The 144,179-nt window shown below is 33.9% G+C and overlaps 5 protein-coding genes and 1 long non-coding RNA gene across 12 annotated transcripts; 4 read left to right on the top strand and 2 right to left on the bottom strand.

The window, feature by feature from the left end:
* The first annotated feature begins 37,117 nt into the window (after positions 1 to 37,117).
* On the top strand, positions 37,118 to 76,573 carry LOC134282403 (uncharacterized). Its single transcript, XM_062764798.1, has 13 exons — positions 37,118 to 37,572; positions 57,428 to 57,624; positions 57,791 to 57,859; positions 65,173 to 65,353; positions 67,731 to 67,849; positions 68,771 to 68,881; positions 70,994 to 71,100; positions 71,944 to 72,092; positions 72,224 to 72,312; positions 72,609 to 72,737; positions 73,074 to 73,290; positions 76,290 to 76,382; positions 76,468 to 76,573. The coding sequence occupies exons 1-13, from the start codon at positions 37,295 to 37,297 to the stop codon at positions 76,571 to 76,573; spliced, it is 1,845 nt and encodes a 614-aa protein (XP_062620782.1). The 5' UTR covers positions 37,118 to 37,294.
* Positions 76,574 to 77,063: 490 nt separating this feature from the next.
* Positions 77,064 to 77,758, top strand: LOC134282426 (uncharacterized). Its single transcript, XR_009995286.1, has 2 exons — positions 77,064 to 77,305; positions 77,421 to 77,758. It is a non-coding gene; the product is annotated as an uncharacterized LOC134282426 (long non-coding RNA).
* A 1,991-nt stretch (positions 77,759 to 79,749) lies between these two features.
* Positions 79,750 to 80,850, bottom strand: LOC134282402 (uncharacterized protein K02A2.6-like). Its single transcript, XM_062764797.1, has one exon. It carries the CDS (start codon positions 80,848 to 80,850, stop codon positions 79,750 to 79,752), a length of 1,101 nt encoding a protein of 366 aa, XP_062620781.1.
* A 15,531-nt stretch (positions 80,851 to 96,381) lies between these two features.
* LOC134282423 (protein sevenless-like) lies at positions 96,382 to 103,977 on the top strand. Of its 2 annotated transcripts, XM_062764834.1 has the most exons (18): positions 96,382 to 96,630; positions 96,865 to 96,971; positions 97,244 to 97,351; positions 98,002 to 98,108; positions 98,208 to 98,368; positions 98,467 to 98,558; positions 98,675 to 98,764; positions 98,879 to 98,998; positions 99,138 to 99,336; positions 99,778 to 99,853; positions 99,936 to 100,000; positions 100,553 to 100,679; positions 100,761 to 100,861; positions 100,952 to 101,044; positions 102,413 to 102,514; positions 102,740 to 102,874; positions 103,015 to 103,095; positions 103,844 to 103,977. In XM_062764834.1, the coding sequence occupies exons 1-18, from the start codon at positions 96,587 to 96,589 to the stop codon at positions 103,905 to 103,907; spliced, it is 1,872 nt and encodes a 623-aa protein (XP_062620818.1). In that variant the 5' UTR covers positions 96,382 to 96,586; the 3' UTR covers positions 103,908 to 103,977. The 2 variants fall into 2 exon arrangements, with proteins under 2 accessions (XP_062620818.1, XP_062620819.1); XM_062764835.1 differs by lacking the exon at positions 96,382 to 96,630 and having other exon boundaries at positions 96,820 to 96,971.
* A 6,703-nt stretch (positions 103,978 to 110,680) lies between these two features.
* LOC134282425 (5-hydroxyisourate hydrolase-like) lies at positions 110,681 to 127,683 on the bottom strand. Of its 3 annotated transcripts, XM_062764836.1 has the most exons (5): positions 127,533 to 127,671; positions 121,657 to 121,761; positions 111,811 to 111,950; positions 111,327 to 111,462; positions 110,681 to 111,021 (listed from the first exon to the last, which is right to left on the bottom strand). In XM_062764836.1, exons 1-5 carry the CDS (start codon positions 127,578 to 127,580, stop codon positions 110,932 to 110,934), a joined length of 519 nt encoding a protein of 172 aa, XP_062620820.1. In that variant the 5' UTR covers positions 127,581 to 127,671; the 3' UTR covers positions 110,681 to 110,931. The 3 variants fall into 3 exon arrangements, with proteins under 3 accessions (XP_062620820.1, XP_062620822.1, XP_062620821.1); XM_062764838.1 differs by lacking the exon at positions 121,657 to 121,761 and having other exon boundaries at positions 127,533 to 127,683; XM_062764837.1 differs by lacking the exons at positions 121,657 to 121,761; positions 127,533 to 127,671 and adding an exon at positions 114,094 to 114,221.
* On the top strand, positions 114,229 to 140,212 carry LOC134282422 (kelch-like protein 3). Of its 4 annotated transcripts, none has more exons than XM_062764833.1 (10): positions 114,229 to 114,307; positions 118,378 to 118,466; positions 128,820 to 128,925; positions 134,196 to 134,228; positions 134,986 to 135,581; positions 136,984 to 137,209; positions 137,448 to 137,732; positions 137,926 to 138,002; positions 138,293 to 138,470; positions 138,681 to 140,212. In XM_062764833.1, exons 2-10 carry the CDS (start codon positions 118,416 to 118,418, stop codon positions 138,860 to 138,862), a joined length of 1,734 nt encoding a protein of 577 aa, XP_062620817.1. In that variant the 5' UTR covers positions 114,229 to 114,307; positions 118,378 to 118,415; the 3' UTR covers positions 138,863 to 140,212. The 4 variants fall into 4 exon arrangements, with proteins under 4 accessions (XP_062620817.1, XP_062620814.1, XP_062620815.1 ...); XM_062764830.1 differs by having other exon boundaries at positions 114,232 to 114,307; positions 134,196 to 134,402; XM_062764831.1 differs by lacking the exon at positions 114,229 to 114,307 and adding an exon at positions 118,566 to 118,602 and having other exon boundaries at positions 134,196 to 134,402.
* The last annotated feature ends 3,967 nt before the right edge of the window (positions 140,213 to 144,179 follow it).

Here is a 144,179-nt window from a genome sequence, read left to right as displayed (position 1 = left end):
TTTAATTCATGGTCATTAAAAAAATTGTTAGATTTTATTTGAGGGTTGCATGGAATAATCATTTTTAGCGTTGACTTGTAAAACTTGTAGCTTCTTCAGTTAAAAAAAAACATATCTAATTGTAATGATTTTTTAAAATAGTGCCAATGCAAGTTCTGCGAACATAATTTTACATTAAACAATAAAATGGGCCCACATGTAGTTATTTTTTTCTCTCAAAAACCTGTAGTGTATTTTTAGGGATAAAAATCTCCTGATATCCGTATATTTAACAACTTTTTTTAAAATTTGTTCTAAACTACATTTGTGTAAATATACAGTCTATGAAAATATTAATTAACTATAATAATCTCTACTTATTAAAAGATTGTAAGAAATCCTTGCTTTTTTAATAATCAAAACTCCTCTCTTCTGCAAATAAACTAAACAAAGGGGAGCCTGCAATTTCAGAATATACAATGGGGCGGAGCTATCATGTCACTCAGAACCTTTTTCAATCATGAGTGAACAAATCAGTCCAAGACAGCAGTCCTGGGGACTGCTTTCTGGGACTGCTTGGGTGTCAGGTTGGGTCTGATCGGTATACCGCATACTGTATGATAAGCAATCGTGCCTCTTTCAAAATTGTGAATTTCATGGCCTCTGGTTTAAACACGAATAAAATTCATTTGTTGGAAAGTTTTTAAATATACTCATGTGACCTATAAGGCCCATCGGCCTCTAGTTTAGAATAAAGCTACTTTGTCTGCGCAGATTGGGTGAGTACGCGAATACTTTCTTTGCTTTACTATTGGCTATGAATATTCATTGCAATTGGCTATTGTCGTAATGAACTATATGAATGATGGATATGATCGTGTTCGGCTAACTGTATTTGTCGCGTCGGCGCGCCAGCGCGTCCATCTCATCCCAATATCACAGAAGTATTTTCTCCCTGCATTAAAACACTCAAATGACAGCGATTTTCTTTATAATTTAAGCATTATCGGTTATATTCAAGTCGACAGCCCGAGCCCGATTGTATTTTTTTTTTGTTAGGTGGATCCAGAAAATTTTCCCTAGGAGGTGGTGGCTCAAATCGGAAGGGGAAAAGGGTTCGAGACATAGCTTTAGTAATTTTACTTTGTCAGTTTAAAAAAAATTAGAATTTGTTAGGGATCCGTATCCCCTTTGATCCATGCATGTCTTACCACGATTTGTGCAAGTGTAATCCGAAATTTACTGCATTTCTTTGAGTTGACCTACTCTCTCTTTTCTCTCTCTCTACATACATGTATATATTTATCCAAACATCAACTATAGCATTTAAAAACATTTAGTGCTTTTGTTTTTATAAATTAACTTTATGCATAACACATAGGCGTCGGAATCGGGGAGGGGGGGGGGTTTACAAAGATAGACTTCATATAGGTATTGAGACGTAGGTTTATTTAGCCCCCCCCCCCCCTCCTCTCATCAGGCACGTTGCAATGTAGTCGAAGAAGAAGGGTAAGTGTAAGTGTTTGAAAGGGAAAAAATGGTACTGAAAGAAGTTCCCCCCTCACGAAATAGGTTTTTCTTGTTTGGACAATAGACACATTTTCCGATTTTTGGTTTTAAGATTTTTCAGGTTCGAAATTTATTTTTTTTCATTCACTTACCCCCCCCTCCCCCCCTTTTAATTTACTTTCGACGCCAATGTAACAAACTAAAATTTACCAGTATTACATTATGACCCTATACTCTACAGTTTAACTTTCTTTTAAAGACTTGATTTTCATGGCAATAAGCTACCATACATTGGTATCAGTGTTTGAACAAGATGCCTTGTTACTTTTTAAAATAATAATACTACTAAATATTAAGTTGTCTTTATTAGAGGAAGGGGAGTAACTTTAGTTACAGAAATGGTTTTGCTATTAGTATCCCTTTTAAACAAACTTTAGGTCAGAAAAATACTGTAAAATTTTATTGAAAATAATCGAACAGAGAAAAAGTCGTACTATTTTGGGCATATCATTCTAAGGTTATGATGATCAAAACAACCTTACCTTTTTGACTCTGTGGAATCGTGTCATTTTCTTTTTCATTTAATTCTCACATCTACCTTATGAAGCATAAATGAACATAATTTGAAAAAAGTTGTGAACAAAGTGTCGAACATTAAATTTTATTGAAATCGTCATTAAAATCAACCCCAAACAGTACTTTTAGTACTTTGATTAGTATAAGAATATCGAGTGAAATATCGAGCCCGATGCTGACAAATATTGTATAAGCGATAAATTTTATAAAAAAATCGCGCCGAATACAAGTAGCCTTGTGTTCTATTGGATAATTATAGTAATGTATTTACTACTATATATCACAATGATTTTGACCGTCAACTTTAAGAGAAAATAAATAATAAAAAATATATGCAACCAATGAAAATTTTTTCAAATAAATTTAGATAACAATACATGTATCAATTAAGTAATCAATTATATAATCCAACAATAATAAATTATGATATGAGTCATTATAATTATACATTTGCATCCGGTTCTATAATATGGAACCTATGTTAACGTAAATTGTATTATTATGTCTTCCCGAACGAAGTCGGGCGACATATTGCGATTGAACGCATGTTTTTGTTCTCCAGGCGGTTTCTCAGAGATGGCTGGGACAATCTTCCTGAAACTTTCGTCAAAGGAGGATCACTGGCTGTAGTTGTGTTGTATAGTCATTCAGTTTCAAAATGGCTACTGTTGCCATGGAAATCTGCAAAAAGCGACGAATTTTGTCCACGAGTTTTCTCTCTGGTCCCTTGAACATTCTTTATGAAATTTTATTTATTTAATGATTAGTATCTGTAATTGTGCTCATTGGATTTAAAAATTGCAAATGTCAACAGTTTCCATGGAAACAGGGGAAAAGTGAAAATTCTTTAACTTTGATTTTTAAATCAAAGTACTGATAGGACTGATGTTGATGGTTGTCCAAGCTTAGCTAATGGGTATTGTTTTAGTGATGAAAAAATGAAAGTCTTGTCCAGTTCGGGGCGACATACGCTATTGCTTGCAATAGCAGACTTTCTAGTTTTATTTAGAATTTTACCCCTATGTCAATGTAAAATGTAAAATTACTAAACTTTTAAATACATGTATATCATCAACTTCCCGTGCATGTAAATCTACAGAGCCTTAAAATTTCACCAAGAATGTCCGTATGTTCGTCTTTTTTAGCTCTACTGGTCAGAGACCAGAAGAGCTTATGCGATAGTAATGCGTCCGGCGTCCGTCCGTCCGTCTGTCTGTCTGTCTGTCTGTCTGTCTGTCTGTCTGTCCGTCTGTCTGTAAACAATTTTTAAAAACGCTACTCCTCCTACAATTTTAGTCTGATTTCAATATTACTTGGCACACAAGTAGACTACACTAAGATACATAGAATAGTGCATCGGTTTTTGATTTCAATGAACGGTGTTGCCATGGTTACTAAAAATAGAATTTTCTGTGAAATTCCTTTAAAACGCTACTCCTTCTACAATTTTGGTCTGATTTCAAAATAACTTGGCACAAAAGTAGACTACACTAAGATACATAGAATAGTGCATCGGTTTTTGATTTCAATGAACGGTTTGCCATGGTTACTAAAAATAGAATTTTCTGTGAAATTCCTTTAAAACACTACTCCTTCTACAGTTTTGGTCTGATTTCAATATAACTTGGCACACAAGTAGACTACACTTAGATACATAGAATAGTGCATCGGTTTTTAATTTCGATGAACGGTGTTGCCATGGTTACTGAAAATAGAATTTTCTGTGAAATTCCTTTAAAACGCTACTCCTTCCTCAATATTGGTCTGATTTCAATATAACTTTGCACACAAGTAGACTACACTAAGATACATAGAATAGTGCATCGGTTTTTGATTTCAATGAACGGTGTTACCGTGGTTACTAAAAATAGATATGTCTGTGAAATTCTTTCAAAATGCTACTCCTCCTACAGTTTTGGTCCGATTTCAATATAACTTGGCACACAAGTAGACTACACCAAGATACATAGAATAGTGCATCGGTTTTTGATTTTGATGAACGGTGTTGCCATGGTTACTAAACATAGAATTTTCTGTGAAATTCCTTTAAAACGCTACTCCTTCCTCAATATTGGTCTGATTTCAATATAACTTTGCACACAAGTAGACTACACTAAGATACATAGAATAGTGCATCGGTTTTTGATTTCAATGAACGGTGTTGCCATGGTTACTAAAAATAGAATTTTCTGTGAAATTCCTTTAAAACGCTACTCCTTCTACAGTTTTGGTCCGATTTCAATATAACTTGGCACACAAGTAGACTACACTAAGATACATAGAATAGTGCATCGGTTTTTGATTTCGATGAACGGTGTTGCCATGGTTACTAAAAATAGAATTTTCTGTGAAATTCCTTTAAAACGCTACTCCTTCTACAGTTTTAGTTTGATTTCAAAATAAGTTGGCACACAAGTAGACTTCACAAAGATACATAAAATAGTGCAATGGTTTTTGATAAGTACAAACCAGTAGAGCTACAGTCTCGACAGAGACTTCTGGTTATGACATTCCTCCACCAATCGAGGAGTTGATTGTTGTAGCATGTTAAACTCCAAGATAAACCACTTTGTGTCGAAATACATGTACTGTACGAGGTTGAGTTTCTGTGTCACTTTATCAGTTGTTACATCATCAATCATAGTCCAGAATAAAGGCCATCTTGATCCAGAATATTTCTTCGTTGTTTTCATTTTTAGGCCACCTGAGTAAACTCAGGTGACCTATTGCTATCCATTTTCATCCGTCGTCGTGCATCGTGCGTTAATATTTGAAACATTTTCAGCTTCTTCTCTGCAACCACTGAACCAATTTCAACCAAATTTGGCACAAAGTATCTATGGATGAAGCGGAACAAAAATTGTGAATTTCATGATCCCTGCTCCCTGAAGCCGGAGGGTTGGGGCCAAAACCACTAAAATTAATGCAATTTTTGCATTGTAATCAGCATTGAGTCCTCTACCAAAATTGTGAAATTCATGGCCCTGGGGTCAGGGGTTCTAGTGCTAGGGCGGGGCTAAATAAGTATATAGTGAAAATGCATTATTTCTTTGAAAATCGTCTCCTCTGCTCCTGGGTATTAAATAAACAAACCAAATACATAGTTATAATGAGCAAGAGTGCCTCTACCAAAATTGTGAATTTTAGGGCCCCAGGGTCAGGGGTTCTGGTGTTTGGGGGGGGGCTCTTGATTATATAGTGAAAAGACATGAATTCTTAGAAAATCTTTTTCTCTGCTCCTAGGTATTAAATAAACTAACTAAGTGCATAGTTATGATTTGCAAGAGAGCCTCTACCACATTTGTGAATTTTAGGGCCCCAGGGTCAGGGATTCTGGTGTTGGGGGGGGGGGTCTATTGATTATATTGTGAAAATACATGAATTCTTTGAAAATCTTCTTCTCTGCTCCTGGGTATTAAATAGATTAACTAGGTGCATAGTTATGATGAGCATGAGTGCCTCTACCAAAATTGTGAATTTTATGGCCCCAGGGTCAGGGGTTCTCGTGTTAGGGCGAAGCTCTATTGATTATATAGTGAAAATACATAAAATCTATGAAAATTTTCTTCTCTGCTCCTGGGTATTAAGCAGATTAACTACATTTATAGTTATGAACAAGGGCCCTAGTCTTCCAGAATTGTGAATTTCAAGGCCCCGGGGTCAGGGGTACCATAGAGAGGGGGGGGGGACTGTACTTAGAGACTGAAAATGAATGAATATTGTTTGAAATCTGCTCCTTGGTATCAATCAAATATTTTTGAAAAGCAAGGATGCCTTTTCAAAAATTGTGCAATGTGTGGATCTAGGCCTAAGGGTTAGGGGTTCATGCATGGTAGGGGCACTACTAATTAATGCTGAATATTACTGATTAGTTGAAATGCATTTTTTGTTCCTCTGCCCTGCTTATGGGTATTAAGTAACCAAACTGAGCAATTTTAAACTGCTAAATGTATAGTTATGATGATCAATGATGCCTCTTTTAGAATTGTGAATGTCATAGCATCTGGCTTAAAACAGGAATCAAATTCAGTCACTGGAAAATTGTTGCATAATGCTCAGGTGACCTATAAGGCCCATGGGCCTCTTGATAATTTTTTTAATTTTGCATTTTTCTATCATTAGAAAATATATGATTAAAATAATGCCTTTACTCCATGGACACCTGGTCCCAAATAATTTGTAATTTATCCCCCATACCACCACATGCCCCTAAGAAACTATAGGAAATGCAGCACCTAAGAATACATCAAAAAGTCTTGCATAATCTTCAGTATAATAGTTGTCTTCATAACGCTCTGCTAGCATTTAAATTGTTAACATGCTAGCAAATTCAAGGAATTGTGGTCCCCCGCTTTCGGTGTCTTTGTGGGTGTGATGTTATTTTTTACGACATATTGTGTGTAATATGAACGCCCTATCATATGTCATTTATTTAAAAATCATCACTGAACTCCAAGGTCAGGGTCAAAGGGTTAAAGTTCTTGGTATCCAATGAAAAGTCTTCTCACAAGGATTACATATGTAAAGTATGAAAGCCCTAGCCCTTACCATTCAAAAGTTATGGTCAAGGTTAAAGTTTTTTCATAAGTATGAAAAATCTCTAAGGTCAAGGTCAAAAGGTCAAAGTTGTTGATATCCAATGATAGGTCTTGTCACAAAGAATATATATGTGAAATATCAAAGTCCTAGTATCATTTAAAAGTTAATGGCCAAAGTAAAAGTTTGGAATTTTTGTGTAAAAGTGGGTTAAAAACTATAAGATCAAGGTCAAAAGGTCAAATTTGGTGGTACCCAAAGAAAGGTCTTATCACAAGGAATTTACTTGTGAAATATGAAAGTCATAGCTCCACTAAATCAAATGTTATGAGCAAGGTTAAAGTTTTTGTGACGGACAGACGAATGAGATTTAATGTCCCCTCGCTTTCGCGAAAGCGGGGGTCAATAAGGAAATGATTTTTGTGACAAAATAAATAGCTATATATGCAACACTTTAGTGGCATTTTTATTAATTAACACCCCTATCAGTCACCCGCGTGTAGTAGTGGTATCTTTGTTAAATCGTTCGCTTTATATTCATGGTGTAAGGAGTGGATCCTTATGTCGCAGGGTTGGAATCCCTGCTGCGGGATGTAGAGACCGGTCCTTCTGATGAGACCATATAACTGAGATCCCGTCCTGCAATGGACAAGAAACGTAAAAGATCCCTAACCGCTCAATGGCAGAGAGAGTAGAGTATAGGTTTAAATTTACAGCCAATCAGATATTTAAATTTGAATGAAAAACTTCAGAAACAAACAACCTAAACATTAAATAGGTGAAAACAACCCATTGACTGAAGAATTTACTAATCAAGTAAATGAAAACTATAGGTACTGTGAGCAATGGGCTCACTAAATGATACCCCCCCCCCCCGCCTCCCACATGATAATGGCATTGTCCACATTTTGCTATGGGAACCCAATATATGTGGTGGATTAAAACGTAAAATAGGAGGTCCACAATGGCAATATGTAAATACGATTCTGTAAAAGTTTCATGAAAATTCATTCAGTGGTATTAGAGGAGTTGCGGATAGGAGATGGGTACCCCAAAGCGTAACAGACGGACGGACGGACATAACGATTACTACATGTATATACCCTCCCGCTTAAGCGGGGGGTATAAATATCGAGATAACGAACAGTATTCAAGATCAATAGTCCAATAAACATTACAAAATAGGAGCATAAAAAACAAGGACCTCAAAAACAATGTGGATCAGGTGCCGTAGAGGAGTAAGCATCCCCTACCGACCACACCCGCCATGGGTTCCTTGTTATGATCGGGAAATAACGGAAAATCCGTAGTCAGTTCAGTGTATAATGGACTAACAATTAGTATATAAAACGTCAGTCAGCATTTGACTCAATGACCATTGTTTTTGATGACAAGGTCATTGTATCGAATATGGTAATCTTACGAAATGACTTTTAACGAGACTGCTGATATTCTTGTTTCATCAACTTGTTCGTCAATATTTACCTCGTTTTCGAAATTGTTCATACGTAGAGCATGTTCTTGTGTATCGAATCAACTTAGATATACATGTATAAACTCCGTATGTAGGTGAAAAGGTATATTAATGCATAAGTAAAGGAAGTTGACGATTGTTAAGTTAAAATCATCATGATCATCTTGGAGCTTGGTTGTTAGATTACCATTCAAGTAAAATATCCAACTAGAGGTACTGTGAACAATGAGCTCACTAAATGATACCGCCACCTCCAACATGAATATAATGGCAGTGTCCATGTTTTGCTATGGGAAAACCAAAATATGTGTTGGATCAAAAAGTAAAATAGGAGGTCATGGCAATATGTTATAAAGATTCTGTGAAGGTTTCATCAAATTTCATTCAGTGGTATGAGGGGAGTTGCGGATAAGAGATAAGTACCCCAAAGCGTAGCAGAGGGACATAACGATAACTATATACCCTCCCGCTTTTCAAACGGGGGTATAAATATGAAACAGATGTGTCTGATTCTGTGGTATCTTTTATCTCAAGCTCACCAGGATATATCGTATCGACATAAGAATGGAAGTTTCCATTGATACATGTAATTGACAATATTGATGCATGTAATTGATAATACGTCGTCGATATATTTAAATGTCGAGTTGAAGGCCACAGCAAGTGTTTTCTTTTTTTCACGTAAAGATTTTTCTTTTACAAATTCTGCTTCATATGAATACAAAAAAAAGTCTGCTAACTAGAGCAAAGCTCGTTGCAAATCAACGAGTAGGTCTTCCGTCCTGTTTGACCTGAAGTAGCTTTCATCTTTAACAAAAATGAGAAATAACGCCCAAAAATGCTTTGAATCCTCTAAAGCTATGTTGATTAATGCAAAAATAAGCCATTTTTTGCTACTTCCGGTTTGACCGGAAGTGACGAGGACGCACGGAAAATTAATTTTAAGCTCCCAGAGACATATTTTACCCAAAAACTTGTCCAAAACGGCAAAAATACGCGTTTTTCGACTACTTCCGGTTTGGCCGGAAGTGACGACGCTGGACGTATTTTGACGACTCCATTAGATTAAACTTGACATTTTCAACAACTTTGCTTCTTTGATGTATAACAAATTCTCAATACTTTTTGAGATATCTGGAAAAAACTTTTGGCCCCTCTAGATCCCTTAATTTAGGGGTCAGCCCTTTTTCCAACATATCATTTGAAAGATCTTCTAATTCTGCACAAATGATGTTGTATATATTTAAACAAAATATTTTTAGTTAAGAAGATAAAAAGCAAAATATGAGTAATTTTTGGTTCTTTTAAGTGTTCTAATTTTTGACCCCTATATAGCGCCATTTTGAATAGAGAAATCGAAAAACAAAAACAGATGTGCACAACTTCTATCCTTCTTTTATCTAAAATCAGTAGAATTTCTGCTCCAGCTTTAGCCGTCTCTGAGCCTTTGTCTGGAAACGAAAGCCTATAAATTTTCGTTTAAAGGGAAATAACTCAAAACCGGAAGTGACTTTTTGAAATTTTAGTCAGCATTCTGATAGAGTTTATAAACGTCTATAACCTCTGAAAAGAATGACTGCACTTAAGCTATGAGAGTTGGAACCTTTTCGGCTACACATTTTCAGCTTAACATTACAATATATCGCTAAATTAATCTATGATTGATGTGCAAGCATATGCTTTTGATATTTATTTCTAGAATTTCTTGTCATACATATTTCTATAATTACAGAAAATGTAATTGAAAAGAACGTGTAAAAGCCTTAAGTTCCGGAAATTTGAACGGGACCACTTTCGAATCTAAAGTATCCGCAAATAGGCGGAGTCATTTAACAGCTGTTTAAACCGCATGGTTGTGGAATGTAAACATTAGCACATATGATTTTTTCGAACTACGAATTTAAATGGAGAAGAGAGAGGTCTTGTTGATTTTATGGTGCACAATTATTAAATGATTCTAATGTTAAGGGATGGGATAGATGTCTCGCTCTACAGACCATAATACAGAGGCGACATAAGCCTATACATGTACGAGGGTTGATCCAAAAGTTCGTGGAATTTCTCTATAATGTATACATTACTACTGACACTGTTAATACCAGAATTCTTTCAAAACACCCCTAATGTAATGCATAAAGTTGAATAAGAGACATATACTCTTCAAACCCTATTAATACTTGCGCAAAAATATCCCATAGTTTGAAGTTGGAAGTACGATAGATACTGTCACAACAAAAACTTAAACACAATGAAATGTTCAATGAAAGCGTTAGCGTATCGAACAGCAGAATGTCACGTGATTAAGGTGATTATAATATCAATCGTTGATGCACGGTGACCGGTTAATTTAGTAGCTATGTCGACCCTAGTTTTGGGACATTTTTTTTAAAATTAGATATGAGCCGCAACTTGACCAACATTGTCCTTTGGATATGTATAAGTTTAAGTTAAAATACACATTCTGTTCAAATAAGAAAAATGGTCAAGTTGCGGCTCGATGTAAACAAAGTCGTTGAAAACTGGTATGCATATGAATAACAATAGAAATGAGACAAAACTATTAGACCCCCGTCTCAAAAGCTAGTGTCGCTCGGCATTGTTTAATACTTTCATGTTATATAATATACCAAAACCTGCTCTTAAGATATTGTTTAATACCTATAAAACATTAATTGAATGAATTTTGGAATTTTATTTTGCGCAAAACATCGGGATCCAACTCTCATAGCTTAAGTGCAGTCATTCTTTGAGCGAAATCCGTTGAGAAATAAGTAAGATATGAGGCCTCAAAGTTGCGGTCTAGGAAGCAGAAGAAAAAAAAAAATAATAATCTTTACCAACAGAATCAGTAGAAGGTCTTCCGTTGGAAACGGAAGACCTTAATAACCGCAATTGGTACCCATAGGAATTCCAATAAATTGTTGGAAGACGTAGTCTCCAAAAAAACATAGATACATGTATTGTCAATCAGTAGCTCGAGCATCTTTTTGATGTAAACTTCAGCGTACTTGTGTGTTCAGTCATAATGTTTTTTACAAAATAATTTTGCAAATGACCAATGACAAGGTAAGTAAATTTATGAGTTTCCCTTTTATTAAGAAAAAAAGCAGCTGTCAATGATATCAAATATCCTGGAATTTAATTTTTCGTGGGGAATGGTTGTGATTCAAGTTGAAAAGTCGTAAGTTTTTAAACTGTTGATTTTGATAAAACCTAGTAATTTCAAATTGTCCTAAAGTTCCTTGGAATTTTAAGTATCCACATCTGATTAACACCACTTCTCGAATATATTGTTGCACAGGACTCTTGAAGTTTCTCCTTCACTACCGTTAATATGATGAGGAGTAAAGAAAGAGGCTTGGTTGAGCATTGACGTAGGATTCTCAGGAAGTTCCGGAAGAATTCTTAGGACGTTTCTGAATCCAATATAGATATGTTACTTCAAATTCATTCTTCATTAAGTACTCTTAAAGTTTCTCCTTCAATACTGTTTATATCTTAGTGAGGAGTAAAGAAAGAGGTTTGGTTGAGCATTGACTGGAACCCGTAAGTATCTTTGTTTGTAAGGATTCTAACGAAGTTTCGGAATCCAATATAGTCTTAAATATGGTAGTTCAAATTCATGTTGGTTCTTTGGGATCTTAAAAATATTCAAAACTGACATATGATATTAAAGAATACATCTTAATTACAAGAGGCCCACGGGCCTTATAGGTCACCTGAGTATCGTGTAACAACTTTCAAACAATTAAAATTGGTTCATGTTTTAAACCAAAGGCCATGAAATTCACAATTCACAGTTTCGAAAGAGCCACCATTGCTTATCATAATTATAAACTTAGCATGCTTACTCTATTTACTTAATACCCAGAAGTAGATCAGAGTAACAAAGAGAAAATACACTTCCACTTTATAACCAGTTGTGCACCTCACCCCAAAGGAACCACTGACCCAGGGGCCACATATTTCAAAATTTTGCAAATTTTATCATAAAATGGTTGATTAAATCTAAAGAGCAGATTTCAAAGCATTAATTTATTTTCAGACTATGTACCCCCCCCCCCCGACCCAGGGGGCGTAAAAAATAACCATTTTGCTAGATGCACCTTTCTTCATCATAAATATGTAGATATATATATATATATATATATATATACTTGGATCATTGGCATAAAACATGGGATCAAAGGAAAAGATTTTCAAAGAGTTAATGCATTTTCACTATATAATCAATAGAGCCCCGACCTAACACCAGAGCCCCTGACCCTGGGGCCCTTAAATAAACAATTTTGGAAGAGACACTCTTGCTCATCATAACTATGTGCTTAGTTAGTTTATTTAATACATAGAAGCAAAGAAGAAGATTTACAAAGAATAAATGCATTTCACTAGATGATCAATAGAGCCCCACCTTAAGACCAGAACCCCTGACCCTGGGGCCGTAAAATTCACAATTTTGGAAGTGGCACTCTTGCTCATCATAACTATGTGCTTAGTTAGTTTATCTAATACCTAGGAGCAGAGAAGATTTTCAAAGAATAAATGCATTTTCACTATATGATCAATAGAGCCCCACCCTAACAGCAGAACCCCTGACCCTGGGGCAATAAAATTCACAATTTTGGAAGTGGCACTCTTTCTCAACATAACTTTGTACTTAATTAGTTTATTTAATACCTAGGAGCAGAGAAGAAGATTTTCAAAGAATAAATGCATTTTCACTATACGATCAATAGAGCCCCGCCCTAACACCAGAACCCCTGACCCTGGGGCCATGAATTTCACAATTTTGGTAGAGGACTCAATGCTCATTACATTCATGCCAACAGTTTGCTTGCTTGATGTCCAGGAGTAAAGAAGAAGATTTTTAAAGATTGCAATAATTTTGGTGGTTTTGGCCCCACCCCTCAGGCCCCAGGGGAGCGGGGACCATAAAATTCACAATTTTTGTTCCCCTTCACCCGTAGATGCTGTATACGAAATTTGGTTGAAATTGATTCAGTGGTTTCAGAGGAGAAGATGAAAATGTTCAAATGTTTAACACACGACGCACGACTGACGACGACAGACGAAAACAGATAGCAATAGGTCACCTGAGTTACTCAGGTGACCTAATAAATACAGCGAATACTTATATGACACAATTATTATTATCAATATCGTAATTGTTTTCATGTTCTACTAGTTAATAATTGTTTCTAAGGAAATAATTTCTGTAACAATAATGTATTACAGCTCTTCTTATAGCACTTAATTGACATTTAACATAAATAGATCCCCCCCCCCCATTAATAAGTGAAAAAAGGCTATTATTTACAGAATTCAAATATAGGTATTTTTAATTGTATACAGCATACATTTATATGAAACTAACTAATATAATTATCAGTATAATATTTGTTTAAATAATGCTCTCCAAACTTTTAATTTGTTATTCAAGGTTTGTTTGTCACTCGAGATATGAGGCATAAACAGGATATCATATGCATGATTTGTGGTTGGATATAATTTTTATCCAACGAGTAGTGTGTTTATTGCTAGCGCTCTCAAGCAACTACGTAAGTCCAAATTCCTTGAATACGCATGCTCGGCTTCATGGTCGTGCATTATGGGAAAACAAAAATGTGAAAATTACTATAGATAGACCGCACGATAACAATTTCGTTGTATCATTAATAACTATGTTTATTTATTATGTAGCTTACAGTTTAAAGATAACCGCATAATTGCAATTAAACGCATAATTGCAATTAAAATTTCCCTTTTTCTGACGGAAAAGCCCGAGTCATTATCTGATTATTCTAAACAAAGACAAGGGAGGTTTTTTTAGTCTAAGCACAACCAAAGATAGACTCTTATTTCTGATTGGTCAATTCAGGTAATCGTACGATTCCAGAAACAAGAATTTACACTAAAAATAACGAATAAATCCATTATTCATAAAAAAATTCTGATGTGCATGGCTTTTTAAAACCTAACAGTTCTTCACAAAGATGACCCAAATGACCAAGCAACTTCACATTCGGAACTCTCTGGATTTTATTTATACAACATGCACTTTGATTTATTTCTATATTCCTTTCAGCTCCCCTGTATTTTCTTTGCTACATTGCCACGAAATTCTATCCTTAAACCAGATCATACAATGCCTTAATCGGCATCTTCGCCATATTATATAGAGTCTTCCCCTCCCCAGTAAAGGTCATAAATGTCCCGTTGCGCAAAAACTCCAATAGTTCAACACAAAAACTTCACACCCCCCCCCCCCTCGTTTCTTAACCTTTGTGTCTATAAAATACACTTCACAAAACATTTATAACTTTTTCACACTCCAGCCTCGATAAAAATTAAAGAATTCATCAAAATAAATCACTTGATCACGGACCTTCCTTTCCGTGTTTAAAAATTGCTACGGCGCTAGCTCACCTATCTTTTTAAAAAGATAAACTTGTATGTAATATATAGAGTACCTTTTAACGAGCGTATCTTTAGATATCCGACGAGGGGGCTTGTCCTCCGAGTCTGATATCTGAAGATGCACGAGTTAAAAGGTACTCTATATGTTCTGTATCATTGTTCCCAGGAACTGAGTTACCCATGATCTATCATTTTACCTATTATTATAATATACCTATCTTTTATATCATTGTTCCCAGGAACTGAGTTACCCATGATCTTTACCTATTATTATAATATTATACCTATATATGCCTATATTACCTTAGTAGCACGTACTTCTACTGTATTCTCACGCACTGAGTTAGCCATGATCTATCAAAATTTCATCATACAATTTTATATGACCAATGAAAAAGGAGCACGTGATTGCAAAAGTATAGCGCGCTGTATTTCATGGCTATCAAAATTTCATCATACAATTTTATATGACCAATGAAAAAGGAGCACGTGATTGCAAAAGTATAGCGCGCTGTATTTCTTGAACTTCAGAACTACTCGTACATTAGCTGCAATAAAGTAGCCCTCTCCTATTTTTATGCGCTCGGATCGATAGATTCAAGGCGAATATTGTTTTTGTCCTGTCTGTTTATCTGTCTGTATGTTGTCAACTTTAACCTTCGCCATAATTTTTGAACCATGAGAGATATATACTTCATATTTGGTATGCATACTCCACTAATAAAGTTCTTTCAAATGACACCAAGGTCAATGACCTTGAGACCTAGACTGTGACATATATGTTAAAAATAGCTTTTTCGAACTTTAGCCATAACTATTGAACCATAGGAAATAGAGACTTCATATTTGGTATGCATACTCCACTAATTAAGTTCTTTCAAATGACACAAAAGTACCTTGTGACCTTGACTGTGACCGATATGCTAAATATTGCTTTTTCGAACTTTGTTTCCGCCGGGCGCATAGTGTTTCACAAACACATCTTGTTTTTAATCTGAAGTTTTCTGGAGAGGACTACAATTCCACAGCATCTCCGTAATAGTGCAAATTTTGACGTTGACATGGATCCTAAGTAAATTTTGGACGCAGTGAGGAGTAATGTTTACATATCTCACATGTGCATATAGGAAGCTTAATATAGAACATCATGATGTTATGTCATTGGCCCCATCACAGAGCATGTAAATAAGAGGATTATTCGGGAAATGAAATACTTATCTACGTCTTTCAAAATATGCATCTGTACATATTTATTACCATTCATCCTTCGATAACTCCTCAGATTTAACACACTGGTAAATCCCCTTATTTAATCCTGATTAATTACATTTTAGTAAGACGTACTAAGTAGAAAATAACACAGTATAGGATCAGATTTATTTGCTCCATCTAAATAATTTTGTGACAGCTCTACGAATCCAAGAAGTGTAATCTATTGTATAACCAAATAAATGAGACGATGCAATGAAAATATACAAGGTGCTTTTTACGATTCGGTATCAATAAGATGTAGAGAAAAACAAGCAAAGCTAATATTAAAAGCTTTCATTGAGTGCAAGAATTTGCAATTAATAATTCCTTGCTTCTAACAGTGGCATATTTCCTATTTTGTAAAACCATGCCGAAAATGACTGTATTTTGAAATAAAACAAAGAAAAATTAAAAGGAAAGATTAATCACTCTAGAAAACACGAGGAAAGAAGCTCTTAATAAAATGGTAACCTGTGCAAATTAATTATCAGAATAGTCTACATAATGTACTTTGGTTGAAGGGGAACATGAATTGTGAAGTTCAAAGTCCATGCCCCCCCCCCCCCCCCCCGGCCAAAAGGTGGGGCCAAAACCATTAAATTTAATACAGTTCTTGAAAATCTTTACACTTGGACATTAAACAGTTAAAACTGTCGTCATGATTATAATCAACGTTGGGTCCTCTACCAAAAGTGTGAAATTCGTGGCTCTAGGTCAGGGGTTTTAGTGCTAATGTGGGGTTGTATATAGTATGCAGTGAATATGCATTACTTCTTTTAAAATCTCTGCTCCTGGGTATTAAACAAACTTAATGTATAGTTAAGATGAGCAGGGGGGTGTCTTCCATAATTGTGAATTTCATTGTCCCTGGGTCAGGGCGGGGCTCTATTTATTTCTGTCATCTGTATTGAATACGCTTTCATTATCGTCTATTGGAAACAAATAAATATAATGTCAGTCTGTTATTTAGAGGAGTCTTTGTAAGCTAAATCTGTACAACGAAGATGTCACAGTAAATCAGAAGAATTAGATACTTCTCCATGATTTACGAACATTTTTCAAGATCATTGCAAGTCTAAATGGAAAAGAAAATTAAATGCTTGTATGATGAAGTATAATGTGGGCAAAAAGAATCAATTTTGTCGCCGGTTTAGAATAGGATGATGTTAAGATCATTTCCATGCAGAACAGCAATTAATATTGTGTAACCAGGACACAGAAGTGATTTATTTTTTGGTCAAGTAAACAACTCTGGAAAGTGCGAAGTTAATCAAATGGTGTTGGATAGTTATAAGCCTATTTTCTTTAAGACTTGGAATGCTTAATACTTTCATAAAAAATGTTAAGGACTAGAAAGTAATGGAATTTATATTCTTGAGTGATAAAGAAAGAGTGAAAAAACTAAAAAAAAGATAACATAAATTGTATTTTTCGCTAGCATTTCAGGTTTTGATTAAGTTTTTAAATAGGAAAAAGTTTTAGGTACCAAATACTTTTGTCAAAGTTTTACGTATTTGCAGCTTAACATAAACCCATGCTGCTATTTATAAGCAAACTATCACGTTTTATCGAGCATTATAAATTTCCAAGCTTTCCAAATGTTCACTTTCTAACTTGAAATATAAAGACACATCGTGTGAGAGAAAAATTATACTTCACCCTGCCTACTGTTTTATAACAATGTTTTGTTTATTTTTTGACATATTCATATATATTAACACATACAAATTTGTAAGTGTTAATATATAAACAGTTTGGTTATTTAATGAACAAAAATATGTAAAACATCATTTTATTAAATCAACAATGCAAGGTCAGCTTTAAAAGAATGTTTGCCATCTCCAGACTCAGAATAAAAAAAAATAGTTTGGTAGGTAGGTGAGAAAATAATTTTTGTCAGAAAAATTCGATGCTCTCTTAACTAAAAAAAAATTAATTGCTACCTGGAGGTATAAAAAATGTTTTGATTAGGGTCATCTTCAGTCAGTCGGTAGGGGTGGGTAACCAACCAATTTAATAAAGGTGGCCGAATCGGTAGTAGCTGTAATTTACCTGTATAATAAAATATGGAATAATGAATAGTACTCAAGCTTAAAGACCATTAAAATGATGCAAATTCAGAGGTGAAAATAAAGGTTTTCTCCACAAAACGGGGAGGTTTGAGGTGGACACTTATCTTTAACAATGTTTTCAAATGATCCACTTTTCAGGTACAAATTATAGATTATCAATCAAAATTTTGTTTAAATTTTTCCCAACAAGTAAGTCTCACTCTGCAATTTTTAATGAAAGAAGAAGCAACGGAATTTTCCAAGCACAATCTCTTTCCCTCCACCACCCTTTTTGGTGACGCTTATAATCTAACCCGTTTGCTTGTATATTGTTGCATATGAACAATGTACATTTAAAATTTTTGTTAATTTGATGCGGTGGCTTTTTGTGCGCCACCTTTTTACGTGTTTTTTACCCTTATACTATTAGCTGGGCTGTTTTTGTCATGTGATTAGGAGGAATTATGTCATGTGACCATAGTCAGTATGTTTAAACTAGTCAATATGTCATTAACTGTATGTTTTGTTTTACGCCAAGCTAATTAATTGTTATATGTTTATTTAATATGTAATGTAGTTTTAGTCATTTTTTTTGTTCAATAAATGACATTAAATAGCCAAAATTGTCTTCTCTCGTTACTGGAAAATTTGTGGATATAAAAATATTTTTTCGGTTTAAAGATAAGTTTAGCAAGCACACAAAGTGAACTTAAATTTCACACAAAGCCCTAGAGTAAGGATATAAAATAAGAAAAGTTTTAACTTTAGTTATAGTTTTACTATCATCATCAGTTTAGTACTGTTTCATCTGGTGACGCTAAACATACCAGAATGACCGAGTCATTCGGAATCTCTGTGAGAACCTTTAATAAATTTATAACTTTATAGCGTTATTTTTTTTAACGAAAATAGTGTGGTTGCTAGCAGGACACCCATAGTAATATGACGGTGACTCAGGCCATAAGGCGAATCGAAGATTGAAGTCGTCGGGAGAAAATAAGTTGTACATGTAAAAATCATTGATATCTCCACCGCGGCCCCACATCCCTTCTCATTGGAAACACTTCATTAATACATTCGTACATCTATCAAGGATCGGCCGAATCGGGGATGAGTTGTGAGCAACAGACATCGGTCGATGTTCTACCAAACATCGGCCAATGGTCGATTGTTGTACAAACGATGTTCACCAATGTATGATCGATGTAATATGTGCCACTCCGGTCAAAAATCTTACTCGCTGTACGATCATCGGCTGGGGTATGCCTGCTCTATGACAAATGTGTTAAGGACTACTTTGCTGATGAGGACCGATGTTTAGGCATCGTTCACACCAACGTTTACGAGCAATTTACGGCCACCGGACTGGAAATCTTGCCAAGTTTAAAGGTCAAAATTTGCAGCCGTCCACCGGCAAGCGGTGGCGTCCTAATGTGAATGAAAAATTTTTTCAAAGGGACGTAAAACCAACCTCATAGGGAGTCGGGGTTTCATTATCGTATTTGTTCTCAATTTAGAAAAAAGAGGATGCTATATATAGGATGCGTATTTGATTACATAAAGGTGCGCATTTGATTACAATATATCTTGAAAATGGATTAAAACTGGGATTGTTTGACTGATGATGTAGATTCCATCAAATGGATGTAGCACTATGTTATGTCACATCTCTATTGACATGGAATGTCGAACGGTGCATCACATTGAGCTCTCATGATTGTATAAACTAATAAAACAATTTCTGTTTCTGAGTTAGGTCACCTATGAAAAACCCACGCAAACTGAGTATCAAATAATGCGATCAACATTACTCAATTCCTTTGCTTATCTATGACACTGCAGGGAAGGGATCACAATGTCGACTGTAACTTTGTCTGCTGAATTAAAAAGATACAGAGTAATTTATCGTCAATGAACCAACATATTATAGTATGATATATTACTTTTTGTAAGTGACATGAATTCCACCTTATTCAAATGGTAAAGCCTTTCATTTGCCTTTAAATTATACAATGTTTGTTGTACTGATTTGTAATTTCAGATTTTTGAGATCTGAAATGTTGGATTAACCCTTGTGAGGCTTTGTCGTCTTGTGCATGTTGTCATAAACCATGCTAACAAAATGAATATATTGGCATACTGTACCTGGCAACAATTTTACATGCACTTTCAGTTCACGTGCTTACATTTATGGCACATGTATTGTCGTTCAACAGTTACTGATGCTAAAGGGCATTTTACATCGTTATGTCGCTGGTAATTAATTAAATCACACAATGTTTTCTTATCATATTTGACGAAGATACCTTTAGCGCACTACGTAGTTTGCAGTTTTTTTGTATATAGTATTTATAAAATGGTATTTCGTTAAATTACATACAGTTAACGTAAAATTGACATGACCGTGTGGGTGAATATGTGTCGTTTGTGAAAGAACAATATACTTACAAATTTAAAGTCAAGAGTTTCGAGTGATGTAATCAGGAAACAAAAATATAAATTAAAAAAAAAAAACAGGAAGTAACAATGGTCGGTAAATTCGGACAGTGATCGAAAATAGTAATGTTTTTGAAAAAAAACAAAAACATTTCATATGCAGACCATTGTATCTGGATGCATGATTATTAATCGGATCGTGAGGTATGCGGAGATGACGACGAGCTCAGAAGTCCATTAAACGGTATCACAAATAGGAACGGAGGAAACACGGACCTCCAAAACATCAGAGATTGGATCAGGTGTCATAGAGGAGTGAGCATCCCCTGCCAACCAGTCACTCCCGCATGATCGGGAAAAATCCGTGGACGATTCTGTGTGTAAATAATGGCCTTACAGTCAGGGTAAAAAACTTCAGTCACTCAGCATTTGACTCCATGATAAATTGTATTTGCTGACGAGACTGTTTATTTTCATGCTTCATTAACTTGCTTGTCAATAACTTATGACGTAAATTTTCGGCCCTAAATTCCCTACACACCCTAGTATTTTATATGCCTTGTTGAATTGCCAAAAAGGCAGTTCTATGAACAGGTTGTAAAAGTGCGTGGAAAGAATTCGACCCACAAAATGCCTTAATTGGCCTAGCAAATATGTAAATTTTAAAAAGGGCATTAGAAAATAAGTTTTGGGTGATTATCAACCTAGAACATTGACACATTTCATATGTGCAACAATTTCGTTATTTCGGATATTACGATGTCAAACTAAATTCTAATCGCAGCTTTGTTCGAGGTTTTCCGGAAAAATGCTCAAATTTTACACAATTACTCGTGGTTTTCACATAGAGCACAGTCGTTACCGCAAAATATTGAAACAGAAAAATAATTATAACTTTTCGAGAAATAATTTCCAATGAAAATATTGTGCGGTAACGAGTGTGCTCATGTTGAAAAAATTGAAATAAAAAATGTCAACGCGTGTAAAAAAGCTATGACCAAGAACCATCATATTTGTCTTTGTCTTTTATAAAAACTTTAAAGGATCAATTAGAAAGGTGTATAATATTGATTTTGTGAGTGGATAGACACTCATATCCCACAAGTAAGAAAATGTTAACTGAGGCACCAATAGTCACGAATGACTGCTGGAAAAAATATGATAGGTTTTCAGTCATAAAGAACTATATGCGGTATACTGCATATCTTTGCCCCTACAAAAGTAAAATTTTGAAAAATTCTTGAAATGCGCTGAATTCTATAAATTGTATGAGAAATATAAATTAACAGAACATATCATAGTTTTAAAGTAGTTTATTGACATTTTTTGTTTTTATGATGTCACAAACTAATCCGATTTTATAGCATTTTTTAGAAAGAGGACAAAATTTCAACAATAGATTATTGTAGCTTTAAAATTTATAAAGCGCAAGTTTGCCCAGGAACAATATTTACATATTTCATTGATATTGTCATTCTACACATCATATCAAAATATTGAGCCTGATCAGACCTGCGCTCGGTGACTTTTACTCAAAATATCGACATAATACATACATTTTCCTGTAGAAATCATGGAAATTTTAAATTTACGTCATTTTCGTGAGGTCATTTCAAACATATGACGTCATTGATTATGAAAATGATCAGTGCTTTGAAGTCAGCATATATCTCCCTGTCTAAGAACATTATACAATTATTGCTGTTTTTAAGGTCAATACGATGATTTAGACACCTGAGGAGTGCAATATTCACTGAGCCCGAACGGCGAAGTGAAGATAGTACTTTGAAGGTGGTTAAATCATCGTATTGACCGCAAAACACAGCAATAACTGTTTTATTATATGATTATATGATAGCAAACGCCTACAAGACTGTTTCTTTGCTTAATGGAAAGTTTTAACAAGAAATTTCAACAAGAACACATTGTAACAGAAAAAATTGAACAGGTCAATAATTCCTTATATTGACCTGCAATAATTCCTTGTATTGACCTGGAACGTCACGTGCAGGTCAATACAACGTTTACGTAGTATTTTTCTAACATAGTTGGTTCTCAGCCAATCAGAGAGAAGGAAATTATTCAATCATATAATAAAATTAAATATTTCTCCGTCAAAGTTTGATATGGGGGGGGGGGGGGACAAATATTTGTTTTTACCGAATAAACTTCTTTCAACGTTATATATATATTGGTTTTTACCGAATAAACTTCTTTCAACGTTAAAAATGCCGATTTATCGACCTGCAGTTTTTTCCCCAAGGTAGATCGATTTACAGAAAGAAGGATATGGAAATAACGAACAGTATTCAATCTCAACGTCCATTAAACAAATATACAAAACAAGAGCAGAGCAAACACGGACCTCCGAAACATCAGAGGTGGGATCAGGTGCCATGGAGGAGTGAGCATCCCCTGTCGGCAATTACAACTTTCAAATTTACTACATGTATGAATACCGCAAATGCAAACTTTCCTGTCAATTATTATCGTTGTTTATGGCTGTGGCGAGTTAATTTTAAACTTTGTTGTTATCGAGAATCTGTAATTTTTAGAGTCAGTCACTAATTGGTAGGTCATATGACATCGAATATAAATAGATAACACACATGGTGACAGAAAAACAGTTCGTTGATGACAAAAAATGAAGAGTTTTTGAAATCCACCGGTACCACCGGCAAAACCGGAAAATATTTTAAAAGTCCGGTAATTTTCTTCATATTATCGGTCCAAAGGACCGGTAAAAAATGGACCATTCCGGAGTTTTAACCTCTTAACATGTGAATTCTAAGTTTATTTGTGAGATAGTCTAAAGGATTGAACATATGTCGAACCTAATCATTATTTACCTTTAATATAGGAGTTAATAATCATTATTGTTAGATTAAACATTATCCCAACAACATTTAGAACTTCGTTTTCTCAATTTCTGCGGTAGGCAGCCATGTTGGGTATCCACTGTAAATATCACTCCTGGTTAATTCAGTCCGGGGATATTTGAAATTTCACTTCAATGTTCTTATAATTCTTTTAAAAGATTTTTAAGGCCAATTAACCATGCATCGGACTGATATTAAAAGGGTTTTTTTTGCAGGAAAATAAAAACTCTATATTTTCAGTCAAAATACAGTTTTGAATATGTGTCTGATAAACCATGATGGCATTTTAAAGCCAGTGGATATTTGTGTGGATTTAAATTGAGGGTTAATAGTGAATATATCACTAAATCACTGGTCCACTTGTCCATGTGAATTTTTTTTAGGATTTCAAAAACTCTAAAATGTGTTAAAGAATTTTAAAAATGACTTTTTCTTAAATCAAAGGAAAAAAACTGATGGGCAATTCACAGTTGTACATGACATTAATTTTAGTAGTTACCCCTCGGTGTACGTCATTTTTTGTGCCAAATTTGGTTGAAATTGGTTCATAATAAAATGTTCATGCAACACACAATAGGAATCAATGGTCCAGTGAGAATATTTGTGTGGACTAGTGAATTTCACTAAATCACTGGTCCACTTGACCAGTGATTTTTTTTTAATTTCAAAAACTCTGAAAATGTGGTAAAGAATTGAAAAATGACTTTTTCTGAAATCAAAGGAAAAAAACTTTCTTGTACGCTTTGTTAAATTCATTTTATGAAATCTTTTCTTTTTTTTTTTTTTTTTACGGATCTAGTTTTCTGTCGCTTTGTTAAATTCATTTTATGAAACGGGTAATTATTTATTTTTAAAAGATTATAGCACCTCTGTAAACTGGATTTGACCAAAGTAGAACTCGCGTATCTGTACATCAAATGCACATGTCCGCCTTTAACAAATGCCCACGTCGATGCATACATTTGATCCAAATCAGAATCAAGGCTGTGACAGATGCGCGGGTGAGACATAGAAGATAATGAGTTTTCGATTTTCACTTATTGGGGGGGGGGGGGGGGTATCGTCATGCGAGTTTCAACAACTCATGAATTGTAAGACAAAATCAAATGGAATTTTGGTTACATTTTCTTGAAAAATGATTTTCAAGTTAGAAAGGAATAATGACAAAAATAAAAGAAATATAAATTTCATTCCTTCAAAAATTTGCCCTGCGTTTCTTTTTCCTTTCAGTATATTTTCGCTTGAAGTAAACTTTTTTATTCCCAAAATGAGTTAATATTGATGTGTTTTTATTCGAAATCTGACATTTAGCGGCTAAGCTAGTTGTCAGTTCAATAGAGATAGATATCGTAACACCTCGCTGCTAAGAAGGCCGCTACGATCTTGAACACCACCCGCTCTGTATCTCCTTATTAACTAATTCTGTAAAAACAAGATGCGTTTGTGAAACACTAATGCCCCCACATGGCAACATAGCTAGGATTAAACTTTTCTTAAATGCAAATTTAATATATTGGTATCCAAAGTAGGGTATTCTCACTGGAAATACAATTGTGGATAGAAGGCCAAGATTAAAGTTTTTTCATAAATACGGAAATCTTCAAGGTCAAGGTAATTGGTATCCAATAAAAGGTATTGCCACGAAGTTCTTGATAAGAAATGAAAAGTCTTGTCAAAAGGATTAAATACGTAAAGTATGAAAGCACTAGCCTAACCCTTTAAAAGTTATCGTTAAAATTTGCTTTTTTAAAAGTAGGTCAAACTCCAAGGTCAATGGGTCAAAGTTCTTGGTATCCAATGAAGGGTATTTTCACAAGGATTACATATGTATAGTTTGAGATCACTAGCCCTTAGCGTTCAAAAGTTATGACCAAGGTTTAAGTTTTTTCATAAGTACGAAAATCTCCAAGGTCAAGGTAAATGGTATCCAATGAAAGGTCACAAAGAATACGTATGTAAAGTTTGGAAGTCCTAGTCCTAACCGTCAGAAATTTTGGCCAAGGTTAAACATTTTAAAAAAGTATGTCAAACGTCAAGGTCAGAGAGTCAAAGGTCTTGCTATCAAATGAAAGGTCTTGTCACAAGGATTAAATATGTAAAGTATGAAAGCACTAGCCCTTACCCTTTAAAAGTTATGGTCAAGGTTTGCTTTTTTAAAGTAGGTCAAACTCCAAGGTCAAAGTTCTTGGTATCCATTAAAGGGTCTTCTCAAAAGGATAACATATGTGAAGTATGAAAGTCCTATCCCTTACCGTTCAAAAGTTATGACCAAGGTTAAAGGTTTTTCATAAGAACGGAAATCGTCAAGGTCAAAAGGTCGAGGTTGTTGGTATCCAATGAAAGGTCTTGCCACAAAGAATACATATGTGAAGTATAAATGTCCTGGTGTATACTGTTCAAAAGATATGGCCTAAATAAAAGTTTGGAATTTTTGTGTAAAAGTGGGTCATACTCCAAGGTCAAGGTCAAATTTGGTGGTATCCAAAGAAAGGTCTTGTCACAAGTAATACACACGTGAAATAAGAAAGTCATAGCTCCACTAAATCAAAAGTTATGGGCAAGGTTAATGTTTTTGCAGACAAACAGACAGAGGGACGGACACGATAAAAACTATATACCCCCAAAACTTCGTTTACGGGGCATAATAATAAAAGAAAAATCGCTATATAGTAACGAGAAGTACTGTATACACAACCAACATGTACATGTACCTGGTTGGCTGGTACATACGAAAATGTTATAATGTGAAACAAAATACTTAGTATGTAATAATACTTAATTGATTGAACATTTGAGTAAAATTGACTATTTAAATGGTAATACTACATGTACAGACATCTTTAACTGTTAAACACATAAGTAGACTCTGACATGTAAATGGTGTGACTTTCAAGAATTTAGTTAATCACTCTGCAATCTTATGCAGGAAAATAAACATATCAGCCTTCTATGGGTCAAGGAAAACACACTCTTGGCTGATGATGTTCCGAGCTAAGGAAATTCTCTCAGAAGGAACACTGCTGGCAGGAACACAGAAATATCTGAGGGACAATGCTGTAATCAATGGAAATTTAGACTTGTGTTCATGATAGAATGAAAGAGGATTAGTACGAAATCTAATTCCTTGAAACTTCTTGAACATTTCAATCTTCTTCTGGGCTTCCATTGCAGGGGTTGGTGGAGCATCATGTCTTGTAAATATAACAAAATCTTCATCCTCACTGAATAATTCCTCAATTGTAAGTTTTGGATGTTTTGGAGAGGGTCTGCTCACAGTGCTTTCTTCTTTGACTTTATCTGCAACTATTTCTGTATCACTGGAAGACTCTGGTTCATTGTTGTTTAAAGACATGGGCTCATCTGGATCAGTTTGTTTACTGTGAGAGTGAGACTGGCTCTCTTTGTTCTGGTCATAGAAGTAATTTTCTCTTGTAATCGGTCTCAAACTTCCTCTTTATTGATCATTTTTATTTGAATCTGGGAAGTAAGGCAGCCGCCTCTTCTAAGAAATGGCACACTTCTTCATCTTGGTACCTATTCTTCATGTTCCATACTGCTGTCTTTACGATTTTAATGAATGGGCTATCATCGGGTTGAACCGTGAAGCATTTTGGCGGTTTCAACCTAGTTGGAAGTACCTGACCAATTGTTGGCATTTTGTCAGTGAATACTGCTAATGTGCTTGTGTACAGAATTTTCATGCATTCTACAAATTCTTCACTTTTCTTCAAATCTTAATCTGTTACTTTGTCCACTCTATCCTTGTCAACTCGCTTCTTCAACCGCTGATCTTTAGTTGCTGCACCGAGTCCAGGATAAATTTCAGCAAATCTTTCAACCATCAGATACATAGAGTTCCATCTGGTTTTAACATCAAGAATGACAACATTATGATTTGGAAACTCTAAGGTAGCTAATTTTCCCTTCAAAACAACTCCAGCCATATGAACCCGTTTAAATCAGAGGACCATTGATCTTATACGAACAAGCCATTTGGTAAACATTGTCTCTTTGTATAACTTTCCAGCAGAAACATTCATGCTATGGGCAAAGCAAGGGACTCGTAAGATATTCAACACATTTGCACCTACTGTCATGTTAGCAGCATTGTCACAGTAATGGCAAGTGCTTTTTCCTTGATAAACCAGACATTCTCTTATCTCTTACGATATTGCCTCACCAGTCTGTGACTCATAGACTGCTTTTAATTAGTTTGCAAAACTTTGCTTTGTTTTGCAAAGTCCAGTCTTTAATGCAGTGGACTGTAACAGTTATGTAGTGGCCTCCAACTCGTCCAGTGATCGGCTGTAATTTCTATTGCTTCTGCTGAAGACAGCTCTATTTTTAGCTTTTGCATCTCTACATTGTACCAGTTAGGTACATGTACATATATAGATTATATGGTTTCCTTATTTTGCGGAATAAACTCTGGATTTAATTCCTTAAGAACTTCTCTGAATGAATTACTGCTGATTATACTAAAAGACTGCATTTCTTTTACAACAAATATAGTAATTGCCCTCCTATTACTGTCCTGCTGCCCTTTGGATAATTTTTTTTTTCTTTCTTAGACTTGAAGACAAGGTGGGGTAGGTTGTTTGGTAATCTGAGACTGAAAACCTGGATTCTGTTGACTTGAGGAAGTGGACTCTGGTACATGTAGGCTGGGAAGTGGTGGTGTTATAACTGACTCAGTTGCAGCTGAATCTTTGCACATTGCACATTATTGGATCAACATTTTATTTTAGATTAAAATAATCATTATGTAATAAAAAATAATTTTGCTTTTCTTTTTTTTTAAATACATTAAAACACATTTATTAATTTCAGTTTTATGAGTATAACTTTTATGATCTAAATAATTTACACATGTTTTCAACTTTTCATTTTTAAATGCTTATTTATTCTCAAAATTTAAATTAGATAAATTAAACATCAACAAATCAATCTTATTAAAATTATTAAGTTTTATTTTCACATTTATTAATGTACAAATTGAGGGAGAAAAAAATTTAGACCTCCAAGAATTATGGAATAACTATCTTCTAATTTGGTATTTGCGACCGTTAATGCTTATTTAACGGTCGCAAACTGAGTTTTACTGGCGACGCAAAAGCGTACGCACTGTGTATCAGTTGCATTCCCTAAACATACACTGCTAATGGTTTTGTTATTGTTTTAAAATTAAATTTATAGGCTTAGCATGATCAGCATCAGAGGTAGTCGAATCTCCACTTTCTACATCTTCTTTCTGTTTCTTCACCGTCACGTTAAAAAGTGTGCATGGGTTTAAATCTACATGTAATTTGTGTTTGAGCCGCAGATGCTTGATCAAATTGCTTGTGTTCCCCCCTTTTCCCTGACAAAATACTTGACAATGATTGCATATACCGCCATCCGACTTTCTGGTTCGCTTCACTCGGTTGCCAGGACCCATTTTGTTTGGTCGTACTAATCAACGAAACTGTAGAAAATGGATGGAGATGCACATCACAAATTCCAATATTTTGCCTGTTCAAATTTACAATTATTATCAGTTTTTAGCAATAAAATTAAAACACGTTAGTGTAAAAATATTTTACTTTTGTTTAATATTCGTATTCGGTTTTTAGCAATAAAATTGAAACACGTTAGTGTAAAAATATTATACTTTTGTTTAATATTCGTATTGATTTATCTTGAATATCCGCAGTGGAAAGCAAGTTGGGTATTACGCATCACTTTCGTTAATTAGCACACTTTTTAAATGCGCGGAGAATTCAATTTTTGTGAATCTGAAATCGTATTTTAAAAAATAATTTTGAATGTATTTAAATGTTTTAAAGTTCAATAAATATCGTTACTAGTACCGCTATAAAATTAAACGGTATTTTACCGGAATTTTTTAAGTAACTACCCGGTATTTGGTACGGTATTGGTACCGAGTACCGGTATCAAACCCTAGGTGTAGGCCTGATGCTATCCCTGGAGGAATTACGGGCTCTTATCGGATGGGAACCTGTCAACTCCCCGAGAATAATAGCTTAGTTTAACACCAAGAAAAGCAAGATCAAATTGAACACCATCCAATGTTAACGTTATGCCCCCATTAATGATGCTGACGACAAAAAAGACGCCTTTTACCAGTAACTACAGGCAATCTGGGAGAAAACAGAAAAGAAAGACATGAAATTACTCATAGGCGACTTCAATGCTAAGATTGGAGGTGAGAACACCGGCCACTTTGAAGTCATGGGCACACAGGGACTGGGATACACGAACGAGGACTGGGCTACACGAATGAGAACGGCGAGAGATTTGCCTACCTATATATGCTCCTTAACCAGCTTGTAATAAGAGGAAGCATCTTTTCTCATAATCGGATTCAAAGGTCACATGAAGATCTCTTGGCCATGTTACGGAGAACCAAATTTGATCATATTTGCATCAATAAGAAATTTCGAAGAAGAGCTTGGAAATGATGTCTGGGTGATGAGAGGAGCAGACATTTCATCAGACCATCTGCTGTTGACGGGATTAAGACTACGCCTAAAGTTAAACAACATGACAAACATGCAGCCTTGGTACAACGTTAGTGTCCTCAAAACAAAGTAATTGTTGAAGCATTCCACCTCAACTTGTCAAACAGATTCCAGCTACTACAAGGCAATGATATTAACATTGTCTTGTCTTAGAAAACAATGATGTTGCTAACATCCCCTTCTTGTTTGTTAAATTGTTCACATTTATACTCATTTTAATAAATGACATTATTCATCTCTATGAAAGTGTTTTATTTGACTTATACAAAATTAGCAAAAACAAGGTATTGTTGCAAGACACATGTTAGGAAATCATTGGCAGTAGAAAATCTCAACACAAGGAGTTAATCTCTGTTGATACAATGAGGAAACTGGATGCGAGGAAGGTAAAGAAAGCGATGCTGAGTACAAGCCGGACAAGAACAGCAGAGGCATAAGTTTAAGAGGACCGCACAGCCTCAGATATAGAAGTTAAGAAAATCACCTGAAAAGATAAACGGGATCACATTGACAATCTGGCCAAACAATGCAAGCTAACGAAGCAGCAAAACAAGAAAACTTGAGAGAACTGTATTCGGTTTCAATTCAAAAAGAAGCTTTCCGACAATTTCCAGCAGAGAGAGAAGCCAGTGAAGATCAAGAACAGGAAATTATTCACAACAACCAGTAGTTCGAAATATCTTCGCCGTTACCAAAACTGGAAATTCACTGCCACCACCTGGAGGCGGCACTCGCGGGTTAATTTTTGATACTAGGGAATCGAATTAGAATTATGCTTTGTTCAAAACTTATCAAAAGTACAATGCTTTCAATAGTCACAACATCGTTTTTATAGTTGTTTATGAAATACTAAATAAAATCCCGCTCAAGCGCGGGGAATTAAATTAATTGTTACCACTACTGATAGTAAATTTATTATACTGACAGCCCCCTGGCCTATAGAAGGAAGAAATACTTGTCTATTTATTGCTGTCGTAAAGTATCAAGTCCCAACTGCTACTTTTCTCTTCCTTTGTTATAAGTACAAACCAGTAGTGCTACAATCTCGACAGAGACTTCTGGCCTTTTAAACGTCGGGCTCGTGTTTTATGATGTTCTAAAAGATTCCGTCAAATCGGCAACTGACGAAAATAAATTGCACATTTCCCTTTTTCATCGCTTTATCAAAGCTTATTTCTTTTAAATAATTTAAATAAAGTTTTGATTGAGTAATTCAGTCATGACGTTTTATGAAATAAATAAACGATTGCTTGTCAGTTTCATTAAAAATTGCCAGCAGCTTAGATCCGCCAATCGGAAACGCCACCATACGTTTTTGCTATTTCATGGCTGTGTATAGATAATTAAAGTAGACTTTTAATTTAATTAATTGCATGATACTTACTATGCGAGTGAAATCTAAATATAGTTTACGGTCATCATCTTGTTTATAGTGCATTTTTAGCAAATAAGCTCTGACCATTAGAGCTAAAATGGAAAAAGATGAAAACCAACAAAAAAGCTCTTATTTGAATTTTTACAAGAACACGAATTACAGGAGAATCAAAGCTATTCAAAATCAGTTTCAAGGTTTTGAATATGTACATGTACAACTATTGACATTTTTTTGAAGATCAAAATCTAATGTTGGAGAACCTAAAGGTTTTGGAAATGAAAATTTAATGTTTTACAGACTTGTTTTCCTATACGCTGTAACCCCCATGCTCCTTAGCATGCCTCCAATAACGGCAATCCTTTATCTCACACCCTACCCACAATTTGCTCTCCGAATGTGCCTCTCCGCATATGCGACAACAAGACTCCTCTATGACTCCCCCAAGGTATGACTTCGTTGTCTGGACACCAACTTAAAGAGTGTATTGGGAAAAAGATGGTGATGGCTGTGCGGAGGTGGTTGAGGACGAGGAAGCGGATGATATAGAGGACCTCTCTAGGACAATGGGCATTACAAGGAAGCTGACCAAATACAGTCAATAAACATATATAGTTTATAGGATTTCAATCCAACGATTGATAAATACATATTAAATGAAATATACTTCAATTCCGTATATTTCATATATTTTTTTTCTAGACTTCTACCCTCTTTGAAGTTTGGGTTGTTATACTCATAGAAAGGCTCCTGATTGTGCCGTTATAGGTAAGGGCACTTCTGCCGATGTTGTAGTGTACAGTTCTTGGAACTATATGATTCTTAATATATCTTATATTATATTATTATAAATTATGAATCTTCTTATTTCAATGTACATCGTAAAGTTTGATAACACTGAAAATGTATTAGGCCATTCCAAGTTTTTTTCTCTGTTTAGCATCCACTCATCTTTCAAAAACCTACCTACCTATTCGCAAAAAAACCACGTCCTTCTAATGATTTAATCTAACTAAACTGCTTTAATAAAAGAACTATCTATTCTAAAGCAAAAACAAGGGATTAAATGCTTACAATACACCCAATATAACTTACTGTACAGAGTTATTTGGAGAAATTTACAAAATTAAAAAAATTCGACTAAATTTATCAATTTCAGGACTCCTGTTGTTGTGTGTTTTTTTTCTCATATGGGGTGTCAAAAACCAAGGCGCACGCGGACGCTAAACATAGAAAAAACTTGGATTGGCCTTACTACGGTATTTGAATTTTGAGCGTTGTCAAACAAACAAACAAACAAACAAAAAAGGATTGAAACTATTGAAATTTTGATCAAGATCTCCCTACATTTTAGAAATACAAATGTTATTTAAAATTGCTATTCTTAATTGAAATGGAGGACAATTAAATATAAGGGGGAGGGGGTCAAACAAGTGTTTATTGAGCATGACATTGCATGTATACATACGTACCTTTTCAAGGGTGTTTTTCTTCTGTTGAATAAATGCACCATTTTTTTTTCCTTTTCTCTACAGTATTCAAAATACATATGCAAGATACATTTCAATTCCCGTAAAGTTTTAGTAGTATCACGAAAGCATCGCCGTAGAAAATTTGAGCTTTTGACCCATAGTAAAATAGATCAAGATATTTCATACAAAAAGAAAGTCGATAGGTTGACTTGCTTGCCTGTTGTTAAATGTCCCTCTGGAGATTTTTTTATGCATATGAAGACGCTACCACTTGCCGGTTAAGAGCTACATAATTTGTACTATGTTCGGCACTCAGGCGATTGAGCAGTGTGGGATCTTTTTCGTGCCAGCACCAACTGCGACAGGGGACCTCGGTTTATAGGGTCTCATACGAAGGACCAATCGCCACGTTTCACAGTAAGGATCAACTTTTTACTTAGCGACTCTAGAGCAGACGATCTTACCACTGCGCCACGCGGGCGACAGATAGGTTGGAAAAGGAGCCCATACAAACATAAAGCATTTGGAATCGTTTTTAAGCTAACAAGAATGCAAATATGTTCCTCAGAGTGGGTGTTTGTTCGGTATAGGTAAACTTTGCATACTTTTGCGCTTAAATTTCCGCATGCGATTATTGAAAAAGTAAGTTTTTTGATAGAATATAAACGACATTACTTACCACTCCAGTCATCTTCATGCACCTTGTTCATTTACTGACGTGATTCGAAAAGCAAAAAAAGAAATTAACCACCGTTTGGTTAGTAAACAATGTATACGATGTCGTTGATTGGCCAACAAGTGTGAGTTTAGGTACCAGATGGTGGTGTGTGCCCAACCTTTCAGAGACACGGTTGTCCCCAGCATTACGTCAATTCAATCTAGGCAATACTTGAGACCAAATGATTTTGGTGTTTGTCAACAGTGCCGAGAGAGAATCCAAAGAATTATATATGCTATGACGCAAAACACATGATGAAATTTGACCAATGTCATTGCCATCGCAATGCAGAACCAGATATTGTGGTGGATCTTCATACCTTAACATTAATTTGGGAAGATGTCGCTATCTCATGTCGGATATTAGCCTTTAATGTGAATAAGCCAATTTAGAAACCCCCCCCCCCCGCCCCATTTCGACCAGCAGGACCAAAGGCATGCAGTGTAATTGTTGAACCAACAATCCATATTCTTACATCTTTTGAAATACATGTAAAAAAGTCGGTAATTACATTGTAGTTCAGTTTGCAAGCATCGAAAATCGCGTTGTAGACGGTGGAATTTCCAGTTTTTGTAATGGCGCAAGTATGAATACCTATCTTAACAGATCTTTTTATACATTTTGAAACGTGACAAAAGGATAATAATACAAGATGTAATTGATCGGTATAATATTTTTTTTTATTAGCTCACCTGAGCTGAAAGCTCAAGTGAGCTTTTCTGATCACCCGTTGTCCGTCCGTTTGTTGTAAACTTTCCACATTTTCAACTTGTTCTCAAGAACAACTGGGCCAATTTAACCACACTTGGTACAGAGTGTCCTTGGATGAAGAAGAGTTTAAACTGTTAAAAATGAAGGCCACCAGAGCTGAAAACTCGTGACCCCCATTGTCCGTCGTCCGTAAACTTTTCACATTTTCAACTTCTTAAGAACCACTGAACCAATTTTAACCAAATTTGGAACAAAGCATCAAAGAATGACCAGGAGTTAAATTGTTAAAATAAATGGCCAAAACTCTTTCCAAGGGGAGATAATCAAGAAAAGATAAAAATAGGTAGGGTTATTTAAAAATCCTCTCAAGAACCACTAGGCCAGAAAAGCTGAAACTTACATATAGAAGCTTCCTGGGGTAGTGTAGATTCTAAATTGTTTAAATCATGACCCCCTCCCCCCGAGATGAAGGGCGGGCCAAAATAAGGAATTCAAATTTTACATTGAAATATATCTTAGGAAAAACCTTGAAAAATCTTTTCAAGAACCACTGGGCCGGAAAACCTGAAATTTATTTGCAGGTATCCAGGGGTAGTGTATATTTTAAATTATTCTAATCATGACCCCCGAGGGTAGGGCGGGGCCACAATAGGGAATCTAAGTTTTTTTTTCTTCTCAAGAACCACCGGGCAAGAAAAGTTTACTTATGTGGAAGCATCCTGGGTTAGTGTTTATTTTAAGTTGTCCAAGTTATGACTCCTGAGGGTAGGTTTGGGTCACAAAAGGAAATCTGGTAAAGAACAGATTGGTCAAAGCTAATCTCAGGTAAGCGATGTGGCCCATGGGCTCTTGTTCGAATTGAAATTTTATAATTTACAGCTATCTTATATACAATTTGATTATAATCAGATTCTTTCATCCACTCAAATAGATCGCTATACAATGACTTGAAGAGACTCCGTTTAGGATCATCGGCTGGTAACCTTTCCAATAAAAATATTGTTTTGACCAATTAGAGATATCGTAATTAGGTGTCATTCGGGAAAATGAATGCAGATTTATATGTAGCTGTGGAGAAGATTTAATCGTCTCGTACCAAACAAAGCACTAAAAACAAGACAAAAACATTTACTAAATACATTAATGTACAGAAAAGACCGTGGTCGTTCTTTTTGCAGGCTTCATAAAACCACGTCATAATTTTCCATTTGTGTATCATCGGGGCTTTTACTTCTATAACTGAATTCCGTGATACTTCTAAATTTTTGGAAGGAAACGTTTGTTTGGATAATTGAAAGGTCACCCAGGAGATGGCCCAAAATGGAAATTCTTCAAACCCATGTTTAGTGATCTAAATGAGCAGATCAAAGTCTCCGATTGAAATCAAATCGTAAATTGTATGGGTACCCCCTTTAAATGAATATAAACCGCATCAGTTGAAGTTCATTCTCGTTATCAAGTAATTTTGATTGACTCTGCTGCCGCTACCTTGCATAAAAAATTCAAAAATATTATTATACAGGCAAATTCAAGTAGCTCAAGTACATTCCTTTCTGTAAATGTATACCGCGATCTCTCTGTAATCGGAAGGTCGAGGGTTGGATCCCTAGTCGCCATTGAATTGAGTCGATATAAACTTAGGTATCAACTATTTCTTTGCCAATCCCTATGAAATTTGAAATGAAATGTGGGTCTTTCGGATGAGGGAATATATGTTGAGGTCTCATGAGTGAAAAAAAATCTCAAACGGGACGTAAAATAACATATTATCATTCAACAATCATTTCCTTGTAAAACTCAAACCAGAAGTCTCTGTCGAGACTGAAGCTCTACTGGTTTGTACTTATAGCAAAGGAAGAAAAAAGTACTTAAGCAGTTGGGAATTGAAACTTTACAACAACAATAAATATAATAATGATCCTTGATAAAGTCTCTTTATGTTCTTAGTGTAGTCTACTTGCATGCCACGTTATATTATAATCAGACTAAAACTGTATTTAGAGTAGCATTTTGAGAGTATTTAACAGACATTTCTGTTTTTAGTAACCAAGGCAATAATGATCACCGAAGTCAAAAACCGATATGCAGAATTGTGTATCTTCGTGTAGTCTACATATGTTCCAAGTTATATTGAAATCAGACCAAAACTGTAGGAGGAGTAGCATTTTGAAAGAACTTCAAAGACATTTCGATTTTTAGTTACCACGGCAACGCCGTTCATCCATTTCAAAAACCGATACACAGAATTATATATCTTAGTGTAGTCTACTTGTGTGCCAAGTTATATTGAAATCAGACCAAAACTGTAGAAGGAGTAGCATTTTGAAAAATTGTTTACAGACGGACGGACGCCGGACGCATTACTATCGCATAAGCTCTTCTGGTCTCTGACCAGTAAAGCTAAAAGTAAGGTTTATATGACTTTAATTTTACCCTGAAGCTCCTTATTTGAAGCAAGTTGAATTACTTAAAATCAAAGTCAAAATTCTTTTCAGATTCCCGGCAAATTAATTTCTGTCAGACATCAAACGAATATTTTAGGGTTTTCATACATAAAGGTAAAAATGCTTTAGAAAATATATTATTCAACTTAAGTAACATACGCAAACATACTATATACAGGGTTATTTTCGCCCCGCTTTATTTTCACCCATTTACACTTTTGTTTAAGAAATCATACTGTATTCTTTGAATTCGTCGCGTTTTAAATTCGCCCATCCGAGTTAAGGGCGAAAATTTCCCTGTATACAGTATATATTTATTAGGAAATATATTTATTCTAGATTAGTAAAATCGGAATTGGTCTTTATTGAGAGTGATGTCACTACCAGTATAGCTGTTCCATTCTTTATTTCTCTAGGATAGAATACTCGTATCGTTGGGAAATATAACAATTTCATTGATTCGATTATTATGCACCACATAGTCCTATACATGTATTGAATAGAGGTCGAACCTCTTTTGGTGGGTGTCCCTCCTCGTATACCTACAGTTAACGTTAAGCAGCAGAAACAAAATTGAGTTTAGGCAGTAAGTTATACCTTCCGGCAATCTATCTTTATTGTTGCTCTTAGGCCCAATCTCCCACTCATCCAAAAGTAGAAAGGAGGGAGAAATCAATTCAAGGTCAACGAGCAACCTGTTGTTTATCAGTCTCTCAATAGCTTTTGAATTTCTTCACTACTCTGTTTCCCTTTTTTTGTCAGTGGGGAATGTGAATTCAAATTTTGGTATACTGCGTGGTAGAAAAGCACATCACCTGCGGTTGAATTGGGATGGATTATTTTCATCTGCTAGGTAGTGATTTTGCAGTAACAGCGTATAAATAGTTTCATGTACTGCTTTTCTATTAATTGATTTAACTAGAGTTGACACACAGGACGTATTTAGATATGCTTAAGCTTAGTTGTTTGACACTTTTACTCGTCTTATCTTATGCTTCTTTAATGGAAATGATACAACTGGATTTTAAGATTTGTGGAGTAAAGTGTTTGACTGGGAGAGCTGTGAATAAGTTTATCCTTCACTTGAAGTGTCGAAATAATACTCAAAAGGTAATTAATTCCGGAAGGAACACTTGTCTGTTGCAGTCATATCAGCAAACCAGTATCAATAAAGGGCAAATGAAAATAACGTATGATTCAGAATTGGATGAAAAAGATTGTCATTTGTAAGTATGCCTAAAGCAGAGAGTGAAGTAGTTATATGAATTTGATGTTTTTATGTTCTTATGGTAAGGTACATGTTTGTTTGCATGATAAATTCATTATTTTAAGATTTCAACGCAATTGTGCTGTGAAAAAAAAATCTTGCTGCGCTATTTAAGCTGTTCGATTTTTCCCCTATATTTTATTGAAAATCTGCGATGTTAAAAACCTTCAAGTGTTTAATTAATCTGCAGACATTAATGACAATAATTACCAGACCGACATGAACATCATTTTTCAATACCGTAACGGTTGAAAAGTAAAGTTGCCTACAGTGTTCTATCACGATTAAAAATGAATTGTTCAGCAACCAATTCATCTCCAGGAAATTTTATAGCATCCCTTATTTTTTTCAGTTACAAAGTCATGGAAATAAAAGAAAATAATTGACTCTAACCTTGACACTCTATGATAATGTGAGGTGCACCCCCCCCCCCCCCAACGAGAAAAAAAAACACAGACCATATTTACATCCCCCATAATCTTGAATTTCAGGGACAAAGTATTTTACAATAGATAAAAATTACGAGATTTTACAAGCTCCAAAAAACATTACGTACATTTATTTTTTAAGCAAACAACAATGCAAGAGAAAATTAATATATATTGTAGTGTCCTTTATTAACTTTTCTTTTTCCAGAGTGCAAATCCTCCATGTTTCCTGATACTAAAAATTGTTTAAGAGCAATGTTCCTGCTGAAGACATGACTACATGTAATTCTCTCTTTCAACGCCTTCAGAAACTTTGAGAATTAAGGAAAAGAATTATTTTGTTTACACGTAAATGGATTGGCAAGAATTTATTGCATTTTTTCCGTGGCTGATGAAGACGATTTAAACAAATTCTTACACAAACAAGTAATCCAGACTAAAATTAAAAATTTTTGTCACTTTGAAATACGGATAGGCATTTAGATAATTGAGTCAAAAAGTACGTTATCCTTAACGGATTTGTCAAATTATTTTCTACAACCACACATCAGGTAGATGCAAGCGTTTACTAGAATCAAAAGGCATTTAGTTTGAAGCCTTGGAATTTTAATTTATATGAAACCGTTTTTAAATGGATAAAATTGACTTTTTGACTTAAATCAAACATGAAAATGCTAAAATGATACTTATTATAATTTAAACATTTCTATACGACATCTTCCCAGTTTTACGAAAAATTAAATTTTATGGAAATAATTTACGTGGTTGTACGCATTTAGCACAGGAAAGTTATTCCGACTCTGAAATTATGCATGATGTATTTTTTGTGCTATAATTTCCTGAAGTTATTTGCAAATCTATTGATTATTACAGAGACGAGAAGACAAACTGGCTAGAGACATTATCTCATGATATGAAAATAGGGGTGGGGGTGTCAAATTAAGAAATATGTCATTAGATGGACTCCAATCACAGCTCAAAGACAAGTCAATTTGACTAAAGGAAGAATGTTTCTAATTAAATATTTTGTAAAATTTGGTTATTGATACTTTTTAGCTCTACTGGTCAGAGACCAGAAGAGCTTATGCGATAGTAATGCGTCCGGTCCGTCCGTCTGTCTGTCTGTCCGTCTGTCTGTAAACAATTTTTCAAAATGCTACTCCTCCTATAGTTTTGGTCTGATTTCAATATAACTTGGCACACAAGTAGACTACACTAAGATACATAACTCTATGTATCGGTTTTAGATTTTGATGAAGGGTGTTGCCTTGGTTACTAAAAATAGAAATTTCTGTGAAAATCTTTCAAAAAGCTACTCTTCCTACAGTTTTGACTTGAATTCGATATAACTTGGCACACAAGTAGACTACACTAAGATACATAACTCTGTATATCGATTTTTGATTTCGATGAACGGTGTTGCCGTGGTTACTAAAAATAGAATTTGTGAAAATCATTCAAAATGCTACTCCTCCTACAGTTTTGGTCTGGTTTCAATATAACTTGGCACACAAGTAGACTACACTAAGATATATAATTCTATTTATCGGTTTTTGATTTCGAAGAACGGTGTTGCCGTTGTTACTAAAAATAGAAATTTCTGAAAATCATTCAAAATGCTACTTCTCCTACAGTTTTGATCTGAATTCAATATAACTTGGCCCACAAGTAGACTACACTAAGATACATAATTCTGTTTATCCATTTTTGATTTCGATGAATGGTGTTGCTGTTGTTACTTAAAATAGAAATTTCTGTGAAAATCTTCCAAAATGCTACTCTTCCTACAGTTTTGGTCTGGTTTCAATATAACCTGGCACACAAGTAGACTACACTAAGATACATAATTCTATTTATCGGTTTTTGATTTCGATGAACGGTGTTGCCGTTGTTACTAAAAATAGAATTTTTTTTGAAATACATTCAAAATGCTACTCTACCTACAGTTCTGGTCTGATTTCAATATAACTTGGCACACAAGTAGACTACACTAAGATACATAATTCTATTTATCGGTTTTTTGATTTCAATGAACGGTGTTGCCGTTGTTAATTAAAATAGAATTTTTTTTGAAATACATTCAAAATGCTACTCCTCCTACAGTTTTGGTCTGATTTCAATATAACTTGGCCCACAAGTAGACTACACTAAGATACATAATTCTGTGTATCCATTTTTGATTTCGATGAATGGTGTTGCTGTTGTTACTTAAAATAGAAATATCTGTGAAATACTTTTAAAATGCTACTCTAAATACAGTTTTAGTCTGATTAAAATATAATTTGGCATGCAAGCAGACTACACTAAGATACATAATTAACAGTTTTGTGTTTTTGATTTTGATGATTTATGTTTCCATAGTAATTTAAATTGAAAATTCAGTAAAATTTTATTAAAAGCTACTCCTACAGCTGTAGTCTTATGGCAATCGTGCCTCAAAAAGAGACTTAATCAAGGATCATTATTCTATTTATTGCTTTTGTAAAGTTTTAAGTCCAACTGCTACTTTTCTTTTCTCTATTATACCGGGAAGTACAAACCAGTAGAGCTACAGCCTCGACAGAGACTTCTGGTTTAGGAGAGGGATGTTAATACACCTGTAAAGGCCAGATATAACATAATGATTAAATTTGTTTCTACTATAAGCAAAAATTATAAGGAGCCTCGGGGACTTTACCCTTGGATCCATGCCAGGGCTTTGTCCTGGACTTCCTTGGGAGATAAACCCTTGCCTCTGAAAAACATTCAACCCTACTATTTCTTTGATCTGTGTCTTCTGGACCTTTCATAATTATCTTTTTTTATCGGAGATGAAAATCAAATCAATTTACACTATGCAAAGCGGACACTATAATAGTTTACTATTATGATAGATCCCATTTTCGATTAAAGCATGTTACAATTTCTTTGTGTACAAAATTATATATCTCTATTTAGTTTAAATTTTAGTATACTTGTAACTAACTTTCAGATCAACTTTTCCTTACATGTATATATATTTAAGAAATGAATTTAATTTTTAAAGATTCATGAGTTTATGAACTACGACGCTTCACGTCGGCATATTTAATGAAGCGCGTTAGGGCTTCATGATAAATATGCAGGCGTGAAGCATTGTAGTTCATGTACCTCATGAATCTTTCTAAAGAGTTCATTTCTTATATTTACATTATTTTTCTGCTGACTTGCCATTAATTTACGCCGTTCAACTGTCATTTTTAAAACAAAACAGTGTGCACTATATTTTTTGACGCCAAGAGCGGTATTATGACGTAACAATGGAGATTTTCATGCTTATTCGTGGTACATACCTAATGTAGTTCATGAGAAAATATACTGCATTTTATTTTGTAAAGAATCATATGGGAAATTTATTGGAAATGTAAATAATCCATAATGATTCAAAAGAAAGAAATTGATACAAAAAAAATTAAATCGTAAAGGAATTAAAAAAATGACTTGTAACATGTATTGCAAGGCAACTAATTAAGGGATAAAACAAAACATGCAGCATTTGTTCATTTTCTCAAAATAAAAAAAAAAATTACTGTCTGCCGCTGAGATAAGTTTGATCAGAAAAATACCTGTATCGTTTCCCCAGGTTTGATCCACGGATCAGGCTTTTATATACAACGCTATTCTATAGAAATGGCTAAGGTAAGACTTGATTTCAAAAACTAAATATATAGATTTTGTCAATAAGAAACACAAGTATACTAGTTTTAAATATCAAAATTTGGGTATGTATGTGTACAATCAGAATGCTTTTAAACAGTAGATTTCGTGAATGACTACTGACGTGAATGACTACTGACTAAGTTACGGTATGAACATTTACAAGTTCTATTTTTATTGAAAAAGCAGCCGTCTATGATGTCAAAAAGTCTGGAGGTGAACTTCACAGTTCATTTTCACAATGGGGAATGGCTATATAAAATGTTGAAATGTTATTTATTTAATAAATTCGTGATCTAAAGATTTCTAGTAGTTGCTTGAGGTTTTTGGAATTCGCAGATGATTAGCACCGCGCCTCTCTTAGTAAATTGTTTTACGGTAATCCTAAAAACTTTTCCTTGCTATTATTTTTATTGAGGATTAAAGAAAATTAAAGGGAAAGTATAATTCTTGCAGGATTAGAATACATATGAAGATCACAATATATATATATATAGAAGGGTCACACCTGTAAATCTGTCGGGCACTGTATATATATATATATATATATGCAAAATGTTTTTTTTTATTTCATACACCGGTATCAGAATGAAGGATATACCATTTGGATTCATTACACCTATATATATATATATATCTTTGTTTACATTTATTCTTCAAAATCTTATGTCAGTTTTAAATATTTTTAATATTCCAATAACCAAAATGAATTTGAATTACCATATCTATAATGGATTCCGAAACTTCATAAAAATCCTTACACATACCAATAAAAAATAGCAAGTTTAAAAAACTTGAATGGGAATTGAAGTGGGTTGGTCGCGTGATCAAATCCTGCTAAGGCCGAAGATTTGATCACTCACCGACCCACTTCAGTTCCCAATGAACTATTTAAAAGTGTTATTTATTACTTTATATGTATACATTTGAAACTGTGACAACAGAATATATTTGGATATGAATATTGCACTAACCAGTCGCCATAGATTTATACAAAACTACGAAAGGTCTAAATCGGCTTGAAAGGCGGTTTCGAATTCATTAACAAAGGATTCGTTTTTGAAGAGAATATTTTCAAATCCTTGTTAAGCCATTTTTAGCTCTACTGGTCAGAGACCAGAAGAGCTTATGCGATAGTAATGCGTCCGGCGTCCGTCCGTCTGTCCGTCTGTCTGTCCGTCTGTCTGTAAACAATTTTTCAAAATGCTACTCCTCCTACAGTTTTGGTCTAATTTCAATATAACTTGGCACATGAGTAGACTACACTAAGATACATAAATCTGTGTATCGGTTTTTGATTTCGATGAACGGTGTTGCCGTGGTTACTAAAAATAGAAATTTCTGTGAAATTCTTTCAAAATGCTACTCCTCCTACAGTTTTGGTCTGATTTCAGTATAACTTGGCACACAAGTAGAATACACTAAGATACATAATTCTGTATATCGGTTTTTGATTTCGATGAACGGTGTTGCCGTGGTTACTAAAAATAGAAATTTCTGTGAAATTCTTTCAAAATGCTACTCCTCCTACAGTTTTGGTCTGATTTCAGTATAACTTGGCACACAAGTAGAATACACTAAGATACATAATTCTGTGTATCGGTTTTTGATTTCGATGAACAGTGTTGCCGTGGTTACTAAAAATAGAAATTTCTGTAAAATTGTTTCAAAATGCTACTCCTCCTACAGTTTTGGTCTGATTTCAGTATAACTTGGCACACAAGTAGAATACACTAAGATACATAATTCTGTGTATCGAATTTTAATTTTGATGAACTGTGTTGCCATGGTTACTAAAAATAGAAATGTCTGTAAAATTGCTTTCAAAATGCTACTACTCCTACAGTTTTGGTCTGATTTCAATATAACTTGGCACACAAGTAGACTACACTAAGAACATAAAGAGACTTTATCAACGATCATTATTCTATTTATTGCTGTTGTAAAGTTTCAAATCCCAGCTGCTTAAGTACTTTTCTATTCCTAGTTCAAACCAGTAGAGCTTCAGTCTCGACAGAGACTTCTGGTTTAAATTGTTTTAATCAATTGCTAAATGATAGTATGAAGCATCTGAAATGAAGAAGTTATGGCGCGTGACGTGTACAAATTATATTGTGTGATTAATATTTTATATTAAAAGTATCTGAAATAAAGAATAAGAAGTCAAATCTTTATATATTGGCTTTTTTGCTTGCTTCAGTACATAATTTAATAATTCTGCAAATTCGGGGAAAGGGGGGGGGGGAGGTGGACGCCATTTTGAGCATCCTCCTCTTTTTCCGACAGCGGAGGACACACATTTTCTAAATTAGCTTGTGTGTTTTGATTTTTTATGAAGCTGTGTGTAGATTCTAAAAATAAAATTAACAAAAAATTATCAATACTTTTGATAAGAGGATTCAATCTCCTGTTATTTGAAGGCACTTTGAGGGAGAAATTGTCTTGTGTAGTATACTTGATAATTGAAAATTAATAAGTAATGCATTAACTATGTACCCAAGTTACATGTATACTTATTATGGTATGATTTGGGTTGGAGCAGTTTACGCTTTTTCACAAACAGCTTCGATTCGCTATTTATAAAGTGAAATATATGGAGATAACGAACAGTATTCAAGCTCAAAAATCCTAAAAACAATTAAAAAAATAGGAGCAGAGTAAACACAGACCTCCAATATATCAGAGGTGGGATCAGTTGCCATGGAGGAGTGAGCATCCCCTGCGGATCGGTCACACCCGCCGTGTGCTCCCTGCAATGATTGGGAAACAACGGGAAAATCCGTCGTCAATTCAGTTTGTAAATAATGGACTACCAATTAGTATGAAAAACGTCAGTCAGCATTCGACTCAGTGATAATTTATATTTACTTACAAGGTCATTGTGTCGACTATAGAACTTACGAAATTATGTCTTTCAACGAGACTGCTGATATTCTTGTTTCATCAACTTGTTCGTCAATAATTTACCTCGGTTTAGAAATTGCTCATATTTACGTAGAGCATGTTCTTGCGTATCGAATCAACTGAGAAATATAAACTCCGTATGCATGCAGGTGATGATTGAGGAGTTAAAGTCATTACGTTTATCTTAGAGCTTGGTTGTTAGATTACCATTTACGTCTTTTTCAAGTAAAGCGTAAACTGTCCTAAACAAGGTTATACCTATAAATTTTAATTAAATAGATGGCTTTTAAATCTATTCTTTATTGATACTCAAAAATAGCACACCTCGAAAGCGCAGAAAACTATTTCATAGCTTTTAAAAAAAAATCCTCTGATTTCCATAAAACGTCTAGATAAATTAGAAAATCGGAGAATTATTTGTGATGACCTTTAATGATTTATATATTGATTTAACGATCTTTGTATGCTTGAAGCACATTTCCTCATCAACATTAAGAGTCTGGATGTAAATGACAATTGCCTTATCTGGAGAAAATGCCCGCCGAATTGTTCTATCTTGTATATGACAATTGTCCTTTCTGAAGAAAACGCCATTGAATTGCTATATCGTAAAATCAGAATGTAGTGATATTGAAATTCGATTTTCAGGTGATGGACAAATCCTGTTCGTGGAATATCTCGGATAAATAATTTTCCATTTACTGTTTTATGATGTAAAACTCGCAGTATTCTTGGGAGGTGAAGATTTGGTTGTCCCAAATTATGTTTATAACAGCAACCAAATATATTTCATTTTGCTCGATGAGAGTTTTGAATGTACAATGTATACAATATATATTTTTATGATATATCTAATGATATACCTTTATCCTCAATTAAAACACCTAAGTTTGTTTCATTTATAGAGATTTGCTCTAGAGTCGTTGAGTGAGGAGTTGACCCTTACGTGGCGGGTTCGAAAGGTCCCTCGTTTAAATGGAGATCCTATGTTGCAATAGGTGCTGAAACAAAAAACAAAACCCCGATCTTTTCACTGCTCGTTAGAATTAGAATAAAGACAGAATAATACAATAAGTTAATTCTTTTATTATACACAAAGGCTCTAAAACGTTATTTGTGACCTTTATGGACTAAAACTAAAAATCAATTATTTCTATTACCCATTTACAGAAACAAGACATACACTCTAAAGCACTTCAGATTGACAAATGATCCATTGCTGTTTATATAAGCTTGTAAAATAAAAACAACTACATCAAATTTTTCTTCTGGAATCGAGCACATAAGTGAAAAAAATATCTTTGAATGTGTAAAAGGACAAATGCAATTTTTCATAGACAAATAATCTGTTTTTATCTAAACCTCAGCAGAGTCATCTACAGAACAATGCAAATCCTATCGTTTTACTGCAATTCAAATAGACAGAAAGCCTATTATCCTTTTGCTGCAATGAACACAATTGATTTTCAAATATCGTCATTAGGCCGCGCACAGAGGATGATCTGTCAAATTTAGCCGGTTCTATCTTTTTTAATTCCAATTGATTGATTTCTTCTCTTTCTTGACAAAATCGGTGGAGGTGGTGCCATAGCTAAAGTGTTCATCGTTTGCTTGGGTAAAAGTTTGACTCCCGACTAGCTATCAAAAGATTTCTCCTTGTACACATACATAAAGCTCCTCAATCACTTTAAATGGATGTCGATATTTTACTTAATACTGTATTAAAAGTTTTAGGACTGAAGGAAACTTTCCTTCTTTTATGGACATCCTTAACGTTTAATTTCTCGAAATTATGACGATGTCTTTAGAAGATGAAATTTTGCTTGAAGCTTAACGAGGCCGAGTCTAATTATTTCTGCCCTAGGGATTTTGATAGTTTTTTGATAATTCATTTTTACTGTTATTTTAAGATTAAAAAATCGAATGTTTACTATCACGATTTCTTAGGGGCCATCTCAAAAGTTGTCAAATTTTACTATTGGACCCTTTGGGAAAAGCACCAAATTATCAAATTTTCCATATATTTTTAGGTCACCTGAGTATCTCAGGGGACCTATTGTATCCGTTTTCGTCCGACGTCGTGCGTCGTGTGTTGTGTGTTAACATTTGAACATTTTCAGCTTCTTCTTTGAAACCACTGAACCAATTTCAACCAAATTTGGTATACAGCATCTATGGGTAAAGGGGAACAAAAATCGTGAATTTCATGGTCCCCGCCCCCTGGGGCCTGAGGGGTGGGACCAAAACCACTAAAATTATTGCAATCTTTAAAAATCTTCTTCTATACTCCTTGACATCAAGCAGGCAAACTGCTGGCATGAATGTAATGAGCATTGAGTCCTCTACCAAAATTGTGAAATTCATGACCTCAGGGTCAGGGGTTCTAGTGCAAGGGCGGGGCTATATTGATTATATAGTGAAAATGCATTATTTTTTTGAAAATCTTCTTCTCTGCTCCTGGGTATTAAATAAAGTAACTAAGCACAAAGCAATGATGAGCAAGAGTGTCTTTTCCAAAATTGTGAATTTTTTGGCCCCAGGGTTAGGGGTTGTGGTGTTAGGGCGGGGCTCTATTGATTATATAGTGAAAATGCATTAAATCTTTGAAAATCTTCTCTGCTTTTGAGTATTAAACAAACTAACTAAGTACATAGTTACATGTATGATGAGCAAGAGTGCCTCCTATAAAATTGTGAATTTTATGGAACCAGGGTCAAGGGTTCTGGTGTTAGGGCGGGGCTCTATTGTTCATATAGTGAAAATGCATTATTTCTTTGAAAATTTTCTTCTCTGCTTCTGGGTATTAAATGAACTAACTAAGCACATAGTTATGATGAGCAAGAGAGCCTCTTTTAAAATTGTGAATTTTATGGCCCCGGGGTCAGGGGTTCTGGTATTTAGGCAGGGCTTTATTGATTATGTAGTGAAAATGCATTTATTCTTTGAAAATCTTCTTCTCTGCTTCTTGGTAATAAATAAACTAACTAAGCATATAGTTATGATAAGCAAAAGTGCCTTTTCCAAAATTTTGAATTTTATGGCCCCAGGCTTAGGGTTCTGGTGTTAGGGCGGGGCTCTATTGATTATATAGTGAAAATGCATTTATTCTTTGAAAATCTTCTTCTCTGCTTCTGAGTATTAAATAAACTAACTAAGCACATAGTTATGCTAAGCAAGAGTGTCTTTCCCAAAATTTTGAATTTTATGGCCTCAGGGTCAGGGGTTCTGGTGTGGGGGGGGGGGGGCTCTATTGATTATATAGTAAAAATACATTAATTCTTTGAAAATATTTTCCTTTGCTTCTGGGTTTTATGCCAGTGATCCAAGTATATATTTATGATGAAGAAAGGTGCATCTAGCAAAGTGGTTTTTTTATGCCCCCCCCGCCCCTGGGTCGGGGGGGGGGGTACATAGTCTGAAAATAAATTAATGCTTTGAAATCTGCTCTTTGGTATTAATCAACCATTTTATGATAAAATTTGCTAAATTTTGGAATGTGTGGCCCCTGGGTCAGTGGTTCCTTTGGGGTGAGGTGAATAACTGGGTATAAAGTGGAAGTGCATTTTCTCTTTGTTACTCTGATCTACCTCTGGGTATTAAGTAAATAGAGTAAGCATGATAAATTAATAATTATGATAAGCAATGGTGCCTCTTTCAAAATTGTAAATTGTGAATCTCATGGCCTCTGATTTAAAACACGAACCAAATTTAATTGTTTGAAAGTTGTTACACAATACTCAGGTGACCTATAAGGTCCGCGGGCCTCTTGTTGTATTTCTGCCCTAGAGATTTCTTTTTAATTCAAGAAGATAAAAGTTATTGTAAAAAGTCACCAAACTGAAATTTCAAAAAAGTTGACCATCTAGGTTGGTCGGTGTCTTCCCACTTCGAAAACATTTTGAAAAAATACAGGTAAAACACAGGTAAATCTATGTTGGCTAGGTGGGAATGGGGTACAGGTAGAGAAGAAAAGAAATAAATTACCGGTAGGCTATAGTCTGTTTTAAGGTGAATAAAATATGAGTTTTAGTCTTTTTTAATTAATAATTAAATAATTTTTGGGCATTTTCCAGAGTAAAACTATACAAATAAAACAAAATGACAGGAATTTAACAAAGTTTAATTTTGAGGACCAAATGGAACTGAGTATATAATTATTAAATAAGAAGGGTTATAAACATTAAGTATGAAATTAATATGCAAGTTGGTTTCTTCATCAGATATAATAAATCACGTTCTGCACCAGCTTCGATGAATAAAATCATGCATTACCATGATCAAATATTACATATTATATAGCTAATAAATAGTCTCTAATAAAATACAACCAAAAATCTAGAGAATTTTAGCGTTTAATATCTTGACGTTTTATTGAACGCTGACTTTGTATTACGTATACGTAATACGCCCGATACATTCCAAATACGAGCGTTCAATATCGAACGCCCCGTTGTACACGAAAAAGTATATTCATTTAAACCAGATTTACTCTAATACTTACATGAGAAGAAGAACATACCCACTGTGACTTTTAAATCGACATTTCGATATCTCGACGACGCATTGTCAAATAGCTCGTACATGTATAGTTACTTCCATTCATTTTGTGTCATGACTTCAAATACTACACACAGTCTGAAACATCTTCAAATTTTGAAATTTTAAAAAAGAGATGTTTAAAGGGTTACTTTACAACAAAACTTAATGATAAGCAGGATGACGTAAACTTTTGTATCGTCAGCTTACCTTACTTATGAAGCAATATACTCTCATCACCTGCATATGGGAATTATATCTCCCAACTGACTCAATATACAAGAACATAAATGTACTAGGAAACCATATTTTAAGAAATATTTCTTAAACGAGGCAAGCTATTATAGTTGACAAAAAAGTTGGTGAAAGAAGGATATTACCCATTTCGTTTAAAGTCATCGTTTTGAAAGTTCTATGGCCTGTGTGGTTACCTTGTCAGTTATCTCCGACTACAATTTATCATTAAGTTGAATTCTGATTGGCGTTTGTTTTTAATATTAATTGTTAGGCAATCGTCTATGGACAACGCCAAACGGGCCTCTATCTATCTGATAATCTTATATTCATAACAGTATTCGACATATATTCATTACATACCTATATGCCCATCAATATATGCAGATCATTAGGAGAAAAAGTTTTGAATGATTAATCAGTTGAAAAAAGGGGAAAATATGTCACAATTAATTTTTAATCAAGCTTTTCATTTCTTTGTATTAAATATCTCATAATTTCCAACGTGAAAGGCCGAACTTTTCTTCATTAATCTCAGCTAATATTTGAGGTAATTTGTAGACTTCAAACATTCCTTTCATTAATTTATGAAATAATGGAACCTAAAGGAAACTGTAAGACAGAACTTACTTCTTTTTTTTTCGATTAACATCATGAGTTGAGCGACCACCAAAAACGTACATAATTCGATCCTGAATCCATTACAAAGTCTGAAAGGAAGATTAATGGCCACTCTGTAGTTCTTGTGTTACTTTACTCCATTCTGGGTTTTGGATAGATTCGTGACGTTATAAAGATTAGGTAGCGTTTAATAGATCTATTTTATGTTACTTCATCATTAAACCTTATAACTGTTCGTGTAAGGAGTGTGACGAAATTTTTTTGTTCTTATGTCTATCGTTAACGAAGAAAATGTAATCACTGATGATTGCTTTAATGTTTATGCGTCTGGAAATGAAAGGTGCTGAATCATGGAATACAAAACTTTATGCAGTAAGGTAAAATGAAATAAAGAACAATAATGATGTTTATTCCTCCATGGCACCTGATGTTAGCTCTTATATTTTTGAAGGTCCACGTACGTTTGCTCCGTATCCGCTTTGAATTGCTTTGTCCCTATTACATCAGGCAGGATGATTTAAATGAAAAAGAAAAAAGTTCTGAATACTATTATAAGCAAAAAAATATATTGATCTTCAATTAAATTTTAAAATATGGTCTTGTTATTATATACATTAAAAGCAAAGAGTAATTTATTTCTTGTTTTGTGAGTTACAGTACAAAAAATGCAATTATTGGCTACTATCTATCTATTTAATTAACTGTACTAAGATTCAAAGGCACAAAAATCAGGCGAAGTACAAGATAAAAATAATGTTCACTGAAAGAAACACTTATTTTACGTAGTTACGTGTACTTGACGATGGATTTAATTACATAGATAAAATAATACTGGTTGATTTCTCATGTTTAATCTTATTATTGTAAAAATAAAACTTTTACTATGATGTTGTAAAAAGGCTATGTGACAGACCAGGAAGAGAAATAATTATAAGAAAAGAGAGGAAAAAGGGTTTAATCTCACTTAATCAATCGTGACTTTACAGCATTGGCTCTTCTTCGTGCCCACGCTCACAATAAACAGCATGTGATGATTAAAAGTTAGTAATTAAAAATAATATTATTTACTCACCTTATTTGGAATTGCTTAAAATAGAGATTAGCTTTTTAATTACTAGATGTTGTGTAAGCTACACATGACTTGAATTATTTTTAATTGTACGATTAGGTAAACAAGTTTCTGTTCTTTTCATTTGCAATAATAGATTAAAGTCTTGATTTTCCCCACAAGGAATGAACATTTGATTGGGGAGGGGGGGGGGGCTGCGAGATTATCTGTACCTGAACTTAATGTATGGAAATAAATTATTTGTCTTTCACTAAAATGAAAATAACCATTTGTCAGCCCCCCCCCTTTCAGAATCAAATGGTCCTTCCATAATATTCTCATAATAACTTAATAACGACTGTTATTCAACCTTACCTCCAAGCGCCATTCCAAAAAAAACCCTTTAATTTACATTGCCTAAGGTTAATGTATCTAATGTATTTATTGTCTTAAAACATCAACATTTGTCTAACTTTAAAATGATGTTTATTGCCCTTCCCAACTCAACATGAAAAAATTGGGTGGTAGGTAAGATCTTTTCCCCAGAAAATTTTACCTTTAGCGCTTAATTTTAAAATTCCTTTTCAAAAATGCATTTCAAAATTGCTTTCTGGAGGTTAAAAAATGCTTTGAATGATGTCATTTTAGCCAGAAGAGGCTAATAATACATGCATTTATTTACTTACAGTAATTCTGGTTTTTGTATGTAAACCTTACTGCGCAGATGTTATGAAATAAAGTGAAAATGACATAATTTAGTATTATGTCATTTGTTGAATACTCCATATTTACATTTACAACATTGTTCGCTTATATAAAACTGTTTATTAAGGTAGTACAAACACCAATGTAATATTTCAAACTTTTTTTTTTTATAAAATACACCAGAAAAATATAAAGATAAATTACACTTGAAAATATTATTACTTTATCGTTAAAAAATCTATGATCTTTGAAAGAAATATAACCAGCTGTGATATGTCTTTAACTTTTTATTAAAAAAAAGAGTCATCGTATTATATAATAAATTAGTCATTCAGGAGACTACATTTTTGAATACAATCTATATGCGGTAAAACCGTCTACAGGCTATTAAATGCAATTTGATTTTTAGCTCTACTGGTCAGAGACCAGAAGAGCTTATGCGATAGTAATGCGTCCGTCGTCCGTCCGTCTGTCTGTCTGTCCGTCTGTCTGTCTGTAAATAATTTTTCAAAATGCTACTCCTCCTACAGTTTTGGTCCGATTTCAATATAACTTGGCACACAAGTAGACTACACTAAGATACATAATTTTATGCATCGGTTTTTGATTTCGATGAACGGTGTTGCTGTGGTTACTAAAAAAAGAAATTTCTGTGAAATTCTTTCAAAATGCTACTCCTCCTACAGTTTTGGTCTGATTTCAATATAACTTGGCACAAAAGTAGATTACACTAAGATACATAATTCTCTGCATCGGTTTTTGATTTCGATGAACGGTGTTGCCGTGGTTACTAAAAATAGAAATTTCTTTGAAATTCATTCAAAATGCTACTCCTCCTACAGTTTATTTCCAATTTCAATATTACTTGGCACACAAGTAGACTACACTAAAATACATAATTCTGTGCATCGGTTTTTAGCTCTACTGGTCAGAGACCAGAAGAGCTTATGCGATAGTTATGCGTCCGTCGTCCGTCCGTCTGTCTGTCCGTCTGTAAACAATTTTTCAACATGCTACTCCTCCTACAGTTTTGGTCTGATTTCAATATAACTTGGCACACAAGTAGACTACACTAAGATACATAATTCTGTGTATCGGTTTTTGATTTCGATGAACGGTGTTGCCGTGGTTACTAAAAATAGAAATTTCTGTAAAATTCTTTCAAAATGCTACTCCTCCTACAGTTTTAGTCTGATTTCAATATAACTTCGCACACAAGTAGACTACACTAAGATACATAATTCTGTGTATCGGTTTTTGATTTTGATGAACGGTGTTGCCGTGGTTACTAAAAATAGAAATTTCTGTGAAATTCTTTCAAAATGCTACTCCTCCTACAGTTTTAGTCTGATTTCAATATAACTTGGCACACAAGTAGACTACACTAAGATACACAATTCTGTGTTTCGGTTTTTGATTTCAATGAACGGTGTTGCCGTGGTTACTAAAAATAGAAATTTCTGTGAAATTCTTTCAAAATGCTACTCCTTGTACAGTTTTAGTCTGATTTCAATATAACTTGGCACACAAGTAGACTACACTAAGATACAGAATTCTTTGTATCGGTTTTTGATTTTGATGAACGGTGTTGCCGTGGTTACTAAAAATAGAAATTTCTGTGAAATTCTTTCAAAATGCTACTCCTCCTACAGTTTTAATCTGATTTCAATATAACTTGGCACACAAGTAGACTACGCTAAGATACACAATTCTATATATCGGTTTTTGATTTCGATGAACGGTGTTGCCGTTGTTACTAAAAATAGAAATTTCTGTGAAATTCTTTCAAAATGCTACCCCTTCTACAGTTTTAGTCTGATTTCAGTATAACTTGGCACACAAGTAGACTACACTAAGATACATAATTCTGTATATCGGTTTTTGATTTCGATGAACGGTGTTGCCGTGGTTACTAAAAATAGAAATTTCTGTGAAATTCTTTCAAAATGCTACTCCAAATACAATTTTAGTCTGATTATAATATAGATGTGGCATGCAAGTAGACTGCACTAAGAACATATAGAGACTTAATCAAGGATCATTATTCTATTTATTGCTGTTGAAAAGTTTCAATTTCCAACTGCTTAAGTACTTTTCTCTTCCTTTGCTATAAGTACAAACCAGTAGAGCTTCAGTCTCGACAGAGACTTCTGGTTGATTTCGATGAACGGTGTTGCCTTGGTTACTAAAAATAGAAATTTCTTTGAAATTCTTTCAAAATGCTACTCCTCCTACAGATTTGGTCCGATTTCAGTATAACTTGGCACACAAGTAGACTACACTAAGATACATAATTCTGTGCATCAGTTTTTGATTTCGATAAACGGTGTTGCCGTGGTTACTAAAAATAGAAATTTCTGTGAAATTCTTTCAAAATGCTACTCCTCCTACAGTTTTGGTCTGATTTTGATATAACTTGGCATACAAGTAGACTACACTAAGATACATAATTCTGTGCATCGGTTTTTGATTTCAATGAACAATGTTGCCATGGTTACTAAAAATAGAAATTTCTGTGAAATTCTTTCAAAATGCTACTCCTCCTGCAGTTTTGGTCTGATTTCAGTATAACTTGGCACACAAGTAGACTATACTAAGATACATAATTCTGTGCATTGGTTTTTATTTTGATGAGTGGCAAGGATCATTTTTCTATTTATTGCTGATTTAAAGTCTCAAGTCCCAACTGCTACTTTTCTCTTCCTTTGTTTTAAGTATAAACCAGTAGAGCTACAGTCTCGACAGAGACTTCTGGTTTATCTATAGATAGCAGAGACCAAAAAAACAACTCAACTTACTTTCAGAGCTATCATAGAGTAACCAAATAGAAATAAAAATATATTATATTTTCCTCATATCTAAATTGATAATATATGATCGATATATCTAAATGTCGAGTTGAAGAACATAGCAAGTTTGTTTTCTTTTAGTGGAGATTTTAAATATTTTCTGTTTCATAGTAAAATATTTATATCTTCCAAATCTTTCTCCTTGCAAAGATTTTATGACAAAATACACGATTGTTCATTTTCTCATGAACTGCCAAGGATAAGCATAATTATCTCCATTCATTGTTACTTAGAAGTCAATGTACTTGACGACAAATCAATAGTGCAAATTGTTTTGCTTGAAAAATGACAGCTGAATATCTAATTTTTGGCAACTCAGAAAAATATAATGTAAATAAAAAAAAATAAATTTAATTTTTGAAAATTCAAAATTCATGAAGTACATATACTCTAACGCTTAACGCCAGCACGTGCTCACACGCCTCATGAAATATTCCGGCGTGAAGCATCGTAGTTTATGTCCTCACTGGATCAGATGCCAACGAGGAGTGAGCATCCCCTGCCGACCGGTCACGCCTGTCGTGTGCTCCTTGTCACGATCGGGAAATTACGAGGGAAAATCCGTGGTCATCTCAGAGTGTAAAAAATGGTCTAACAATCAGTATGAAAATTTGACTCAATGATAAACTGTATTAGCTGACTAGATAATTGTAACGACCATAAATCTAACTTACAAAATGATGACATAATACGAGACTGCCGATATTCTTACTTCATCAACTTGTTTGTCAATAACTTACCTACTTTTGGAAATTGTACATACGTAGAACATGCTCTTGCAAATCGAATCAACTGAGAGATATTAACTCCGTATGCAGGTGATAAAGGTATATTCCTGCATAAGAAAGGGAAGTTGACGATTGAAAATTTAAAGTCATCACTTTTTTCAGAGCTTGGTTGTTAGATAACAATTACGGTCTCTTTCTAGTATGAAACAGATGTGTCAGATTCTGTGGTATCTTTTATTTCAAGCTCACTGGGATATATCGTGTCGACATAAGAATGGAAATAACTATAACTGTTAATTGACAATACGTCGTCGATATACATGTATCTAAATGTGAAGCTTAGTTGCAGGCCACATCGATGTTTTCTTTTCACATATAAGATTTTAAACAAATTTTGCATACGAGTAAATACAAAAATAGGTCTGCTTGTAACGGGGTCAACTGGTACCCATGGGAATGCCAAAAGATTGTTGGAAGACCTTAATTGTCTCCAAAAACAACATAAATATTATCAAACAGAAATTCGTCATCTTTTCAATATTTCAAGAGTACTTGTGTGTACACCAGAATGTTTTTAATAAATTAATTTTGCAAAAAAACAATGATAAGTGAATCTATGAGTTCCATTTTTATTGAAAAAGCAGTGTCAATGGGGTTAGAAAGTCTGGACTTTAATTTATCGTGGGGAATAGTTGTATATAGAGTTAAAAGGTTGTAAGTTTTTATGTTGTTAATTTTGGTAAAATTTTGACATTTCAAATGTTCCAAAACCTTCTTTGAAATTTTTAGTATCCACATCAGACATCAACCTAATATTATTTGTGTGTGGAGTCAGATTGATCTTCAGTAAGGTGTCTAAGAGGCCATATTTTAACTATGTTGGAAAAAAATTCTTCTTATTACATATATAGAATGATTTTTTTCTCTCCTAGAATAAGATATAAATGTTTTAAAAATATGAATTTGAAGAAAAATTACTTCAACTCAGGCACGTAGCAACAGGGGGGGCCAGGGGGGGCCTGCCCCCCCCCCCCCCACTTTTTCCCCCAACATTACCTATACTATAGAAAATGTCCATTGAGAAGATGGTTGGCCCCCCCCCACTTTTGACCGGAGTATATTCATAGCAAGGTAATATAGGAAAAAAATGGAAGTGAAAGGTAGTTGGCCTTAAAAAAAATTGACCACTATCCCCCCCCCCCCCCCCCCCCCCCCCCCCCCCCCCACGAAATAGGATTTTCGAGTTTGGACAACTTTTGATTTTGTTTTTTTTGTTTGTTTGTTTGTTTTTTTTTTTAGGTAAGTAAATGAAATTTTCTCAGGTTGGCCCCCCCACTTTCAAAAACGATGCTACGTGCCTGCAACTTATTGTGATTTCAAAATGAAGAACGAAAGTGAAAATTTCTAAAACGTGCACGTGAGAAGTGTCTTTTTATGTAATTTTTATTGTTTTATATCACACATGTGCATGTTTGCTTATAATTATTAAATATAATTCATACTAAGATTGTTTTTACCTAAATTGTTAACAAAATTTGTTTTTGAAAGAAAGGAGAGGCATTTGTCTAAAAAAAAAAAAGGAACAAAGCCAGTCTCCACCTAAACTTATAAGGTCTATGTTTACAATTTTTACACTTAATTTGCTTTTTTGTCCTAGAAAGGTCATCAAGCTACAAAAATTATCAATTCCTATTGATACCGAAATGTTATTTTCTAGAATTTTTTTTTTTTGTGATTCTTATCAATGGACTTTCCCATTTCTGATTACGTCAGTGACATAGAAAGAATTAAGGGTAAAGCAGTTTGTCTGTTTTTAAAAAAGTTGAATTTCCTTTCCAAATATAACTATTTACAGAGTGTTCAGAAAATCAAGAAATCGTTACTTGTTACAAAAAATATATGCCCTATGAATTGAATAATAATTATGCAAATTCGGACCTAAAAATATTATGAATACAATTTTTCTCTTTAAAACAATGACAGCCATAGATAAGGAATAGGACTCCACATCATTTATTTCTAGGTACGATGATTTATATCTCTCAATCTATAATATCTCTCAATCTAGGTTATATTTCTGTTCCAGGTCACCGGAGATAATAAAATCACCAGAAGCATTAATTGCCAATTTGTCCTTTGGATGCAATACTGATATTACATATGCCATCGATCCTTTGTCTGTGCTCCATGGAAATCCAGCACATTTCGTTTCGTTAAATGAGAGTCAGCCTCTTTTAATTACGGCAGACAATGTCAACATCTTCCTGCAGCCTATGTTTAAAGGTGTAATCAAATCATGTTCCATCGTTAAATTTTATTAAAAAAAAAAATTTCCCCTTTTTTTATGTTCATAAAATTCATATTATTAAAAACAGTCATTTTAAGTGTTTTAAACAAGCATACATGGTGTATCGTGACTTTGCTGTATTTTGACTAAATCTCTTTTCAGACATTGATTGTATATCAAAGCATCATTGTACTTGGTCGGCATATAATATTCACTGGAGTACTGATCGAGGTAAGTGGTTTGTAATGTACAGGTGTGTTAGTAGGAATAACATTTTTCCTAGCGAAAAGTTAATTTTTTGGACATGTTTCGTATTTAATCTTGTGAATCTGATTTCAGAAAAAATACTGCTTATAATTTCTTAGATGTACCTTGTATATAATCTGATTTCTATACGTCGGATTCATAGGGATGGGGGTGTAGGAGGCTTGCCCCCCTTTTGTGTCTAAGATATACACAAGAATGAATAAATCAATTTTTCTGGTGTCATTGGGGCCTCTAACCAGACCCAAAACTGGTCAGGCCCCCCTTTTCAAGATTCCTGGATCCGCCACTGACTCGAGACAGTGAGGTAACTGATTACTATCCTTCATAACCCGTCCAACGGTACGTGGGTTTTTGTGTGTAAAATTGTGATATACCATAGACCATATAAAGCGTTGAACTAACTTTGTTAAATAAAATCCACAAATAGATAAGAATATCTAATATTTATCTTCATCTAAAAGAGTTTCTCGACACCAAAAATACCTAGATAATGAAACATATGGAGATAACGAACAGTATTCAAGATCAAAAGTTCACAAAACAATACAAAACGGGAGCAGAGCAAATACGGGCCTCCAAAGCATCAGAGGTGGGATCGGGTGCCGTGGAGGAGTGAGCATCCCCTGTCGACCGGTCATACCCGTCGTGTGCTCCTTGTCATGATCGGGAAATAACGGAAAAATTCGTCTCCAATTCAGTGTATAAATAATGAACTAACAATTGGTATGAAAAACGTAGTCAGTATTTGACTCAATGCTAAATTGTATTGACAGATAAGGTCATTGTATAGACCATAAAACTTACGAAATTATGACTTTAAACGAGACTGCTGATATTCTTGTTCCTTCAACTTGTTTGTCAATAATTTACCTCGTTTTAGAAATTGCCCATACGTAGAGCAGTGTCTTGCGTATCAAATCAACTGAGATATGTAAACTTCGTATGCAGGTGATATATAGAAGGTATATTGCTGCATAAGTATGGGAAATTAATCAATTCAAGTGCTCTCCTGCTCAATGATACTGTGTTGTGTTTGAGCATTTTTCCAGGGTGTACATAATTATAAATGTCAAGTACCATAAATTGAATGTAGATAAGTTTAATAGTTACATCTTTTATTCAATATAATTCAATGTCCAAAAACATTTGCACTAGTGTATATAGAACCCTTACCTTAAGTCTAAAAAAAATAAACAGAAAGATAAAAATCAACAGTAATTGCAAAATTAGTAAGGCGTTCTTACGTAAGTCCAGGTTACCAGCAATTAATATGTCGGTCATACATTGAAGTTGCACTTTTATCTGTAAAAGTATATTTAATTAATCAATTATTTTGTACTGATCCATGTTGTCTTGAATACTAATTAAAGAACACACTCTTGGTACTGTTGGAAGTGATCTAAAAATTGTAGTTTAATGTTTGTTGGTAAAAGATTACACCATGATTAAAGAAAACAAGATCCCCAGATCTTGCAATTATTTAAATTATATTTGCGACAAGTACTGAAACACCCTTTACTTTAATTTGTACGATATTATGATCGACAAATATAGATCTGACATGCTGTTCTTGATATGCGCCATAAATCTAGTAGCTTGACACTTGGCACAAATTGTTCATATCGGTATCAGATACATTTTAAATAGTGGAGGGGATTAAATAAACCTATTAACGTTGGTAGTTTGTGGCATCTCAATATAAAAAAAAAATCTAGAATAGATTTTGAACATTCATTTATGATAACCTCTGAAAACAGGTAGGATCGGGCATGTTGGAGGTGAAAGCAATCCCGCACTACCGCCGTGAGCTTGTTTTCATGATCGGATAAACAAACACATTCACAGACAATAAGTGCGACAATCATACACTGTACATATAGCCCAACGATTCGTACATGTATGAAGGACATCATTCAATGTTCATTCAAATTAAAGGCACAGATTTTTTGGCTGTAGAATTGGCGAAATTTTGACTTTAAAAGACGTTGATTATGTTCCTGTATCATCATTTTATTTATCAATAGCCGGCCTCATTGTAGAAATTGTTAAACATGCTATACAGATTCGAAGAACTTGGTGACATAAACTCGAAACACACTCATGGAATAATTGTATATTGATACGTACTGACTAATTAGAAAATTTGACGATAAAAACTGTATTGCGTTGATCGTGAAATTTAGTTTTTGTTCCCAATCAAGTCTTTCTCTAGTAGAGCAACTAAATTAGAAGTTATGCTGAACTCTATTGTGAACTTTATTTTGAATTCATTGAGAAACATGAACATGGAATAAATAAGCATCTAGGCATGAATACGCGTATCGGTTGTTACTTGATAAAACTTCTGTGAAATCTGTAATATATCGGTATAGTTAATACCTGTTTAAACAAAATTTGAATAAAAGTACAAATATAGTATATATAATGCGATATTCTTATTAGCAAGATCGCCCGCGTTGCGCAGTGGTTATAGAACGTCTGCTCTAGAGTCGCGAAGTATAAAGAATCCCACCGGTCCAGATGAAACCGTATAAACCTAGGTCCCGTGTCGCAGTAGGCGCTGGTACGAAAAAGACCCCTCATTTTTCAATGGCCGCAAGTGCCAAGTATAGGACAAAATTTGCAGCTTTCCATCGGCAAGTGGTGCGTCTCCATATGAGTGAAAAATTCTCGAGAGAAACATTAAACAACCTACATGCAATCTTCAGTCAATCTTATTAGCAGGATATAATATCTGAGCACAGTTTTTAGGATAAGAAATATAGTTTTCTCCGTATCTAGAGTACATGTATCAATTCTTTTGAAGGAATGCAGAGTCACTTAATTAATCTTTTATTATCAAATATTTTTCAATATTCATTTGAAGTTTGTAGAATATTAAATTCTAATATTTATGGTGTAATGATTTAGATATATACGTGCATGTATATAAACACACCTTAGATTTACATGTAACAGAAAGAACTCCATTGAATCTACATAAATTCTATGTAGCACAATTGAACTCCTAACGTTTTTTTTCAGCCTGTCTAATACAATGTATCAGTCTATAGAATCAAATCATCTGTAATCCCTGATGACGTCAATGTAAGACAAATCAGATTGGTGACCGGAAGTATTTTGAAAATTAAATTATCAGGTCTACTGAAGTGTGAATTTTTATTCAAGCGGGGGGAGGGGGGTATATAGAAATCGGTATGTCCGTCCGTCCGTCTGTTACGTTTCTGGATACCCATCTCTTATCCGCAACTCCTCTCATACAACTGAATGAAATTGAATGAAACTTTCACAGAATCTTTATTACATATTGCCATTGTGCACTGTTACAACGCACTTTGAAAAATTACGCACTTTGAAAAAAAATTTCAAAGTGCGTTAAAATTGGGACCAAATCAACGCACTTTGCAAAAATAAAATTTCTTTTCAAAGTGCGTAAATAAATATCGACCATATTAACGTACTTGGAAGAAATGTGTATGACTTGGTCAATATTCTTAAAAATCTTAGATATGATAAATAATTGAACCTGTTTGATAACTCTTTGGTGATGAGGTCACTTAAAAATGTGGAAGTGAGCGATTTTGATTTTTCCATACTTTCCATAATTCTTTCTCTCTGAAATGTTTTACTCTACTTAATTTTTAGCTCTACTGGTCAGAGACCAGAAGAGCTTATGCGATAGTAATGCGTCCGTCGTCCGTCTGTCTGTCTGTCTGTCTGTAAACAATCTTTCAAAATACTACTCCTCCTACAGTTTTGGTCTGATTTCATTATAACTTGGCACACAAGTAGACTACACTAAGATACATAATTCTGTATATCGGTTTTTGATTTTGATTAACGGTGTTGCCGTGGTTACTAAAAATAGAAATTTCTGTGAAATTCTTTCAAAATGCTACTTCTCCTACAGTTTTGGTCTGATTTCAATATAACATGGCACGTAAGTAGACTACACTAAGATACATAATTCTGTGTATCGGTTTTTGATTTCGATGATTGGTGTTGCCGTGGTTACTAAAAATAGAAATTTCTGTGAAATTCTTTCAAAATGCTACTCCTCCTACAGTTTTGGTCTGATTTCAATATAACTTGGCACACAAGTAGACTACACTAAGATACATATTTCTGTGTATCGGTTTTTGATTTTGATTAACGGTGTTGCCGTTGTTACTAAAAATAGAAATTTCTGTGAAATTCTTTCAAAATGCTACTTCTCCTACAGTTTTGGTCTGATTTCAATATAACATGGCACGTAAGTAGACTACACTAAGATACATAATTCTGTGTATCGGTTTTTGATTTCGATGAATGGTGTTGCCGTGGTTACTAAAAATAGAAATTTCTGTGAAATTCTTTCAAAATGCTACTTCTCCTACAGTTTTGGTCTGATTTCAATATAACATGGCACATAAGTAGACTACACTAAGGTACATAATTCTGTGTATCGGTTTTTGATTCGATTAACGGTGTTGCCGTGGTTACTAAAAATAGAAATTTCTGTGAAATTCTTTCAAAATGCTACTCCTCCTACAGTTTTGGTCTGATTTCAATATAACTTGGCACACAAGTAGACTACACTAAGATACATAATTCTGTGTATCGGTTTTTGATATCGATTAACGGTGTTGCCGTTTTTACTAAAAATAGAAATTTCTGTGAAATTCTTTCAAAATGCTACTCCTCCTACAGTTTTGGTCTGATTTCAATATAACTTGGCATACAAGTAGACTACACTAAGATACATAATTCTTTTTATCAGTTTTTGATTTCGATGAACGTTGTTGCCGTTGTTACTAAAAATAGAAATTTCTGTGAAATTCTTTCAAAATGCTAACAGTTTTGGCATTTCAATATAACATGGCACATAAGTAGACTACACTAAGATACATAATTCTGTGTATCGGTTTTTGATTTCGATGATTGGTGTTGCCGTGGTTACTAAAAATAGAAATTTCTGTGAAATTCTTTCAAAATGCTACTCCTCCTACAGTTTTGGTCTGATTTCAATATAACTTGGCACACAAGTAGACTACACCAAGATACATAATTCTGTGTATCGGTTTTTGATTTTGATTAACGGTGTTGCCGTTGTTACTAAAAATAGAAATTTCTGTGAAATTCTTTCAAAATGCTACTTCTCCTACAGTTTTGGTCTGATTTCAATATAACATGGCACGTAAGTAGACTACACTAAGATACATAATTCTGTGTATCGGTTTTTGATTTCGATGATTGGTGTTGCCGTGGTTACTAAAAATAGAAATTTCTGTGAAATTCTTTCAAAATGCTACTCCTCCTACAGTTTTGGTCTGATTTCAATATAACTTGGCACACAAGTAGACTACACTAAGATACATAATTCTGTGTATCGGTTTTTGATTTTGATTAACGGTGTTGCCGTTGTTACTAAAAATAGAAATTTCTGTGAAATTCTTTCAAAATGCTACTTCTCCTACAGTTTTGGTCTGATTTCAATATAACATGGCACACAAGTAGACTACACTAAGATACATAATTCTGTGTATCGGTTTTTGATTTCGATGAATGGTGTTGCCGTGGTTACTAAAAATAGAAATTTCTGTGAAATTCTTTCAAAATGCTACTTCTCCTACAGTTTTGGTTTGATTTCAATATAACATGGCACATAAGTAGACTACACTAAGATACATAATTCTGTGTATCGGTTTTTGATTTCGATTAACGGTGTTGCCGTGGTTACTAAAAATAGAAATTTCTGTGAAATTCTTTCAAAATGCTACTCCTCCTACAGTTTTGGTCTGATTTCAAAATAACTTGGCACACAAGTAGACTACACTAAGATACATAATTCTGTATATCGGTTTTTGATATCGATTAACGGTGTTGCCGTTTTTACTAAAAATAGAAATTTCTGTGAAATTCTTTCAAAATGCTACTCCTCCTACAGTTTTGGTCTGATTTCAATATAACTTGGCATACAAGTAGACTACACTAAGATACATAATTCTTTTTATCAGTTTTTGATTTCGATGAACGTTGTTGCCGTTGTTACTAAAAATAGAAATTTCTGTGAAATTCTTTCAAAATGCTACTCCTCCTACAGTTTTGGTCTGATTTCAATATAACTTGGCAAACAAGTAGACTACACTAAGATACATAATTCTGTATATCGGTTTTTGATTTCGATGAATGGTGTTGCGATGGTAACTAAAAATAGAAATTTCTGTTAAAAACTCTCAAAATGCTTCTCCTCCTGCAGTTTAAGTCTGATTATAATATAATGTAGCATGCAAGTAGACTATACTAAGAACATAAAGAGACTTAATCAAGGATCATTATTCTTTTTATTGCTGTGGTAAAGTTTCAATTCCCAACTGCTTAAGAACTTTTCTCTTCCTTTGCTATAAGTACAAACCAGTAGAGCTTCAGTCTCGACAGAGACTTCTGGTTCCAGTTTGCATGCATATGTAAACAAAAAAATTATTGAAAGTTTTCAACGTCATATTCTTTATACAAATACATATATTTTGGTGTAGCATAGGCATCGGTGCCGGAAGGGGGTTCTTAAGTACACAAATGTTTTGCAAAGATATATAGGCATTGAAAATTGGGGCTTACCTTTGAGGGAGGGTGTCCACCCGAATAGGATTGAATGAGTGCATGTAAATTAAAAAGTTTTTCGAAAGAAATACGAGTAATTAATACAAATTGATTCTCTAATTTACTAAAATCTCATATGTGGAGCGCAGAGGATCAGAAACCCTTGACTTGAGAAGATGCTAAAATCTAAGTGTAGAGTTCTTGTTTTATATTTATTTTTTTCAAAGGTGTGTTATATCTAAATCAGATACTTAACATACAAAAATTATCTTTTTCATACTTTTTAAGTGATAAAAGTCAACTTACTAGGCCTAACTTATTATACACCCCGCTTGAAAAGCGGGAGGGCATAAAGTATTCGGTATGCCTGTCCGTCCGTCTGTTACGCTTTGGGGTACCTATCTCTTATCAGCAACTCCTCTCATACCACTGAATGAAATTTAATGAAACTTTCACAGAATCTTTATTACATATTGCCATTGTACACATTCTATTTTACTTTCTGATCCGACACATATTTTTGGTTTTTCACAGCAAAACATGGACACTGCCATTATATTCAAAGGCGGGGGTATCATATTGTGAGCTCATTGCTCACAGTACCTCTAGTTTGTGTGTTTTTTTTTAAATTTTATAACATGATGAAGCTTTTGTGAGTTGATGGTAGTACCAATGACGTCATATTTTGTGATTTGTAGAACTTATGTATAATGGATCTCAGCTTGGATTTCTCGAGTCTCCTTTGATATTTGGTACAAATGGAAATGATTGTTTAAAATGGAAAATGGCAGGGTCTGGAAATGTTACAATTCTTGTTAGAAGCTACGATTTGAAGAGGGTCTTTGTGATGAAATCCTATCTCTTGACAGAAAAGTACATGTACGTATATATTTTTTTCTTTCCTCAAAGTGTTTGCCTTGTTAAAGGGGAAGCAAAGTTTGAAATTGATAGATGAAGTCTCAAATACTCTTTTATACTTTTTACTAAATCATATTTCAAAATGAACATCATATTGATAAAACCTTTAGTTATCATTCATTGCTGTCTTGATTGCAGAAAAAAGTTTTAGAATTGATAGCCGAGTGCCACTAATTGTATAAAAGTATGAGAATGGATGGGGTTGTTTTTCTTATCGATGTCAATTTCTCACTTGTGAGGCTTTTTTATTTTCCGTAATGATAAAAACAAAACCAAAAATATAACAGGAACTGGATTTCCGGTGCGTTTACGATAAAATTTATATCCTCTCTTGCGTCAAAGCTTTTCGTATTTGACCAATTTTTAGACAGTTTTGTTTACAACAATGCCTAGTGGGTGATGTTTTGGTTTGGGCTGTTACCTCTTTATTCGCCTATTTTGTATTTATCAATTGGGGACTAACGGTCCCTGACATAAAATAATAATCAGAATTGTATTTATAAACATTATATGATATTCCTTAACATTAAAAACGATTGTTTTTGTTAGTGTTTATTATTGTAAACCTTTGTAATGTTGTCTGGTTATTCAGATTTGTGTTCGGGGAGAGGAATACTTGTGTTAATTATCTCCTCGCAAATGATTTGGGGGGGGGGGGGGAATGTATATATAGTAACGTGTTTGTGTGTATTTTAAAGCTGTAATTTGCAAGGGATCTATGAAAAATGCTGCTTTGATTCATAGAAAGTGGCTTTTGCAAGAGATGCTCCACTTTGATATGACCTTCTTGGAACTTTTGTCCAATCCCTACATATTGTCCATGAAATATGTTCAAAACAATCTGTGTATCGTTCATAAGTTTTTGCCACACTTTCCAAGTCATCCATTTACATGTAGCACAGAGACATTCTGCATACCGGTATGTTCTCAAAACATCTTATTCTTAACACATATTTCGCTTGTTCAGGTCATTTCCTATTTATTCCTACCACGACTAAATTTCAGACACTTCCAATTCGAAAACTTATTTTATCAATTTATTAATCCTTGACCTAATTTAACAGGTTTTTCATTGTTTCATGAGACTTTCTCTCCTCAAAATGAATCGTTCCAGACGTCTTTCATCAATACTCTATTTTGTAGACCCCTCATTTACTAGCATTCATCAAAAGATCCACACGACATTTAATGACTTTACAGAGGATACATTAACTCTTTGTTCTGGTTTAACTAAACAATTAAATCAGAGACCTCCGAATTTTTCTCTCCGAAGTCTCTTTTCAACCATAACCGGAAGTAGATGATACTACTGTTAAGTTTTAAAATGTAAGGTAAAATTTGAGGAATAAATGAGTGGTTTACAATAAATAGACCCGACGCAGGATGCGTGACACGAATTACTTTAAAGGGATAGAGTATTTAGAATTAAAACGTTTTTTTTTTAACCAGTTCCATGTAGATTCATGAAACAATTCTGAAACATGTTCGTTTATTATCAGACATTGGTTTTAATAATAAGGTCGTCTTTCACAAAAGTAAAGTGTTTTTATATAATTATATATATATATATATATATATATATATATATATATATATATATATATATATATATATATAAATTATGGGACGTGCCAGAGATATGGACCGCGTTCAAACCGCTGCATTTCATTTCCGGAAATATGCGTAGCATTTCCGACATTTTTTTGTTTTCATTTCCGACATTTTTTTTTTTTTCATTTCCGACATAATTTTTTTTTTCATTTCCGGAATTTACCTGTGCGGCAATTCAATGTTTTCTAAGTAAAAGAAAATGGAATTTTAAAACTATTTATGCCAAAATTCAAATTAAAAAAACATCTATACATTTATGCATACATATAGTACTAAGTCTAGATAAAAGAGTTTAATGAGCATAAAATTTTTCACCATATTAAATTTGCACTAAATTAAATGTCAATGACAGCACCATACTTATGTCCAAATCACTCATAGATTTACAAAATTGGATTTTAATGATTTATTTATGATTTGTTCCTTTAAATTTTTCACAAGTAAAGTTATCAAATTCGTTACTATAAGTACTGAATTGTATTTGAAAAATTTCGGAAATGACAACAAAAAAATGTCGGAAATGAAAAGTTGATAATTACCAAATATTCCGTAAATGAAATGCAGCCGTTCAAGCCTAATGATTTGATTATTTCTCCATGAAGGTTTTTATTCCCAATGTGTCGGTTTAAAATAATTTGGTAAAGATAAAAAAACCACACTGTATCTTTTTTTTAATGTCAAAATGATAATGATTGTTTTGATATGCTATATTTCTTGTCATTTGTAGGGAATACAGTTTAAAAATGGGAAAAATACATGTACCATTTTTTGTGCGTCTTCAGTTTTCCGAAGTTATAAACGAGTCTATCAAAATATCCGAAATTGTATTTAAATTTTGCAGATCAGGTGAGTTTTTTTCAGATCTATTGTTTATTTAAGTATATGTTTGATTTCTCAGCTGACACATGGAAATTTATTATTAATTTATTATTTTTCATTGAATTTAAATACCTGTGAACCTGTTTGAATAAACGTGATAGGCCTATCATTTGTTTCAGAAATTATTTACTTGATTTCTCTATAATAATAAACAACAGGTGTTACTGTTGTAAACTTTAATTGCCTTGCAAATTGTTCATGATGAGAAATTAGCAGCCTTAGGGATGGACATTCCTCATTGGTTAGCGTAGTTAGCATGTATCTCAATTATTTCATTTATTTATCTAATGAAAATATAACGAAATGTACTATGTAGCCTTTTAAATAACAATTTATTTTTAAATCCACACCTACACATATTTACCTGTAAATAATGAAATCAGATTTAACGACTCAAACAATACACTAGTCGCTCAAACATAACGCAAAATACGATTTCTTTTATTGTTTTATTAATTATATAATTCTTTGAATTATTAATAGTTCATTACTTCATCAATAAACATATAAATGTGTAAATTCAAAAATAGAATTGAACATATTTAATTAGGACAATGACATGAAACATGTTTTAGAAACTGCAAAAGAATGTTGAAATTACTTGAAGCCCTGGGGCCCGTTTTACAAAAGATTTTACGACTAAGACAAAAAACGTAAGATTGTTGTAACATTTTGCAAAATTAATATTTCTCTTTGAAATTGTTTGTGTAAAAATATCATACCACATTCCTTTTAAGAAGTTAAAAATAATTTTCGATATACTGTTTATTAAAAAGTTATATGAAGAATTAAATTTGGTCTTAAGTCGTAAGTTCTTTTGTAAAACGGGCCCCTGATCTTACATTCCTTCATTCTTTTTTCTAAATTATATCATTTTGTTGATTACAGAGATTTTTAGAAATTGCACGTTTGAAGTGACCCCTGTGTGTCCCTTTGTTGATTCCTTTAATGGTTGCAGGCTTACTAGGACACATGGCGATCCACACAAAGACACCAATGGTAAATCAGGATATCCAAATTAATTTTAAAATTAATAAAAGGGCATTGAAATTAATTCTTTCTTTATTGTTACTTTAAGCTTTACAGCTTATCAGTACAAAATAATACAAACAGTTTCAGTACAGAAGTGAATAATTTACAGGAGAACAATTCAGATGTATTTTTGTCAATAGAAAACTTAATAAATTTATTAATCAAATTATGTTGAGAGAAATTTATAATTGAAACACAAATTAATCAATAAACCAATCGTTATAATGGCCTGTAATATATGCTTATAAGGATTTTAATTGTGTGAGACTAGAACAAAATTAAATAAAAATGTTTCATTACTTAAGGAACAGTTTAACTATATATAGTATTTTAACAATGTGATGGGCAGTAAGGTTCTATGGAAAAAAAATCGCATTTTGCCATGCAGACCTCTTCTTCTTATTGTCTTAGCGCAACCAGCTCAATGATAGCTAATCTTGATCATTCACGTAGTCGCCAATTTGATAAAAATTAGTGTTTATTTTGTCTTATACTTACAATTGGTCGATATTTTTTTTTCTTAAATCTCTGTATCTGAGAACGTCATTTATATTTTGTTTAAATAGAAATCGTGAAGCTTTAATTTCATCACTTTTTTATTACACTTGCTAGGATTTTTTATCACTACATAACTAAACCTGTTGACATCTCTTACTGATCAGTGTCCACTATTTCTCATTGCATTGTTTTGCATGTATACTATAGTCTTAAATGGATTTTTTGAAAAAAAGTTTTGTGTTTTTTTAAATTAATTAAGTCACCTCAGGTGACCTATTGCTATCCATTTTTGTCCGTCGTCCTGCGTTAAAATTTGAACATTTTCAGCTTAGACTTCTCTGCAACTGCTCAACCAAATTCAACATAAAGCATCTATGGGTAAAGAGGAATAAAAAAATGTTAAGTGGTCGCAGGGACCCCTGGGCCTGAGGGGTGGGGCCTAAACCACTAAAATTAGTGCAATCTTTAAAAATCGTCTTCTTTACTCCTGGACATCAAGCAGTCAAAATGTTGGTATGATTGTAATTAGCATTGAGTCATCTACCAAAATTGTGAAATTCATGGCCCCAGGGTCAGGGGTTCTATACTGCTAGGGAGGGGCTAAATAGATTATATGGTGAAAATACATAAATTCTTTAAAGGTGTTCTTTTCAGCTCCTGGGCATTAAATAAAGTAACCAAGTACATAAGGCTGTCTTTTCCAAATTTGTGAATTTCATGGCCCCTGGGTCAGAGGTTCTGGTGGGGCCTGAATGATTATATAGTGAAAATGCATGAATTCCTTGAAAATCTTTTTTCTTTGCTCCTGGGTATTATTCCAATGATCTAAGTACATATCTAATATGAAGAAAGGTGTCTCTTCCAAAATGGTCAATTTCAGGGCCCCTGGGTCAGGGGTACATGTATCATATGGGGGGGGGGGTGTTACACAGTCTGAAAATAAATTAATGCTTTGAAATCTGCTCTTTGGTATTAATCAACTATTTATGATGAAATAAAATTTATGATAAAATTTCCAAAATTTTGAAACATGTAGCCCCAGGGTCAGTTGTTCCTGTGGGATGGGGTGCATAACTGGTTATAATGGGAAAGTGGAAATGCATTTTCTCTCTGTTACTCTGATCTATCTCTTGGTATTGCTTAACCAGAGTGAGCATGCTAAGTGTATAGTTATTATAAGCAATGGTGCCTCTTTCAAAATTTTGAATTTCATTGCCTCTGGTTTTAAACATGAACGAAACTCAATTGTTGGAAAGTTGTAACGTGATACTCAGTTTACCTATAAGGCCCGTGAGCATCTTGTTTTACAATAAATTCTGTCTTCAAATAACTTGTAAGGAGTAAAATGATGCTTGTTGGTTTGAACAAAACAACGAGGAATGTCTATTGTATAGGTATTGAGACTTACAGATCCTAATGGCATGACAGACGCTCTCTCTCTCCTCTCTCTCTCGTACTTGTTTCACAGAACTAAACTTACTTTCTTGACGATCCTTCAACAAAGAAAATGAAGGTGGGATGGGAAAAATGTTTTCAGTTGAAGTATCGTAAATATAACATTTGTGTTTTACTCTTTTTCAGAATGGATGTTAGTAACACGGAAGGACTATTGCAAAAGCGTTAAGGAGCTTACATCATCTTTCAAAACAGTGATATTTCCACCCATACTTGGAAGAAATACGTGCCAAGTAAGTGTCATACCTTACCTCCAATCCTAGAAGTCCATAAGTCAGATCGGAAAGGGAACGAGACCCTCCCCCTCCCCCCGCAAGGGATGTTTTATGATCTTGATATTAATCCTGATTGTAATTTACAAGTAAATGTTAATTTATAAAAAATATTGTCAAGTAACTTTGAACCTGACTATCCAGTACAGACAGTAATGAGAGAATTAATGGATAACTGCTACACGAGTACAATTTCTTGCAAAATCTTGTAAACGCGTTCGTACTGAAAGATATTAAGAGCTGGAGAGTTCATTTTCAATGTTTTAAACTAGGAGAATTGATTTCTGCAGTCAACAAATCATATATATAATATATAATAATGTTTATTCCTAATTGTCAATTGTTTTCTCATCACTTTGCATTTTTAGATTAAAATGATTTTAGCTATATGATTTTGATTATCATTATCTTTGACTATCTGAAAATTCTCATATGGACCATTTTTAGTTTGAAATACATGATTTGTATAATCTTTCTGAAAATAGGATTTTATATTCGGTTATCGGTATGATCATATATTATCATATATTATCTTTTGTTATCCTTCGTATTCCATGTTCTTTTCCAGATCGAAAAAGTCTAACTTCACGTACTGATATCTGCTTGAAAATAAATATCAAATGTGTATGTTCATAAATGCTCCATTATTAATATTTTTTTTAAAAAAGGCATATCTATTAAGCACAATATAAAAGGAACTCGTTTACCGACATAAATCCTTGCAAAACCTCAAGAATTGATTATCATTAGGAATCCAATGCGTTAGGAGAGAAATAATGTATTAAACATAATACCCCTTTACAGATACTGTTGACAACTTATGGAAACTTGAGGTGGTACTGGAGAATTTGCTTCCTTGACAACACCTGTAGTAACAGAACAATTCCAGCTGAAATTAATGCCACACCATCTCTTCAAACCTACATCTTTCCTGTCTCAAACATCTCTCAGAGGTAAGACAACACAACACGAATCCTTACAAAATTCAATGTAAAATTACATGCACTTACAAGATGCCAGAAATGAAATTGTTGTATAGTTTTGTGCTTTATTGCTTTTAAGAACAGTTTAATTTATCCTACAGATATAAACTTGAATTCAGCACTGTTCATCTGGATAGTATGAAGTTCCTAGGAATCATAAAAATAGCCTTTTCAGAAAGTTGTTTTCAAAGTAAGTACAGAAACGGTAAAATGTTATTGTAACTAACATTGATCCATCTCATCAATATGTTATATCGCAGGAGTTGTCTATAATGCCAAACACCGTATTTTTGGTTTATTATGAGAAAAGGTCTCTACAGCAGAGGAATATGTAAGCTTCAAAGACCTTTCATACACAAAATCTGCCCTTGAAATTTTGAAGACATATTTGAGATGATATTATTTATTTCATATAGTTTATTAGAATCAATTATCCTGAACACGAAAAGATAAGTGTTTTGCTATCTTAGAGTATCTTTTTTTCAGATTCCTCGTCTTCAGCATTGATTCCCTTAGATTTTACTCAAAGAGATGGGATTCAATTGAAACCTAGCATTTTTATGGTTATTGCAGTTTTGGTCCTATGTTTACTCGTTCTGTTTATTATCTCCCTTGGCAAGTACACTTACATTAACTTCTTATGTTTATACTAGTATCATGAACAATGCATATGTATCAATATACTCAGTAGTTTTAATTGAGCTTTGCCTGTATGCATTAACACTTATCAAAGTATATACACTTTTACAAAGTTTACGGAACATTAAATATTGTAAAATCAAACATAAATGGTCCATTTCCTTGTTAATTAGTAATTACTCAGAATATGCACAATTTTATAATCATAGAGTGTTAAAAATATATATTTTATGCAAATCTTTTTCCCTTTTAAATTCTTTGAAAGTATTGTCGATTCTTTCATAAATGGATTGATGCCATATCATTACACAGGTATAGCCAGAAAAAGACGAGGATTCTGCCCACATCTTAAGCCTCCAGACTCTACTGACAAAAAAGTGTCAATACACGACTTTTTAGCTACAATGACTGTAGAAAAAACTTTGGAGAGTATATTAACAGAAGGGAATCCAAATTATCGATGGTATAGTCACAGATTGTTGAAAGGAACGATTGTTGATATAGATAAATCACAAATTCAAATACATACGTAAGTACTTCATAGAAATTATTCAATTGATTTCTTAATTAATATAAACTTTCTGATAAACAGTGTCTTAAAAATTTGTTACAATTTAAAATAAAATCAAAGCAGGAATGTAAAATAAATGTAAAGTAGAATCATTTTTTGAGCTTATTAAGATTTGTTGTATTATCCGTCTTAAGTTTGCTAGGGAGAGGGGCATTTGGCGAGGTCTTTAGAGGAATTCTACTAGGAAAAGAAAGAAACGGGAAAAATACGGATATCGCTATAAAGGTATATCAGTTAATATATATCCTAATGAAAATTAATATATACAATTTATATTCATGTTTCCTTACGTAAGTTCTATGGTCGATACAATGACCTTGTCAGCAAATTATCATTGAGTCAAATGCTGACTGACGTTTTTTATACTAATTGTTTGTCCATTATTTTTTAACTGAATTGACGACGGATTTTTTCGTTAATTCCTGATCATGACAAGGAGCACACGGCGGGTGTGACCGGTAAGCAGGGGATGCTCACTCCACCATGGCACCTGATCCCACCTCTGATGTTTCGGAAGTCCATGTTTGCTCTGCTTCTATTTTGTATTGTCTTATGGACTTTGATATTGAAGACAGATCGTTATCTACATATCCTTCTTTCTGTAAACTTCTACATGTTCTATCCAACCAAAAAAATTTTTAGAAAATTCTCACATGATGAAATCTTTTAAAACATTAATTTTGTCTTCATAATATTCATTTAATATTTATATTGAAAAATTTTGTATTTTTTCAATTACTTACATAACAAGAGGTACATAGCAGGCAATAAAGTGTGAATTACAGTATGTCAATCATCCTTTATTGATAGTTAATGCGTAAATGATATGTTAATAGTGTAAATTTCAGTTGCTAGGTCTATGTTTCTTCGTTCTCTTCAAATACTTTTTATTTAAAATTATAGTAATTGAAGAATTTGTTTTAAGTGCTTGTACATAAAGGTCTAAGATACAAATATATTTTGAAAATTCAAAATAGGTCATGCATTTTACTTCTGTTTAAGCTTACCAATCTTATAAGAACTTATTTTAGGTTTAATATCTTATGACCGGTCCTAGAGTAATTAGAGTTAAGTTCTAGAGGTTAGGTCCACTGAACTGTAATGGTGTCGTTCTGCTGAATGACTGCACCTTGTTACATGTGTTTGAATCACTATCAAAGCCTGTCCTGTGTATTTGTTTAGCACACTAACAAGTTCTCGTGGTGGTATTTGCTAGTTTTCCACTGGGATTGCTGATGTTCTCGGTGGAGGACTTGGCGTGATTAACAAATTCCAATATAAATGACAATCCTTTTTTTATAGAGGTTATCAAAAAGTGCAGATCAACAATCTCAAGACGAATTTTTGTTGGAGGCTTTGATTTTATTGTAAGTCTTAAATATTTCACTTCGTATATAGGTTTGAACAGAGCATGTGTTGTAATTAGAAAAATATGGAAATAAGTAACCATTGTTCGTGTTGCTGCTAAAATATAACATCTATATAAGGATATTGTGAAAAACAAATATTCTTAATTAACTTAATTATTTGTATGAATAATGCTCTTGTGTAAAATATTTTTGTAGTTCTATAGCACTTGATAAAAATACATAGTATCAGGGACACTTACATAACTTAATAACTCTTAAAAGAGGTTGGTTCCTGTTATACAAAGTATTAAGGATTTTTATCGATTATATTTTTAGAATCTACTTACATACCTTAATAAAAAATAAAAACAAAAAAAATGGGGGTCTGTGCACTTCTTTTAGGACTACTGATCCATTAATATGACTTTTATGGGCAATAATTACGTTTAGCAAGTAAATCAGGTTTTTCATTTGATATTCTTTATTCTAATTAATTATTGAATCAAATACGGTCTTTATTCATCCTAAAACGTCAAATTAAAATTGTGACGACAAAAATAGTTTCAAATTACTTTGTATAGTCAATAATTTGACCTTTCTGCACTCCAAAAAGTATAACTGTATGTAATATAAAAAAAGTATACGAATAATTTAATTTACAGACTAGTAAAAGCAATTGTTTTAAGCTTTCTTGATTTGTCCACTTCAATATAAAGGGTCTCTCCTTAATTCTTCTATAATCTAAAGACGAGTGATTGAAACGACGATACTTTTTTCATCAGGAGTTGAATCATTAAAAAGGACATATTAAATAAAATCTAGTTTTATTGCAGCAAATTTCAACACAAGAACATTGTTAGATGTTTAGGAATTTCATCTTCGAACGGAGTATATATGATACTTCTTGAATTGATGTTGGGTGGCGACTTGAAAACTTTTCTACGAAACACAAAGGATAAAGAGGTACTTCAATTTCATAGCTGTTTAAACAAAAGAAATTTTTAACAAAAATATTGTAATGCCTTTGTTTTTATATTATTTTATGTGTTCTGACTACTGATCTGGTAGACGAAAGAAAATTGCTCACATGGGTTGTGTCTTTCGAAGGGGATGTTTACTCCTCCTAGACATCTTATCCTACCTCTAAAATTTCTGTTCACACATTTGTTATGTTTATAGTATTTCAAGACCGATCACTTTAATTTTTTCTTCCTTATGCATCAATTAACTACATGGTGCTAATCCTTCGAATTTGACAGGTTATTATACAGAATTAGGAAGCATGATCAGAGACAAAACGGTTAAAGGAATGACTTACTTCACAATAAATGACACTTATATGAACACGTAAACATGGTTATGTTATTGAAATTCTTACCGAACACGTATAATTTTAAAACAATGTTCATGTACATTTAATTCAGACACAGAAATCGACCTTGAAGATGTCTGAACTTCTGCGTCTAGCGGCTGATGTTGCATGTGGCTTGAATTACTTGGAATCCCTTCATTTTGTTCACCGGTAAAGAAAGTAAATAGTATCAGTGATATTGAAAAATCAAAATTTGAAATATATTGATAACATATTTATTGTTTGTTTATTTGCAGAGATATAGCAGCTCGTAATTGTCTGCTTACAAATTTAGGACCCAATCGAGTTGCAAAACTTGGAGATTTTGGCCTTGCCAAAGATATATTGTTGTAAGTACAGTAACTGTTTATTATTAAAAAAGGAGGGGTGAGTCATAAACGGCATTTACAATGTATGATTTACTATATTTTGTAGGAAGGACTACTACAGAAAGGAGGGGACCGCCTTACTTCCCATTCGATGGATGCCCCCAGAGGCGTTTCTTGAAGGATATTTTACATCAAAATCAGATGTTTGGTAATTTATTTCAGTGAATTGGTAGAGTGCTTTCGTGTATCCTATTATATGGACTAACATTATTTAGCATTTAAATCTAAAACATTAACGATACGTATTTCGAGATGATTTTCCTATTTCCAAAAAAGTTTTCTTTATTAAACGTTTTTTTGGCATTTTAAGAATCAACTGAAGATCTAAAAATAGTATGAATATACTATATAGTTTTGTAATAGTGAAACGGATGGGTTCATAATCTACATGTACAGGGTCTCTCTCTCTCTCTCCTTTAAAGTTCTTGTCTCTCTTTTAATCTAAGTCAACGTATTTTTCACTTTAATTCATTTATATTCTTACCTCATCTTTTTATTTTACAACATAGGGCGTTTGGTGTTTTAATGTGGGAAATTTTCACGTCTGGGTTTATTCCTTATCCTGGTCTCCAAAATAATGCAGTGATGACATTCGTTACAAAAGGAGGTCGATTAGAAATGCCTGTCCTTTGTACTCCATCCATGCAAGTAGATTGAACTTACATGAAATTTATCCTCTTTATTTCATTCAATACATGATTGTATGCCCAATTATCTTTCATATTTCAGGGCATATACACATTATCAGCATTAAAGGCATTTAAAATTATACCCTATTAATTTTTTTTTCCAGCTATGATTTAATGTGTTGTTGTTGGCAAAGTGATCCGATTGAAAGACCCTCATTTCAAACAATACATAGATTTTTAAACATGACTTACAAGGTAAGTTTATCAAAGCTGCAGAGGTAATAATTTTGTGTGTGAGGGTGTGTATGTTTTCAAATTTTTGATGTAATAATGTTACTTTGCTTCATTTATTATAAACCCTATTTTTCAGAAATTTCAGAACGAAGAGTCGGCAAGCAGTGAACAAACTGAAGAAGACAAATCCTCCCCAAGATATTGTTCAAAGGTCTTCAATGAGGAGGAAAGCTCCCCACTAATGTTAATAGACGAAATTTGTAGAGGAGGGATGTGACATCAACATTCCTCTTGTTCAAAAAAGTTTGAATCTTAAAACGACTGCATATAATTACAATTTACCTTTTATTTTGAAAAGCAAATTTGATTATAACAGTCCTTTAAAAGCTCAATGTGTTCTTCAAATGCTTTACAATTTTTTTTATCGTATTTGTTGTTATTGTTGTTGTTAAAATAAATGATTTATTCTTGTTATATTTACGTGTTTGTAGTCAGCGAACTCACTGAATTAACACGTTTGGAATTTCCAATATACTATATAACCACTTTCTGGAAAGCTTCAGTTAATGACCTCATACACCGCTGTGCAGTTTTCATTTTGAAAATGCCAAAATTTATACCTTATTGACTTTTAGGAAGATAACCAAAAAATTCTACGAAAATATTATGTTCCCGGAAAAGATAACAAAAGAAATGATAAATACGCACAATAAATTCATTTCAATCAATATTTATTACATAAAAACAATGTACGATGTAGTAAGAAATTTAATATAATATTATTTCCTTTTGTCTATTAATTAATTATATATAAAGAATTGCAATGTGTGTGGCAATTAATTTCCAAAGGTTTTTATTGGTAATTTCAAATAATTTTGAGCATTTGCTTAAAAGTACTAGTAATATTTTACGTATTTGCAAATTACAGATTATTTTTAAAGAATTGTTAATAAGCTGAAAGGCGCGCCTATAAAAAATGTACTGTTTATACAATGTCCGTTAGAAACTTATCATACATATAGATTTATTCTTTAATGGTCATAAAAATTAGGAAAGTACGTAGTTGCAGCAAATCCTGATTTCCTTTATGACTGGTTGTGGCGCATATCATCTATTCTCTTTCACTCCAATCTGCATGTTATGACTTCATTGTCATTTATTTTGCATCAATAATTACTAGAAGCACTTACATCAGCTTGCAGATTTATGTTCTCAAAAACTGCTTAATATTTAGGCCTAATCATTCCAATTTTTGAACGCAGTTGATACATATAATGAAACAATTAATCTAGAATTTGTACCAGCTGACAAAACAGGTAACAAAGTTGTTGTAAGCTAAGGATCATTATTTAAAGTGTAAATATATAGTGGAACTGTGATTTTATTCTATTAGTGGCAATCTAATTTAAATTCATATCTCTCTTTTTAAGAAGGCCATATTTCAGTCTTCATATTTCTAACTTTACCAATGAGCAAAATTAATTTGACCATACATTTAAGGAATGTTTTTAAGTTTTGTGTGAGTTATTGGTGTGTGAATCACACAGTCTTGTCACGTAGGCATATTTCGTGAGGCGCGCTAGCTTAACTTAAAAACATTCCTTATATTTACATTTTACATGTTTAGAAGCACCAAATACATACTCAATATTTGAATTTCTCGCTTCCCTATATCGTTATTCTTTTACTAACGTCGCCGTAGCCTTAATGTGACGTCACGTTAACGCACGTTTCTCCATGTATATTTCTACGCTTGAGTATACACAAAAATGGTTTTCAAATCAATTTCACTGTTGGCTTAGTAGAAAAACACAGCGAATGTAAATATTTACCTATATTACCTTCTTAAACTTCATTAATATCATAAAAAGATGCATAGTGGGTTCCATTAAATGCTCTACCAACCGGGACCTTTTTTCTTTAGATATGCTAGACAATATTGAAGGAGAAACTTCTGTTTCTCTTACCCCGTAAGTGGAACTCTTTAATGTGTAGTGTTTAGAGCTTCTTTAAAATGCTGCTTATAATTGACAGTTTCTACATGAATGTACTTTTTTGAGATCGTGTCTTTCAACTGTTGTATACGTATGATACTAAGACGCCATATTAATTGGAACTCTTTTATTACGAAGATAACAAAGTAATAATCAATTCAAACAACAAATGATTCATATATGACATCTTCCTTTTTCTAGATAAAATTTTAACTTTAAAGATATAAATTTAATTCAATGCATAACGCTTACAATTGTACAGAGACATGTTTAAAATGACTAGACTTAAACTGACTAGATAATCAAATGACAATTGAATATGTTAATATTACAAAATTAATGAATGAAATTACAATAATAAAGTGTTTTCTCCATTGGATCCTCCTTGGAATGAATAAACACAATATGAACACATTCACATATAACAGAATTTCACAGATTCACATCACTTTAGCCTCATGCACACAGAAATCACACGCAATCCTTGAATCTTTCTGGCTGCTTTATTACTCTGCCTGATCTGGTTGTGACAGGGTTATCGCACGGACTGCTGGTAAGTGAACACTTTTGCTGATCTGGAACATCATCTGTAGACTGAACGGTAGGTATATCTTCCTGTACATAAGGTTCGACTGGTTCTTCAACATGAATTTGCGCTTTTGTCGGACGGATATGCTTTCGGTTTCTGCGAAATTTGCGTCCACTGTTGTCTTGTAGGATGTACGATCTTGGTGATGCATGATGGTCTGTGACAGTTGCTGGACACCATTTGTTGTTATTCCTCATCAGGACATTTTCATGCGAGTTGAGGTCTCTGAGTGGTGTTTTTGAGACATGCTTGTCAAAGTTGATTTTCTGCTGCCATTTCCTGGTTTTTAGTCTCATGTTGATTTCCTGAGTCATTTTAGGGTTATGTAGAAGTGGTTCCGCTGTTGGTATGTCTGTTTTCAACATTCGGCCAAGAAACAATTGTGCGGGTGATAATCCTAAGTCCTCAATTGCAGTGTTCCTGTAGGCTAGCATTGCCTTGTAAGGGTCCTTAGCCTTTCTTAGAAGATTTTTGACAGTTTGGACGGTGCGTTCTGCTTGTCCGTTGCTTTGTGCAAAGTGTGGGCTGCTGGTCTTGTGAAGAAATCCATAGCTTCTTGCAAAGTTGACAAATTCTTTACTTGAAAACTGTGGTCCATTATCCGATATCAATTGGTCTGGAATACCATATTTCGAGAATTGGCTCTTCAGGTGAGTGATAGTGTTGGTGCTGGATAAATTTTCCAGTCTGGCTATCTCAGGCCATTTCGAGTAGTGGTCGATTGTGACAAGATAATGTCCTCCTCTGTACTCGAACAAGTCTGTAGATACTATGGACCATGGTCTTCCAGGTGTATCTGTGATAATCATCAGTGATTCCTTCGGATTCTGCTTACTGTTCAAAGCACAGATACTACATCTTGAAACTTCCTCTTCTATCTGTGATGCCATTCCAGGCCAGAAGAGTGATTCTCGTGCTCTTGATTTACACTTTACTATTCCTAAGTGTGATGAATGAAGAGTCTTCACCATCTGGTTTCTCATCGCTGATGGAACTATGACTTTGTGGCTTTTGTACAGAATGCCATCTATACATGAAATTTCTTCTCTAAAGTTCCAGTATTTGTGAATGCTCTGTGGCACTTCTTCTTTGTTATCTGGCCATCCATTTTGGACAGTTGTTTTCAGGGTTTGTAGTTCTAGGTCTTCCGTTGTTAGCCTTTTGAACTGTATGTATTCCTGAGGTGTTACTGCAAGATATGCTAACTGGTCAACTGAAATATCGAGCTCTAAGTCTTCTTTCGTTTCCGGTAAGAACGCTCTGCTGAGTGTATCAGCTAGGAACATAATTTTTTCCTGGTTTGAACACAACATTCAAGTCATATTTTTGAAGTGAGAGCAGTAGTCGCTGTAGTCTAGCTGGAGTCTGGTATAGAGATTTCTTGGAGATTGACTGTAGCGGCTTGTGATCTGTCTCCACTGTGACACTTCTTCCAAAAATATATTGATGGAATTTCTCGCACCCAAAAGAAATAAATAGTGTCTCTTTCTCTATCTGCGCATAGTTCTGTTGACTTTTGGTAAGGGCTCTGGAAGCGTATACGATGGGTTGTCCTTTCTGAACAAGTGCTGCCCCCAGTCCTTTTGAGCTTGCGTCAACTGTGATAGTCAAAGGTTTGTTCGAATCGAAATACCTCAACACTGGTGCTTGACAAACCATTTGTTTCAGTTTCAAGAAACTATTCTGCTGTTCTTCGTCCCAATGCCAACTTGTGGTCTTTTCTAAGAGCTGACGAAGTGGAGCGCTGACTTCAGACATGTTGGGAAGAAACTTCGAGAGATACTGAATGAAGCCTAGGAATGTCTGTAGTTCCTGAGTACAAGTTGGTCTGTTCATTTCTGTGACAGCTCTAATTTTCTCTTTGTCCGGTCTCACTCCTGCTGAAGTCAGATTGTGTCCCACATATGTAACTGTGTCCTTTCGGAACTCACATTTTTCTGCATTTAGCTTTAGATTGTAGTGTCTGATTTTGTCCATGATAATTGCAAGTCTCCGGTCATGCTCCTTGAGGTCTCTGCCCCACACTAGAATGTCATCAATAATAGCTTCACAGCCGTCGATTCCTTGTACCAGTTCTGAAATCTGTCGCTGATAAACTTCAGATGCTGACTTAATGCCGAATGGGAGTCGAGTAAAGCTATACCTCCCGAATGGGGTATTGAATGTACACAACTTGCTACTGGCTGCATCTAGGCGAATCTGCCAAAATCCTGAAGTAGCGTCAAGTTTTGTAAACACTGTGGCTCCCTCTATCTCTGTGAGAACATCCTCTATAGTCTTTAACGGGAAATGTTCCCTAAGAATTGCTTTATTTAAGTCTCTGGGATCAATACATATCCTGACTTTGCCGTTAGCTTTTGTCACTGTCACCATAGAGTTTACCCATGGAGTTGGTTCCTGTTGTTTGATGACAACACCTTCACGTTCCATGCGGTCTAATTCCTGTTTGACTTTTTCCTTAAGGGCAAGTGGTACTTTTCTTGGTGGATGTATGATGGGCTGAACATTAGGATCTATCCTGATTGAGTGTTCCCCTGGCAGGCATCCAAGACCTTTGAACACATCCCCGTATTTCTTCTGAATGTCTTTTGGAATGTTTTTAAACGCTGCACTTCCTATGTCTAACGTTTCCTGTTTCACTCTGTTGACCGACATCCGCTGAATCAGATTTAGCGTTTCACATGCCTTTGCACCAACTATCGGTTTTGCTTTGATGTCAACAACCAGAAACTCAATGTTCTGAACTCTGTCATTCACTTGGCACGCGAGTGTTATTACACCTTTTGGTACAATTCTGTGTCCTGAATAAGATTTCAGAGTGTTTCTTGTACTTCTGAGTTTATGGTGTACGTCAATTTTGTTCAGTGTGCTGTACGGCATAACATTACACATTGCACCTGTGTCGAGCTGGAATTTCACTGGTTTACCATTTACGATAATAGTCTGTGTCCACTCTAGATCTTCGTGGTCTACAGAATTCACATGCGATTCCATCTGAATTCTCCCAGCATAGTATTCCTCTCCTTCGTCACTTGAATACTCATTGTCGACAACATGTACAGTCTTCTTAGTCCTACACATTTTTTTGAAATGATTTGGCTTCTTGCACAATCCACACGTTTTTCCTTTGGCTGGACATGAGTCTTTTCCATGCTTGTATCCACAGCGTGTACACATTTTCTGATCATCACTATGTTTTCTCTGTTTAGTTTCACTGAAGTTTTGTCTCTTTACAGTGTCATAACTATGAGAGTGTTTGGATGACTTCTTATAAGATTTCTTTATCAAGTTTACCTTGGAATCCTCTCCAGAGTTGTGTGCCATTGACTTTGCTTGTGAAGTTGACATTTCATGCAGACGAGCGATTTCCTGTGCCTTCTCTAGCGTAAGGTCACTACCTACATTGATCAGTTTTTCACGTATTTTTGTGTTGTTGATGCCAATCACGAGTCTGTCTCTGACCATATTGTCGGGTTCCTGGTAGTTACACTCTTTCACTAACAGTTTCAAATCAGTTACAAACTGGTCAAGAGTTTCTCCTTCTGTCTGAGTTCTGCTATGGAACTTGTATCTGTTGTAAATAATGTTGGTTCTGGGCTTGACATAAGCTTCGAATTTATCAAAGTGTACCTTTAGTGTCTTTCGTTCCTCTTCGTTTAGATTCCATGTGAAATATATATCACGTCCTTTCTTGCAAACCCAGATCATCAGATATGCGCACTTTTCGTCCTCAGTTTTCTTTTTCAGGGGTCCCGAGAATGCGAAGTTCACGTGCTGCAAAAACGATTTCCACTGGCCTTCCAAATCATCACTTGCCCAGTCCATGGCAGGCGTTGAATCCGACAACAAATCCATCACTCTCTCCCGTCTTTTTCACAGACAGGATAACCGTCGATGGCTTGTATTTGTGAGACTGTTTTCAGATTACTTCTGACACCATGTTGTATACGTATGATACTCAATCGCAACTTCTCGGGCCTTTCCGACTAGCGGAAAAACGACCTCGAATGTATATGGTAGTCGCCATGACAACCCTCCTTTTTCACGATCTTGGAAATAAATGCATGGAGACATTTTATCTGTGGAATATGGAGTTAAACTTTATTCAATGTAATGATATTACCTAAAATATACCATAGAAGGGACTTCTAACTACGTCTATCCTATATTTGAATAAACAGGAAATGTATAAATTTTTAACATCCGGTGATGTTAATACATTCGAGGTTGTTTTTCCGACCTCTGACGGAAAGACCCGAGATGATGCGATTGGTATGATACTAAGACGCCATATTAATTGGAACTCTTTTATTACGAAGATAACAAAGTAATAATCAATTCGTACAACAAATGATTCATATATGACATCAACAAACAGTCGGAATTCCCGTGAAAATCAATTGCATACTATTATTAGAACACCATTTTTTACAGTCAAATGAAGCAGAATTTGTTCAAAACTTTATCAAATGAACATAAGAAGAAAAAAAAGAAATAGTTGTGGGTTTGACTTTGACAATGGGATATATCGAAGAGGTATCATCAATTAAAACTACATGAATAGTTTCTTCAGTTCATGTGTCGATTCAGTATGTCCCCGTGAACTTGAAATTAAAGATAAACAGTGTCTTACACATCTGTTTCATTTAAGGATATTTTGCTATAAAAAGAAAAGATTGGTAATCTAACAAAAACACTTAACGAGATCTTAACGACTTGGTTTTTTTTTCTCTCGTCGTCTTCTCTTATCTACCAACGATCTTGCAAAATCGATGTCTATAAACGAGACCGTTATATCCTTGTTTCCTCAACTTGTTGTCATTAGCTCGATTTATGAATTTTTTGTAATCATAACCTTTTACATTCATACTTATGGGTGTACTGCTAAATAAAAGTAAGGCAAGTCAACGATAGAAAAATTAAACCATGATTTAATAAAATACAATGCTATAATAGCACTTTTTTCCTTTTTTCTGCTTCGTTTTTCTTTCATTGACAGTATTATTATATTATTTTTCATATAAATTCTTTTAGATGTAGCACATTAATTGGATAAAAGATTTTTTAAAAAATTGAATAACATAAGTTGCCTACGTCCCAAAACGTAAATACTCCGCTTGACGTAAAACGGTAAATTTGAAAATATGCTCAATTTCAGGCCATTTTTGGAGGAAAATTGTCTTATTTTCTACGCTGAAATTAATTGAATCGATTTTGAATAAACATCACAAGATATTGCACATTCATCAAAAGCTATAGAACATGCATCGCAAGATTTTGCATAAACATCTCAAGACTTTGAACATACATCACAATATTAAACTGAATACTTAGAAAGAGGAAAATTTGATCTTCTTCTTCTAAGAAACACCTTCGCCACAAAACATTATAGTTCCTAATTTCTAAATGTTCTCGGTATGGAATTTATTCATACGGTCTTAATTAAGGAATGTTTTTAAGTTTTGTGTGAGTTATTGGTGTGTGAATCACACAGACTTGTCACGTAGCCATATTTCACAGTTGACTTAGTAGAAAAACAATAAAAATTACGGCATTTTATAAGGTCTTTCCGAGAACTTTAAAGAACCTTGAAACACACTGAGAGTTATAAAATGAAAATTGTTGCATGAAAAGATTTGATTTTTAGGTCACCCGAGTAAACTCAGGTGACCTATTGCTATTCGTTTTCGTCCATCGTCGTTTGTCGTTCGTCATGCGTTGAAATTTGAACATTTTCAGCTTCTTCTCTGAAACCGCTGAACCAAATTCGACCAATTTTGGCAAATCGCATCTATGAGTGAAGGGGAACAAAAATTGTAAATTTCATGGTCCCTGTCCCCCTGGGGCCTGGGGGTGGGGCAAAAACCTCTTAAATTAATGCAATCTTTCAAAATCTTCTTCTGTACTCCTGGACATCAAGCAGTCAAACTGTTGGTATGATTGTAATCAGCATTGAGTCCTCTACCAAAACTGTGAAATTCATGGCCCCAGGGTCAGGGGTTCTAGTGTTAGGGCGGGGCTAAATACATGTAGATTATATAGTGAAAATGCATTATTTCTTTGAAATTCATCTTCTCAGCTCCCAGGCCTTAAATAAACTTACCAAGTGCATAGTTATATTGCATAAGGCTGCCCCTTCCAAAATTGTGAATTTCATGGCCCCAGGGTCAGGGGGTCTAGTGCTAGGGCGGGGCTATATAGATTATTTAGTGAAATGCATAAATTCTTTGAAATTCTTCTTCTCTTCTCAAGGGCATTAAACAAACTAACTAAGTGCATAGTTATGTTGAATAAGACTGTCTCTTCCAAAAGTGTGAATTTCATGGCCCCAGTGTCAGGGATGTTAGTGCGAGAGCGGGGCTATTAAGATTATATAGGGAAAATGAATTATTTCTTTGAAAACCTTTTCTGCACTTGGGTATTAAACAAATGAACTACGTACATAGTTTTGAGGAGGAAGAATGCCTCTTTGTGATTTGTGAATTTCATGGCCCCTGGGTCAGGGCTTCTTGTGTTGGGGGGGGGGGGGCTCTAATGTTTATATAATGAAAAGCATGAATTCTTTGAAAATCTTTTCCTTTGCTCCTGAATATTATGCCAATGATCTAAGTACATATTTATGATAAAGAAAGCTGCCTCTCCCAAAATGGTTAATTTCCGGGCCCGTGGGTCAGAGGTATTTGGAGGGAAAAGGTATATAATCTGAATAAAGATTATTGTTTGATATTAATTGATCAACAATTTACGATGAAATAAAATTCATGATAAAATTTCCAAAATTTTGAAAATATGTTGCCCCAGGGTCAGTGGTTCATGTGGGGAGGGGTGCACAATTGATTACAAAGTGGAAATGAATTTTCTCTTTGTTACATGTTACTCTGATCTAACTCTGGGTATTAAGTAACCAAAGTAAGCATGCTAAGTGTATAATTATGATAAGCAATGGTGCCTCTTTCAAAATTGTGAATTTCATCTTCTCAGGTTTAAAACACGAATCAAATTCAATTACGGGATACTCGGGTGACCTATAAGGCCCATGGGCCTCTTGTTTAAAGAGGTATCCTTCCTGACTAGGGATCAGCGTACCAAAACTGTCATCAATTCTTTCATCATATTCTGCAAATAGATCAAGTATAACTTGAATGTCTGGGGGGAATAGTCAAATTTAAGGTTAAGATTAGCACTTTTTTTAGTAAAATCTAAACATAGGTAATCAGAGATTACAGAGCTCACCTCAACGAATGTTGTCTTTAAGTAAGGCAAAGTCACACTAGTGTACATTCCAAAAATGAAAATATTTAAGCAATTTTGATCTGATACTTTGAAATAGACCTACATAAAAAATTTAAACTAGTTCTTCTTCATGAAAATGTAATTCAAATCCAGCATCTGAAGCAAATTTGAGAGTTTTCATCCCTTGATGCATCATTTGTGCAAGTTTGGTTTATACAATGTTATATAAGCCTTATAGTTTTTAGCTCACCTGAGCCGAAGGCTCAAGTGAGTTATTCTGATCACATTTTGTCTGTCGTCCGTCCGTCTGTCCGTCTGTCTGTAAACTTTTCACATTTTCGACTTCTACTCCAGAACCACTGGGCCAATTTTGACCAAACTTGGTACAAAGCATTCTTGGGTAAAGGAAAATTTAGATTGTAAAAATAAAGGGCCAAGTCCCCTCACAAGGGGAGATAATCAAGAAAATACAAAAATAGAGTGGGGTCATTAAAAAATCTTCTTCTCAAGAACCACTGGGCCAGAAAAGCTGAAACTTATGTGGAAGCATCCTGGGGTAGTGTAGATTCTAAATTGTTCAAATCATGACCCCCGGGGGAAGGGCGGGGCAACAATGGGGAATCAAAGTTTTACATAGAAATATATAGGAAAAATCTTTGAAAATCTTCTTCTCAAAAACCACTAGGCCAGAAAAGCTGAAACTTATGTGGAAGCATCTTGGTATAGTGTAGATTCTAAATTATTCAAATCATGACCCCCGGGGGAAGGGCGGGGCCACAATGGGGAATCAAAGTTTTACATAGATATATATAGGAAAAATCTTTGAAAATCTTCTTCTCAAGAACCACTGGGCCAGAAAAGCTGAAACTTATGTGGAAGCATCCTGGGGTAGTGTAGATTCTAAATTGTTCAAACCATGACCCCCGGGGAAAGGGCGGGACCACAATGGGGAATCAAAGTTTTACATAGATATATATAGGAAAAATCTTTGAAAATCTTCTTCTCAAAAACCACTAGGCCAGAAAAGCTGAAACTTATGTGGAAGCATCTTGGTATAGTGTAGATTCTAAATTATTCAAATCATGACCCCCGGGGGAAGGGCGGGGCCACAATGGGGAATCAAAGTTTTACATAGATATATATAGGAAAAATCTTTGAAAATCTTCTTCTCAAAAACCACTGGGCCAGAAAAGCTGAAACTTATGTGGAAGCATCTTGGTATAGTGTAGATTCTAAATTATTCAAATCATGACCCCCGGGGAAGGGCGGGGCAACAATGGGGAATCAAAGTTTTACATAGATATATATAGGAAAAATCTTTGAAAATCTTCTTCTCAAGAACCACTGGGCCAGAAAAGCTGAAACTTATGTGGAAGCATCCTGGGGTAGTGTAGATTCTAAGTTGTTCAAATCATGACCCCCGGGGGGAGGGCGGGGCCACAATGGGGAATCAAAGTTTTACATAGATATACATGTATATAGGAAAAATCTTTGAAAATCTTCTCAAGAACCACTGGGCCAGAAAAGCTGAAACTTATGTGGAAGCATCTTGGTATAGTGTAGATTCTAAATTTTTCAAATCATGACCCCCTGGGGAAGGGCGGGGCAACAATGGGGAATCAAAATTTTACATAGATATATATAGGAAAAATCTTTGAAAATCTTCTTCTCAAGAACCACTGGGCCAGAAAAGCTGAAACTTATGTGGAAGCATCCTGGGGTAGTGTAGATTCTAAGTTCTTCAAATCATGACCCCCGGGGGAAGGGCGGGGCCACAATGGGGAATCAAAGTTTTACATAGATATATATAGGAAAAAGCTTTGAAAATCTTCTTCTCAAGAACCACTAGGCCAGAAAAGCTGAAACTTATGTGGAAGGATCCTAGGGTAGCGTAGATTCTAAATTGTTCAAACCATGACCCCCGGGGAAAGGGCGGGACCACAATGGGGAATCAAAGTTTTACATAAATATATATAGGAAAAATCTTTGAAAATCTTCTTCTCAAGAACCACTGGGCCAGAAAAACTGAAACTTATGTGGAAGCATCTTGGTATGGTGTAGATTCTAAATTATTCAAATCTTGACCCCCAGGGGAAGGGCGGGGCAACAATGGGGAATCAAAGTTTTACATAGATATATATATAGGAAAAATCTTTGAAAATCTTCTTCTCAAGAACCACTGGGCCAGAAAAGCTGAAACTTATGTGCACATGGAAGGATCCTGGGGTAGTGTAGATTTCAAAATGTCTAAATTATGATCGTTGGGGTAGGGTGAGGATGCATTATGTATTACAAGGGGGAAATCTGGTAAAGAACGGAATCGATGTTTAAAGCTTCTCAGGTGAGCGATGTGGCCCATGGGCCTCTTGTTTGGTAATAGACCTGCACCCATAACTTTTACCTGGTCCAATATCTGAAAAATGTATGTCGAATTCAGCATCCGAAGCAAGTCCATTAGTGTGCATCCTATGATGTATCGTCCATGCAAGTTTGCTCATTATAGGGCTCATAGTTAATTGGAAATAAAATCTGCATCAAATACTAACATTTTCACTCATTCACAAAATGTAGGTCAAATTCAGCATCCAAAGCAAGAAAATAGTAGTATGCATCCTAATATGTATCAACCATGCAAGTTTGGTCATTAAAAAACTCATAGTTACTTGGAAATGAATCATGCACCAAAACCTTTAATCTGTTCACTCAACCGGAAAATGTAGGTCAGATTCAGCATCCGAAGCAAGCCTGGTAGTATGTATCCTTTGATGTATCATCCATGCAAGTTAAGTCATTATAGGGCTCATAGTATCTTAGGAATGAGACCTGCACCAAAAACTTTAACCTGTTCACTCAATCGGAAACTGTAGGTCAGATTCAGCATCTGAAGCAAGCCTGGCAGTATGCATTCTTAGATGTATCATCCGTGCAAGTTTGGTCAACACAGGGCTTATAGTTACTTGGAAATGAAACTTGTACCAAAAACTTTAACCTGTTCACTCACCCGGAAGATGTAGGCCAGATTCAGCATCCGAAGCAAGCCTTGTAGTATGCATCCTTAGATGTATCATCCATGCAAGTTTGGTCAACATAGGGCTTATAGTTACTTGGAAATGAAACCTGCACCAAAAACTTTAACCTGTTCATTCAACCGGAAAATGTAGGTCAGATTCAGCATCCGAAGCAAGCCTGGTAGTATGCATCCTTAGATGTATCATCCATGCAAGTTTGAAAGTTTGGTCAACGTAGGGCTTATAGTTACTTGGAAATGAAACCTGCACCAAAAACTTTAACCTGTTCACTCAACCGGAAAATGTAGGACAGATTCAGCATCCAAAGCAAGCCCGGTAGTGTGCAACCTTAGATGTATCATCCATGCAAGTTTGGTCAACATAGGGCTTATACGTAGTTCCTTGGAAATGAGACCTACACCAAAAACTGCACCAAAAATGTTAACCTGCTCCAAAAACATTAACCTGGTCATTCCTTTGCTGAAATTGCAGCATCTGAAACTTTGACTGGTACAATGAAACACACTTAACGACGTTCGATCCTGATATTTAAAGTCTTAAACTTTTTTTGCCAAGTATATTTTTAATTTGTACATACATAGCTTAATTAAAATTCAAATCAAAAAATGGGGGTCAATATGCTTCTTTTAGCGCTACAGTACATTTAATATGACCTTTCTGCACTGAAATTTGTGTCTTAATTAAAAATTACATCTTTGACGTTTTTCCTCCAATCTTTTTATCCAATTAAACCATGAAACAAAATGAACTCTAAGTCTGTTTGAAAAAAGACACTTAAAAATTGTGACTAAGAAAAAGTTTCAAATTGCTTCGCATAATTAATTATTTGACCTTTCTGCACTAATAAAATGTTATTTTTCCGACATTGAAAATATAATAAGCAAGAAAATTATTTTAAAGTCTTAAACTTTTTCTGATTTTAAGCAAATAGGTCAAAGATATCTTGAATATTTAGAAAAAAACATCAAAAGTGGGGGCATATGATTTACATTTTCAGATATTACTAAAAAAGTGTGAATTTTACGTTAAATTTGGCTCAATTTTTTTTCCGGATTTTCAGAATATATTTACTATATTTGTTACACTTTGTTGATAGAATTCATAAGAAATAATTTAATAGATATTTCAGAACCAGCATAACATATTTCACTGCAGAAAACAGCTTTGTGTGCAACCAGCATGGAAAAGTAGGCATCCAAAATTAACAGTACTGTTATAGTTCAAATGGAAAAAAACTGACCATTTTCGTCTACAAAACCTTCCGCCACAAAATATAGTCCCTAGCTTAATTCTCCTTGAATGGAATTTAATCGCGATTTTTTCATTGAACATAGTTTAATTTGCATTGTAAAATTCAGTTTTATTGTTAGAACCTAAAATGATGCTTAATTTTATGAATAAAGGACCTGCGCGAAATACGCTCAAAATATCAGGATCGAACGTCCTTAAAGCATCTTCCATGCATGTCTAATCAATATAGGACATAGAGAAATTAAAAAGAAAACTGCTCCAAAAAACTTAACCTTAACCTGGGACGCCGACGCCGACACCGACGCCGAGGGTATTACATAAGCTCCCCCAACTTCGTTGAGGTGAGCTAAAAATTCACATTACAGACCCTTACTGTTTATTTCATTATCTGAATATATCAGATAATTTTAACCACTCTAATTAATTTTAGAAAAATGTCATTAATTTCAAATAATTATATTCATTTTTTAGAATTATTTTTTAACACCAGAAAAAGGACTTTTTATGAGTGCAGAAAGCTCAAATACATGTAATTGACTATACGACGTGTACATGTAATTTGAAACTATTATTGTTGTCACAATTTTTAATGTAACTAATTAAGATAAAAAAGACTGTGTTTGATCCAATAATTCATTTGGATAAAAAATGTTTAAAGAAAACTTTGAAAAAATGATTTGTGATAGACGTAATTACAGTGCAAAAAGGTCCTATTTATTGCTCAGTAGTGCTAAAACAAGCACACTGACCCCATTTTTATCGACAGATCGGGATTGCATAATTGTTTTTGTCCTGTCTGTTTGTCTGTCAAATTTAACTTTCGCCATTCCTATAGACCTTCGACACTGACCTTGACTTTGACATATATGCTAAAAGAAACACCATTATGTGTAAACCATGAAAGATAGAATTTTGATATTTTCTGTACATATTCTACTAATTAAATTCTTTCAAATGACACCAAGGTCAACGACCTTGTAACCTTGACTGTGGCATATGCATGTATGCTAATAAAAGGTTTTTTGCTTCGACATTACTTTTGAACCATGAAAGATAGATATTACGTATGCATATTCTACTCATTAAGCTCTATCAAATGACACAAAAGTCAATTACCTTGTTAGCTTGTCTCTGACCTATATGATAAAAATCACTTTTTCGAACCTTCACAATACAAACTTTTAAACCATGAGAGAAAGAGACTGCATATCTGGTATGCAAACTCCACTAAATAAGTTCTTTAAATGGCTTCATGGTCAATGACTGTGACCTTGACTGCATGTAACCTAGATATGGTAAAAATAGCCTTTTTGAACCCTTGTCATAACTTTTAAAGCATAAGAAATAGAGACTTCATATAAAGTATGCATAGTCTACTAATTAGGTTCTTTCAAATGACACCAAGATCAATGACCTTGTGACCTTGACTGTGACATATATGCAAAAATAGCTTTTTCGAACTTTGTTGCCGCTGGGCGCATAGTGTTTCACAAACACACACATCTTGTTTGTTTTGATTTTTTTATTATGGTATGAGTTTAGATTGTAAGATTATATCTGACAAAAAATTCTCAGTACTTTGATAACGGAAACCAACGTCCTTAAATATTTAGCCACAATCACCTGCAAACGGTGTTAAGTAAACGTTTTTTCAACGCTCAATAACATGTTCCGACTACATTTCCAGATTATTAAATAATTCAGTATTGACATTTTAATCCAAATGTCCTCCTGTTTCTGTGTTAGGAAATTGATAAATTTTTCCTGATAACATCAATATAATTTAATTTTTAACAAATGGTTCTGAAAAAGATCGATTTCTTTTCCATGCAATGTTCACATAGAATAGAATAATAAATCATTAATTGAAGATCAATAGAAGTTTTGTTGTTACTAAATTCACCGTGATGAATTCATATTACACAATTTTAACATTCCCTGGTCATTTTTTTTGTGTCGGACTTTGTCTCAAATGAAGAATCCTTTCTAACGACAGAAAGTATTAGATGAATGTTTTAATGTTACATAATACTTGTATGAGTGTACATGTACAATGCGCATATATATTTCATTATATGTTATTTTATTACAAAACATAGTTTTGTAACATACATAATCGTATTCTTTTGTATGGCTGCGGCCTCCTGAATACAGTAAATCATTCAAGATCCATTAAAAGAAATTAAGAGAAAATCAGTACATTGATAATAAAGCAATTAACTGACTAATTACTAATAGATAACAAAGGCAAACTACAACACCATCTTATGACAAACGAGATGTTTCCAGATTTTTCAATGCCAGCTTTCTTTCAGTGTTCTATAGTAAATTCCTTTGTTAACTGCCCACTCATATTAATTACAATCCCACTGTTACCTGCATATCGTGTTAATTCCTCCCAATTTATCTACTGCTCTCAGTAAGATTACGTTTTAAGGCCGGTATACACGGTAAGATTTGTATTATAAGATTTGTATTATAATACAAAATCTTACTGTGTATACACTCTTAATACAATGTATCGTAAGATTTTTCGAATCTTATAAGACTGTATTAAGAATAGAGCAATGCTCTATTTCCTAATACAAGTCTTAACTCACCTTTCACTTTCAACCAATCAAATGTACTCACATTGGGGGTCATCCTATTTATATCATTACTAAATAAAGCACATGGTATATAATAATAGCCGACTTTTCGAGTAAAGATATCGAAAAACTCGTGGTTTTATGGGAAGGGGAAGAGGACTTGTGGAATATATCAAGCTGTAGCTACCACAAAAACGATGCTAGAAGCAGAGCTTATTATTATCGTTTTTATTATTTTGACAGAGAGAGAAATATGGCAGGTGAAAACACGTGGGAATAATAGTTTATATACAATCTTATAAGATATGTATTAGCGTGTGTACAAGAAAGTATTATAATACAAAAGTATTATAATACTTGTATTATACTACAAATCTCATCGTGTATACCGGCCTTTAGACCGATACATGCACATAAGTTGATGTTACAGGGATGTCAGCAACCTCGTTTAAAGTCAGAAAATTATTGTAAATCTATTGTCGTATACATGGTCGTAATAATAGTCATGAAAGTAAATTTATATTTAATATAATCTATAATTTTTTTGCTCACATACATGTATTTTTATCAAATTTTAGGCTCTTGTTTTTAAACTAAATTTGATTATGAAATGTTAGATCGAAATGATCAGTAAAGAAGAAGCACGGCAGGTGTGACCAGTCGGCAGAAGCTGCTTACTCCTCCGCTAAACACCTGTCCCTAACATCAGCATTTACAAGCCTGGGGTTTGTGTTTATTACGCTCTTCAAAGTTAAGTATTTTTTATCAATGTTTTGAGTTTGATCCCTTTTCGTTTTTATTTCATCCTTTTCATTTCAATAATATTTGTAATTTATATATTTGACAGTCATTATTTTAATTGTTACTAATGCAAAAAAGTATCAAACTCTTTTGTACTAGTATTGGTAAATGTATGCATTATCATACATATATTGCCTGAGTCCAAGGGCAACTTACATGCGGTTTGTCGGACGCACTCATAAACCAAATTGTTGCCTGAGGCCGTAGGCGGACAGTTTGATTCTAGGGTCGACTAAATGCATTTTGCCCGAGAACACAGTCAATAAATTCCTACACCTTTTATTTTAATATTTATATGACATAAATATACTGTCTTCCGTGATGTAGTCGCCTTTTGTGACGCAGAGGTTAGAGCATATACTCTAGAGTCGCGAAGTAAGGGGTTGATTCTTACGTCGCGGGTTCGAATCCCACTGTGGGACATGGAGACCGGTCCTTTGGAGGAGACCGTATAGACCGAGGTCCCGTGTCGCAGATGCTAGCACGAAACAGATATCTCCCTGCTCAATTGCCCTCAGTGCCGCAATCTAATTAAAATTAAATATTAGATCGCTCGTTTACTCGCTACACTAAGTGTAGCGAATATGCGAGCGGGTCTAACATCTAATTTTAATTAGTTTGTGAGTGCCGAGTACAGGACAAAATTTGCGGTTCTCCATCATCAAGCGGTGGCGTCTCCATTTGAGTGAAATTCTCGAGAGTGACGTTAAACAACATACAATCAATCCGTGATGTAATCATGTAACCACAGTTGAACATCCATGGATGCTAATGAGATTCAGTTCCGCCCATTGTGTGACGTTAGCAGTCCAACATCTCATTCATCGGTCAAACATCCAATATTTTATGTCCGCTCAGTAAAACATTAACGTCATATATGGCGTATTTTTGATAAGTTCAGTCTAACGTAACAAAAAAGATCTATCTATTTTTTATGTTATTTTATAAAAACATAGGACTTTCCTTTAAATTACACAATTTAAATCAATCGCGTTTCATAGATATCCGAAATTTAAAAGAAGATTCGATTTTTTCCCGATTCGACAAAAAATATCAGGCACAGTTTAAACACTTTTACTACAGAAACGTGGATATATTCAAGTTCCAAATCGGTGAAAATTTTAATATAAACGTAAATAGCAAAAATATCCTGTAAATCTAGACTTAATCTGAGACTCGTAATTTTATTTTTTTTAACTCAAATGGGGCATATATGGCTTTAAAAATGTTGGACTTTTTCCGTATAGATTTTTATAGGTACAGATTTTTAAAGGTAAAACAAAAATATGTTCAAAACAAAGCTAAACTTAGTTTTGCAGATAAAAAACTTTTTGACAGTGACTTATATGATCTTTGTCTTCCTTTTTTTTAAAAAAAAAACCTGTAAGATACGAAATTCTCAATGCCTTTAAAAACAAAATCATTGATGGGACTAAAACTGCGTAAATTTCAGTATACGTGCAAACATTGCCCAACCTTAAAGTATGATACATTTCTGTAGGCGATTGGGGAAAAAATGTTTTAATAATTAATGCATTATTTCTGTTTAAATAGTCTTCATTTTTATTTCGCAAAGTTGCATCTGCAATTGAAAATACAAATGAGCAATGAATTCGATCTTGTTGTTTGTTACTTTGTCCACTTGGCGATTTATCAGGGGACAGTCTAACGTTTTTATCTTGTCAAAGTGTTTTCAGAATGGAATTATACGAGACATTACTTTCGACGGCGCAAGCCGTACTGAGTGTTTAATATGGGAATTGAATCATGAAAAGACAATTTCAAACAACATAGCGAACCAGCAGAACTGTGATGAGATGTATACGAATGATACTAGTATTATATTTGTGCAACATACACGGTATTTTTCCCTATTTTTTATTGTCTTGTTATTATGTTTTCAATGAACAGAGTTTTATTTTTAAAAAAAAACTCTTGTTTCAATTTAAATTGTGGAAAAAAATAACACAAATTTGGAAAATTTGGAAGATTTTGCACATTTACAGTTATCAAAACTTTTTTTTTGATATGATATTTTCTTCAATACATTCAATGGATGTCCAAAATCTTCATCATCACGGGATTGCATTAAAAGGCTTAAAATGGATGTTATCCTTTTTGAAAAAGAATTTGTTTCACTGGAATTCAACAACAGTAAATGTGTTTCGGAAAACCTGGGTCGTATTTTTATCCAATTTGAAAGTAAGGGACTTTTTTTTATTTTTCTCTTATACACTTCTATGAACAATTTGGAAATTTAAATCAAAATTTAGTCATGATCTGTCATGATCAAATGGTTATTTTGAGCAAACATTGATATTTTTTATTTCATGATAATGTATTCACTGAAATTTTTCCTGTTCATAACACATTTCACATTTGAAACAGACATACATTTAATGAAATGATTATCATATATGCCTACATTTCATCATTATTGATTAATAAATTCACTTTTCACTTTCTTTCAATAGGTTTCGACACAAGGGGATTTGTGTGTGCTTTATCAAATGCCTTTGCCTGTCTCGGGTTATTTGCGGACACGGGATATATCAAATGCCCTTTTTCAAGAGACAAAAGTGGTAATCTTTGAAAGATATTAAGAAAAAATAAAATGTATATATAACTCTAAATTAAAAATATGTTTATTTTGCAACAATAATTCCTCCTAGATTTAACGTACAAATAATATAAAATAAATAAAAAATTTTTAGAAAAGTTTTGCACGCTTCCTTTCCTTTAGATTTAAATTGACTGGCCAGTGAACTCGGTGCAAAAATTCTCATCTATTGCAATATAATCCCCAGAAAAACTGTACGAGTTTAGCAGAAATAACCGTGCCCAATTTTTTTGTATATAAGAAAACATGTACATGTATTTATGCTAAAGAATGCAATGATTTTGATTAGCCCATCATCCCCGTAAATTGTTTAATTGTTTATTTCTCATAGGCATCGGAAGCAAATTGAAAGTGTGTGTGTGTAGGGGGGGGGGGGTGTAAACCAACCAAAAAAGGTAAACTCTAGTCCCCCTACCCCCCCCCCCCCGGTTCCGACGCCTATGTTTCTTTACATTGTCCTTTCATCTCTAATATCTGATTCTCCCTCAAAAAGCCTGTAAAACAGTTAAATGTATTTTGTGAAAATATGGATTTTTCTTGTAATCACTTCAATGATAAACAGAGATAACCGTTAACTATCTACAAAATAATGCATGTTTTTTTTAATTAAAGGTTTCAGTCTCTATGGAACCGATGAAAATAAATATTGTAGGAATCCATATTTCACAACCACAGAATTTAAAAGGTTGTCTGTTACATCTAATGATGACATCTGCACAGTGAGTACCCGACAATTAAGCTTTATCAGTATTACATTTAAATTAATTATGAGTGCTGTGAATGTTTCCGTTACTGAAATCGCTTTGTTAATATTTCAGGTGGCATTCAATGTCACTGCACTGGCCCACAGGAGAGAAATAACTGTTTCATTAGAATTGATAGGCAAGGAGAGAAGCCAGACACAAGAGGATAAACTTAGAACTACAGAACAACAAACAATAACATTTTCTTTTCCTCTCCTGGATGACAAAATAATAAAGTATGCATCTGTATGAAAAAATACAATTCACACTTCTAAAAATATAAATAACAAAAGTATTTACTTAAAATTAGAATAATATCACATTCCAATTCCAGATATTATTTGAAAGTTGTTATATGGTTGGATATAGAACTATTCGACGAGATCCAATTTAAAGGTGTCTCAATGTCACCAGGATGCTTCAGGGGTAAATGAATTCATCATATTAACGTCTTAATCTGTAATATAATTCATATAAAGGGGGTCCTTGATATTAAATAATAAAGATGGTATACATTGAAGTTGGCAAACTTTTTGTTTCAGTCTTGGTGACTGAAAAAGATATAGAGAGAATTATCACAGGGAATCTGGCTACTGGTGATCTATCAAATATGATGAACAAATCAACGAAAGGTATAAAGCACACTTTTAGAGACAGGGATGTTGTGTCATATCATGTATATACTGGCTTATGTTGAAGTAAAAAACAAATTATGATCAATAACAGTGTGGTCAAATTTCTTCCAGGAAGTCCAAACGAAGACACCAGAATACCTATTTTAAGTAACAAGAACTCCTATAAAGTAATATTTAATGATACTGCATTGATTATAACCATTGTTGCGTTGGGATCAGCATTAATATTTGGTATGTATTTGTATTACTCAACCCAGATATAAGTTTATCTGCAAGTAATCAAATAAGAATTTCAAAAAAAAATTAAAGGAAAAAAATTGATTTTCTGAAATTTGCAGGAATTTGCTGGTTCATTTTATTTTGAAATTAGGGGTAGTTTTCAAGCTTTCAAGAAATCTTAGAAAAAGAACAATCGAAGTGAAAACAAGTGCTATTTGTGACGCCATATCCGGGACAGGGCTTGTAGAGGATAATATTTGCAAGTCTAACCCAAACTATTCGTGGTACCAATCGTCATGCATCACTGGGCGAATCAACAATTTTCATTTTAAAGATTTAAAAATGTTTGAGTAAGTGAACTGCTACATAAGCTGATGATCTACATTTACTGGGCCATGGCTAATTTGTTATAAGTCAGTTGATGTTGTTGGATAGAGCCTGCCAAAGATAAATTATGCACATATGAGTATTTTTCATCATACTCTCAAAGACGAGATTTGATATAAACTTTTTATTTTTTGAAGTCAGAATAGTGTCAATATTATCATGATGGTATTCATAAAAGTACAACATGTACTATTTATAATAACATCTGTATGAAAACCTTTAAATACTACACTCATTAGTTAATTTAAAGATATTTTAATGTCTTCATTTTTCTTTTATTTTAAATGGTTTAGAATGGGCGCCATATATAATACAAGTACAACCTTTTTGCAACCTTTATGTTTACAAGGATAAATTTCATTCGAGTAAATATCATTCAATGAAAATCATTTTACTGTTTGCAGGGAAATTGGCAATGGACATTTTGGGATTGTCAGGAGAGGCAAAATACTCTCCACATCAACCCCAGTTGCTCTTAAGGTAAACGGTGGTTATAGTTTTTAACAAAATGCAACCATATTCTGCGTTCTTGTTATTTAAAAAAGAAACTGTAATCTTACAGGAATTGAAACCCTATTCGACAGCAGTGGAGAAAATGGATTTTCTTTTAGAAGCTATAACATTATGGTAAGAAAACACCCTCTGCACAGCAGAACTATAGTAACATATAAAGGTATATAAAGATTGATGTGCAGATCTACTCAGATCATGGGCAGGGAAGCCGAGATATTGCTCATGTTTGACAAATTTGAGGAGTACAGTCTCAATCACAAGAAAAAAGTGTCTGACATTTCAGATACTTACTGATGTATATCTGATGCAAAATCAACAATTTCTACAATATTATGTTAAGGAAGGGACTTGCAAAGTGCCGGTGCGTTGGATGTCACCAGAGTCAATGCTTAATGGGCGTTTTAGTTCCAAAACAGATATATGGTATAACTGTTTTAAAAACATAAATCAATTTCCACATCTACCAAGTTCTTAACGTTACATGTAATTATTGGTGAATTTTTATACTATTCTTGTCATTAAAAATTGCTACCTCATCTTTTAGGCCCGATAAGAAGGAAAATATACTTTTGAGTTGTGAAATGAAATATAAATCAATTTCGTGATATTCTTCGTTTAAATTACAATTTTAAACCAGATTTAGAAAGAACAGGTTTTTCATTGCAGTAAACTTAGACATTCGAACATCGTGCGATGCTTTGGTATATCAACAAGCCAACAACGTATCTTTATTTTGCTGGAACTAATGGATGAAGATTTAAAAACGCATCTTCGTAAACACAGAGTCATGGGTGTAAGATATTATCTAAATGTGTAATGTATGACTTACATAAAAACGGAAGGAAAAAAAACGTTTAATAGACATTTCTTTTAGGTTCCAATTGCTACCATATTTTCGCAAACACATTCCCTGAAGCTCGCAATCGATGTTTGTCGAGCATGCGTTTATCTGGAGGAAATCAAATTCATCCACAGGTAACGAATGCAACAAAAAAACTCTTTATATATAGTGCTACGATGTAACAAATTTGAATTCATTTCAATATTAATCACTTTGTTTTGAAGAGACATAGCTGCAAGGAACTGCTTAATATCACGACATGAAAGCCAGGTAGTTGTGAAAATAGCTGATTTTGGAATGGCAAGGGATGTCACCATGTAAGAATCTTAATTTGATTCAAAGAATTTTTCATCGAAATAGGACAGTGACTTTCTTTAATTTAGTATCTTTACATGTTAATGTACAAGGTATCTTTGAAGAAATAAGCATATAAAGATTGCATGTATTAACCATATATGTAATATCATTGTGCACCTCCTATTTTACTTTTTGATCTGACACTTATTTAGGGTATCCCAGAGCAAAACATAGACTTTGTCATTGTAACCATATGGGAAGCGGAGGGTTTCATTTAGTAAGCTCATTGCTCACAGTACTTCTAGTTTTTAGATAAAGTCTTCTAACAATACATGTATGTTATAATTTCATGACCCGTTATTAGCAGTCCTATTTTTGTATACATATGTCAGATGCAGATTTTAAAGTAAACTTCTGCTTTAAAAGAAGTCTCTTGTTAAGATTATCAATTCGACATTTAGAGGACATCAACGACGTTTTATCAATTAACAATATTCATGTTGATTTTTATGCTGATTCAATGTTTCTCTTTGAACACGAAATAATAGACCCACCGGGGTCTGAATCGTCTGTTTTTTATTTAAGGAAACACTTTCTATTTTGTTGCGAATGCCAGGGCATCTACGATAGTTGGGAACCCAACAAACTAGACAATGATTCCTTATATTTCCATTTCACTGTAGTATAAAATGTAAATATAGATTTAAAAAAGTTTTCTAATACATTAAAAAATTTTGTGGCCTCCCATGTCACTTTCAATAGTCCCCGCCCACTGCATGACGTCAGACACAAAGACAGACGCAAGAGATCTATCTATATATATATATATATATATATATATATATATATATATATATATATATATATATATATATATATATATATATATATATATGCATATCTTGCCTTTTAAGCTCCTGAACTTTCTCTTGGTGAAATTTACATTCCGGTAGAATTATCAAGAAATCAACTCTCCAAAACTTCCAAAAAAATTACACAGAGAAGACATAGAAATGGAAATATTTGGATACTGAATATTATACAAAAGTAATGACAATCCTATATACAAAACTTTTATGATAAACTTAATGACCAACTTTTCTGTCTTTACCTTCCTTAAGTTGTGTAGTAACAAACCAATATCACCTAGATGTTGTCTTCATGCATATGGAGTTTATGTCTCTCTGTTAATTTGATACATGAGCACATGTGGGGTTGACCAGATCATGAGATGCTTGCTAAACAATGACACGTCCGCGTTTGATTTACTCCCAGTTTGTGTAGTTCCAATAAGCTTTTGAGCTTCAATGCTCTTATTCTCATATTGTATAATTGTAATTTCTTTAAATCAATAATTTCAAACAATTTATTTGGGTTTTTTTCTTTAGGACACAATATTATGTTAAGGAAGGGACTTGCAAAGTGCCTGTGCGTTGGATGTCACCAGAGTCAATGCTTAATGGGCGTTTTAGTTCCAAAACAGATATATGGTACAACTGTTTTAAAAACAAAAATGAATAAAAACAACAGTGCAAATAATTTGCTTCAGTTTAAAACAGTATACCACATGTAGTATTTTGATCAAGCAACGTTATACCACTAGAAAAGTAAATTATTTCAAAAACAAAAGAAGAGAGGCAATATTCATACACATGTCAGTTGTTGAAAAAAACCCCTAAGAACGATTCGTAAGATTTCTGCTTGACACATTTTAGGGCTTTCGGGGTGCTTATGTGGGAGATTTACACGGGAGCTCAGTTGCCTTACGGCGATTTCACGATTGACGTTGTGATGAATCACATCATTCAGGGAGGAAAACTGGATAAACCTACGAAATGTTCTAACGATGTGTAAGAGGTTCAAAATAAATGAACATTTAACAAGTTATGAACAAAAACTTCATGTTAATCGAACAATTATCTTCACTGTACTTGAGAAGTGTACTAAAATAGCATAAGCCTGGTTCTAAATTACTTTCACAATTTTATAGATGGCAGATCATGCAGATGTGTTGGTTGGACTGTGCAGATGAGAGGCCTTCGTTTAGAGACCTAGAGCAGTCACTACAAATGTATGAAAAAGCCCACCTGGAGACCATCTTCGCTAGCCAAGGGTTTCTGATACGCTACTCTCCTCATGATTATGAGGAGAGTATCGCATCAGAAACCCTTGGCCGGCGAAGATGATCTGGAGACATGAATTTTACCATTCTTGTACGGGAATAAAATCTTATTTAGAAAATATTGTAGCCATGTAACCAGTCTGCCACTTTATAAAAAGGAAGATTTCAAAGGCTTATTGAAATATGACAAGTTACATGTAGTCCTACTCTAGGGTCTGAAGTATTGACGTGGGTGCCACAATTTTCACAATTCTGCTAGAGGGGAAAATGTTAAAAATGTTGATTATAATCAATGAAACTGTTTGCCAGCTGAATTTCTATGAAAAATAAAGAATTTTGAAAATTTGATAATTAATTGACAAATAAAAAGCTAATGTGTGACAACGTTAGCTCTGTACTAGAGCTTGAATCCTGATGTAAGGGGCGAAGATTTTTAGCATTCTAGGAAAAAGTCGATTGCTTACATACCATGCCAACACTTTGCTATATTTGCACTTTTTCAGGAGTAATAAAGAAGATTTTTGTACATTTTATTAAGTTTGCTGAGTTAGGGACGCAGTTGGGCAGACAAAAGATTTTTGTTTAATTTGGTCTCCTTTACCAGATAAAGAACGACTTTTCTCATTCTGATTTTGGTTATTTTAGTTTATACTCCATTTAATTTGATTTTACTCGTACAAAATGTTTTTTTTTTCAGGTGTCTGACTTCTGCCGATGAACAGGGAAGCGAAGGGAATACCGAGAACACAATCTTATTGTGATACGAATGACTATTGTATTTTGAGTTGTTTCACTTTATTTTATCAATATTTTATTAATATGATATTATTATACCCCCGCAAACGAACTTTGGGGGGTACAGTATATAGGAATCAGCTTGTCTGTCCGTCCGTCTAGCTGTCTGTCTGTCTGTGCAAACGTGTCCAGTCCATTTCTTTCTTACGGAGGAACATTAGATTCTACTACTTCACACAAAGACTGAAGATTGCTCATAACCTAAGGGTGTGTCATGACCTTGACCCAAGGTCATTTGGGGAAGTTCGAGGTCATTAGAAGAAAAGTTTCATAATTTGTGTCTGGTCCATATCTTTCTTATGGATAAACTTGGTAAGTCCCTATTTCACACAAAGATTCCTCATGACCTAAGGGTGTGTCTTGACCTTGACATCATCTGTGCAAGTTCAAGGTCACTGAAAGAAAAATTTTATAATTCATGTTTGGTACATATCTTTATTATGGAAAAACTTGAATCTACTACGAATCTACTACGAATCTACTACTTCACACAAAGATGGATTATGACCTGAGGGTGTGTTATGACCTTGACCCAAGGTCATTTACGTTCAAGGTCACAAAGAAAAATTTCATATTACCATATTACCAGTATGAATGCGCAACTCTTGAGAGCCTTAAAAGCAGAGAACAGACAACATCTTGTTGACAGTGCCTGGTATTTCAGTGCCACATATTTGCGCTGGATATGAAAGTAGAGCGACACAGAATTGATGTTACGGACAATATTGACAAAATATTTAGAGCTTAATTTTTTTTTCACTAAAAATTGAAATGTTTAATTGTCTACAATAAGTAAAACTAGCAGGAGGAGCCGATACAGGTGGGACATTGACTTCAAGGCGAGGTATGCCTATTGAATGGTTGACTTTTGTGAATGTAAGTATGTGTAGAGTGTGTATTTGTTTTTGAGCTTTAGTGCACCTTCTCTTATGTTCTGTGTAATAAGAATGAAAAATTTTCATGACATTTGATGTGACAACTAAAATGACCAACAAAGTAGAAATGTTAGGTATATTGAGTATGAATGTAAGAGGTTTCTCTTCTAACAGCCAAAAACGTAGAGATGTGTTTAATTGGGTTAGAAGTAAAAATATCTCTATTGTTTGTTTTCAAGAAACACATAGTACTCATGAGACTTCAAGGTTATGGGAATCAGAGTGGGGTTACAAATCCTATTTCAGTAGTTATACAAGCAGCTCAGCTGGAGTCGCAATTCTTTTCAAAAATAACTTTGAATTAGATATGCATTCAGTTAAATGTGACTCTTCTGGTAGATATATCATAATGGATATTTCAGCAAATAATTTGAGATTTACTTTGGTAAATTTGTATGGTCCAAATAATGATAATCCAGAATTTTTTCAAAATATTTATGAAGAAATTACAAAATTAGAAAACATGTCAATCCTCATGTGTGGGGATTGGAATGTGGTCCAAAATAAAGAACTTGACACTTTCAATGTTAAAAATCTTAATAATCCAAAGGCCAATGAAGTAATAAAGAATATAAAAAGCGAACTTGAAATTTATGATCCATGGAGAATCTGGAATGAAGAAGTTAGGCAGTACACATGGAGAAGATCAAATCCAGTTATTCAAAGTAGAATTGATTATTTTCTTGTTTCTGATTGTATTTTTAGTAGAGTATTAGATACCAAAATAATCCCAGGGTATAGAACAGATCATTCAGCAATTGTATTAAAATTCAAAACAAATGACAGTAATAGAGGAATAGGTTACTGGAAATTTAATTGTCAATTATTACATGAAAAGGAGTTTATAGAAAAAGTAAAGCAATGTATTTCGGAAACAATTAAAGAATATATGATATCAGGAGATATTGAGCAAAGGGAGAGTATTCAATTTAGTATAAGTAATCAATTTTTCTGGGAAGTCTTGAAAATGAAAATCAGATCCTTAACAATAGAATATTCTTCCATAAGGTCCAAAAAGCAAAAACTAGAGAGGAAAAAAATTAGAAAAAGAAATCTTAGATTTGGAAGAAAAAGTCAATATTTCAGGAAAAGAAGAAGATATTTTGACACTTGAAGAAAAAAAACAAACTTTACAAAATTCTAGGTCGAACTATAAAGAGGGTTTAATGTTACGCTCAAAAGCTACTTGGTATGAAATGGGTGAAAAAAAAATTCTGAATACTTTTGTAAATTAGAAAGAAGAAATTATGTAAATAAAACAATATCTGAATTAACAGACTCAGATGGTAATCATATTGCAGACCAGTCTGCCATTCTGGATGAACAAAGGTCTTTTTTCTCAAACTTGTACAAAAGTAAAAAGGATAATAATAATAATGAAACATCTTTGTGTGAAAATATCTTTTTACAACATAATGTCAAATTATCTGATGAACAATGTGACAACTATGAAGGTTTTTTGAAACTTCAAGAATGCACAACATCATTAAAAAGTGTGAAAAACAAAAAATCCCCAGGATCAGATGGGTTTACAGTGGAATTTTATAAATTTTTCTGGAAAGATATAGGTATTTTTGTTATGAAATCTTTAAATGAAGGGTATATAACTGGAAAACTTTCACAGTTTCAATCTCAGGGGGTAATTACATGCATTCCAAAAGAGGAAAAGGATAGAAGATATATGAAAAATTGGAGACCTATTTCATTGTTAAATGTAGATTACAAAATTGGTTCTAGTACCATAGCAAATCGCATTAAGAATGTGTTGTCCAGTATTATAAGTGATACCCAAAAAGGTTTTATAAAAGGGCGTTTCATAGGTGAAAACACCAGGTTTTTATATGACTTAATAATTTACCTTAAAGATAAAAAACAATTTGGTTTGCTCCTTTTATTAGATTTCGAAAAAGCTTTTGATTCTTTAGAATGGGATTTTATTGTTAAAGCATTAAAGTCTTTTAATTTTGGAGATTCATTAGTTAAATGGTTTAAAACCTTTTACTCAACCAGCACAAGCTGCGTGATAAATAATGGAAACTTATCCTCCTTTTTTAATCTTGAACGTGGATGTAGACAGGGAGACCCTTTGGCACCATACATTTTTATCATTACTGTAGAACTACTTGCAATCTCACTGAAGAATAATGAAAACATAAAAGGTATATCGATTAATGGGAAAGAAAATAAACTAGGACAATATGCAGATGACTCTTTTTTAACATTAGATGGAAGTGAAAAGTCTTTGAGAGAATCAATGAAAATAATCGAAAAATTTGGAAATGCTTCAGGTTTGAATCTTAATATTTCAAAATCTCAAGCAGTATGGTTGGGAAGCAAGGCTGGATCAAAACAAACTCTATGTGATGACTTAAAAATTAATTGGAGTGCTGATACCTTTAAGCTCTTAGGAATAATTTTCACAAAAAATTTAGAAAATATTGTGTCTGTCAATTATCGACCCAAAATAAATTCTATCAAAAAATTGCTTGCATCATGGGCGAAAAGAGATTTGACCCCAATAGGAAAGATTACAGTCATTAAAACCCTTGTTATTCCAAAATTTGTACACCTATTCTCAGCTCTTCCAAATCCATCAAAGGAATTACTTAATGAGATCAATAAAATTTTATTTCAATTTATTTGGGCATACAAGGTGGAAAAAGTAAAAAGAAATACATTGATAGGAAAAATTGAAGAAGGTGGACTAAACATGATCCATTTATCCTCCTTCATTTCATATGTAAAACTTAAATGGGTTAAGAGAGTCCTTACAGACAACAGTGGAGCATGGCAGCAATTATTATCCTGTATTTTTAATCAAAAAGATTTTAACTTTGTTTTTTATTTAACCAAAGAAAAACTTTCAGAATTTTTGAATCATATACATGTAGGTAATGATTTTTGGAAAGATGTTATAAAAGCTCTTATAATTGTTAAAAAAGATTGTTTGAGTGCTACAGATTATTTATATACTGATATTAGAAATTTTGTTGATATCAAAAAATGGAGTTTTTACAAGACTTGGGTAGAAAAAGGTTTTAAAGTATTGAAAGACTTGTTGTCGGATGATGGAAAATTTAGGTGTTTTAATGATGTTAAAAAAATAGTTGGTACTAATAATTTTTTAAACTATTTTAACATTGTATCAAGAGTACCAGCAAGAGTCAAAAGGGAAGTAACTGTTTATATGACAGAAAGAGGCAATCAATTTGCAGTACCAGAGAAATATGTTATACAAAAAATGATATCTGTGACAAGTATAAAATTTCTGTATAAAATTATAAAAGATAAGAATTTGTGGCACCAGAATCAAAAAAGTTAAAATGGGAGATTTATTTAAATGAACCTATTACAGAAAAACACTGGGAATTTTTCCTTCGGAATGCTTCTTTGTACAAAGGACACCAAAATAATTTACTTTCAATATAGAATTCTTATGGGCTTCCTTGCCACAAATTCTTCTCTTCAAAAGATAAAAATTGCTGAAAACAATTTTTGTTCTTTCTGTAAAACAGATCCAGAAACATTGATTCATTTTTTATGATTGTAAACATGTAACTATTTTTTGGAAAGATTTTGAAAATTGGTATCAAGACAAAAGGTGATGCTGGGTAATATTGAAGGAAGTTGTTTAGAAAATTTTCTCATCTTGTTAGGAAAAAAGTATTTGTATTACTCAAGAACTCAATGTACTATACCTAAATTTACAGAAGCTGTTAACATTTTTAAGTATTACGGGAAAATTGAAAAATATTGTGAGAGCAATTTTCATTGTAGAACTAAAATGAAAAGTAAATGGGCAATGTTTGATTTGATTTGTCATACATAATTTCAATTATCACTTAAGGTGTAATTATGAAAGCTGGTATTTTGGGAAAGTGCACAGAGTGCGTGTGGTGTGTGAGGGTGTGTTTGTGTGTGTATTTTGTTTCTTTTGTAAGTATGAAAATATTCAAAAATAAAGCATTAAAAAAAAAAAAAAAAAAAAAAATTTCATAATTCTTGTACGGTCCATATCTTGCTTATGGATAAACTTGGTAAGTTCCTATTTCACACAAAGATCCCCCATGACCTTAAGGTGTGTCATGATGCAAGGTCATCTGTGCAAGTTCAATGTCACTGAAAGAAAAAGTTCCTATTTCATGTTCGGTACATATCTTTCTTAAGGGAAAACTTGGTAAGTTCCTGTTTTACACAAAGATTGCTTATGTCTTGAGGGTGTGTCATGACCTTGACCCAAGGTCATTTGTGCAAGTTTAAGGTCACTGAAAGAAAAAAGTTCATAATTTGTGCCTGGTCCATATCTTTTTTATGGATAAACTTGGAGGGTTCCTTATTTACACAAAGATTGCTTATGTCTTGAGGGTGTGTCATGACCTTGACCCAAGGTCATTTGTGCAAGTTTAAGGTCATTGAAAGGAAAAAGTTCATAATTTGTGTTTGGTCAATATCTTTCTTATGGATAAACCTTGAGGGTTCCTCATTTACACAAAGATTGCTTATGACCTGAGGTTGTGTCATGACCTTGACCCAAGGTCTTTTATGAAAGTTCAAGGTCACTGACAGAAAAAGTTCATACTTTGTGTCTGGTCTGTATCTTTATTCTTTATTTTTATTTATTAGGCTGCACCTTCGTTTCATTCATAAAAAATATAATGGGCAATTACATTTGCACTTAAAATGTTTTAGCATTTCTCTCTTCTCTTAGATCCATAAAATATTCATGATTTGGCACCTCTGAAAAACCCAGCGTGGGGTATTTTGTCCCTTTTGGAAAGTTCCAGTTAATAATGAGATCAATTCAAACGTTTTCATTTAAATAAAATTATCATGATTTGTAGTTATAAATACCTGTTCATAGCATTTTAAATATTATAAAGAATGCTTACAGCATTCACACTGAAAATGATTGGACAATAAACAATTAGCAAATATATCAATGAAAAACACTAAATAATTAACAATTTAATTAACTTATTTATGTGTTATTCCGCTTTTACCTGCATATTGTGCTTGTGTCTCTTAATATATTTGTTTATTCCGCTAATAGTGTTTTACCACCTTTAATAAAATAAATCTGATAGGAAAGGTATCATTTTACGTGGGAGGAGGTAGAATACTTGTGTAAACAAATGATTAACAGTATAATTATAAATATCACACAATTATATTACCTAATGCACAGGAAAACATCAGACAATAAGATTTTTAATGACCCCACCCTATTTTTGTCTCTTCTTGATAATGTACGGGGCCCTGGCTCCTTCTTTAAACTCCCAATTACCCAAGGATGCTCTATAACAATTTCGATGAAAATTGACCCAGTAGTTTAAAATATGAAAACTTCACAGATGGAGGGATGACAGACAGACGGATGGATGATCAGAAAAGCTCACTTGGCCTTTCACCTGAGGTGAACAAAACAGGGTGGTGGGTAATAAACTTTTACATATTAAAGATCAAATTGAAAAGAATTACGTACTTTTATTTTACCAAGAAGTACATGTACCTGTTAATATTTACTTATATTCATATTTAATCACCAAAAGATAGGAAAGGGTAGGTTGGATCACAATATAAGGTCAAGCATTTTTCTAGGAATATGGCAGTTTTAAATATATTTTTTTTCATTATAAATTTTGATCCCCTGCATAAATTAAAATCAAGTAGACGTAGCTATAATTTTAAACATTCTTTTCAACCAGTTTGATTTGAAGTAACATCAATTTATTCAGAGTCCAAATTATATTTATTTATCCTTTTCATATAACCTACATGTAACAAAAGATAAAATGAAGACAATATTATCTTTTTACAATGTTATATTTAGAAAATTTCATAAAAAATCACAATTATATATAAAATATCTATATAATCATAAACAAAAACAATACAAGTATATCTGTTATTTTGAAAATGTAACATTACGATAATTACAGTGTAATACGAGAGATTTTTAGTAATGCTTTTGGGTCATGATAATGACAACTATAAGGATCAGATCGTATACCCCTGGATACACAGACTGACAGCGACTGGTGGGGGCGGTTCCTAGTCAGCTACCTCTGTAGGTGGAGTAGCCATAGGGACTGAGCAACAGGGGTACATGATAATGCTGGGATGGGTCGTCAATACGGAACACAACCTGGTCAGACAAATCATGCAGCTTTAGAACACTGTTGTTGGTATTTCAAAATTGAGAAGTACTAGTCAAACTTCTAGACAATTACAAAGGGCTTGTAGAAAAATAATTTTGTGATAATTCGGTAATAAAAGTATTACATATGTTTGATATAGGCCCTGTTTCCTTAGGATTGAAAAGTATTCCTCCTTGAGATTTAAAGATAAAATTGTTAAAAACATGCTTTCTTTTACTGCTATAAAAGATTATTATTTATAAATTCATTTTAAATTTTACCAATTCTTTATCTTGATAATTAGTGCAGTTACCTCTACAAATGGATAAAAGCCCTTCACTCCAATGCTTTTGAAGTAGTTGTCTGTGTCAAAAAATAATTTGTAGACTGCTCCAGCCTGGAAAGATGAACTAGTAAGGAATCCACCACGTCCATCGTTGTTTGTGGTCCTGTCATTAATAGAAAAAGAATACAGTTTTGCCCTGGGGTTTATTTTGTTCAACACCAGGATCACAGTCTAAAAACTTATAATTCAGTCATACTCAATTTAATTTACTCTCAATACTTAAAGTTAAACAATATTTTGTATTTGCTCCAAAAGCTATTGTGACTAACAGCAAATTTTTAAAATGTTGACTTTGAAAGGATTGTATTACCAACTTATTTGTCAAGAGCTTGCCTCATTTTAGAAATTGTATCTAGACTAAGTGAAGTTGCTGATGAAAAAGTTTGTCTAATTATGTTTATCATTAAAATTTGTACAAATGAAACAGCATAATGGATGCAGAACAACTTACCCTCTCTCTATCTCCCTGAATTCTCCATTACCGGACCGGATCATCAACACCATGTTGATACCACCTCCTGGGATACCTCTTGCAGTGTCCAGGACATGTGTGGTTAAGGGTGGCACCACAGTACCACCACTCATGGTAATCTGATAAAACAACCATGCATGCTTTGTCTTAGAAAAATTTAGTTCAGATACAAAATCATGAAGAAAGTATTATTTCAGAACTCTTCTTTACCAGAGAGCCCCTATATAAACTGCTATTAAGTCTTTACTCAGCTGGTATATGGATACAATATACACACATAGTAATATATCAAAATGTACGCATTTGAACACTAATTAACAAACAATTTTCATTCATTATCTTCATCACTGACCCTACGGAGATTGTGATTTATTTTGTGCCTAAATGTGACAAATATAAATAAAAAAGTACAATTAAAGCTTTCAAGAAACTCAGCTATGGGAAGAAAAAAATCAAAACAAATGCACTCTTTTGATACATGTATTTTTATCTCCTTTCTTCACCTTCCCTATTATATTTTTAAAAAGCTTGTTGAGAATCCCAGTGCACTATGACTTGCCTCATTGTTTGAAATAATGATGCATCTGAACATGAGAAACATTAATTTTGCTGCAGCATGGTGAAAAATTTTGTTATACATGTATTATTAAAATCATACTGGAAGAATAAAATTTCCATTAAAGAGGATAACTCTGTTTCATGCTGACTAGTAATACTACAAGTAGCAAACTCAAACCAAGGAACAAATCTTGTCAGTCTACATGTATATTATCGATCATTTATTTTTTAAAAAGGCATTATTTCATCAGAGCTATAGGGAGATACTTTACTATCAGTCAGTTCTGCATATCTCACTATAACTACAATCATACTGCACAGTGATTTTTAATTTTTCAACACATATGCATTAAAAGTTTATAAGTGCAGATATTCAGAAACATGCATTCACACAAAATCTTTAAATGAATAATTTGTATTGTAGTCAATATTTTAAACCTATTAAGTTCTGAAATATGTTTAAACATTAAACTAGTATGTAGATTCCATGCTCAAAGAATTACTTTAAAATACAAGACTGTGCAGTGCTAGATGTTATAAAAACGTTAAAGAAGAAGAAATTTACTAGTATATATTTTATATCATGAGAAAGCTACTTTGATGCCTTCATCAAATTGGTCACATATTATATATATATATCACCCCTGAGTCAGCATGATACATCTAAATATTTACATTTGCAAATGTTTTCCTTTATACTACTGAAACCAATGCGTATCTATAACTGTATAAATACCGATATGGGATCAAGAGGTCATAGATGTGCGTATGGATAAACGTTCCACGTAATTTCTCAGTGACGTCATAAAGGGTCGATGAGCTTTCAGTGGATTACATAATACATACATGCTGTTGGGTTTGAAAATAATGCACTTCACACATTTAAAGTCACAATCAGGTAAATAATAAGTATGAATAAGTCACAAATGTAAATATAAGTAATAAGGTATCATCTTAAAACATCTATCGGGCTATAAATATGGGTTGGTACAAGATCAATTCATCATAAAGCCTTTCGGGCTTTACGGAATTTAATCTCGTGACCATTCCGTATATCTGCATCCTGATATATGTTTTAAAATGATACTTTATTTCTTAATTATTCTGGTAACTTTGAAAAATAAGATCAAGATTAATGTGAAATCTTAATGCAATATAAAAAAAAAAGTTGGTAAGTTAGATACTTAGTTTGTTGCTCCTATGAAGGAAGAAAGATAACTCTAATATACATATTGCAGAATTTCCCATAGTTAGCCATAATTCTATGACTTTGGAAGAGTATGTTTCTCTTGGTTTTAGTTTCATAAAAACGATATGTTCCTTGCCATGACACAATTTAAGAATTTTAATAGTTTCTAATGTTTAAACAAGTTAAAATTTTCAAATGTTTGGTCCGATAAAACTCTTGTAAAGCAATTTAAATGAAGAAATAAGGAATTACAAATTTTTACATACACCAAATTGGTAATGTTTCAACTTTTCATTACATACTCATGTATTTGGATAATATGATTGACATGGTTTGTCGAAGGAAATTATTAAGTATTAAATCCACATGTCATTTAAGATTAACACACGATAAAAAATCAACTGAGGAAATTCGAAAAGTGTCGTTCTGGTATTGACTTCTTCTGTTTTAAAGTGAGCCCTCATGTACATTAGGAAAAGTATAAAACAAATTCATAGATATACTAAAATATTTACACCAATGCTCCTGGATAAGGACTGTGTGCTTTTTGTAACGTGCCCTGACAAAACAGAAAGTCGGTCTGTGGCGTTCATTCGGTTCATCTAATGTTACAGGAAAATTCCGATCAGTTCCGAATAAAAAAAAAAAATAATCCCGCGAAATTGGAAAATGAAAGTAGATCTAACTTGGCAGCTGGCTAGAAGAATGTGGAGTCTCAAGAGAAGAAGGGTAAAAATATGCTCTATTCTTGACTTTTTACCTAAAATATACAAAGAGAAAATATCTACACTTTGCGCATTATGTAAGAATGTGCACGTGTGTCAAATATTGAAGTATTCTCTTGAGTGTGATTTAGGGAAGTGGACAGACTTTTCCATCGTCGACCACAGGCTCGGGCACAGGTGCGTCAAAGTGGACTGGTGGATTTAGCCTATATCCACGTTGACGAGGTGAAAGCCTGTCCATTTCGAAAGAGAATAGTGTGTCAACAAGATGTAAATGGCAACATTGGCCATTTTTTTTGGGGGGGGGGGGCATAAAAGATATTATTATACCTCATTATAAATATTCTAAACAACGCGTTATCTGATTGGTTCTAACTTATCACTTGATATGGCCGTAAAACTTCATATTTCCGGCCGTTGGCATGCTTTTCATCATATTCCACCTCTTCGGATACTTAGTGCATTTTCCCGCAAAAATTATCGTTCGAATAAAGAGAACTCCCGAGAGTATAGTAGACGTCACAATAACCTGGTTTATGCCATAAAATTGATGATAATGTGTTGACCAAAGAGTTTTAGTATTAAACGTTTTGTTAAAAATTTGAGAGCGGTGCCGAATTTGAAAGTTTATGTTTATTTCAAAGGTTTTGCTTGTTTCGGTGTAATAAACAATTCATTGCATGAATGTTTGGGAAACATGAAGACTTATTCAGCCAAGAAATATCATATTCCCCTCGGGCGAAGCCCTCAGGGAATATGATTTTTCTTGGCTGAATAAGTCTTCATATTTCCCTCACTATCATGCAATAAAAGTATAAAACAACATGTAAAAGTAATATTAGAGTCTTATTATATCATGTAGATCCACATGAAACATTTATACATTGCAGCAACTTTCGGTAAAAAAAGATTTTTGGTTGTCTAACTCTTTTAGGCATTATTCATACTATGAAGAATATCTGTTAGATTGCCCAAATACTTCTTGAGGGGGGGGGGTGTCACAAAATCTGAAGCCTTATCAAAAACTGATTAAAGTTGAGTAGCATTTGAAATTCCAAATTAAAAATAACATTAATGTCATTTTTAGCTCACCTGAGCCAAAGGCTCAAGTGAGCTTTTCTGATCAAAATTTGTCCGTTGTCTGTCCTTGTCGTCGTAGTCGTCGTTGTCGTAAACTTTTCACATTTTCATCTTCTTCTCAAGAACCACTGGGCCAATTTCAACCAAACTTGCTACAAAGTATCCTTGGGTAAAGGGGATTCAAGTTTGTTCAAATGAAGGGCCACGCCCTTTTCCAAGGGGAGGATAATTATGAATTAGAGAAAAATTAATGGCATTTTTAAAAAATCTTCTTCTCAGGAACCACTGGGCCAGGAAAGATGAAAGTCATGTGTAATCATCCTCAGGTAGTGTAGATTCAAGTTTGTACAAATCATGACCCCCTGGGGTAGGGTGGGGCCAAAATGCCCGATCAAAGTTTTACATAGGAATATATAGGAAAAATCTTTAAAAATCTTCTTCTCAAGAACCACTGTGCCAGGAAAGATGAAAGTCATGTGGAATCATCTTCAGGTAGTGTAGATTCAAGTTTGTTCAAATCATGACCCCTGGGGGTAGGGTGGGGCCAAAATGGCCGATAATATATAGGAAAAATCTTTAAAAATCTTCTTCTCAAGAACCACTGGGCCAGGAAAGATGAAACTCATGTGGAAGCATCTTCATGTAGTGTAAATTCAAGTTTGTTCAAATCATGACCCCTGGGGGTAGGGTGGGGCCACAATGGGTGATCAAAGTTTTACATAGGAATATATAGGAAAAATCTTTAAAAATCTTCTTCTCAAGAACCACTGGGGCAGGAAAGATGAAACACATGTGGAATCATCCTCAGGTAGTGTAGATTCAAGTTTGTTCAAATCATGACCCCTGGGGGTAGGGTGAGGCCAAAATGACCGATCAAAGTTTTACAGAGGAATATAGGGGTGGGACGATACACAGATCTTGCGATACGATACGTATCTCGATATATTGGCACGATACGATACGTATCTCGATATTTTGATAAATTATAAAACTATTTTTAAAAATTAGTATTTTATTTCATATGTGTCTTGTCATTAAGTCAACATCATGATGATAAATTGTAAAACTATTCAAAAGAATTAGTATTTTATTTCTTTTCTTTTTTTTTGTGCCTTGACATTAAATCAACAAATTATTCTATTTCAAATCATGTGTGCTTTGAAATTAATACTTGAAGTTCATCAATATCATTCAATAAAACTTTACTAAAACAATAATACATGTACATATTTATTATTACCAAATTACTTTTAAGAAGTTGTTTACAAATAGTTGTGTAGTTCGTCAGAGAACACGGACTATAATTCATTTAAAAACATCACATTTACATTTTTATGAATTGCTGAAAATCTGTAGCAAAGCTGAGATTACAAAAAAATACGAGATGGACTAACAATTAATAATATCAAATGCTCTGGAAACGATCCTTTCTGTGTATAGCACGCATTATATACTGAACTTTTTTCGTCAAATCTTCCGAGGCTGCTTAAAAGTGAAAACATTTTACCCCAAAACAACGACTTATTAGTTCTAAAGTGTGTTTTCAATAATCAACATCATCTTTTCGCTTCGTACAAGCCGCCATTTTCCAAGGACATGTACTTTCATTTTCAATTTTGGATAGGTCGTTCGTGTATCGTTTCGTACCGATATTTGAATGCTTGTATCGTAAACCGTATCTTAGAGGAAAATATCGATATGTATCGGTGTATCGGTATATCGTCCCACCCCTAGAGGAATATATAGGAAAAATCTTTAAAAATCTTCTTCTCAAGAACCACTGGGCCAGGAAAGATGAAACACATGTGGAATCATCCTCAGGTAGTGTAGATTCAAGTTTGTTCAATTCATGACCCCTGGGGGTAGGGTGGGGCCAAAATGGCCGATCAAAGTTTTACATAGGAATATATAGGAAAAATCTTTTAAAAATCTTCTTCTCAAGAACCACTGGGCCAGGAAAGATGAAACTCATGTGGAATCATCATCAGGTAGCGTAGATTCAAGTTTGTCAAATCATGACCCCCGGGGGTGGGGTGGGGCCAAAATGGCCGATCAAAGTTTTACATGGGAATATATAGGAAAAGTCTTCTTCTCAAGAACCATAGAGACAGGAAAGATGAAACTCATGTGGAATCATCTTCAAAACTTTGTTCATTAAAGTTTTTAAATAGGAATATATAGGGAAACCTTTTAAAATCTTCTTTTCAAGTACTTCAAAGCCATGCTTGGTGATATTTATAGGGAATCATCAAATTAAAAAATCTTGACCCCCTGGGGGGGTTACAAGCCCCCTCCCCCCCCCCCTCCCCGCCCTCAGGTAACTTTCAGTTCTGATCTGATATGTGCTTTTTTCTAGCCAATTGCTCAGGCGAGCGATGTAGCCCCTGGGCCTCTTGTTTGCACTCTAATTTTATATCCCTGTTGAGATATACATGTAAATATCCCAAATAGCCAGACTATTTAAAATTATAGCCTTACAAATTACAAATTAAACTTATGTATAAACTCAGCGGAATTCAAGGAGACTGAAAATTTTGTACTGATTTTTTTTTATGAATGCATGTACGATCAGTTGCACAAAATGTGATAATTCTGGAAATCTTAAATTACTTGGAATTCAACCGCTTGTTTTAATCAAAATGGGTTCAATTGAATTGACTAAACGCTAAACAGTGCTAAATGAAAAATTAATAAAAAAAATATCTACAGTGTAACTTAGTATGACAGACTTAAATTCTGGGTTACCAGTTTTCAATGAATTTAGAATATGTAGGGGTGACATTGTAGAGGTACAGTGTATCTCTATATTTGGGAGATTAATTTGGGATTAGTGATGCAATGAAACATGCTTTTTTTGTCTTACATACATTTCTATGTTTTATTCCCGGGGAAAAAAAATCATAAGATCAACTTAAATCTTATGTATATGTGTGGATATTATTATGGATCACAAACTATCCAAGGATTTTTTATGTTTGTTGATATCTTTTGCAGGTTTTGATACTTTCCCCCCTAACTGCTTCTGAACCAGGATGACTGTTAGCCCAGCATCTTCCTGTCTACATTCTGATTGGCTGAAGCAGGTATCATATTTCAAAACAGAGAAGATGAAATTGTTTACATTTACCATGTGACTTTTTCTGCGTGCTACAAATATTTCATGGGTTTCTTTGTTCTTGAAGGAAGTCAGAGCTTTGGAGAAATCAATTCTGAATAAAGGTAAATGAGCTTATATTGTAAAATATATGTAGGAATTGTAAGTTTAAAGCTCTATATTTTCAATATTAGCATTTTAAAAGAAATTTTAGGCTTGTTCAACTTTTTGAGACCTTGTTTGAAAACAAAGAACATTCCAGGAAACTTATGATTTAATCACAATTAAATTAAAGTATATTGTCATAGTTGAAATACAGCAATATATTTTACAAAAAGAAAATATTTCTTGAACTTTTATTAAAATCAAATTTTATGCGAATTTTATAAGCACAGGGTGAGAAATAGAGGAATAATGTATATATATAAAAATTCAAGTTTATTAAGGTATATTAATTTTTAGAAAAAAAAGTTATTGGATGCAATTGAGCAAACTTTATATTATATGGTGCATGTTCTGTATAGATGCAATTTATATAGGAAAGGATATCTAAATATAGGCCATTGTCAATTTTTAGCTAATTGCCTTTTAAGACAAAGAAAAATTTCAGCTTTTTATCAGGAATACTGACACCACAAAGTTGATTTACATAGAATCAGTTTGTGGTTTGTAATTTGACATAAGATGAATCATTTTGTCTATCTGTAGATACTTGTAAAGAAGATAATTCATAGATAAGGGATTTTGAATCATAGCAACAGGTTGAGCCAAAAGTTAATGCATTTAGCTACCTTTGCCTTAGTCTTGGACACTTACTATAATTCTACAGAACTCTATTTACAGCTGCATGAACTTTTATCTGCTATATTTATAGCTTTGCTAAAACTTTGCAATGTATATGCATTTTTCTGGAAAATTCATAATTTTCCATGAATGTTCTAGACATGTACATATAAGAAAAAAAGAACACTTCAGAGATATTTCTGGAAAAGAAGATTCTTATTGGATTTTTTTTTCAGTTTTTCTGTAGAATCTGTTGTAATTATTTTTTCCAGCTAAGTCTTTTAATCAGGAGGATCTAAATTTTGAACAAAAATCTCACTTCTGTGAATATAGTGAATTTTTTTTTAATTGCAGTTTAACTTGTTTTGTGTTGAAGAGAGTGTGGGTGCTGGGGGGTGGGGAGTAAGTGGGAGAATAATGGGAGAATAATGGGAGGGATTTTGGGGAGAGGAGAGGAACTCAAGAAAAGATAAGAAAAAAGGGAGGGTGGCAGGAGGAAGAAAAAGAAGGAGGAAAAAAGGAAAGGGGGGGTAATTGAACTAAGAAGATTATGTATTCTTTGTTTGCATCAATGATTTTGATAATCTAATGCATTTCCCTCCTCATGAGTAACCTATTCTAAATATCAATCTATTATCAATGCTTACTCACAGATAAATCAGCATCATCATTCAAGTTGGCCTTGAAGTTTGAACTTAATATTATAAATCATAATATATTTGCATTTACATCTATTTTCTTAATCATTTTAAGTTATATATTTTTTTAAATGCAGTAAACATAACCAATGTCCTCTCACTTTACATTTCCCAGTAGATTGATAATTCAATCCCATGTAATTTTTTTTAAAGAGCTTGACTTTTGAAATTGAAATGAAATGTGTTTCACTCTGCTGTACTATGACCAAATCCATCTGTTCAAAGCTTTCTTTATGAACTTCTTTAGCTCACCAGAATCAAAGGTTTAAAATGAGCATTTCTGATCACAATTTTTGTATCCGTCTGTCTGCATGTCTATCGATTCATCTCTCTGAATGTAAATTTTGTCACATTTTTGACTTCTCGAGAATATCTAGCAAGTTCAACCAATCTTGCCTAAAAGTATTCTTGGAAGGGGGAATTAAAATTTGCTCAAATGAGGACCATAACCTTCTTCTCCATGGAAATAATTGTGTATTTGTGAAAAAGTAGTGCCATCCTTTTAAAAATCTTCTCAAGATTCACTGGGCCAGAAAATGTGAATTTAAAGCATCATGAATAGGTGATGTAGTTTCAAATTTGTTCAGATCGTGACCCTCCTCTTTAAAAGTAGAGAGCGGACACAATACCAGATCAATGTTTCACATAGGAATATAAAGGAAAAACTAAAAACTTTTCAAGAACAGCAGAAGCCATGATTATATAGTGTTATTGATTCAGAAGCATATTTGGCTTTTGGGTATATAACCTCTTTTTATGTTTTATTTTTTAACTGACTTCTGCTTTTTCCTAGCCAATTATTATGCCTAGGTGAATGAAACATAAGTATTTTTGTTTGTACTAAATAAAATGAGTTTTACTGAAATGATTGAAAGGATTTCAGGAAAGGAATGCTTGTCGAGAGAGGATGGAATTGATGTTCTTTGAAGGGCAACATGGAAAACACTCATTCTCTTACAAATCTAAGTGTTTTCTTTGTAAATATATTTTTTGTAAAGAGAGGAAAGATAACTGGTACATGTTCATTCAATCCAGTGTTTGTTATTGCTTGCCAAGACTGAAGTCTCCCCATGACAAAGCTAAGATTTAGAAGAAAACTGCACCAACTTCACTGTGCAGCTGCAGAAAAGTTATTGTGCATTGTTTTAAAATGAACATGTGCCATCCAGAAGATTTCCTCGTGCAGATAAACAGAGTATATTGACTACTCAGCTGTGCCTATATCTACTATTAAGATATGGTGTCTTTGAAGATTATTTAATTACCTCCGACTGCACCGAGTGTGTAAACTGAGGCCCCTCAAATATGGGCCAGACAAGAAAACAGGTAGCTTGAGATATCTGCCAATGACATTCATCAGTACAGATTTTTATACATTTCTATAAAATCACCTGTTAGGAAGGTATATTGGTACAAATAATAAAAATTGAAAAATAATTTTAACTTATTGTCTTACACCAATTAAAATTACAAAAATACATATTAGATTTTTTAAAGCAAAAATTTACAACACATATGCATGCATTCTTTTTTAGTATTCTGTGTTTTAAAAGTCTTAAGATCGAATCTAGTACATGTACTCTACAATCAAATCAACATATGTGCATTTAGTTGAATATAGATGCAGAAAATGCAAGCAATTGTTCAAGTTTTAGATTATTTCAGAAAAATATGTATATATTAAGTTGGTTAACTTACCACAAATGCTACAACCATAAATCTGAGATGCATGTTTCTCATAATGGATACCTGAGCCTCCACAGTTTGTGTGCCAAGAGTGATTGACCGGTGCACTATGGTCAACTGGCTAGGGAACAAACACTTAATATACAGTAGGGTTAGGGTTTAATGTTTACATTAATCTTGAAGCACATGCAATTACAAAATGTGTTACTGACAGTTGAATTTCTCTGTGATTCATATTCCACAAAATATTTTTATTTGAATTGCAATAAGGCCAATGTTTAGGACATTAGATTTACATTCAGTGACCTGTATTTATATATCTGATTTATTATACCTCTACTGAATTTTTTCTTATATAAAAGTAAGGCAGTAAAGTGTGAATAATTCCCTAGAAATCTCATTGAATGGACTAATTCCCCGTGCATTAGTTAAATGAGCAAATCCCTGCTTCGGAAGCTAATTTCCCGGTTATCCGTAATCCTCTAGATTTTACTTTTGTATTGGTCTAATATGTTAATGAACTAATTCCCTGTGCATCAGTTTTGAAGCTAATTCCCCACCATTCGTATCCTCTATTTGTATTGGCATAATAAAACAGTTAAAAAGTACATGTATATAATTGAGGGAGTTAGCAAGATTCCAGTTCCCCTTGACCAGAACTATTTCCCTCCGCGCAATAGTCCTAGTCTTGGGGAACTGGAATCTTGCTAACTCCCTCAATTATATACTTTAACTGTTTACTAAGATATGCTATCTGTTAATTCTGTTCATTATTCTTGACTTTTCCTCTTTCATTACCTTTTGAAAAATTCTGCTCTGAAACAGAGCCAATTTTAACCAAACTTGGTATGGAGCCAACATCTTAAGTTGAAAGAAAATTTCAAGATCCATGGATGAAACATCTAAGGATACACACTATTGGACTTGCTTCAGATGCAGATTTTGACCTTAGGCTACATTTTCCAGATTCTACATGTTCTAGTGACCAAGTTAATTAAGGTTTATTGAGAGATGCATAACCAAAAAACTACATGTATAAAGTGCCTATATTTATACTTTCACTCTGAAGGAGAGGGCCAGGGTGTGCTAGCTGTTTTATTGATAACCCCCCTCCCTTAGAAGGAGAAGGGGATATACTGCTTTACCCTTGTATGCCTGTTTGTTTGTGTGTGTGTCTGTCTGGAACAAATCACAGTTGTATCAACAACTGCTTATTGCAGTTGCTTGAAATATTAGAACACACTTTGTTGAGGAATGCCATTTGGTAATTTTTATCTACTGGTCAGAGACCAGAAGAGCTTATGCGATGGTAATCTTTGCGTTTCGTCCGTCCGTCTGTCTGTTTTTTGTCTGTCTGTCTGTCCGTCTGTCTGTCTGTAAACAATTTTTCAAAATGCTACTCCTCCTACAGTTTTGGTCTGATTTCAATATAACTTGGCACACAAGTAGACTACACTAAGATACATAATTCTGTATATCGGTTTTTGATTTCGATGAACGGTGTTGCCGTGGTTACTAAAAATAGAAATTTCTTTGAAATTCTTTCAAAATGCTACTCCTCCTACAGTTTTGGTCTGATTTCAATGTAACTTGGCACACAAGTAGACTACACTAAGATACATAATTCTGTGTATCGGTTTTTGATTTCGATGAACGGTGTTGCCGTGGTTACTAAAAATAGAAATTTCTGTGAAATTCTTTCAAAATGCTACTCCTCCTACAGTTTTGGTCTGATTTCAGTATAACTTGGCACACAAGTAGACTACACTAAGATACATAATTCTGTGTATCGGTTTTTGATTTCAATGAACGGTGTTGCCGTGGTTACTAAAAATAGAAATTTTTGTGAAATTCTTTCAAAATGCTACTCCTCCTACAGTTTTGGTCTGATTTCAATATAACTTGGCACACAAGTAGACTACACTAAGATACATAATTCTGTGTATCGGTTTTTGATTTTGATGAACGGTGTTGCCGTGGTTACTAAAAATAGAAATTTCTGTGAAATTCTTTCAAAATGCTACTCCTCCTACAGTTTTGGTCTGATTTCAATATAACTTGGCACACAAGTAGACTACACTAAGATACATAATTCTGTGTATCGGTTTTTGATTTCAATGAACGGTGTTGCCGTGGTTACTAAAAATAGAAATTTCTGTGAAATTCTTTCAAAATGCTACTCCTCCTACAGTTTTGGTCTGATTTCAATATAACTTGGCACACAAGTAGACTACACTAAGATACATAATTCTGTGTATCGGTTTTTGATTTTGATGAACGGTGTTGCCGTGGTTACTAAAAGTAGAAATTTCTTTGAAATTCTTTCAAAATGCTACACCTCCTACAGTTTTGGTCTGATTTCAATATAACTTGGCACACATGTAGACTACACTAAGATACATAATTCTGTGTATCGGTTTTTGATTTCAATGAACGGTGTTGCCGTGGTTACTAAAAATAGAAATTTCTGTTAAATACTCTCAAAATGCTACTCCTCCTACAGTTTTGGTCTGATTTCAATATAACTTGGCACACAAGTAGACTACACTAAGATACATAATTCTGTATATCGGTTTTTGATTTTGATGAACGGTGTTTGCCGTGGTTACTAAAAATAGAAATTTCTGTTAAATACTCTCAAAATGCTACTCCAAATAACAGTTTTAGTCTGGTTATAATATAATGTGGCATGCAAGTAGACTACACTAAGAACATAAAGAGACTTAATTAAGGATCATTATTCTATTTATTGCTGTTGAAAAGTTTCAATTTCTAACTGCTTAAGTACTTTTCTCTTCCTTTGCTATAAGTACAAACCAGTAGAGCTTCAGTCTCAACAGAGACTTCTGGTTATACAAATCCGATGTCAGCTTCCAGGTTATCTTTGCATTTGTCCATACCATACATAACAATTTTTTGTCATGGTTTTCTCAGCTACTACTCATATTGCAGATGCTTGAAATTTTAGGACACCCTTTGTTGAGGCATGCCAATTTATACATGTATGGTCCAATTCATTTTTGTTTGAATCCGATGTCAACTTCCTGTTTGTCGCAGTATTGGTCCATAACTGAACATGTGTACATTCACATCAAAATGCATACTATTCTCATCAAAATAGAGGTATTACTATTAGTGAGCATTGGCTCATAGACTTTTGTTGAACCAAACTTGCTTGGATGCTAGATTTTACCTTTATTTTCCAGACCAGTAACCAGGTTTTAAGTTTTTGGAGAAGATCCATAACCAAGAAACTATAAGACTTTTTTATGTATAGTGTAAACGTATTACATTTGGCTGTGTATTCTTTTTAGCGCTTTTGGCGGAAAGCAGTTTCTACTAATTCAAGTACAATGCTAAATGTCTCACACATATACCTATAAAGAAGAACATTAAGATATGCGCTAAATCAAATCCACGCTAACTTGTTCAAAATCCAATATCCTCCAAATATTGTACGTGCTAAATATAATACATTTTAGTATTTGAACCAAACTTTCATGGATGATGCACCAAAGGATTCACACTACCAGAGTTGCTTTGGATGCTAGATTTGACTTAACTATTTTCCAGATCAGTGACCAGGTTCAAGTTTTTGGAGCAGTGTGACTTCAAGCCGTACCTTGACCAAACTTGCATGGACGATGCATCTTAAGGGATGCACCCTAATGTAGGGTCAATTCACAAATGTTTGGATTTCCATGCAAACCCTTCAAACATAGGCTGGTATTTAAGGTTCTGCTTAATTAACAGACAGGTAAGTGATACACAATTTAAAAGAGGAAGCTCATGATGCAATAGAAGATGACTTAAAAAAAAGAAAGGACAAAAGGAGAGAAAAATTGTATCCTAAAACATAGAGACATTTAACATACATTTTCTTTATGAAGTGTTTTCTTGATACAAATGAACTATAATGGAGTAATTTAAATTAATCTCTTCTTTTAGATGAACATTTACAGCTACATGTAAGTCAATAAAAAGATATGAAAATTTATTGTGAGTAAAATTTTTATGCGTGTTAAGAGAAACATTTTGTAGAAATGTGCTGGAGAGATACTCAAAAACTTGACTGATTTACCTAGACAAAGTTAAATGTGGTAAAATTCAGGTACATTGTATGTAATGGAATAGCTTTTCTGTTTCTTTGATTTTCGTTGTGGTTGCCAAGTTTTCAGATTATGTAACATATTTTAAGAACACAATTCGCCTTCTTAATAAACAGATCACACCTATTGTAATTCTTTCAAAGCATGTTTTGACTCTTAAATGAAGGTGAACGCCATGTCTTTGAAGAAAAAATGAAGAAACATTTCATTGTTTAGGCCAAAACTATCGAGGTTCTAATTATGTAGGTTCTCTTCATGCACGCATGTCCTTAAAAGTATAATAGACTTTGTGCAACCTAGCAATTCATCCAGTTTTGTTTTTGTTGTTAGATACTGTATGATTCACACAAAATTGAAAGGTCAATTTAACAAATTGTAAATACACATGTACATGTACATGTTCATGTAATATTTACCGTATACACTGTAATGTTCTTTTGTATGTTTGACTGTGCAAGTAGTTAATTTTTTCCATACAGTATGAAAGATGGAGTAATTATAGGTTCCTTACCTTATTATTGTGATAAATACAGTTACCCATTTTGAAAGTTCTAAGCTATTTTAATAAGATATACATTAATTCTTCCATTTTACAGAATGTATATCATCATGGACTAAGAATATGTAGATTTTGCTCTCTGCCATAGCAACCATTGTAAAGACTGTGATATTCTTGATTGCATGTGTAGAATAGAAGAAAAGTTATCAGTCCCAAGCATTTATTCTGATAAGAAACAATTACAAGTTTATCTTTGCTGCATTTATTTCTTAGAGGTGAAATGACAGCATATTTAACAACACACAAAACCTTTTCATGTTCTTTTTCATACCCCTTTAAGCTCTACAGGTTTGATAAGTGAGAAAAAAAAATTTTGACCCTGAAACCTGATTTGCCTGTCAATGAATTAATTTAAGTCAAATTGACATTTTTTCCTCTCATTTACATTTTTTCATAAACTGAATGTAGCATTATTTATTTTTTTTTTGAAAATAATTTTCAATGCAACTGTACGGAGATACAATTTTTTTTCTCCATGTTTGTGCGAATGTCGTGATTACTTAAGGAATAACTGTCTTATTTTTCGAATTCATGAAGTGATCAATGGATTGGCTTGTGTGATAATTTGCATAAACGCCGAAGGCGTTTATGCATAAAATTATCACACAAGCCAATCCATTGATCATCTTCATAAATTTGAAAAATCTGACAGTTATTCCTTATATTTACATGCTTTGATTCCGCCAATCCACGGGCTCCAAGCCTGCTTCTCTCTAGGTGTTATCCCGCCCTGCACGTGGTTTTTTTTGGAACCGCGCCAAAACATTCATGAGGAAATCAATTACATTTACAATTGGTAATTTTATCTCGGACAAAGACATTGGAAATGTAAATATTCAGGTATCAATGTGTATCAAGTCCGTGTGTCAATTAGTATATCTGGGTAGGGTAACTTGCACATTATTTCCAAACTTAAGTTTTGAAAAATTACTTTTTGCATTATCCTGATTGTATCCTTACATAAAAATCATACATGTATCTGTATAATTGTGATATGAACTTTGTATCTTAAAATTTGAGGTGTCTCATATTCAGATATAACAATTAAGTAATGTATGCCACACAATTTTGATTCAGTAAATTATATATGTCATGTCATGCACAGAGTGTTGATACATTTTCTTAATATAACCATTCCTGAATAATTAAATTACACGTACCTTCTCAACATATCATAATAGATGTACAACTTGAATGCATAGTAGGTAAACTCTACTTACATATTTTACATGGGTATTTAGCTTGGAATCCATTTTTTCTATTCCCATCTTGGCTAATATTGAATCAAATATCACTGCTTAATCAAATTATTTACACCATATAGGAATGAAAAGCTCTCAAACACTTGCTAAATCTGTCAATAGTTCTTGTGTTTATATAGGAGAATTTATTCAGTGTTGTCAAATCATTAAGTTTGAGATAAGGGAATTTTATTTACTCTGAGCTCAAACTTGCATGCATAGGTTTTTTAGTTACTGAAATTGATACACTGACAGTACATGCACATAATATATTTCATTGTGAAAATGATATACCTATAATTATACATTGAATATCTGCAATGTTGGAAAATGCAATTTAAAAAAATGGAAGTTCTTTGAACTGTTGTCTGTGCAGCTATGCAGGTCATGATATTCATATATGTGTGGAATTTAAAGGGATTAATTTATTGTGAGAAATCATGAACATAATTCTTTGTTTAAAAAAAAATTGCATTTTGTTTCAAAACTGAGCTCATTATTTATGATTTTCATTAATGCTCTAATGAACTTTATAAACCCTGTTGAAAATTCTTGGCAATACCACACCAGAAATGTTTTTCAGAAGGATTATTTTCCCTTCTTTTCCTCTATGAACAGCAAGAACACTAAATGCTAATAAACAAAGAGCAAATAATACCACCCCCAAAGAAAATGTTTTAAAAGAATTTTACAGCCTTGGGTAAAAATTTCAGACAAGGGCAGAGCTGTATCTCCTCAATGCTTATAAACAAAATGTCAGTGCATTGGCACAACGTTTCTATAAATAAAACCAAAACAAAAGATGTTTTGACTCAAAAGCATACCTGAGTCTCGGACTTAATTCACTGATAAGCTTGTGAAAATTGAATTAAGATCATGGTAAATTTGTATAAGCAATGAAGAAGAATAAAAAAAAAATGAATACCAGAATAAAATATTTTATGAAAAAGTACTTTTAAAAATTAATTTACAGCTATATTTTCATAGAAACCTGATGGGATATACATGTATGCTTGACTTTTTGAAGTGAGCTATTTTATAATTTTAGATCAAAGGAGTCTTGCGGTTAATTACCTCTGATCTTTCAATAATTAAGTCTGCTATATATTTAAATGATCTTTTAAAATACGTGTCTAAAAGTGCATACTAAAATTTTGTTGTGCACATAAATAGGAGATATCTGATTCAACAGATTAGATATTTTAATGTTGTAACTTGGAACACGGAGTATGTGGAATAAACAAATGTTGTTTTCTTTTCTTCCAGACAGGTCTATTTTTAGACATGAGTAATGGGGGAGGAGTGTCTCTGGTGCACACAAAATCATGCAGCCTTTCGGAAGACGCACTGGCCCTGCTTGAAAGTCTGCCAGGTGAAGCAGGGATTACGTAAAACAATTCAAATAGGCTTCCCAGAAAGTTATACAATCATCAAGGGAAAAAATAAAATTCTTGAGCCATCTGGGCAAACAACTTCCATTTTTGTTGCCTCCTAAACAAGAATGAAATGATCGAATTCCATAATTTTGGAGATTCCTTTTATTTGTTTGTCCATATCTTAAACACTTTTCAAAACTTTTGAACCAGACAGGAAAAATATATCATATTCATTTTGAATTGAGCTTTATGTCAGATGTCAATCAATTAAGTTTCATGTTTTTTTTTTTTCCTGTTTGGATGAGATAATTTAACTTTTCTGAAGTTATAGTAATTAAGAAACCTAATTGTGCAGACTAAAAGTAAATTAATAAAACTATGAAATAAAAAGAAAAGTTCACACAGCCCTCTTCCATTTCAAAAAAAACAAAGAAAAGCCTAAACTATTTCATTTTTTAGCTCTACTGGTCAGAGACCAGAAGAGCTTATGCGATAGTAAGGTGTCCGTCGTCCGTCCGTCTGTCTGTCTAGCTGTCCGTCTGTCTGTAAACAATTTTTCAAAATGCTACTCCTCCTACAGTTTTGGTCTGATTTCAATATAACTTGGCACACAAGTATACTACACTAAGATACAGAAACTAGTGCATCGGTTTTTAGCTCACCTCAACGAAGTTGGGGGAGCTTTGTAATACCCTCGGCGTCGGCGTAGTTTATGTGCTCCACACACAGCGTTGGCGTCCCAGGTTAAGTTTTTTGGAGCAGTTTTCTTTTTAAGTACTTCTATGTCCTATATTGATTAGACATGCATGGAAGATGCTTCTAGTGTGTTTCATTGTACCAGTCAAAGTTTCAGATGCTGCAATTTCAGCAAAGGAATGACCAGGTTAATGTTTTTGGAGCAGGTTAACATTTTTGGTGCAGTTTTTGGTGTAGGTTTCATTTCCAAGTAACTATAAGCCCTCTGTTGACCAAACTTGCATGGATGGTACATCTAAGGATGCATACTACCGGGCTTGCTTCGGATGCTGAATCTGACCTACATTTTCCGGTTGAGTGAACAGGTTAAAGTTTTTGGTGCAGGTTTCATTTCCAAGTAACTATAAGCCTTATGTTGACCAAACTTGCAAGGATGATACATCTAAGGATGCATACTACCAGGCTTGCTTCGGATGCTGAATCTGACCTACATTTTCCGGTTGAGTGAACAGGTTAAAGTTTTTGGTGCAGTTTCATTTCCAAGTAACTATAAGCCTTATGTTAACCAAACTTGCAAGGATGATACATTTAAGGATGCATACTACCAGGCTTGCTTCGGATGCTGAATCTGACCATCATTTTTCGGTTGAGTGAACAGGTTAAAGTTTTTGGTGTAGGTTTCATTTCCAAGTAACTATAAGCTCTATATTGACCAAACTTGAATGGATGATACATCGAAGGATGCATACTACCAGGCTTGCTTCGGATGCTGAATCTGACCATCATTTTCCGGCTGAGTGAACAGGTTAAAGTTTTTGGTGCAGGTTTCATTTCCAAGTAACTATAAGCTCTATATTGACCAAACTTGCATGAATGATTCATCTAAGGATGCATACTACCAGGCTTGCTTCGGATGCTGAATCTGACCTACATTTTCTGGTTGAGTGAATAGGTTAAAGTTTTTCGTGAGTGATTCATTTCCAAGTAACTATAAGCCCTATGTTGACCAAACTTGCAAGGATGATACATCTAAGGATGCATACTACCAGTCTTGCTTCGGATGCTGAATCTTACCATCATTTTCCGGTTGAGTGAACAGGTTAAAGTTTTTGGTGTAGGTTTCATTTCCAAGTAACTATAAGCTCTATATTGACCAAACTTGCATGGACGATACATCTTAGGATGCACACTAATGGACTTGCTTCACATGCTGAATTCGACATACATTTTTCAGATAATAGACCAGGCAAAAGTTATGGGTGCAGGTCTATTACCAAAAAACTATAAGGCTTGTATAACATTGTTTAAACCAAACTTGCACAAATGTTGCATCAAGAGATGAAAACTCTCAAATTTGTTTCAGATGCTGGATTTTGATTACATTTTCATGAAGAAGAACTAGTTTAAATTTTTAGCTCTACTGGTCAGAGACCTTGAATATAGCTTATGCGATAGTAATTGTCCGGCGTCAACTCATCATCCGTCCGTCTGTCTGTTGTCCGTCTGTCCGTCTGTCTGTAAACAATTTTTCAAAATGCTACTCCTCCTACAGTTTTGGTCTAATTTCAATATAACTTGGCACACAAGTAGACTACACTAAGATACATAATTCTGTATATCGGTTTTTGATTTCGATGAACGGTGTTGCCGTGGTTACTAAAAATAGAAATTTCTGTGAAATTCTTTCAAAATGCTACTCCTCCTACAGTTTTAGTCTGATTTCAGTATAACTTGGCACACATGTAGACTACACTAAGATACATAATTCTGTATATCGGTTTTTGATTTCGTTGAACGATGTTGCCGTGGTTACTAAAAATAGAAATTTCTGTGAAATTGTTTCAAAATGCTACTCCTCCTACAGTTTTGGTCTGATTTCAGTATAACTTGGCACACAAGTAGAATACACTAAGATATATAATTCTGTGTATCAGTTTTTGATTTCGATGAACGGTGTTGCCGTGGTTACTAAAAATAGAAATTTCTGTGAAATTCTTTCAAAATGCTATTCCTCCTACAGTTTTGGTCTGATTTCAGTATAACTTGGCACATAAGTAGAATACACTAAGATACATAATTCTGTGTATCGGTTTTTGATTTCGATGAACGGTGTTGCCGTGGTTACTAAAAATAGAAATTTCTGTGAAATTCTTTCAAAATGCTACTCCTCCTACAGTTTTGGTCTGATTTCAGTATAATTTGGCACACAAGTAGAATACACTAAGATACATAAATCTGTGTATCGGTTTTTGATTTAGATGAACAGTGTTGCCGTGGTTACTAAAAATAGAAATATCTGTAAAATTGTTTCAAAATGCTACTCCTCCTTCAGTTTTGGTCTGATTTCAATATAACTTGGCACACAAGTAGAATACACTAAGATACATAATTCTGTGTATCAAATTTTAATTTTGATGAACTGTGTTGCCGTGGTTACTAAAAATTGAAATGTCTGTAAAATTGTTTCAAAATGCTACTCCTCCTACAGTTTTGGTCTGATTTCAATATAACTTGGCACACAAGTAGACTACACTAAGAACATAAATAGACTTTATCAACGATCATTATTCTATATATTGCTGTTGTAAAGTTTCAAATCCCAGCTGCTTAAGTACTCTTCTCTTCCTTTGCTATAAGTTCAAACCAGTAGAGCTTCAGTCTCGACAGAGACTTCTGGTTTATGTAGGTCTATTTCAAAGTAACAGATCAAAATTGCTTAAATATTTTCATTTTTTGAATGTACACTTTTTGTTGGTTAATTGTGTGACTTTGCCTTACTTAAAGACAACATTCGTTGAGGTGAGCTCTGTAATCTCTGATTACCTATGTTTGATTTCGATGAACGGTGTTGCCATGGTTACTAAAAATAGAAATTTCTGTGAAATTCCTTTAAAAAGCTACTCCTCCTACAGTTTTGGTCTGATTTCAATATAACTTGGCACACAAGTAGACTACACTAAGATACATAAAATAGTGCATCGGTTTTTGATTTCAATGAACGGTGTTGCCATGGTTACTAAAAATAGAAATTCCTGTAAAATTTCTTTAAAACGCTACTCCTCCTACGGTTTTGGTCTGATTTCAATATAACTTGGCACACAAGTAGACTACACTAAGATTCATAAAACAGAGCATCAGTTTTTGATTTTGATGAACAGTGTTGCCATGGTTACTAAAAATAGAAATTCCTGTGAAATTCCTTTAAAACGCTACTCCTCCTACAGTTTTGGTTTGATTTCAATATAAATTGGCACACAAGTAGACTACACTAAGATACATAAAATATTGCATCGGTTTTTGATTTCGATGAACGGTGTTGCCATGGTTACTAAAAATAGAAATTTCTGTGAAATTCCTTTAAAACGCTACTCCTCCTACAGTTTTGGTCTGATGGCAATGGCTTCTTTTCTCATCCTTTGTTATAAGTACAAACCAGTAGAGCTACAGTCTCGACAGAGACTTCTGGTTGTTAAACATATGAAGTTACAAAAATAACATGAAATTAAAACACTGCTTGTTCAGAGTCTAGAGTTTACATATTTCTTTACATGGTATGTGGGTTTGAATCCCATTGGGGAATAAGACTGCTCAAAGGTAGGTCTTCTAAGTGCGAAGTATTGAGAAGCCTAAAATTGCCTATACTTTTATATTTTTAAAAGGGACATTAAACAACAAATTTAAATTTGTTAACTGCTAACTCAGGTGAAAGCTGCATTCTTAAACTAGTTTATGTTAGCTCCACACACAGCTGATTGGCCACTGGTCAGGAGTATTCAAAGAGCAAGAGCTCTTAGGGCCTTTTTTGGCCCTGATAATTTTTGAAAAATCAAAACTGCTCATTTTAGGTCGACAATGCAGTATTTATCACTTGGACTGTTGGTGACCATGTATCTATTGAACATGACATAATTTTCCCTTTAGTCAATGCATTATGACATCATTTATGATGTCATTCTTCAAATAATCCTGTAAATTCCTTTGAAAATGGCCTAAAATTGAAGTATTTCAATATTTCATATAGAGCACAACTTCTGATCCAAAATATGCAATTACATAATGAAAGATCTGTTTCTAAAGATCAAAAAACATCTTTTGATTTTTGAATCAAGGGCTGTGCTCATATTTTAATTCTTTGCCAAAGGTTGTCAAACATGCATGTTTCTGCAAAATTCAAGAACATTGCATTTTCTCAAAGCCTGTTTTCCAATATCTGGATTTTCAAAAAGAATTTTTGTTGAAGAAAATGAAAAACTCTCTACTTTATTTTGATATATGAAATGGGAAAGGGGGTGATAGTTGATTAATTGATATTAGGACAAGGCCATTTTATGCATAAAATGAACCTATAGTTCTTTGTTCAAATATATATTCCTTTCATTTGCTCAGTATATATGTTTACTTTTTACTCCAGTTTCCCTCTAAATCTATTTCTGCTTAAATTGTTTTAATCATAGAAGAATTCTTGTATGAAATATTTTGTAAGCAGTGTAATTAATCATGATTATTGTATATTATACATATTTACATACCGACAATTTTAGACTGTAATATTTTTCTTTTTCTTTTGTAGGCTTATTTCGTAGAACAGATGGCAAATTCTTAAGTGAGTATGTTTTTCGAGAACAATCACATGCTCTGACTGTATTACATGGCCTCAATGAACAGAGGAAATCAAACACGCTTTGTGATGTCATAATCTGTGTGGAGGGAGAAAAATTTCCGTGCCACCGGAATATTTTGGCTGCTTGCAGTCCATATTTTTTGGCTATGTTTACAGGTGATCTTTTAACAAAGTGTACAATACATGCAGCAAGCTATACTTTTAGTTCATTAGCAACTGGTTAATTTTGTCCTGCCTAGTTACATGAAATTTAATTATCTTCCATAACTGCATGAATAGTTTGATGCACAAATCTTGTACTCCTCAAATAGTTTCACCTGACAGAGTTATCTCTCTTTGCTCATTTCACATAAAGTGCATGATTAAAATAATTTTTTTTTTACCCAAAGCATGAATACTTTTAAAGCAAGGTTTATTTAGAATAGCTTATCCCTCACAGGTTGTGACATTGTCAGAGTGTGTTTTAGCATGAATTTTTAAAATATGTGTAGAACATTTGAGCATACACCAATTAAGCAAGTAAATATGCAGCTGAAAAATGGTGTACACACCAGTTATGAAATGAATTCTGTATTTGTTAGATATATTTTCTTATACATGTATTTATGAATTTTGCAAATTTTGCAATGCATGTAGACTACATTTTTGCAAGTTGTAGGTTTACCCTTGCAAGAAATTTAATAGAGATATTAAGTTTAACAGATAATTCTGGAATTATCAATGCAATGTTCATTTGTAGGAGAAATGAAAGAAAGTAGAGAGAAAGAGATTAAAATAGATGGCATGTCCCCAGACATAATGAAACAACTGGTGGACTTTGCCTATACAGCAGACATTTCAATTACACAGGAGAATGCCCAACAGCTTCTGTCTGCAGCCAACCTGGTCCAAATCCATACTATCATACAAGCCTGTTGTAACTTTCTGGAAGGAGAAATGGACCCTAGCAACTGTTTGGGCATCCACTGCTTTGCAGAGGCACATGTCTGTGATGAACTGAGTGAAAAGGCCAGACAGTATGTCATTCAACACTTCACACAAGTCGCCAAACAAGAAGAGATTCTGTTGCTTCCAAAAGAAAAACTCATTGAATTTATAAGTCAGAATGACTTGAATGTTGGTTCAGAGGAAGTTGTGTTTGATGCTATTCTGAGATGGGTGAAACACGACCCCAAGCACAGGATTCCCCAGCTAGCAGATGTGCTGCAGTATGTCCGTCTGCCACTTGTCAGTCCCTACTATCTGTTTGACAAAGTGGACTCCGAGCATCTTCTAATGTCAGCACCAGGCTGCAGGCCCTTCCTGGATGAGGCTATGAAATACCACATCCTCAAGGTTCAAAATCTTTATTTTAAAAAAATTCAATATTTTTTTTAACGTTTGAATGGAATAATGTGTACTAATTCAACTATGGAACATTGAAGCATGGTAAACCCATGCCTCATCTAAGGCTGGAATGATTCACAAATTATAATTAAATACCAGAAATCTTTTCTGACTATGCCAAATTTTTAGTCACACTTCAGAAAAAATAAATTACTTCATGTTTATCTGTAATGATGAAAAATGATGTAACTCATAGGGAGATAAGATGGGGCTCCATTACGACTGAATTGTTCTCCACTGCCTGACAACCATGTCCAGATTGGGATCTTTGGTCTCTCCAGTGTCAGTTGCACAAACCTCCATGTGCCTGGATAAACATCATAATTGTCACATGCACATTAATCAAAGTGTTTCATGTAGTGCTCAAAACTGGTATTACATAAACTAGAATTTGTAATTTTAATTTAAGAAACAGACATAAAACATATCAAGTGTTTGGGGTTCAAATTTTGATGGATTACAGGGGTAATCATTCATTGTTCTCTAAATAAGAATTAAGTTAAAAATTTTGTAATGTTTCATAGTAAGAATTAAGATGCTTTGATTAGTTGATGGTTTCTTAAAATTGATAATGCATTTGTTGATATGTAAAAGATTAGAATAATTTCAGATATTTAAATGAAGCAAAATGTGTTTTTGAAACATTGTTTCCCTTGTATGGCAGCTTATGGTGAAGGTTCAAGTTTCCCAAATGCAAGTCAAACTCCCAAGGTCAAGAGATCAAAATATTACTACCAAAAGAAAGGACTTGTGTCAATGGATAAATATGAAAGCCAGAGTACATAAGAAATCAAAAAGTTAAGGTCAAGGTTATTTTTTCTAAAAACAGGTCAAATTAAAAGGTCAAGCTAATCAAGTAAAACTTAATGACATGCAGGGAAAGGCCGGTCAAATGAAACATGTAAAATATAAAAGCCTTTGTATCAATTAAAATTAAGGCCAAGGTTAAAGGTTTGCACAAGAAGATCAAACTCCAGGTCAAGGTCAAATGTTAAGAAATACTTATATTCTTGAAAAGGTCATGTCTCGAAGAAATATGAAATTCCAAGCACCAACAGTTGAAAAGTTATGGGCAAGGTTAAAGTTAGGTAAAGTTTTGCAAAAGTAGGTCAAAATCCAAGTTCAAGAGGTCTAATACATTTGTAATCAAAGGAATGTCTTTCCACAAGGAATACTCATCAAGTATAAAAGCTACAGCCCCAACCAATCAAAAGTTAAGGGCAAGGTTAAAGTTTTTGTGGACAAACTAACAGCAAGACAGACAGCAAAAAATGTACCCCTGTATCTTCAATTATGGGGACATAATAAACGTGTATAAAGTATATGTACTAACATGAGGTTTTCTTCACAGGATAGGAGAATGGAGATGCTGTCACCAAGAATGATACCCAGACAGTGTATGGCTGTGGAGTCGGTGGTTTATATTACTGGGGGTGAAATCTACAACAAGAACTATTTGAACTGTGTGGAAGGTTACAATCTAGAGGGAGGTACTTGGGTCAAGCTAAAGGATTTACCTTTCTCCCGCTGTCATCACTGTGCTGTTGTTTCTGAGGATATGCATATGTACATAGCTGGTTAGTTGCAGGAATAAAAATTTGATAATTTATTATGAAATTGTATATTGGAAATAAATGGGTGATTTAAATCACTAACATTTGTCATTTAATTGAAGGCAAACTGGTAAATGGCAAGTAATTTTTTAAAAACTTACAATAAATTGAATGAAAAATGTTAAGTAATGTTAAAATACAACTTTGAAAACTATTACTGTGCATGTCAATTTTGATTTTTTTTTTACTTTTAAATTTGTAGGAGGATACAACAAAGAGAATGTGGTGGTGAACAATGTGATGAGGTATGAGCGATACCTGGACAAGTGGATTAAGGTAGCCTCCATGAACACACCGAGAGCCAAGCTGGGAATGGCCACCTTGGATGGCTATATTTATGCCATTGGAGGATATGACGGAACCTCCAATCTAGGCACAGTGGAGAAATACTGTCCACAGACGAACAGATGGACATATGTCTCACCATTATCAACACCTGTGGCCAGAATTATGGCAACATCTCTCAATGGATGTCTGTATGCTGCAGGTATGCAGAGTCTTACTTAGCAAAAAATATTACAATAAAATGAGAAAAATCACCATAAAAAGATTTATTGTAGAAAGAATGTAGAGTTAAATGGAGACTTTGCAATCGAAAGGCTCAGAATGCATGTAAATGATGTTTTCCACAACTTGTTTTAAAAGTAAGATAACCAAAGAGTTATGTATTGGCCTTGCAGGTGGGAAAGCTGACCCTTCTGATCATTGTGTGAATACTTTCCAAAGATACAATCCCATACATGATTTCTGGGAGCAGGTAATAAAACAGATATCTTGTGCATTGTGGTGTAATCATTTAGGTACATGTATTGTTAAACATATAGCTGCATGCAGTTATATTTTCAGTAAGTTCTATTTTTGCTATTTTTGCAACACAAGAAAGCTCATAAGAATTACACTGTATAATGAAATCAACTATAAAAAATGATTAATCACTGAGAGATCCAGAATAAACCAATAATACATGTATATAGAAGACTGTATTTTAGGTCTTATAACAAGAAAGTATGGATACCTTTTATCTAATTATATTTAATTACTTGGCAGCTGTGTCACATGCCTACTCCCAGAGCGGTAAGTGGTCTGTTATCTGTGAAGGGGACGCTGTATGCTGTGGGAGGAATACTGGAGAACTCCTACGCCTCCAGAGATCTTGTGTCCTACAACATTGAAAGAGACACATGGACCCTGCTGCCTCAGATGAAAGAAGTCAGATATGATCCAGGTATGTTTAAAATTGTTTACAAGAGTGTAAACCAAAATTTTGGTAAAGAATACATTGATGTTCAACCTATCTTTAAAATGCAATTTTAAAAGGACCTTCAGTTTTCTGAGATCATAATTCAGTGGTCTGGAATGTCAGATATCTTGAACTGTTGAGGTTATTGGTAGACAATAATTCCTCATACATGATGGAATTGTTTTGTACCTACAGGTGTGACTGCCATTGGAAGCAAGATCTATGTATTAAGTGGACACGACGGGGAGAATTCCTTCTTCTCTAGTATTGAGGTGTACGATACGGAAACCAACAGATGGTCACAACTACCCATTCTGACTCTTCCATATGGGAGGTGCAGATTTACATGTGTTGCCATGGACACTAAACAAGCATAAAACAATTTTATGGAAATAGTTTTCCAGAGACTGAATGGTGTATATATGTTCAATTTTTTTCTGGCAAGATATGAAGCCACTTTGTCAATAATTTTTTTTATGAATTACTTCATTCTTTATTAGCATGAATTTATTTTCAGACTTTCCTTTTTACCTCCAGCTATCAGAGGTGAGACTTTTTTCTGCTTTTTGGTAATTTTTATTTTATATTCTTAATCCAATGTTATATTTGTAGTTGTATTTAGATATTTATTAGAAGCTTTTTCTCTACATGTAATTTATATTTTGTTGTATTGTACATATATTTTTGAATGACTGTATCAAAGGAAAGGGGTATGTGTAAATTGTTAAAACTGTGATATAAGTGTGATTAATGTATTGCAGTTAAGATTGTGTATAGTTTTCAAATCATACAAAACTTAAGTGAGAGTTTATACCTGGTATGTCCATAAACCTGTGTCTTATCAAGGTTCATTGTGTAATGCAGATACTTTCCAAATTTATGATGTTATTATAGTATGATGGATTAATTTACAATATTGCACTTTACTAAAATCACAAATTAAATTATTTGGGCTGTCCAAAGTTAAATCTACTGGTACTTTGAAAAAAAACCTCAATATTTTATAATATGTTCGATTTCCAGTTTGATTTTACTTTAAGCAACTAAAACCTACATTCCATAGTAATAATATTGGACCCTGTATAATGTATATTTTAGAAGAATCTATTTATTATACTAACAGATTTACTAAAATATTTACTGTAGATTCCCAATTATACAAGCGGAATTAATTATCGCGTAATTTCGTGAGAAACAACACATGCGAAATAAAATTTCTCGCTTTTATTTTTATGATGCTGTAATAAATATAAAATCTCTTGATCAAACGTCCATTCGCGAATTATTTTTCTTGCGATTTGACGTTGAAGAGACAATTCGCGATAATAAGTACTCGCCAAAAATAAGGAATCTACAGTATTAATAAGCGTATATACTACACACAACTATAAATAGTATTTTGGTTCATGTTAATGTGTTAATTGTTTAAAATTTTGGATTGTTTAATTTTTTTCCCATCTCCCATCTAGGTTTTAAAATTTTTAGGTTACTTAGGTTACTTGAATGTAAGATTAATTTTAGCAAACCTTAAACATTAATAAAAAACAAGGAATACACCTGTGAAATTAGAAAGCCATATAGCCACCCACTCAAAAGTTATGGGCTAGGTTAAAGTTGACAAGAGACAGATAGAAAAACAGACAGGACAAAACCAATATACTCCAGGATCTTTTGATCGAGGGATTTAAACAAAAAATTTTAATTTATATTAAAAGACATATACACATGCATGTAAAAATATTTGCTATCATAGATCCTGAATTCTGAAGTAAAATTCTCTTCACCAAATACTTACCTTTATCAATTTGAAAATGTAAAAAAATATACAGATTTTTGACATGTGTAATAAATTTTTCAAAATCTCCATTCAAGCTTTTTTACCGCCAAAAATTTCTTAAATACAGTGTAAACTACCCCCGATGTGATGTTTATCAAATTTGCTATGTGTCTTAAAGACTACTGTACAGTATTGTATATATAACCCTGCACATCTAATCGGTGCAAGTACCTCATTGCTGAATGAATAAGATTTATGATACCAATGGTAATGTAATATGTAATTGTTGTGTCTCTTTGAAGAAAAACTTTTATTGATATATGTGAACTTGTATGTATTCATCAAATCATTTCTAATTTCATGTGTAAAGATTCATATCTTTGTCACAATTTTTAGTGCTAATTGTATATTACGATGAAAGAATATTTGTAAATAAATCCATTATTGTTGATCATACCTGTTTCTTTTTATTAAACAGAACTGAACTATATAAGGAAAGCTTTTGCTCTATTTAGCAATGAAATGACTGACAATTTTTGCTTCCATGCTATGCCATAAAAAATTTTTCTTCAAGAGACTAAGCAGCCATCCAAAGCTACAGTTATGATCAGATCATGAAAATATTATTTGCATGAATTATAAACTGATTTTGTCCACTTGATTTGCAGATGATATTAGATTGCACTCTCTGCAGTGGTCATTTGAGGCAATGTTAATTAACATTCATATCTCAAAATTGAAGTATAAACACCAAGCTCATATCATCCTTTTTTGAGGACTGAATCTCCCTCTTTCACATTGCATACAGTTAGCATGCTTCAGTTATAGACATTCTTAAAGTAAACCTGCCTCAATATACTAATAATAGTTTTCCCTTCTGAAAGCTAGAGTCATCATCTTTAAGTTCTATTGAAAAATCTCAAAAGAAAAAATCCCATCGTAAAAACTCGGAAGAGAAATCATTCAAACCATTTTATACATGAAACATGAAGACAATGAATAGTAAACAAACACAAGTCATTTGAAACGTAGAAACGGTGGTTATTAGAAGGCAAGGTTTAGGGACATCCAAAAGCAGCATTTGGAAGAAGGCTGACACAAAGGAGAAACAAAGCGTACCTGAGAAAAAAACGAGTCAGATAGGAAGAAAACCGACAAGTAAGGCAGTGGATCCACGATGGGAGTACAGGGTTCTTGAAAGAGATGGGAAATAGACCAGTGGAAATTATTCTGGGCAGACTTCTGGAAATACTCGCAGTTCCAACTACAATTTCTATTAAGCCCAGTGTACGATCTGCTACCAAATACCAGTCAATCTCCACAGATTGGATCTTATAGCAAGACCAGAGTGTCCCCATTGGTCCCAGTGGCGACATAATCAGATTCTAAAGGAGATGGCAGACACTGTATAGAAAGAGCGGAAAAATAAAAGCAAACATACAACAGTGAAACATACATAGATTTTATTTGTAAAAAAGGTGAAACAGCGAAGAAGAGAGAGGAGATCTCTGGAAAACTTAACCAGGCAGACTATTGGATGCTAGCTGTAGATCTAGGTCAGAAACTGACATTCCAAGAGATAATTCCAACTAATCTAAGGGCTGATATGGTACTGTGGACATCAAGTACAAAGAAGATCATTGTAATAAAACCGACAATTACCTAGGAAGAAAGATGCAAAGAAGCTCATGAAGGAAGAAGGTAAAATATGACCCATTGCTAGAAGAATGTGGGGAGAAAGGATGGCAGACCTGGAACTATCCAGTAGAGGCTTCCCGCACAGTCGGTTCGGAGGACGTTCTCATGGTTAGGGTTAGGTGTGACAGGGAGAAGTAGGAGAACAGCAGTCCAAAAGATGGCCCAAGCAGCAGAAAGATCATCATGCTGGATTTTGGTAAAGAAAGAGACTAGTAGCTGGATACCCACCACCAAAGCACAGTGACTGATCATCACTGTGAACCCCCATTCTGAGAGTTGTACCGAGATAGGAGTTAAAACACACAATGAGTGATGACCTTGGACTTTGATGGTGCAGCTGCATTATGTATAAGTATTTTATTCAACTGGACAACCAATGACTGCTAGAAAGACAGGCCGACAACCATGAATAGATCAATAATGTCTGGAGGAACAAGTGGCATCCAGGGGAGACAAGGGTTGGCAGCCCAACACAGAGTTCTGTGAGGGAACACCACAGCAAGGTCCAACACAAACAGAAGAGCAACACCACCAGGGTCTTCTGAGAGGGGATGGTTAAAGAGCCGGTTTCGTGAATTCAAGGGCAACGATTCGGCTAGTCCAAAAGCATGGACAGGAATACCCACAGAAAGAAGACGTTATACGGAAAGCTTAAAAAATGAGAGAGTTGTAAAATAGGCTATGGGCTAAATGTAGACCTGAGGGGCAACAGGAAGAACGCATAGGTAATACTGATCAGACGAAGAAGGACCACATTTCGGATGAAAACCACATTACTGAGGACCTATTACCAACTGATGCTATTCAGGCAAGCATTAAAACCAGAACCATACAAGTCAACCGGACACTAGACAGCCCCAGAACCTTCTATAGACAATAGGAAACCAGCAGCACAGTGGCCATCAACAAACGACAAGAGATTGAGGTGCAGTTGATAATGACCTAGACAAAATCCTAAATAACACACTAGTAGGTGATGTGCAGAGAAAGATAACATCATTGACTACGATAGTACGCACTGTAGGAGTTGAATGCTTTAGAACCAAAGGGAGAAAGCGTAGGAAGGAAACAAAAGGAAAACCAAACATATGCCAGAAGAAGATACAAAAACTAAGAGCAGAGATCAATACAATAACCAAGCAGTATAGAACAGCAAGTGAAAATCAAAAAGTAGTGTTCAATGAGCTAAGAGCAACTCTGAGAGAGAAGAGGAACAACCTTCAGAGTGCAGAGAGAATGAAGAAATTCAGACAAAAGAGAGGAAAGAAGAGGATAAAGTTTATACCAGACCCATACAGATCTACAAAATCAACCATTAGAGGTTCAAAGTCAGGGGGACTGAAGAGCTCTAATAAGGAGGTTAAGAAGAAACACATGGTGAAAAAGTGCATTGGAAACGCTTAGGATCATGTGTTCGAATAGAAGAGGTACCAGAATCAGAAGAACAATGAATTAAAAGGATTGATTGATTGTATGTTCTTGAACGTCCCTCTCGAGAATTTCACTCATATGAAGACGCCACCACTTGCCGGTGGAGAGCTGCAAATGTTGTCCTATACTCAGCACTCAGGGCCATTGAGCAGTGAGGGATCTTTTTTCGTGCCAGCACCTACTGCGACATGGGACCTGAGTTTTTTTTACGATCTCATCCGAAGGACCGGTCTCCACGTTCCACAGTGGGATTCAAACCCGCAACGTAATGATCGACTCCTTACTTCGCCTTCACGATTCTAGAGCAGACGCTCTAAGCACTGCTCTTCGTGGGCAACGAATTGAAAGGAATCATCATTGAAAGAGGTGCAAGGTATGATAAAGAAAGCTAGAACATCAGCACCAGGCTCAAACGGTATCCCCTATAAAGTCTACAAGAGATATCTAAAGATTCTTAGACACCTATGGAAACTATTAAGAATGGTTTGGAGGAAAGGGAAGATTTCATCTTGTTGGCAGAAGGCTGAGGAGTGCCTTGTACCAAAGGAGGAGAACTCTGAGGGGATAAATCAGTTCCTAACAATCTCATTGCTGGCTGGAAGAAGAAGGGAAATCTTCTCAGTCCTGGGGAGAAGGATGACAGCTTACATGTCTAAGAATCAGTATGTGGATACATCAGTGCAGAATGGAGGGGAAGAGTACCTGGGCTTTCTGGGTATATTGAACATACTAGCATCATAACACAACTTTTCCATGAAGCAAAATTCAGCAAGGAAGATCTCGTGGGT

This window comes from Saccostrea cucullata, unplaced genomic scaffold (genome assembly GCF_032062105.1).
Source record: "Saccostrea cucullata isolate Sc308-1 unplaced genomic scaffold, CSIRO_AGI_Scuc_v1 ctg312, whole genome shotgun sequence".
Taxonomy (NCBI): domain Eukaryota; kingdom Metazoa; phylum Mollusca; class Bivalvia; order Ostreida; family Ostreidae; genus Saccostrea; species Saccostrea cuccullata.
This window is presented reverse-complemented; position numbering and strand designations above follow the sequence as displayed.

Bases quoted from the DNA above. Each gene is read 5' to 3' on its own strand.
- LOC134282422 (XM_062764830.1), top strand. From the start codon at position 118,416: ATGACTGTTAGCCCAGCATCTTCCTGTCTACATTCTGATTGGCTGAAG. The intron at 137,210-137,447 runs GTTAGTTGCAGG...TTAAATTTGTAG, and splicing joins TATGCATATGTACATAGCTG to GAGGATACAACAAAGAGAAT. The intron at 137,733-137,925 runs GTATGCAGAGTC...TTGGCCTTGCAG, and splicing joins TGGATGTCTGTATGCTGCAG to GTGGGAAAGCTGACCCTTCT.
- LOC134282403 (XM_062764798.1), top strand. From the start codon at position 37,295: ATGCTTAAGCTTAGTTGTTTGACACTTTTACTCGTCTTATCTTATGCT. The intron at 67,850-68,770 runs GTGAGTTTTTTT...TGTTGATTACAG, and splicing joins ATTTAAATTTTGCAGATCAG to AGATTTTTAGAAATTGCACG. The intron at 71,101-71,943 runs GTAAGTGTCATA...ACCCCTTTACAG, and splicing joins TTGGAAGAAATACGTGCCAA to ATACTGTTGACAACTTATGG.
- LOC134282425 (XM_062764836.1), bottom strand. From the start codon at position 127,580: ATGGGAATAGAAAAAATGGATTCCAAGCTAAATACCCATGTAAAATAT. The intron at 121,762-127,532 runs GTAAGTAGAGTT...TTCCCTAGCCAG, and splicing joins TAAATACCCATGTAAAATAT to TTGACCATAGTGCACCGGTC. The intron at 111,022-111,326 runs GTAACTGCACTA...TTGTCTGACCAG, and splicing joins GCTTTTATCCATTTGTAGAG to GTTGTGTTCCGTATTGACGA.
- LOC134282423 (XM_062764834.1), top strand. From the start codon at position 96,587: ATGTATACGAATGATACTAGTATTATATTTGTGCAACATACACG. The intron at 97,352-98,001 runs GTAATCTTTGAA...TTTTAATTAAAG, and splicing joins TTTTTCAAGAGACAAAAGTG to GTTTCAGTCTCTATGGAACC. The intron at 102,875-103,014 runs GTAAGAGGTTCA...ACAATTTTATAG, and splicing joins ACGAAATGTTCTAACGATGT to ATGGCAGATCATGCAGATGT.
- LOC134282402 (XM_062764797.1), bottom strand. From the start codon at position 80,850: ATGAGAAACCAGATGGTGAAGACTCTTCATTCATCACACTTAGGAATA.